Source organism: Acipenser ruthenus, chromosome 33 (genome assembly GCF_902713425.1).
Source record: "Acipenser ruthenus chromosome 33, fAciRut3.2 maternal haplotype, whole genome shotgun sequence".
Lineage (NCBI taxonomy): Eukaryota > Metazoa > Chordata > Actinopteri > Acipenseriformes > Acipenseridae > Acipenser > Acipenser ruthenus.
Genome location: NC_081221.1, coordinates 7,219,850 through 7,330,697, shown reverse-complemented (window position 1 = coordinate 7,330,697; position 110,848 = coordinate 7,219,850). Strand labels below are relative to the sequence as shown.

The 110,848-nt window shown below is 40.1% G+C and overlaps 1 protein-coding gene across 4 annotated transcripts; it reads right to left on the bottom strand.

Moving 5' to 3' along the window:
• Positions 1–23,321: 23,321 nt before the first annotated feature.
• On the bottom strand, positions 23,322–106,907 carry LOC117433407 (next to BRCA1 gene 1 protein). Of its 4 annotated transcripts, XM_034055639.3 has the most exons (21): positions 106,641–106,907; positions 89,668–89,730; positions 89,085–89,103; positions 88,195–88,217; positions 76,458–76,649; positions 75,724–75,801; positions 73,176–73,393; positions 70,972–71,127; positions 64,634–64,837; positions 61,120–61,279; positions 56,338–56,631; positions 55,249–55,410; positions 53,370–53,445; positions 52,854–52,964; positions 51,608–51,775; positions 51,200–51,325; positions 50,154–50,532; positions 48,567–48,670; positions 40,380–40,458; positions 34,604–34,703; positions 23,322–25,431 (listed from the first exon to the last, which is right to left on the bottom strand). In XM_034055639.3, the coding sequence occupies exons 1-21, from the start codon at positions 106,752–106,754 to the stop codon at positions 25,255–25,257; spliced, it is 3,003 nt and encodes a 1,000-aa protein (XP_033911530.3). In that variant the 5' UTR covers positions 106,755–106,907; the 3' UTR covers positions 23,322–25,254. The 4 variants fall into 4 exon arrangements, with proteins under 4 accessions (XP_033911530.3, XP_033911531.3, XP_058862751.1 ...); XM_034055640.3 differs by lacking the exon at positions 64,634–64,837; XM_034055641.3 differs by lacking the exon at positions 34,604–34,703 and having other exon boundaries at positions 25,289–25,431.
• Between the last annotated feature and the right edge of the window lie 3,941 nt (positions 106,908–110,848).

The following is a 110,848-nucleotide window of genomic DNA, read 5'->3' as shown; positions in this document are numbered from 1 at the left end:
ATCAATTCCTTGGAGAACTGCCATCTGGCTGTGTACATGAGCATATATAGTCTGCTGTCTTATAATATTACTATTACAATTTTTTTTTCGAGAAATCTTGAGATTTTTGCATTTTGATTTGAGAGCAACTACAGATATATTTGCCTTGGCATCAGAAATTTGGAATGACTTCATTGAAAACAGCATTGCCTGCTTCAAGCTAAACATAAAACATTACGTGGACAAGCAGCTGTTTCCGACAAATGTATTGTGTCCAGCAAACCCTAACCCTACCTGTGCAAAGATCAAACTCGCTCAGCTGGTCAGACTGATGTGGTACTTAGGCTGATGTAACCGTGCTTAGAAAAAGGGATGAATGTTACCAATAACATTTTTTTTTTATTTCACTGTAATTAGCAAAACAGTTGAAGAAAAAAAACAGCCTAGGTGGAAAAGTAAACAAAGCGAGAAGAGAGTTTCCACCATCCGCACAAAACGTAGTACTCAGTGAAAGCAATCACCGGTGTCCAGGTGCTGTATCTTACAATGTATTGGACATGGCAGCCATCAGTTCCTTTGTTTTGTACAATGAATGCACCGGGGAAAATATCAGTAGGAGAGATCTCTTTGATGCTAGCTATGGAGCTTTGGTAGAAACATTTCGATCAGAAAACTGCAAAGCGGCAGGGAAACGCAGCTCAACCTGGATACAGTGCGCATCAAGTGACACGCGCAACAGAAAACAATGCCAGGTAACTAAATGCAATAAAAATAAAACTTCTGATATCTGTGCCCAGTGTGAAAGAGCAGTATGTGGTAAATGCACACGACAAGTTGATAAGCGTTACATCTGTGTGGATTGTGCTAATTGGGGGCTATTTTCTTTTTTATGTTATTTTTTATAAATAATTCACTGGGCGTGAGCTGGGGGGGAAAGATAAGGCAGAAGAAGCAGCAAGGAGCAGTTAGTAGGACAGAATGTGGTCACCGACTGGGGCCGATGCTGTCGACATCCCAGGGGCGGAGGACCCGGCAACCGGAAAGGATAGAAAAGAGGTCACCGACTGGGGCCGACGCTGTCGACATCCCAGGGGCGGAGGACCCGGCAACCGAAGGAGGAGATGAGAGAGGTACCCAGCATCTGAGGCTTCTGTAAGGGGCGCTTGTAGAACCCCTGATTGGCCGAGACATCACGCTGCCTGGGACCTGAAAATAAGGACAAAGCATTGAGGTTAGTATAGGACTCGGCACGAGTGACCACGTCCTGAAGAGAGGCAGAATAGAAGAGAGCCTCGAGTGAGATGAGCGCAGGAGCTGCGACAGGACAGAGTTTGGCCGGGGGTCCGCTCTGACTCACGCGGTGAGAACCCCTGAAGGTAAGGGAGGCGGCTGCCTAGCCCTGAGGTCGGGGAAGTGAGCCTCACTTGCCCCCCAAAGGATGGACCCCCGGCACCTCACGAAAACTCCCACACCATGAGACAAACAAGACAGCACATGCCAACGCATAACATAAACAAAAGACCAGAAGGACGAACAGAGGGAGATTAGTAAATTTGTTAGTGGGATGTGACTATGTGTATACTTGCCGCTCAGTGGAGAGGAAAAAACCCCTTGTGGCAGATTAGGGGAAAACCTCTGGTGGCCCCGGCGAACAGGTAGCCCCCACTCCGGGCATGCTAGCGATTTTAAAATGGGCTGCAACTATATCGGAGGAGATGAATGAACGTAATAATCTACTGCGGAAGAGGACCAGCGGCCCATGGTCTTGATCAGACTGTGGCTGATGCTGGATCTTGCAGCGGAGGTAGCTGCACCTATGCGAAATGAATGGGGAGAATACAGCTGAGGAGGGAGGCCTGCTCTAGAAAGGAGGGTGGAGAGGTGGGCTGATTAGGAGATCTTCGTCGCTGCATGGAAGCTTAAAGCTGAAGGAACTGTGAATTCCGAGAAGCAGATGAGATACCTTGACGTTGAAAATAAGGGGCAGATAGGGGAATCTGCTTGACAGCTGAATTAACTGACCGCGCTGAAATGGATCCGTCTGGAGGTACACGACTGAATGAAGTAAATTAGAACTGTGGATTCTGAGCTCCTAAGGAGACCAAAGAGGGCTCAGATGCAGATGATCTCCGTAGGTAGATCCTTGTATGGGGAGAAGTGGCGTTTCAGAAGAGTAGAATTATTATTATTATTATTATTTATTTCTTAGCAGACGCCCTTATCCAGGGCGACTTACAATCGTAAGCAAAAACATTTCAAGCGTTACAATACAAGTAATACAATAAGAGCAAGAATGAGCAAACTGAGAATGGTCATTGATGCGGACAGCGGGAAGGTGAGGCAGAAGGGAAGGCTCTTAAGAATCAGCTGTTAGGCAGATGGTCTCCATGAGGAGATCTTCGTAAGGGGACAAGCAAACCTTCCAAAGAGTAGAGATGAGTGAATGGAGAATGTCTGTTGATATGGGCAGGCGGGAAGGTGCAGCAGGGGGGGGGGGGAACTTTGAAGATTCCGCAAAGAGTCAGACAAACTACTGGTATGGAGAGAATGGTGGGAAGAAAAAATCCCTAGCTGGACGATGAAAGCCATGATCTGGTTTGATTTGAAGGAATAGGATAAATCCGATTCTGGCACACAGAACGTTAAAACACTGACCAAGCTGTACAATATGAAGCTGTCGAAGGAGGGAGAGAGCTGCAGATATGAAATGCTGAGCAGATTGAAGGAGGTTACTGAGAGTATGATTCAGTCAAATGACAGCTGGTGAATCGGGGGGGGGGGGGGGGGGCACGCAGCAGACGGGACAGGTCGACGGAACTTGAATACTAAAAGTGGAGGCCGAAGGGGAGCTGGAACTGACAGTTGAGGTAGCAGCTGGAACTGAACGAACATGTGTAAATCGACTGCTGGGGAAGCTCAGCACGCTTTGTGCTCCATTTACTGGAATGGAGGGCAGAGATGAGATGTTGACTATCCTATGTGTCAGTTAATACGGGATCGATCTGCGGTCTGCTACTATCATGTCTGCTTGAAATGGAAAAGGTGAACTCACATTGAGAGACTGGGTTTCACAACTCCAGTTATTCTCCTAGTAGTGGAACTCCTTAACTCATAAACAAGACAGATTTCCAGTCTCACCGTGTCTCTCACCATGTATTAATGCTGTAATATTTGAGAGGATGTGTGGACATATGAATAGATTTCTGAGAAAGACAAGCACCTCGTATTTTTGATTAGATGGGGATTAGCATTAGCCTTGACTGCGGAATGCTTCCACGATCTGCGTATTGGAGGAAAGCGGAAGCGTTGGAAGATCTGGAGTAGTGCAGGTACAGATTTAGACTGAACTAAAGCAACTTGCAATAGTGAGTAGATCTGAAGAGGGAGCAGAGATCTGCTGCAGTGAGGAGCAATTAACAGTAGAGGACGGGATCTGCTGAACGGTGCAGAGATCTGAGGAAGTAAACAAAGAAGTGCTGTCAATAATGAGCGGTGGTCTGCTGTGAGAGAGAGAGAGATCTGCTGAAGCAGTGATCTGTTATTGTGAATGGTGGACTGCCATTGGTAGAGCGAGGTGGTCTGCTGCAGAACGCAGATATCTGCTGAAGCAGGGATCTGTAATATTATTATTATTATTATTATTTATTTCTTAGCAGACGCCCTTATCCAGGGCGACTTACAATTGTTACAAGATATCACATTATACATTATTTCACATTATACAGATATCACATTATTTTACATTTACCCATTTATACAGTTGGGTTTTTTTTTTTTTACTGGAGCAATCTAGGTAAAGTACCTTGCTCAAGGGTACAACAGCAGTGTCCCCCACTGGGGATTGAACCCACAACCCTCCGGTCAAGAGTCCAGAGCCCTAACCACTACTCCACACTGCTGCCCTATCCTAGTAATAGTGAATGGTGGATTGCCATCGGTAGTGTGATGATCTGCTGTAGAGCACAGACATCTGCTGAATGCGGTGGATATTGGACAGTTAAAGTGATTTAGATGAAGCCAGAGATGGAGAATACATAGAGCTGAGGCCGCTGTAGAACCTAAGAGGAGGAAGAATCAGCTGCTCTGAGGCTGTTGAAAAATCTATTGATTTGGTCGGGAGCAGTCCGCCTCAAAGGGGCGGGGGGAGGGGTAAGAGTTGAAATTGAAGAATGTCATTTGATATAGATAGACAGGGGATGAGGCAGGAGGGGGAACTCCCGAGAATCCATCCGAGTGAGAACTGCGGGAATAGATAGAAAAGCTGTAGTGTCCGAGCTTTGCAGCGAAACCAAAATGGTTTAATGTATAGAGAGAGAGCTTGTGGTATTATACTGCCATCCAGAGGTTATGATTGGAATTACATCATTGACTTGAGTGAATCAGGGTAGAATCTATGAAGTTATTAAGATTAAAATCCTTGTCTATGTAGAACAACATTTGCTTATTCCTTTAGATTTGAATAATAAATATTCTAGACATGTTTAGGACAGATAGTCATGAATATAAATAAGTTAACACAGTATTTAGATGTCATGGTTCGGCGCGTTGAATTCGTCTCCGACAGTTGTGAAAGCGCAGCAACAGGAAGCCGGAAGAATGCAGTGCTGAGGCGCAGAGCACGCAGAGCCTGATGAAGCTGCCTCAATAAGGGCGTTGCCGTGGTAACCATAGTCTGTGAGGCGCCGGTGGAAAAGTTACAGTACAATAGTGTCGTTGGAGAATGTTGTGACCAGTCAAGTCACGAGCCGCCATTGGTTAAAAATGGAGTTTAGAATGGGCTGGATACGTCTTTAAAAGGTTGAACGTAGCTGATGGAGGTCCAGGGCAGGATCTTCTGATGGAACAGTAATTGTGCTGGCTCTGTGGGAGCGGGGGGAGGGGCGTCTGATTGCAGGCGAGGAGTAAAGAAAGATTCCGCCGACAAAACTTCGTAGTAGAATTAAATAGAGCTAAGGTAAGGCAATCGCAGACAACGGGAATGTCGATGTCATGTCGAAGGAGCTTGAAAGTTTAACGGAGGACCAGACTTTCTGATAAGGTTGCAGACAAGTTGAGTATTGAAGCTGCGCTTTGGACGGCTATGATGCCGAGGTGGAGACTGGATGGAACAGGAAAGAGTAACGTTGGAGCTCTTGGAGCCGAAAAGAGAAGCTGAATGAAAAGAAAGATCACCTGAGCAGGTAAGAAAATGATTGATAATATCTTGGCAGCGATGTGCAGAGAAACGACCTGCGTGAGCGAGGCAACGAAGTTTAGATATTAGCGATGAAGCACGAAACGACGGCGTCTAAGCGTTTGCTACAAAAACGAAACACTAGACAGAAAAGGTGCAAGTGATCAGGTCTTAAATAGTAAATAGATACTAATTAACGGGAGATTAGAAAATTGAAAGATTAGAGATTAGCGGCCCCCCCAGCTCTACGCCCCCCGAACCTCGCAAGCTAACATTTATTTAGATTTTACAATTGTGTATGTAGGCCTACATATAACCAGTTTACAGCTGGTTACACAGTCTTTTCTTTTGAAATGTTTATTTTATTATAGTTTTTCATTTTTTGAAGTCATGCTATGCAGTAGGCTAATGTGAAAAAAGCCTTTTATGTTATTTTTGTAAATAATTACTTCGTTTTTTACAATTTTGAATGTACATATAGCAGTTTACACCTGTTTACAGAATATCTTCTTTTGAAATATTTATTTCATTTTTTTACATCATGCATTATATGTGCTAATTTAAAAAAAAAAGCCTTTTATGTTTATTTTTTCATTTAAATATGGTGTTTCTGCTATGCAAATGTTGAATCTGATAGTTTGTTTCATTTTCATATCAAAGCTGTTTAAAATGTACCCATCAAAATGACTACTGCTGGCGGTTCTAGGTAGTAGCATAAACCCAGCGGTTCTAGTGTTAAGCACTTAGAAATAAAGTCAATGGGGAATATTGTTTAAAATATTAAATTAGCTGTATACGTGAACATAAAAAAGGATATATACTAACAAATGTGGTTTACTTAATTTACCCTAGATGATCAATATTAAGTTGTAAATATCTACCACAACACTGTCGATCATGCTATACTCCTCTCCTCTCTCTCTCTGACCTCGGCTATCAACTTGGCGCTACAGGCTCAGCCTCGATCAGAAGGACTTGGGCCCTTGATCGATGCCGGGGAGGCAGTTTTATCTGGTGAAGCGAATGATTAGAGGTATTGGGGTGAAACAATCTCAACTTATTCTTAAAATTGAAATGGTTAAGAAGCCTGATTGCTGGCTTGGAATGCAAGCGCCTAGTGGACCACTTTTGGTGAGCAGAACTGGTGCTGCAGGATGTACCCATATCTGCAGAAGGTCTCCAAGGTGAACCACCTCTGGCATGTTAGAACAATGTAGGTATAGGAAGTCATTTCGGGATAAGGATTGGCTTAAGGGCTGGGTGGCCAGGCTGTGGTGCGATGCAGGGCTGGGCACGTGCTGCGTCTGGACAAGGCACCACCAACCACAAGGGGAAGGCGACTTTGGACGCACGCCAGCCCCTTCCCGTGGATTGGCTCAGTTGCGACGTGTGTCAGCTCCACCCATGTGATGAATTTATCCAGTACATAGTTAATCACAGGAATCATACAAACTCCATTAAGCAATGTTGCATAACACCAATTTCAAAGTCAATGGATCAAGAACAACTGAAAAATATTGCTAACTGGAGATCAATAACTACCATGTCCATGATTTTGTGGTTATTTTGTAGACAATGCAGATTCATATTGTAGGTAATAATGCAGTATTCTGCAATCACCATGAAGAGGTTCTGTTGAAGCAGACTGAGTGTGATCACCGACACACATTCATGGCCTTGTAGCAGTGATTCGCTGTTCAGTCTTTTTGATGTTGCGCAAGGAATAAGAGCTTCAAGTCACAGAACACAGGAATTCCTGTGTTGGCTCCAGGCCAGTAGGGTTTATGCAGGGTTTGTATCAGGTTTTACGCTTAAGCAATTTTCAATATTTTATCTGCATAGGTACTAGTGACATGAATGGTATTGACAGCCATGGGCTGGCAGCTGACCCTCATGACCATCGATATGATTAAGTATTTTTATAAGCTTAAGATATTTTGTCTGCATATTTACTGTTGATATAAAGGGTATGCTTATTCTAACATACATGCTTGAACACTTGCTATTGGGTTGGCAGGTGTTTATTGGCTGGGTATTCACTAATGCTAGCTTGTAAGAACAGAAAAAGGGGAAATACTTTTGTAATCCTTCTATGTATTTATTCTATACTGCAGGGAGCTACTCAATCTGTTGACCCGCAACAATATTGTAAGCTATGAAGATTTCTATTGAATAAAAAGTATTCTGCTGAGAAACAATAAATCCTAGACTTTGTTTATTTTTCCACACAATTACACCTACACATAGCAGCTAAGAAAACCTCGATTTTGATGACCTTAGATTTGTGATGACCTTAGAAAATTATACATTATACCAGTTAGTGCTGTATCTGTTTAGGAATGCAGAATATATCTGACCTTTTTTGGAAAAAAAATATTTCCAGTTTAAGATTGTATGTTTTACAGGGAAAATAAGTATATAGCAATTTGTTACAAGTTTTAACAGTTCTTTTAAAAAAAAATCCAAATAAATTCCTAATTAAAAGGATTTTGTCGGTTTCTTTTTTACTTCAACTTATTTAATTTTTTTTTTGTCAGGTTCATTAATGTCAGTAAGAGCTTCATGGAGTGCTTGGAGTCTTCACTTCAGTATACAGGTTACACAACTGATTAAAGATGCCCTGGTGATAATTGCTTCTTTGTGCAATATTTGTTAGATCAAAACTGTATTAATGACATATGCTGCTAATAAGTTCTTAAGTAATGTAAAACAAGCCTTTACTTCTGAATAGAGGCTGGGAAAGTCTTTATTAATAACCTATAGCTTCTAATAAGCTCTAAATTAATGATAATGAAACATTCACTTCAGAATAGGGGCAGCAAAACCATTTATTAATGACCTATATGCTTCTAATAAGCTCTTAATTAATGAAAATCAAACCTTCACTTCAGAATAGGGGCTGCAAAACTTTACCAGTGACCAACATCCTCCTAATAAGCCCTTTATTGGAAACAAAGTCCAGCTCTGGGATAGAGTGTTACCCATGCATGGTCCACTTTGTTTTGCAACTTTATTACTAAGGTATTAATCATATACAAGCAGCTAGTAGGATCTAATATGGCCAAGAACAATCTTCACTTCAGTATAAGGCATGCAAATCCTTTATTAATGTCCAGTAACCTGTTAGTAAGGCATGTTTGAGAATAAGCATAATAAGTATGACTTGTTTGTCAAATCTGAAGAAACACTTTACTTTGTTAATCCTGCTTTTTATGTTAATCGATACTGTCCCAGACATCCTATACCTTTACAAACTGTAGCGCAAATTCTAACAAGGTGGTTGTGACAGGATTGACCGAGGTTTGAGACTCAGAGACAGTTTTAAGGTTCAAAAATAAAGTTTTAATAAACAAAAATACAAAATAAACCGACACAAGGGCCAAACAAAAAGGTTTTAAACATAAAATAAACACAAAGCAAAACTTACAAAATAAAGTTTCCAGGCTGGGCGTTGCCTTCACTGGAACAGAAAACACAGCACAAACAAAACACTCCTTCTCTTTCCAGAACTCTCTCTACAACTCTCCCCAGCCAGGGCCTCTCCCCTGGCTTTTATTCCCTGTGGCTGGAGCCCAATTAATCAATAATTGCTGCTTATTCAATTAGGGCTCCAGCCACATTCTCACATGTTTTCCTGGCAGGGAGGAATTTTAACCCCCTCCCTGCCAGTCCCAACCATGATCATAAAGACGGGGCAGTCCCCCGTCACATATCCCCCCCCTTGTGCCAAGCACAACATGGCCTAAATGGCCACCTCCCCCCTCAGTCTCAGTCCCGGAAGAGGGGGAAGCACAGTGTCCATGGGGGTGGCCATGGTGGGACGTCCGGCACCACCCAATTCTTCGTGGCCGGCAGCTCCCTCTTCCGGGGCTCCGGCCACACACTATCTTGCCACGAAAGTGCCGCTGGGGGAGCTGGTCTCCTGACCTCCCTCCCCCTCTTCATGGCCAGCAACTCCCCTCCGTGGGGCTCCGGCCATAGTGTAGCGACCCCAGGCGAAGCAGGATCCCTGGCAACCCCAGGCGAAGCAGGATTCCCGAAGACCCCAAGCGACGGCAGCAGCAGCGGACCCTCGGGAGGCGACGGCAGCAGCAGCGGACCCTCGGGAGGCGGAGACGGGAACGGCGGCCCGGCTCCCTCTGGTGGCGGAGACGGGGGAGGCGACTCCTCCCCTTCTGGCTCTCGGGACGACAGCTCCTCCCCTTCTGGCTCTCGGGACGACAGCTCCTCCCCTTCTGGCTCTCGGGACGACGGCTCACCCCTCTCTGGCTCTCAGGACGGCGGCTCCTCCCCTTCTGGCTCTCGGGACGGCGGCTCCTCCCCTTCTGGCTCTCGGGACGGCGGCTCCTCCCCTTCTGGCTCTCGGGACGGCGGCTCCTCCCCTTCTGGCTTTCGGGACGGCGGCTCCTCCCTTTCTGGCTCTTGGGACGGCCGCAGCAGGAGAACCAGCAGGCATGCTCCTTCTGTTGGTGACGGTGATGGAGGCAAAACCAGCAGGGACTCTTCCTCTGCTGGTGGACACCTGGACCGTGGACGTTGGGCCTTCCCCCTCTTGGGCTCTGGACGCACCGACTCCCCCCTCTTGGGCTCTGGACGCACCGACTCCCCCCTCTTGGGCTCTGGACGCACCGACTCCCTCCTCTTGGGCTCTGGACGCACCGACTCCCCCCTCTTGGGCGCAGGACGTTCGGGCTCCTCCCACTCAGGCGCAGGACGTTCGGGCTCCTCCCACTCAGGCACAGGACGTTCGGGCTCCTCCCACTCAGGCGCAGGACGTTCGGGCTCCTCCCACTCAGGCGCAGGACGTTCGGGCTCCTCCCACTCAGGCGCAGGACCTTCGGGCTCCTCCCACTCCAGGTCTGTGTCCGGTAACACCTCCGGGCAGGGGTGCTCCTCATGCCCGTACTGCATGCACTGGGTGCACCACTCCTCTTCCTCCCATGTCTTCCTTCCTCTCTGCCTCCTTCTTCTCCCCTCTGTTTGCGTGGGGCAGATGGCCACTGTGTGCCCATATGCCCCACAGCCAGTGCACAACTCTGCCGCGAGACTTTTTAAAAACAACTCCCCGTCGTCATCTGCCTCCTCCTGGGCCAGGGCGTAGGGGCATCCTGCCCAGTTGTGGCCATAGACTTCACCGCGCCCACACCAGTCCGCTGGTAGCACTTCTGGGCAGGATCTCCATCGATGGTCCAGCATCCCGCACCATGAGCACCAGGGGAAAAGACTGGCTGGGTCCTCCAGCTGGGGTGGCTGTTGTTGCAGCAGCCTACATTTCTTCGGCTGCTGCATCTCCTGCCTTTGCCGCTGTCTGCTCTTCTTCCCCATTTTCCAAAAAAAAAAAACTCCCAAAAAAGAAAGAAAAAAAAAATACTGCTCTGAGCCTCCAGGTGGCGCTATCCCGTTTCTGACACCAACTGTGACAGGATTGACCGAGGTTTGAGACTCAGAGACAGTTTTAAGGTTCAAAAATAAAGTTTTAATAAACAAAAATACAAAATAAACCGGCACAAGGGCCAAACAAAAAGGTTTTAAACATAAAATAAACACAAAGCAAAACTTACAAAATAAAGTTTCCAGGCTGGGCGTTGCCTTCACTGGAACAGAAAACACAGCACAAACAAAACACTCCTTCTCTTTCCAGAACTCTCTCTACAACTGTCCCCAGCCAGGGCCTCTCCCCTGGCTTTTATTCCCTGTGGCTGGAGCCCAATTAATCAATAATTGCTGCTTATTCAATTAGGGCTCCAGCCACATTCTCACATGTTTTCCTGGCAGGGAGGAATTTTAACCCCCTCCCTGCCAGTCCCAACCATGATCATAAAGACGGGGCAGTCCCCCGTCACAGTGGTAAACAGAGCAAAGCAAAACATGTTATGATAATTATTTCTAATATTTATCAACTATGTAATTTATGGCGGACACTAGTATATGGAGCTGTACAGCTGATAGTTAAAAGATGGTACAGTTCATAACTCCCTGGTTAATGTTGGTATCGTCGGCACTAATATGTGACGTGGTACACAAGTTGTGTGGGGGCAGAGTTTGAATAGACCTGGAGGAAGCACATGTTAGAACAGCCATGTGGAGAACACATTAAAGAGTTCCAGTTCCCAGGCAAGCTGAATGTAAAACACACTAACACTGTCTTGCTTACCTACAGTGGTGCGCAGCTCAAGCCAGAGGGAGAAGTGACCCTGATAGTGCAGGCTCCACACAAGCAGACTAGCTTTCTGTTCTTTATCACCAGTACCTCCACAGCAGCGCAACTGAGAAGACAAGCATGCGTAGATCTTGACCTGATTAGAAAAGTGGACACACTGTCTAAAAGCACTCTAAGCACTAAAGAAAAGCTTCTCACTCAATACAGCACTGTGTTTGAGGGACTGGGTGAATTTCCTGGTTTTCCCCACATTTACACAGACCCCAACATCTCTCCAGTTATACACGGGTGTAGAAAAATACCATATGCTGTGACAGACAAAGAGATACGTTAACAGTCTAGTCATCACTGAGAAAAAGAATGGCACACTCAGGATTTGTTTGGACCCAAAAGATTTAAATAAAGTCATTAAGAGGCAGCACTTTTCCATCCCCACACCTGAAGACATACAGTGTAAGCTTGCCAGTAAGAAGCTATTTACTATCCTAGACGAGAAGGATGGGTACTGGCAGATCAAGCTAGATGATGAATCTCCTGAACTGTGTACATTCAATACTCCCTGGCGCAGATATAAATTCCACAGACTACCATTTGGTGTTAAATCAGCTAGTGAGGTGTTCCAGCAGATTAATTCTGAGCACTTTGAAGTCATTGATGGAGTTTTTGTGATTGCAGATGACATGATAATAGCAGCAGTGACAAAAGAGGAGCATGACTCATTCTAAAATGAGTGATGGACACAGCCATGCAGCTCAATGTGAAATTCAACTGGGACAAGATCCAGTACCTGGTGAGTGAATTGAAGTACATGGGACACATCATAACCGCAGGTAGGGTCAAACCTGATGATCACACACGTCAGCTCCCAGTGACAAAAAAGCCTTACAAAGATTGTTAAGAATGACGCCATACTTGGCTCAGTACATTCCGAATGAAGCAGCTCTTACAGCTCCTCCCAGAGTACTTCTTAGAAAAGATATCATCTGGCAAGATAAATTCCAAGAGGTGGCATTGGAGAAGCTAAAGCTGGTGATATCAAGGCACCTGTGTTAAGGTTCTATGACCCAAGGGAGCTGATTGAGATACCACCAGATGCATCAAAGGATGGACTGGGAGCCTGTCTACTGCAAGGATACAGACCCATAGCATATGCATCAAGATCACTATCTAATGCAGATAACAACTATTCACAAGTTGAGAAGGAACTCTTAGCATAGTGTGCTGAAGAAGTTCCACCAATATGTGTATGGGGTTCCTGTGAAAGTCCAGTCGGACCACAAACCCTTAGAATCCATAATATGCAAACCCATCGGGAAGGCACCAGCGAGGCTACAGAGAATGCTACTGCAAATACAAAAGTATGATATACAGATAGTGTACACCCCAGGAAAGGACATGCTGTTAGCAGATACACTGTCCAGAGCAGTACATGACAGCACAGCCAACGAAGACCTAGACCTCAGCAGTGAGAAAGTCATATATGCCATAGGGGTACATGAAGCAATTGGTGAGGACATACTGCACCAGCTGAAGCAAGCCAAGAGCAGGGACAGTGACATGCAAATGTTGATAACAATGCACAGCAGTGGATGGCGTGAAAGGAAGAAACAGATACATCACAGGATCCAGTCCTACTGATTACTCAGAGACACACTATACATTGAAGATGATCTACTGATGGTAAACAAACACATTATCATACTGTCACAGACGGTTCTAGCACGTCCCTTTTGAGCTATAAGTCATTAGCTCCTTTTGCATGGAAGGCCTTGGTTGCAAGGGTGTGCGGTTCTTTGATAGACCTAGATGCAGTTAAAATGTGTTTGCCCACTGACGATGGGAAAGAGAATGTAGAGATGGGAGCCCAGCTAACAAGATTTAAGTTTTTGCAGGTATCAGACTTTTAAAGACTGTCATCCACACTTGTGAGCAGAAACTGACTCACTGTCACAGCTACTGGAAGCAAGCCGATCTTTGGGAAACAAATTGAACATTTGTGAAACTGCAACAAATATTGTAATGACTGTAATGTGTTTCAAAGAATATACAAACATTAGAAAATATTATTAGCAGATCTGTGTAAGGCCTGTGAGAAGAAGATCATTGCACTGAAGGTCAGACTGACCTGCTGAAAGTTCCAAACCTCTCTTATCAGGCAAAAGCATATTTTTTAATTAGACTCAGAGTCTCAAAACATTCTGGTCCAGTGAGGGCAGAATGGTAGAATCTATGAAACACAGTTGATATGCTAGAAGCAGTTGAACTAGGTTTGATTATAGTAAAAAAGCAAACGTATTTAAATAAATAAGAAACCTAATATAATAACATTAAGTAAATGTATGAGCAGTCCTAAGTTTAAATATTCAGAGAGCATAGTCCGAGAATGGAACAGTTAAATAAGGCTATTATACTTATCATGTTCATTACAGCTTAAATTTAAATGAAACTAATTGAACTGACCACTGTATGCTTATTCAAAGGCTTATGATATACTCTACACCCTACACTCTTTATCAAATACTGTGTTAACACACATTTGTATATGAGGTTAAACTGACCCATTGACAACACACTGAAAAGGTAAAATAATATGCAGCTAGGAGGGATATATATATATTTGACCCACCTTAATATAATCAAATAGAGCTGGTGTTACATATTAAAAACATCTCTCATATATACACATATATTTGTATTATATTATAGCAAGGATTCTGTGAACTTTGGTCCACCTCACTTTTTAGAAAAAGGAAGAGTTGGAAAAAAAGAGCGATGAAATCATGTTTCAATGTTTTTTGGCAAGAAGTTATATTCAATCAGTTTTGAAAAAGGAGTTGAACAGGTCCTTCTAGAATGTATCTATGACAGGGTGGCTGGGCGGTAACGTCAGATCAGAAGCAGGAACTAAAAAAAAACGACACCAAATGCAGATCAAAATAAATGACGCGGAGCGCCGTTTTATTTTTAAATAACACAAATAAATAAAAGGTTTAAACACAAAAACACTTGCTCACAGAGAGAAAATAAAAGGTTTAAATAAAAGAAATCACAAACACAAAATAATAAATACAGGTCCGGCTGGGCAGTCGCTGTCACTGTTCCTGTATATTACTGGTTACGTTACGTTACGTTTTGTCTCTCGCTTCTCGCACTCCTCTCGCTCTCTCCGCTCCTAACACATCCACCACGAACGTGGACCGCTGCAGGCTTTTTATATCGTGGCCGAGGGGTTTAACAAGTTAATAATTATTCTATTACCCCTCGGCCACAATCTGCACAAGTTTATTAATTATGTGTGACTGCCGGCTAGTTTAACAACGCGCTAGCCAACAGCCACACATTACCACAAGGTTTCATATTTAAACAAAACAAAAACACATGGCACTTCGGCATCATAAATAATAAAACAATAACAAAAACGCACGACTTTCGCCGTCATTTAAAGATACAATAAATAAATCATAATAAACAAACCCTGTACAGGGCTGCTCGTCCTGTTACAGTATCATTAACTTAAAGATAGGAAGTGTCAAGGCCGAGTGATGATTAGATTTACTTGGGACCTGAAGTAATCAATGGAGGGAAAAACCTATAAAAAACAAGGTAAAACCCCAGACAAGTATCGCTCAACTTGCTAACTACAAGCTGATGTGATCCATGCTATGAGGATCTCTGAAAAACGGATTGCTTTGTGGTCATATTCACAAGTCCCTGCCTTTTGAAGACAGTTCTTATTTTTCAATATATCCTACACTACACTTCCATATAAGAACATAAGAAAGTCTACAAACAAGAGGAGGCCATTCAGCCCATATTGCCTGTTTGGTTGTTAGTAGCTTATTGATCCCAGAATCTCATCAAGCAGCTTCTTGAAGGATCCCGGGGTGTCGGCTTCAACACCATTACTGGAAGGTAAGCATATATTTGAATTCAATATCTATTTTATATTGATGAATTGCTATAAGGTATAGAAATTATGTTTTAGTCTTAAGAGAGTGATATATATTGAATGTTCTAGAATTTAGCGGTGGGCATTTTTAGCTTTTTGCATTTTATAGCCTAAGAGCTAAATATATGATAACCATATCTGTATTACTATATTGAAGTATTAATGCTGTTAAACCTGTAAAGGCACCATATCACCTCGACTGCTTTTTACTTGGGCTTTACGGTGGTCTGTGCAACCAACCAATCCAATTTTTCTTTTTCTTATAAATTCAGTCGTTGCCAATTATTTTTATTATTTTCTCCCAATTTAGAATGGCCAATTATTTTTGTAAGCTCAGCTCACCGCTACCACCCCTGCGCTGACTCGGGAGGGTGAAGACGAATACGCACTGTCCTCCGAAGCGTGTGCCGTCAGCCGACCGCTTTTTTTTCACACTGCGGACTCACCATGCAGCCACTCAGAGGACAATGCAGCTCTCGGGCAGCTTACAGGCAAGCCCGCAGGCGCCTGGCACCCTGGCCGACCTAACCCTCCCTCCCCCCGGGCGCTCAGCCAATTGTGCACCGCCCCCTGGGAGCTCCCGTCCACGGTCGGCTGTGGAATAACCTGGACTCGAACTCGCGACGTCCAGACTATAGAGCGCACCCTGCACTCCACGTGGAGCGCCTTTACTGGATGCGCCACTCGGGAGCCCTCAATCCAATTTTTAACATAAGCATTTAATAAACCGAAAAGAGCACTACTACTGCTCTGACTCGTTAAAACTTCAAATTAAATGATTTTCTTTATTATTAAAAAGTCATCTGGTTACGTTGCAAGCCCAGTGCACGAACAAAGCCACTACAGGAGTTTGAAACATCTTTATGTCCTCCTGAACGTCTCCCCTGAGTTTAAGAGTGTGCTCAGAGCATATACATAAATAAAAAGAGTACGTTGCGATAATTCTTGACAATAGCAAGAGAGCTCAGAGCAGAAATATCTTTGAAGACTCCACACAGCACACAAGGGCATACAGAGGTCTCTGGGACAGGCTAGAGAAGTGATGTATTGGCCAGGCATGAATAAGGAGGTGTGAATGATGGTCGAGTCCTGCATTGCCTGTCAGGAATGGTTATCAAGCAACCAGAGAGAGACACTTCACCCATATTCAGTGCCAGACATACTGTGGACATTTTTGACTTTAGAGGACACTCATATCTTTTGATTGTGGGTTACTTGTCCAAGTATCCAGAAGTGTTACGAATGTCAGACAAAAAGGCCAGTAGTGTTATCAACAAGCTGAAAGCAGTGTTTGCAAGGCATGGCATGGCATACCGAAAGAACTAATATCAGACCATGTTCCGTTTGCGAGTCAGAAAATGGCACAATTTGCCAGAAGTTGGGAATTTAAAATAACACATTCAAGCCCAGGTTCCCTGTAATCAAACGGAATGTCTGAGAAGACCATTCAAAACAGTGAAAAAAACTATTCCAGAACTCGGTGCAAATGAACAGAGATGTACACTTGGCTCAACTCAGTCTGAGAAACATGCCTGTCACAGGTTTAAAATACTCACCCGCACAAATACTGATGGGCCGTGTACTAAGATAAACTCTATCAGCCAACAACGCAGCATTGAAACCTACAGTGCCCCAGAATGCGCACAGCAGTCTAATGAGACTTCAGAGGCAACAGAAAAGGTTTTATGACAAGTCTGCATCATCATCACCACTTTCTTCTCTCAGGGAGGGAGAGAGGGTGTGCATGGAAACAGCTAAAGGATGGCAACCCGCCACAGTAGAGAGGATCTGAGATGAGCCATGGTCTTATAATGTTGTCATAACGGCAGGAGCAAAGCACAGAAGAAACAGAAAGCACCTGAGACTGGACAGGGCAGCTAAGAAGACAAACAAAGACACAGAGACGAAGGGAGGAAGCTGAGAACAGTAACGTGCTTCAAGAACCAACAGGAGATGAAGGTGGGACAACAACACAAGACAGTGAGCATGAAAATGAGAGAAACCGGGAACCCTCAGAGACTGACTCAGCTCAAGACTAGAGCAGGATGTTGTACAAGAGTTCCATTAAAACTGCAAGAATAAGTCTGCACTCCTACTGGGTTATGTGTTTGCAACCTCTAACCCCAATATATGTTGAAGTTAATAATGCTCTTGTCAATAATGTTGTGTTAATGTAAATGTAAGAAGTAAAGCAAATAGCTTTAGTCTTTGAAGAAGGGGGGTGTAATATATGGAGCTGTACAGCCTATAGTTAAAAGATGGTAGTCCATAACTCCCTGGTTAATGTTGGTATCGTCGGCACTAATATGTGACGTGGTACACAAGTTGTGTGGGGGCAGAGTTTGAATAGACCTGGAGGAAGCACATGTTAGTGGAGAACACAATAGAGTTCCATTTTGTTCATTAACCGTTCGCCTGTGTGGACAGCAAGTGAACCAGTGTTAAGTAAACAAAAAAATATATATATATGACAGACACTGACATGGATTTTTGCCTGCAAATGAATGTGCAGCAATGGTGGTTCAAATATTCAGATATAGGAGTTGAAAAGCAGATCAAATAAATCCTGCTGAATACCGGCAGAATTTCACTCCTGTCTATAGCTATATTAAAAGCTTATTTTATTAGATTGCAAAATCTGAAAATAGCATTATAAAAACTGGAACTTTCATTTTATAAATAATTTAAGTACCGGTATTTGCCATGTTGACTAGCAAATCTGTTTTAAACAATTCTCCTGAAAAGGTGATTGCCAGAAAGTGTGTGGTGGAAGAAAATCAGCTATGAAGAAATCAATTGACATCACTCCATCACACGCTGTGAGGAAATCAATTGACATCACTCCATCACATTTCCCCTAGTTCAGCTTTGAGAAGCCTTTTCATAAACTTTTTTTTTTGGAATAGTTAATAGTAATTAATCTACACAGAAACACAGCAGAGAAGCAGACAGACTATATTACTGTAGATAAGTAAGAAGTAAAAAAAAAAAAAAAATGAAATAAGATATATGTTCTAATCAAATGCTATCAGTGCAGCGTGGCCAGGTCCTGTTGTAGGTGAGTACCAGGGTCTGGAAGGTATGGTACTGATTGTACTGTACTTTATAACTGCCCTTATCTGTAATGCGATATTGTGTAATGTGACATTTTGTAAAGTGCTACTTTGTATTGTGATATTTTGTAACAACTGTAAGTTGCCCTGGTTAAGGGCGCCGGCTAAGAAATAAATACATAAATAAATAAATACCAATAATAATAGAGATGATTTCAGAGAATATTATGGAAATTAAAATGGCCAAGTGAAGTACATTTATTTATTTATTTATTTATTTATTTATTTTTAATAGTGCCTGTTACATTCAAAGATAGAGGGGTATTCAGCCCCTGTTGCACACTGTTTAGCTTTTTGTATGATTTGTTCATAGCACAGTTGTTTTTCTCTATACAATTGTTTTATAACATCACACCTTTTTTAGGATATCTTGAAACAAAACTCCCTCTACAGCAGTTACTGCATATTATAATATTTCTTAATGCTTGTCATTTAAGGTTTAACTTATATTACATGACAGTGATACATGCAGAGGGTACAAACTTTCAGTATTTCAGCTTCCTTGTTTATGGTGAATTGGTTATAATTTATCAGTTATTTCTTAGGCTTATTATGTATAGACAAATGTATTGTGATTTATGACTGGCACTCAAAGTGGCCACATTTTTTAAAATGTTTACACGTAGATAAATAAACCACGGGTTTTAATCCACCTGGCTGTGCATATGAATACCTGCACTTTTTTGTTGAGAATTTCACCCCTGGTTAGGTCACAGGTCATAAGAAGTTTACATAACACTGAAATCTGTAATGGTTTATGACATATTTGCTCATACAACTTCCCCAGGGATGCTTTAAAAATGATAGCTGTTACTTTTCAACCCGGTTTCTCCACAACCTGGTTTCTCACAGACATCGAATTCAGTGGTCAAGAGTTGCAACGCATAGTGAAGAACTTATCTGAAGAAGCATGTTCTGGTTGAGACGAAAAGATTCTGGTTGGGGACCTCAAGCACAGCAGAAAAAAAAAGTCGATGTAAAGGAAGGTAAGTAAGCTGGGCATAGCTGAGTGGGGGACGGAGGGGGGTGATGCTGGGATGCCAGAATAACTGTCGAGCCCTCTGTGGGCTAGTCGACGAAACACCAAGGATGGAAGGTGCCCACTTGAAGACCCCAGAGAAGTACCCTACTTAGCTCAGTCCAGACGGTTCTCATGCTGATGCGCTAAGGAGGCCGCACTGTGGTTGATTCCTGGAGCCAGCATTGCAGCCATTGTGTGTGCTGATGCACCAGGGAGGCAAAATAGTCTGATCCCTGGAGCCAGCATTACACTTCAGCCATCAACACCAGGCAGAAGGATACTGAGATCATCAGATGGAAGGAAATGCAGATGGATCACATTAGTTTACAGTAAAAGAAGCTATGTATTACTTGGTGCTTATCTTGGCAAGAGCCAAGATAAGCACCAATATCAATATCAGCATGAAGTTTTAACAACTACTCTCATGTAATGGAAATCAAAAATAAGAATAGGAGAGTGTATTTAAAACAATGACCATGCTTCTTAACACATTAAAGAAAATCAACAATGAAATTATGATAATAGCAATCCAAGAACATACTCAAGCACACTTGGTTTCCTTAAACAAAAGTTATTTGGGAGGTGAGTTGACCCAACTTACACAGAGAATTGTGAGGGTCTGGAACCAACTCCCCAGTAATGTTGTTGAAGCTGACACCCTGGGATCCTTCAAGAAGCTGCTTGATGAGATTCTGGGATCAATAAGCTACTAACAACCAAATGAGCAAGATGGGCTGAATGGCCTCCTCTCGTTTTGTAAACTTTCTTATGTTCTTAACTGGAAAAACATGTTTACCTGCTGTCATGCAAAACATTCCTTTAACATTATTCACGTGTAGATGAACACCTGCTTCTGCTGCTACACTACCAAATACATTCTAATTAGTTATATGCACAAGTAGATCAAATACATTCTAATTAGTTATATGAACAAGAAGATTACATACATTCTAATTAGTTATATGAACAAGTAGATTACATACATGTCATATCAAAGAGCCAGTGCCATTTTGTGGTCTACCACTTTGTAAACAAGTTTCCTTTAGGTTTACAGGCAATACTGCTGTGAACTAGATGGTGTTGCCACTTACTAAATAAAGACACTTGATCATTATACAGTGCTACCCCGCTATAACACGACCTGTTATAGTGTAGAATAGGTTATAACACAGTAAGGACGTGGCTCCCATTTCTCCCATAATGCAATTTGACTCTGTGGAAGGGTAGTGGGCAATTTACTGACACAAATGGGAGACAGAAGGTTTAATTGAAAACACTGCACTGGTGCCCAGTTTTATTATTTTATATATTTTCTTTTGGCCCGCAGAGGGCGTTGTTATCCGTGGCCTGAATACCGGCAATGGTAAACAGGACCACAGAAATACAAATACTGGTAAACAGTTCAATGCTGGCGCACTCACAGGTGCTCTGAAATAAGAAATAACAAAAGGCAAAAGAAAAGGGAAAATAAAACCAAGTAATAAAACTACAAAATAAAGGTGCTGCTTACGCAGTGCACCAACTGCCGCCAAGCCGATCAGCTCGGGTCTCCATCCTACGCTGTTATGCCCTATACACTGGGGTGGCCAAGGTTCCCCTTCTATTTATACACGTTCCCTCGAATACGTAACAATGTATTTTGTATATTATTTTCTTTCACTGGGCTGGCTGTCTTCTTCAGCCGTGCTTGCCTATTTTGGTCGCTCGCTCCAACTACTGGCCTTCTCAGCCAGCGTCTCTGTGTGTTTTCCAAATTACGGCCACCCGAATGCACAACCAAGCGCAGATCTTATGGGCCGAGCAATCTCCCAAGGCCCGCCTCTCAGCCACTCTGTGTCATCGCCATGACTGACAGGCGGATCCTACGAGACTGCTGCCCTCTTCCTGCAGTACCACAGATGTGCCAGATAGCACAGATCTCCCCCAGTTACAGACTCCCAAACGCTGGGTTTTATTGTTGTTTTACATTACCGTATTTAAACGCATTTAAGTTGAAACTGGGACATACAGTACTTATAAAGCTCCTGTGCTTGCACTGTATTTGTTCTCTAAAAGTAAATAAAGGGAACATTTTCTGTCAAACTAACTGTCTGTTAATGTTACAAAACAAGTACGAAACAATACAAGTGTGTATAAACGTCCTTGGATTCCATGCTATTTATTTACAGTTTACATTTATTATAAAAATATACAATTTAAATAAGAGTGGAGTAAACTTTAAACAGCAGTTTCTATTATACTGTATATATTGTAACGAGCCAGGATTTATACTGTTGCAAGACTGGTATATGGACCCTGTGTGTGTGTGTAAGCAGGGAAGTGGTAAGCTTGCCTCAGCCGGGATTGATTGACGTCCAGGTAGGCGGGGACACAAAAGCCCACATCAACGTGGACGGCGCTGACAGCTGAGTCAGACAAACTGCTGTGTGAATGTGCAAGACTGTTTGTTGTTTTTGGTGTGGCCCAGGCTGACAGGGTCCAAACAATTGTCCCAATAAACCATGGATTCGAATACCTGCAAATTGTCTCCTTCCTTAATTTTCCAGGGTACGCCACAATATTAATTTGGCCATGGTAAATCATTTTGGGAACAAAAAAGCCAATATTCATAAGAACATAAGAAAGTTTACAAACGAGAGGAGGCCATTCAGCCAATCTTGCTCGTTTGATTGTTAGTAGCTTATTGATCCTAGAATCTCATCAAGCAGCTTCTTGAAGGATCCCAGGATGTCAGCTTCAACAACATTACTGGGGTGTTGGTTCCAGACCCTCACAATTCTCTGTGTAAAAAAGTGCCTCCTACTTTCTGTTCTGAATGACCCTTTATCTAATCTCCATTTGTGACCCCAGGTCCTTGTTTCTTTTTCAGGTCAAAAAAGTCCCCTGGGTCGACATTGTCTATACCTTTTAGGATTTTGAATGTTTTCTTCAATTTTGAATAGATTCAATTATTTTAGCCTGTCTGCATACGACATGCCTTTTAAATCCGGGATAATTCTGGTTGCTCTTCTTTGCACTCTTTCTAGAGCAGCAATATCCTTTTAGTAACGAGGTGACCAGAACTGAACACAATATTATAGGTGAGGTCTTACTAATGCATTGTAAAGTTTAAACATTACTTCCCTTGATTTAAATTCAACACTTTTCACTTTATATCTGAGCGTCTTGTCTAGATGAAGACATTTCTGAGTCAACATAAAGTACTAGGTCTTTTTCATAGATCCCTTCTTCAATTTCAGTATTATTATTTGTTTATTTAGCAGACGCCTTTATCCAAGGCGACTTACAGAGACTAGGGTCTGTGAATTATGCATCAGCTGCAGTCACTCACCCGTAAGAACCTTCTCACCCGTAAGAAGGTTAAGTGACTTGCTCAGGGTCACACAATGAGTCAGTGGCTGAGGTGGGATTTGAACCGGGGACCTCCTGGTTACAAGCCCTTTTCTTTAACCACTGGACCACACAGCCTCTTGTAAATGTAATTTGCTATGTGTCTGCCCAGTTCTGAATGCTGTGGTGCACACAATGATACCAAACAGCACAGTGACTACTTTTCTCCATTTAAATAGTGTTTGCCACTCCTCCTAACTTGTGATTGTCTACAGTTTAATAAGCAAATAAATGTCACTATCATAAATGAGTAGATTTAGGCCTGATCTATCTCCATAAACACTTAATGTTATATACTCTTATTTTTGAGAAATTATTCTCTTCAGACATTGACCAAACATAAATAGAATTTAAAAACATATTTATCAGACCAGCTTATTCTATAATAAGGTCTGTATGATCCTAGTTTGGTTGTAGTCTTGCAATTTGCGATCAAAAAAGAAAATGATTATACATTCAGCTTATTTTAAAAACAAAGTAAAAGACTACATTTACCTCACCTCCAAAAGAAAAACAAACAAACAGAGAAGATACACTAGTTTCTGGTCAGTGATGCCTATTCTTCATCACATCAAGTTTATTGTAATACATTTCATATAATTTCCAATCATACTTTTCATGCTAAATTTGGAGCCAATCCAACTGAGCCCCTAAAAAGAAATCTTTACACACTTTTTCATTACTATTCCTGTGTTGAATTTCAATAGCAAGAGAAAGAGACATCTCTGTAAAACTGGGTTTTTAAGTGAGCTAGAAATCGTTTTTTTTTGTTTGTTTTTTTAACTTTTTAGTTCAATTGGTATAACCGTGCTATACTTGTAGCAGTAGGAGGTTATACATTACACAACTAGCTCTGTTAATGCTTGGAAAATAAAAGTATACAGACTTAAAGGAAAGCTAATGGGGGACTGCAAAGTACTGTATTTAATCACTGGGATTGAACAGTGTTGCTGTATGAAATGTTGGTTGTAGCCTAATGCTTTTCAATAAGATCAATTGTATGTTGTCTATACAAATATTTATTCTCACTTGCTGCACCAGCATAAATGTAAGATAATTTGTTTCTTTTTATTTTATTTTTTTAAGTAAAACTGGTGTACCACAAGGAGCAAAATCAAATCGAAAGAAAGGGTAAATGGTAGGTTCACAAAAATGTGAATAATTACATTTTAAAATATCAATTATATCAGGACTTTTAACTACAAGTCCTTTTTCAGCTGGATGGAAAAAAGACGCTTTGTAGCTATACATTTTAATACTGATCTATTGATGATGTCACTGGAATTTACAAATGCTATGGAACACATGCAACCAGAAATCAGAAAAAACCACAAGCTGATTTTCAAACTCAGCACTTTGGAACCTTTTGGGATGAACATTCTACCATTAGAAAATTGGCTTTTTATTTCCTGGCATCATACTGGCTCACACTTGGCAGAGGGGTACATTCACTTTCAACAGACGACCAGGAAATAAAAAGTACCAGCATAAATGCCTTTTCACCTGGACAGATATCCTTGTCCCCTATTCATCAGGATTAAAAATAAATAAAATTTCTCTAGTCAAGTTTTAAACTACAAAACGTGTTTCTGCCTTTTTTTTCCTAACAGTTGCCTATTTACTAAATGCAATAAGACCCTTTCGGGATGGGAAGTATTGGGAAATACTGGACCTTCCAGGGGCTGCGCCGTCGGGCCTCATTACGCCCTTGGGCGGTCCAGTATATATTTAAATCTGATATTTAGCTGTAAGCAAATGTCAAAAGTCGCAGGTTTCAATTACTATATTAAGCATACTTTTGAAACAAAGTATCAGCACATCCAATATATAAGATTTGCATGTAATATTAGCTACCCTTAGAATCAGGACTGGCTTTTAGTAATAGGCTGGATGGTAAAAACTACTGAATTCTAAGATTCAGGAGAATTGTGTTAAAAAAAAGAAAACCACTCAGCTCTGTATTTTGCTAGAACTGAAAATGCAGAATGCATCAAAGTGAAGTTCAATGGCTATTGAACTTACTAGGGCAAAACAAGGGTAACATGAGGGTGGAATATTTTCCCTTTGTAGTGGATTAATACAGAAATAAAACAGCCTACAAATAAAGTACAGCGATTACAAAAATACAAATCTTTACTGCACTCTATATTAGATATATCATTGTAAAGCCTGTCCATGTTCCTTTATATACTACTATTTCCTCTTACTGCAGACATTTACTAGGGACACCCTTTTTTTGCAAGTGTTTATACAGAGGCTTCACAGTACGAGTGCTGTGTGCTACAAATGTACTTTAGGTATTTTTATGCAAGTTATAACTATTTATGATGTTCCCCTTCAAGTGTTCAAAACACTAGCAGATTCAGGGTGCCCAACAAGTCTGCACAACCAAGAAAATCGTCCCAAATGAAACTGGAAGTGAACAGAGTTCACTCTGTTGCGTTCTCTCCATCCTCCAGCTGCGTGGAATCAGTAACGAGTCGAATACCAGTCATTGTCGCTCATCTGCACCAGTTCATTCACCACATCTATCATGTTGCAGTTGTGTTTCTTCAGCAGTCGCTGGTTTAGCTGTCTGTCACTAAACCCCATCTCCACCAAGACATCCATCATGGTTGCGTTCTGATTCACAGAGTCTACAGGTTGCTGAAAAAAAACAAAACCAAAAAAACATTTAGGGGTTTTCTAACCCTATGTACCTGCAATATCTGACCTTTTCACCTCTCTCTAGACATGCCCCCCCCCCCCCCCATCCATTCCCCTGGACTTTTTTTTTTTTTTTAACCCTTCTGTGACTTTGCCTGTTTACAATAGCTCTAGGACAGGGGTTCTCAAACTTTCAGTCTGGGACCCCCTTTTTCTCAGGATGAACAACTCGCGACCCCCAATTTCCATGGAGTCACCCTGGACCCCTGCCTCTCTTATTCCCAGCACATCTCCACTCTGGCACGCACTTGCCGATTCTTCCTGAGCAACATCCGAAGAATCAGAAGAATCCGACCCTTCCTCACCAACTATGCTACCCAGCTCCTGGTCCAGGCCCTGGTACTCTCCCGCCTAGACTACTGCAACTCCCTCCTGGCTGGCCTCCCTGCGTCCGCCACCCGTCCGCTCCAGCTCATCCAGAACTCTGCTGCCCGCCTGGTGTTCTCTCTGCCTCGCTTCGCCCACGCTACTCCACTACTCCGCTCGCTCCACTGGCTCCCGATCACCGCTCGCATCCAGTTCAAGACTCTTGTACTAGCCTACAGATGCCTTGACCAGACTGCACCCAGCTACCTCCAGACCCTCATCTCTCCCTACACTCCCACTCGACCTCTCCGCTCCGCCTGCACTAGAAGACTAGCTCTACCTCCGCTACGCTCCCCTGCCTCCAGAGCCCGCTCCTTCTCCACCCTTGCTCCGCAGTGGTGGAATGACCTTCCTACAGATGTCAGGACTGCCCAGTCCCTGACCACATTCCGGCGCCTCCTTAAGACTCACCTCTTCAAACAGCACCTGTAGAACTCCTCTGTTTGTATCCTGGGACACAATCACCCTTCATGTAAATGTGCTTTATTTTGCTCTTATCTGCCCCCTATTTTACTGCATTTAATCCTGTACTTCAGAATACTGTAATCTGCCAAGTGTTTAACCTGTAGTACTTTGTATTTAATCACATCCTGATGTAACTATCACTATTTAATCATATCCTGATGTATTATTGAATTGTGGTTTGTCACACTTGTACTTTGCTTGAACAAAAGTTATTGTATTTCTTGCTCTTATTGTATTACTTGTATTGTAACACTTGAAATGTATTTGCTTACGATTGTAAGTCGCCCTGGATAAGGGCGTCTGCTAAGAAATAAATAATAATAATAATAATAATAATAATAATAATAATAATGTAAGTAAAATTTAAACATACACAGCTATATTTTTAAACAAATGTATGATTTCAAAACATTTAAAATCACACACTTTAAAAGGTGTGTTGGCAGTCAAAGACTAATTTAGTAATCTACACATTTTCAACTTCAAAAAACATTAAAATGCAAAAACACAATATATCCTAGCTTTTCCGTGTGATTGGTGTGCCTGCTTTTCAGACAAGGCTCTATGCTGGTAACAATAAACATTCGCAGATCATCTTCAACATTGAGATGGTTACGGTATTTGCTTTTGATTGCAACCAGATTCGAAAATGCTCAAACAGACATGTCGAAGTAAAAGGCACAAGCACTTTCATGGTTTTGCATACTAGTTCTGAGTATTCAATGCACAGATAACCAACAATCACAAATAAATGTTTTGGAAAAGTGAGCTTCAGGGTATTATTGCATGATAAATCCACACGCTTTTCATGTACTGCTGGGGGCAAGACTGCATTTTTAACAGAATCTTCTTCAAATGGGTTTCTTATCCAAAGGCTACCTGTTGCTGTAACTTGAGGGAAATAATGGTTAATGTTGCAGCTGATTTTGTAGGCCTTGCAAGTACGACAGGATGATGTCCTTTATCTTCAACACAGAATTAAATTTTCTCTCACGAATTCTGCCATCAGAGATTCAAACTGCCATCCTGCACACGTGAACACCAGATATTAAGCTTTTGAATGAATGCTTCGATCTTGTCGTTCATAAAAAGAAGGCTTGTATCACATCCTTGTAGACTTTTGTTGCGCTCACTGAGCCGATCAAACATATCTACGAGATAAGCAAGCATTACAAGCCACTGTGAATCTTGGAAAAGTCCAGCATAAAGAAATCATTGTTTCTCCAAAAAAATTGCTTTTCATCTCAGCTCAACCAAACGTGTCAAAACCTTCCCACGGGAAAGCCATCATATTTCAGTAAGAAACAGCAATTGATGGCCGTCCTTTGATGAATTCCACCACTTTTACAGCTTCATCAAGCACCTTGAAGATCAGCAGGCATATTCTTAGCAGCTAAAGCTTCACGACGTATTGAACAATAAGTCCAAGTAGCATTGCGTGCAACATGCTGAATTCAAGTCTCCAGACCACTTTCCAGTCATAGCTCTGGCACCATCAGTACATACACCAATACACCGCTCCCAGTCCAGCTCAGCATCTTTAACTGCCTCAGAGAAAGTGTCATGAATGCTTTCCACAGTAGCTCGACCTGAAAGTGGAGACAGATCCATTGCAAATTTATCTTACAAAAGTTAAGAGCTGTGCAGCTTCTGACACATTAGTTGATTCATCAACTTGGACAGCAAAAAAGTCCTGTTTTTCACTTTCATGTAAAGCTGTTCATAAATGTCAGCAGCCATTTCATGAATGCACCATGCAACAGAATCATTTGAAAGGGGGTGTAACAGGGCGAGGTGCCATGTACATTGATTTGTTTATTTTATTTTAGACCGGGATCCCTCTCCACCCCTGTGTTATTTTGTATTATTATTATTATTATTATTATTATTATTATTATTATTATTATCGTGTTGTATTTAAATTTAGTGAATATGTTTTTGTTTTTCCTTGTGGTAATGTGTGGCTGTCGGCTAGTGCGTTGTTAATCTAGCCGGCAGTCGCACATAATTAATAAACCCGTGCAGATTGTGGCCGAGGGGTAATAGGATGATTACTAATTAGTTAAACCCCTCGTCCATGATATAAAAAGGCTCCAGCCCTCCAGCTCGGGGTGGGGGTGTTAGAGAGGAGAGATCGAGCAGAGAGACGGAGAGCGAAAAACATTTATTTAAAAACTAAACTAATCAAGGATAGCGTCAGTGAAGGCGATTGCCCAGCCTGACCGGTTGTAGTGTTCGTGATTTGTTTTTGTTTACCTGTTTTATTTTTGGCTCTGTGAGCACAGTTTCTTTTTGTTTAAACTTTTGATTTATTTTTGCTGAATAAAAACGGCACAGCCTTTAACTGCAGTACTTGCCTGGTGTCAGTTTTCCTTCCTGCTTCTGGCCTGACGTCAGACCACTCGTCCAGCCTGTCACACGTGGTGTCCAGCGTGGGATCACCAGCGCCTCCTGGACTCAGGCAGAAGTGGGGTACTGCAGTTTTTTTCGTTTTTTATTATTGTGTGTGGAGAAAGGAAGGTGAGGAAGGAAGATCAGAGGAAGAAGAGGAAGGATGGGAGGAATGAGGAAGAGCTGCCAGAAGCAGCAGCAGGAGAGAGGTGTGAGGAGATAGTGGTCACGGGACCCCACCCAGCTGGGACCCCCATACTGGGACACAGAACAGGAGCAGTGGAGAGCTGAAGGGGCTTCCCTGTGTGTCATCTGCAGGGAGTTTGGGCATGGCCAGGAGGACTGCCTTTATGAAGACCCCTGCTTCTGGAAGGCCTACTCAATGGGGAGGGTGTCCTGTGCGTCTGGGTGGTTTTGGCTGCTGGAGCAGCAGACCCCATCACCTCCACAGGCCAAAGGAGACAAGGGGAAGGAGTCGGTGCGTCCACAGCCCAAGAGGGAGGAGACTGAGCATCCACAGCCCAAGAGGGAGGAGTCGGTGCGTCCACAGCGCAAAAGGGAGGAGGCCGAGCGTCCACAGCCTAAGAGGGAGGAGCTGGTGCGTCCACAGCCCAAGAGGGGGGAGGCCGAACGTCCACAGCCCAAGAGGGAAGAGCCAGTGCGTCCACAGCCCAAAAGGGGGGAGACCGAATGTCTACAGCCCACGTCTCCACCAGCAGAGGGAGAGTTCCTGCTGGTTCCGCCTCCATCTCCGTGGGAGGACTGTGTGTCGCTCCCATCTCCGCCAGCAGAGGGAGAGTTCCTGCTGGTTCCACCTCCACCACCGTGGGAGGCCTGCGTGTCGCTTCCACCTCCGCCAGCAGAGGAAGAGTTCCTGCTGGTTCCACCTCCACCGCCTTGGGAGGACTGTGTGTCGCTCCAACCTCCGCCAGCAGAGGGAGAGTTCCTGCTGGTTCCACCTCCACCGCCCTGGGAGGACTGTGTGTCGCTCCCACCTCCACCAGCAGAGGGTGAGTTCCTGCTGGTTCCGCCTCCACCTCCGTGGGAGGACTGCGTGTCGCTCCCACCACCACCAGCAGAGGGAGCATGCCTGCTGGTTTCACCGCTGCAGCCAGAAGGGGAGTAGCCCCTGCCGCCTTCGCAGCCAAAAGGGGAGGAGCCCCTGCCGCCTTCGCAGCCAAAAGGGGAGGAGCCCCTGCCGCCTTTGCAGCCAGAAGGGGGGAGCCCCTGCCGTCTTCGCAGCCAGAAGGGGAGGAGCCCCTGCCGCCTTCGCCAGGAGCAGAGCATCAGGAGCTGCTTCTGCCTCCACCATCACCACCTGAGGGAGAGGAGCAGGAGCTGCCTCTGCCTTCACCACCACCACCTGAGGGAGAGCAGGAGCTGCCTCTGCCTCCACCACCACCACCTGAGGGAGAGCAGCAGAAGCTGCCTCTGTCTCCACCACCACCCACTGAGGGAGAGGAGCAGGCGCTGCCTCTGCCTTCACCACCACCACCTGAGGGAGAGCAGGAGCTGCCTCTGCCTCCACCACCACCACCTGAGGGAGAGCAGCAGAAGCTGCCTCTGTCTCCACCACCACTCACTGAGGGAGAGCAGCAGGAGCTGCCTCTCTCTTCACGACAGGATGGACAGGAGGCTGGCGGTCCGCAGCCGCCCTTGCATAGGCTGCTGAGCAGAGCAAGGGGGGAAAACCGCTGGGTCGCAGCGGCTGAGAAGAGGGCCAACCCTAGCACCGTCGCTGGTACTGGCTCCCCTTCTGCAGTCGCCTCCTGAGGGTCCGCTGCCGCCGTCACTCCTGAGGGACCGCTGCCGCCCTGTCGTGCATCGCCCGGGGACGCCAGTTCACCATCGCCCGGGGATGTCAGCCTCGCACCGCCCAGGGATGCCACGTCTGCTCCACTCAGGGATGCCACGCCTGGATCGCCTGGGGCTGCCTGTTGCTCCGCATAGCCTGGGGCTGCCTGTTGCTCTGCACAGGGTACAGGGTACGAGGGAGAAGTGGAGCTCCGGCTGCCGCCTCCATGGCCAGGGGCTCCCCTCCCGAGTTCGCCTCCCGAGGGTCCGCTGCTGCTGCCGTCGCCTCCCGAGGGTCCACTGCTGCTGCCATCGCCTGGGGTCGTCGAGGATCCTGCTTCGCCTGGGGTCGTCGAGGGTCCTGCTTCGCCTGGGGTCGTCGGGCGCTCTGCTTCGCCTGGGGTCGCCGGGGATCCTGCTTCGCCTGGGGTCGATACACTGTGGCCGGAGCCCCATGAAGGGGAGCTGCCGGCCAAGAAAAAAAGGGGGGGAGGTCAGGAGACCAGCTCCTTCAGCCGCATTTTCGCGGCAGGAAACACTGTGGCCAGAGCCCCACGGAGGGGAGCTGCCGGCCACGAAGAAGGGGGGGGAGGTTAGGAGACCAGCTCCCCCCGCAGCAGTTTCGCTGCCGGAAATTGGGTGGCCGGAGCTCCACGGAGGGGAACTGCCGGCCATGAAGAAGGGGGAGGAGATCAGGAGACCAGCTCCCCCAGCCGCACTTTCGCGGCAGGATAGTGTGTGGCAGGAGCCCCAGAAGAGGGAGCTGCCAGCCATGAAGAATTGGGGGGTGCCGGACCTCCCACCGTGGCCACCCCCATGGACACTGTGCTTCCCCCTCTTCCGGGACTTTGAGACTGAGGGGGGAGGTGGTTGTTGGGGCCAAGTGTGCGTTGCACAAGGGGGGGGATATGTAACAGGGCGAGGTGCCCTGTACATTGATTTGTTTATTTTATTTTAGAACGGGGTCCCCCTCCGCCCCTGTGTTATTTTGTATTATTATTATTATTATTATTATTATCGTGTTGTATTTAACTTATGTTTTTGTTTTTCCTTCTGGTAATGTGTGGCTGTCGGCTAGTGCGTTGTTAACTAGCCGGCAGTCACACATAATTAATAAACCCGTGCAGATTGTGGCCGAGGGGTAATAGGATGATTACTAATTAGTTAAACCCCTCAGCCATGATATAAAAAGGCTGCAGCTCTCCAGCTCGGGGTGGGGGTGTTAGAGAGGAGAGAGCGAGCAGAGAGACGGAGAGCGAGAGAAATTTATTTAAAAACTAAACTAATCAAGGATAGCGTCAGTGAAGGCGATTGCCCAGCCTGACCGGTTGTAGTGTTCGTGATTTGTTTTTGTTTACCTGTTTTATTTTTGGCTCTGTGAGCACAGTTTCTTTTTGTTTGAACTTTTGATTTATTTTTGCTGAATAAAAACGGCACAGCCTTTGACTGCAGTACTTGCCTGGTGTCAGTTTTCCTTGCTGCTTCTGGCCTGACGTCAGACCACTCGTCCAGCCTGTCACAGGGGGTATATAACTTTTAATTTACTTGCGGAATCAGGTCCCCGCATAATGGTTGCCATTTCAGCTGCACATGGCGCTATAGTGATTCAGCAATGGTGTGGGGCTTACCACTTTTTGCTTTCCTTAAAACCACCACGTCGGACTCACAGAGAGATTTAGTAGTCACACTGTTTGCTTGAAAACTGACATCCTGTTGTTTTTTCAGATTCGCTAACTTCCTCTGGAAAAAATCAATTGGTTTGTCCTTCAGGAAAGGGATGCTTGGTTTCTAAATTACGGCACATATTGGATGCTTCATACTTTCATGATCAAGTATTTCACCACAAAGAACACACTACTGTTGCGGGTTAGTCACTGATCCAAACATGTGTAAGCCTCATCTCAATATATTTTTTGTCCTATGTCCTACTTTTTGCTTTTACTTCCATGCTCACTGGCTGTCTTAGAAGCAGGCTTTTTCAAAAAACGATTCATATTATTACACAATGTAGTTCACCCTTCACAGTGTTGCGCGTAACCTCCAAAAACAGCGGTATATCTGTAACTAAGTAACTTCTGATTACATAAAGACACCCGTTTGTGAAAGGGTAGCGTTGCTGGCAAAGCTGGTTACCAGCAGGAAGGCGACTCAGAAACAGAGAGCTGCAGTTAAGCCTGGAGGCGCATGGTTTATTAACACACAAAAACACAGGAACAAAGAAACAGGATACAAGGACCAAAATAAAGCAGTTAAACAAAACAAAACCATACTGTCAAATAATTGACAATCCTCAAACTCCTCCTGTTCAGGCTGGGCATTCACCTTCACTGAACCATCCTTCCAGAACAAAGGATTCAGCTCCCTTTTATGTCATGTGGCTGCGACTTGATTGATCAATTATTCAATCAAGACCCAGCCACATTCCACACGTGTATTTTGCAGGTATGGAATTAACCCCATCCCTGCCAAACTTAAATACAAAATACACTATTTACCAGTGTATGGCTTCCACCATGTCACACTGTCCAATTGTGAAGGATGCAAGAGGTGGCTTTTAAATATCTGACTGCAGGAATGTAGGAAAAACAAGTAGGAAAAACAAGTGCTGTGAATATATTATACAAAATCAATTAATTTATAAATAGCAAATCATACTTTTGTGTATGTCCGGCTACAGAATACGTTGCAGACTGCAGATCGAAACTGGTACTGCCCCAGTTTGATATTGGAACCAGATGAGAGTTGAGTTGTACATACTGGTTTCATGGTGCAGAAAATGATGGAATAATTTATTTTAAACTGCAGAAAAGTGTATAAGGGGGTACATTCAATTTCAATAGATGACCAGGACATAAAAAGTACCAGCATAAGTGCCTTTTCACCTGGACAGATATCCTTGACCCACCTAATGTTCAAGTTTAATCACAAAACTTGAAACCTTGTTTCTTTTTTCAGGTCAAAAAGTCCCCTGGGTCGACATTGTCTATACCTTTTAGGATTTTGAATTCTTGTATCAGATCACAGCGTAGTCTTCTTTGTTCAAGACTGAATAGATTCAATTCTTTTAGCCTGTCTGCATATGACATGCCTTTTAAACCCGGGATAATTCTGGTCGCTCTTCTTTGCACTCTTTCTAGAGCAGCAATATCCTTTTTGTAACGAGGTGACCAGAACTGAACACAATATTCTAGATGAGGTCTTACTAATGCATTGTAAAGTTTTAACATTACTTCCCTTGATTTAAATTCAACAGTTCTCACAATATACATATATATATATTTTTTATAGCTTCCCCACACTGTCTAGATGAAGACATTTCTGAGTCAACATAAACTCCTAGGTCTTTTTCATAGATTCCTTCTTCAATTTCAGTATCTCCCATATGATATTTATAATGCACATTTTTATTGCCTGCGTGCAGTACTTTACACTTTTCTCTATTAATGTCATTTGCCATGTGTCTGCCCAGTTCTGAATGCTGTCTAGATCATGTTGAATGACCTTTGCTGCTGCAACAGTGTTTGCCACTCCTCCTATTTCTGTGTTGTCTGCAAATTATACCAGAATCTAAATCATACCAGACCTTCCAGGGGTTGCCCTCGGGCAGTCCACTATTGTCAGGTCTTATTGCTTTCATAAAATACAGTTAAAATAAATTATACACATAAAAAAAGGAAAAAAAAAGTAGGATAGAATAGGCTACATTTAACAATCGGCAGTCATAATTTTACGTTGCCTTTTTTTTCACCTGGTAACAATTTCTCTTAAGTCTAAGGCACCATTGACGTTAGATATACATCACAAATTCTTTATGGTGCTTTCCACTTATTCTCCTATTTCATAACATCATCAAGACACTGCTTTTCTCATAATGCAAAATATATTTGCTATATGAAGAGTATTCATTAGAATCACTATTGATTCTATGTTAACAAGTTTCCCATTGGATTAAATCATAAGTACCAGCATGTTGATGGAACCCTGGTCTATCCCCGAAGGTTCAGACACATCATTGCTTAATATCACTTACTGGCCAAGTTATTATTTTTGTTTTTGGCTAGTTATGTAGGTTGCGAAGTGCAGCAGAAAATCTCACCTGTGGTTGTACTGGCTGGCCAGTGAAGAGAGCCTTGTAGGCAGAGGCAGCTACAGACAGTGCTCCTTTCACCAGCCCCCCTGCTATACCTCCATGGTGCCTGGAAACCCAGAAAAGATGCTTCAATTGAACACAAGATTACATATGATCGTATGATATTTATGTACAGGCGCGCCTGGGACTACCAAAAATTGGGTCCGGACTACCAAACTGTAACATTGTAAAGCCTGCGGGACTACAGGCAGCTTTTTTTTCTTAAGCAGTTAATTCAAATATCTTTTTTTTTTATTTATTTTTTTTATAAATTTAGTCGTTGCCAATTATTTTTATTGTTTTCCTCCCAATTTGGAATCGCCAATTATTTTATTATGCTCAGCTCACCGCTACCACCCCTGCGCTGACTCGGGAGGGCGAAGACGAACACACACTGTCCTCCGAAGTGTGTGCCGTCAGCCGACCGCTTTTTTTCACACTGCGGACTCACCATGCAGCCACCCAAGAGCTACAGCGTCGGAGGACAACGCAGCTCTCGGGCAACTTACAGGCAAGCCCGCAGGCGCCCCGGCCAGACTACAGGGGTCGCTGGTGCGCGGTGAGCAGAGGACCCCCTGGCCGACCTAACCCTCCCTCCCCCCGGGCGACGCTTGGCCAATTGAGCGCCGCCCCCCTCGGAGCACCCGTCCTCGGTCGGCAAAGGAATAACCTGGACTCGAAATCGCGACGTCCAGACTATAGGACGCATTCGGCACTCTACGCAAGTGCTTTTACAGGATGCGCCACTCGGGAGCCCTCAAATATCTTTTATAGAAGATCTTCGGTTACTTTGTACAGACAGACTGATAAACCAGCTCAGTTTACTTCCCGTTTAGTACACGTCTACTCAGTTGAACCAGTAGCTATAGTAACCAGCGAATCCAATCGTGATTGGTTCATGCCTTAAGATTCATGACATTCCTTTTTTTAATTGCGCAAGATCAGTGACATGACAGATAAACCAATCAGAGCAGGGAATTTGCTTTATACTTTACCAGAATGGCACCAGCGGTATATAGTGATTACAAGTATACAGTAGGTTACTATATTTTACTGGAGTTATGCCTGTGATAATATACATGTATATAAAACAAATGAATAAACAGGAGAGAACACCGTACCCTCAGTGGCTGTCACAGTGTTACCGAGGTGCAGGGACACTGCAGCTCGAGCACAGTAGAAAGTTAATAAAGATATGTTATTTTATTTTTTTATTTCCAACTGAACAATTAGCTAACGTTGTTGTGAGGGAGCCCCCTCACATGGTAATGTCTTTATAAAGTGTGCAATGCATTTGTACTATTTTAAATGTATACCCTGACGTTATTGTTGTTTTTATTAAGTCAGCAGAAAGCCGTGCTCATGTTTATATTCTGTGTAGACGTTTAGGCCACCAAGTTTATTTGTACAGTACTACTGTATATTGATTATAATAATAATAAGTTTTGAAGACATATTGAACACTTGCAGAGTTTAGTTACTGATAATGTGCAGTGGATACTGTGAGTGTGAGTGCACAGGGTATTTGCTTTATAGATATTTGTATGAATATTTCAAAATATAAAAGTAAACGGTATGAAATTGTTTAGCTAATGAAGACTGGTAAAAGGTGGGGCTGGGTTCTATAAATGGCACAGGTGAGGAAAAATAAAAACAACACTACTACTACAAGTGCATAATAATTCCCACAGTGCATTTAGGACCCAGAACATGATTGTTTTCATTTGTTACACAGTGAATATTTTAAAACTAATGATGAGATATTGGTTGGATCAGAAACCCAGACTGTGAGTGAGGCGGTGGGGGGGGGGGGGGGGGGGGGGGGGGGGGGGGGGGGGGGGGGGGGGGCATCCACTTATTTAGGGTGGGCTCATTTTGGAAAAGACAAATCAATTAGCTTGTATTCTCTATTTTACTTCACTGTGATGACAGTAAACAAATAAATAAATAAATTAATTAATCATATGACAGCGCAATATTATGAACTATCCACACAGCATGAATTAGCACAGCTCTTTCCGGATTTTTTTTTCTTTTAAAATAGGGGTGGGCAACGATATGAAAATTGTACATCAATATCATGCACGTATTTCGATACTGATCATATCAAAGTCTTCCAAAAACACAGAAAAATATAACACAATTGCAATATGAAACGTATATAAACGTTAACAGATATTTACATATGAAAAGCAGTAACAACTTACTTTAACTTCATGGTGCTTTGCTTCACAATATCCATCCACCTCAAAAACGAAATATTTCTATACTTCACTGCGCAGACTTTGGAGTTGTTTATTTTTTTGTTAATCCAGAAGTAATTGAATCTTCATCGTGACTCATGACACCTCTAAAGTGTATGTAATGCAGAATTTTGCATTATTTTGAGATGTGTTTCTCATTTATAATACCGAAAGTTCCCATTTTAAAAATACATGAATAATAGCTTAAGAAATCACACGGACAAATGCAATGAACCACTGACGCAAGCGCATATCTCGTTATCTCGCATATAACGTTTATATATATCAAATTATTTAAGCCGATTTTCCTGTTTTATTATGTTTTTTTTGTGTTGTTTGTTTTTAGGTGCGTATCCCTTTAAAAAAAGACGATATGTTTCTAATTAGTTGATGCGCGCACTTTTTGAAGACAGGATATATCTTCCGGTAATGGATTGGAAGGAGAGAGGAAACAGGTGAAGAAATGGGGGTAGAGCACACGGGAGAGGGTACACAGGTTGTGGATTTGTTGTTTTTCTTGATTTATAGCTGTTGATGTTTGAAATACATTTGCTAATCGGGTTCTTAGAAAAAGAAAAACACCAATCAATGGAATAAAATGGTTAAATAATACTTGAATGTGTAGTGTTTGCCTACGAGACTAACAAGGTATGCATAGGGTTTGTTGTATCTTAATAGAAAATAAACTTGATTGTAATGAGTTTGTCTCTGCCAGCGTAAGTGCTTTTTTTTTCCTCACGATTTTGATTTTTTTTTTTTTTTTTAATAATTTAGTCGTTGCCAATTAGTTTTTATTATTTTCTCCCCAATTTGAAATGCCCAATTATTTCTAGGCTCAGCTCACCGCTACCACTCCTGCGCTGACTCGGGAGGGGCGAAGATGAACACACGCTGTTCTCTGAAGCGTGTGCCGTCAGCCGCCCGCTTCTTTACACTCTGCCGTGCAGCCGCCTCAGAGCTACAGCGTCGGAGGACAACGCAGCTCTGGGCAGCTTACAGGCAAGCCCGGAGGCGCCCGGCCAGACTACAGGGGTCGCTGGTTCGCGGTGAGCCGAGGACACCCTGGCCGACCTAACCCTCCCCCCCCCCCCCGGGCGACGCTCGGCCAATTGAGTGCCGCCCCCTGGGAGCTCCCGTCCACGGTGGGCTGTGGAATAGCCTGGACTCGAACTTAAGACGTCCAGGCTATAGAGCGCATCCTGCACTCTAGCGAGTGCTTTTACTGGATGCACCACTCGGGAGCCACGATATTGCTATTTTGAAAAATATTAATGATATAGAACAATCTCGATATTTTGACGATATCGATATTGTTCGATATCGTTAATAATGTCCACCCCTATTTTAAATTATTATTATTACTGCATTAGCAACGACGTGGTGTCTGAGCAACATTACTTGAAACGAATACAATCATACAGTGAGCAGGCCCTCTACAGAGATTGCAATAAACAGATTCCCACACACACCAAATTACTGTAAAGTAATGAATGTACATAATGCTATCTTTCATTCAACTGACTATTCATATACTGAATATAAAAAGCATACGCTCTTGTAAACAATCCGACAAGGAGATCCTACGAAGGAGTTGAAGACATTTTTTAATTATTATTATGATTGTGCTTTACTTTAATTTGATTAATGATTTCTCATAGATTTTTTATAGAAATTTAGAATCTGAAACAGGGGGGGCACTGAATCTAAAATGGTGAAAAAAAAAAACATGTTTTATTGGTGGCCCTCAGAAGAGATGTCGGATTTCTTTTCTAAACCTCACAATTGTATCTGTCTACATTTTTTGAATGGTGCATAGCATTAAATGGAAATGTTAATCTACTGAAAAATGTGGGCTACCAAGATTTGTGGTGGGCTACCCATCGGTCTACCACACATAATAGTGGTTTGTCCACCCCTGATGTAGCTATAATAATAAATGTTAATCATAATAATAACAAAAATAATTAGGCAGTCGTTTTATATACAATAATGTTTTCGGTTCATCGCTGAATAAAACCGTGTTTGGGTTCGTGGTCGTTAAGCCTGTTGCTAAGCAAATGAAGCATTGACGCAAATGACACATATTAAGTAGTGCACAAAACTGATGATTGGTCAGTTGCAATGTCTTTGCATACTGCCCGCTTTCTGAAAGCTGTTTTCTTTATACAGAAAGAGAGTAGTGAATGAATGACATTATTTAAAACATGTTGCCAAAACCCACGTTTATCGGTTTAAAAAAACAAAACACAAATCTTCTAAATAGGTCTTCAGGGGTGTTTTGTTTCGGTTATTATCAGTTAAATCCGAAAACTTCAAGCCCTATGTATGCTTTACCATAATCCTCTGGGCTTTACAATGCCTATCTATACCATGATTTCACTGTGCTTTATTACACTTTGGTATGCTTTTACTATAGGACACTTCTTTAAGGGAAGGGACACAATTTATACATTTTTGCAAGATCTTAGTGTTTCCCCTTCGTTATAAAAACACAGCACTGGAGTTAGTGCTTAGTGAACCTGGCCCACTGTATCTTAGTGCTTGGTGAACCTGGCCCACTGTATCTTAGTCCTGGAGTTAGTGCTTGGTGAACCTGGCCCACTGTATCTTAGTACTGGAGTTAGTGCTTAATGAACCTGGCCCACTGTATCTTAGTCCTGGAGTTAGTGCTTAGTGAACCTGGCCCACTGTATCTTAGTCCTGGAGTTAGTGCTTAATGAACCTGGCCCACTGTATCTTAGTCCTGGAGTTAGTGCTTAGTGAACCTGGCCCACTGTATCTTAGTCCTGGAGTTAGTGCTTAGTGAACCTGGCCCGCTGTATCTTAGTCCTGGAGTTAGTGCTTAGTGAACCTGGCCCGCTGTATCTTAGTCCTGGAGTTAGTGCTTAGTGAACCTGGCCCACTGTATCTTAGTGCTTGGTGAACCTGGCCCACTGTATCTTAGTCCTGGAGTTAGTGCTTGGTGAACCTGGCCCACTGTATCTTAGTACTGGAGTTAGTGCTTAATGAACCTGGCCCACTGTATCTTAGTCCTGGAGTTAGTGCTTAGTGAACCTGGCCCACTGTATCTTAGTCCTGGAGTTAGTGCTTAGTGAACCTGGCCCACTGTATCTTAGGTCTCAGACACAATGTTAGATTACCTGCGGTGGAATCAATAGAGACTGAAGTGTAATTGTTAAAAGTTCAAGTCAATATAAAAAAGAATTGCTCCCCAGATATAAAAGTGTTTCATGTTGCATTGTATTTTTTAGCTCATCAAAACAAAACATGACTGTTAGAACATGAATAATCAGCCATCTGTGCTGAAAGCAGAAGTCTCAAATTCTCAACCACAGCTACTGCTTTTCTGAAAACCACTTTGCTTTATATCATGTGTTTTTCCTGCCGTGATACTGAACACAACACGTTTTTTAAATGGTGACGATTATGGTGGTATGCTGATGCTTCTTGCTTTGGGCAATCTGGAATGGGGAGTAGAATAATAAGAAAAAGGGTAGTACCTGTTATCTTGATTACACTCTTGTCTTAAATTCATAACTCCAGAGGGTTCCACTGACTGATGTTGCACAGACCTGGACACTAGAACAGAAAGTATTAACAAATTAGCATCTCACTTTAGACCTTTAAAGTAAGATGATGACCCACTTTAAAAGCTACAGTGTCCCAAAACCACAATCAACTTCGTACATAAAATAACACTTCCATAGTACATTTCCATAGTTTACTGTTATTATGTCCACTAAAAAAACAGACCTGGTTAGCTTACCAGATTGTCTGCATTCTCTTATAGTAGTTTCAGCAGTTACAATAGGGTGCTGATGCTGAAATTTGCATATTTCCTGATTACTCATTGTTCTCTATTCATTGCTTTCATATATATATATATATATATATATATATATATATATATATATATATATATATATATATATATACACACACACACACACACATACTGTATAGCCAGAATCTGTTCTTAGTTTCTACCCACAGACTGCTAACTTCTAGCTTAGAAAATCTTACTTTCTTGTAGAATATTTGAATAAGTGAACATATTTTTGATAATCATTGTGATAGAATAGCAGCTACTTTGTAACAGTTAGTAAGGCTCTTCGTTTTCATTTTTTATTTTTTGTCACGTGATGTCCCTTTAAGAACATAAGAAAGTTTACAAATGAGAGGAGGCCATTCGGCCCATCTTGCTCGTTTGGTTGTTAGTAGATTATTGATCCCAGAATCTCATCAAGCAGCTTCTTGAAGGATCCCAGGATATCAGCTTCAACAAAATTACTGGGGAGTTGGTTCCAAACCCTCACAATTCTCTGTGTAAAAAAAGTGCCTATCTAATCTCCATTTGTGACCCCTGGTCCTTGTTTCTTTTTTCAGGTCGAAAAAGTCCCCTAGGTCAACATTGTCAATACCTTTTAGAATTTTGAATGCTTGAATCAGATCACTGCATGGTCTTCTTTGTTCAAGACTGAATAGATTCAATTCTTTTAGTCTGTCTGCATACGACATGCCTTTTAAATCCGGGATAATTCTGGTCGCTCTTCTTTGCACTCTTTCTAGAGCAGCAATATCCTTTTTGTAACAAGGTGACCAGAACTGAACACAATATTCTAAGTCAGGTCTTACTAATGCATTGTAAAGTTTTAACATTACTTCCCTTGATTTAAATTCAACAATTCTCACAATATATCCAAGCATCTTGTTGGCCTTTTTCATAGCTTCCCCGCACTGTCTAGATGAAGACATTTCTGAGTCAACATAAACTCCTAGGTCTTTTTCATAGATTCCTTCTTCAATTTCAGTATCTCCCATATGATATTTATAATGCACATTTTTATTGCCTGTGTGCAGTACTTTACACTTTTCTCTATTAAATGTCATTTGCCATGTGTCTGCCCAGTTCTGAATGCTGTCTAGATCATTTTGAATGACCTTTGCTGCTGCAAGTGTTTGCCACTCCTCCTATCTTTGTGTCGTCTGCAAATGTAACAAGTTTGCTTATTATACCAGAATCTAAATCATTAATGTAGATTAGGAATAGCAGAGGACCTAATACTGATCCCTGTGGTACACCACAGGTTACCTCGCTCTATTTTGAGGTTTCTCCTCTATCAGTACTTTCTGTTTTCTACATGTTAACCACTCCCTAATCCATGTGCATGCACTTCATTGAATCCCTACTGCGTTCAATTTGAGAATTAATCTTTTATGCGGGACTCTGTCAAAAGCTCTCTGGAAACCTAAAAAAACCATCTCATATGCTTTGCAATTATCCATTGTCGATGTTGCAACCTCAAAAAAAAAAAAAAAAAGGCAGCTACTTATTTTTAATTCAAACCAAACACAAAAAGTGAATTCAGTTAAATTGCTTTTCCTGGATTTACAATCTTAATGACTTGTTGCAAAAATGTTATAAACTGTTTTGCAAATAGTTTCCTCTTAATTATGATTGAATTAAATTAATTATGATTGAATTAAATACAATTTAAATCGCTGTTTGCGTTCAGTTTGAATTAAAAAATAAGGAGCTGCCTTTTTTTAACATTATTAATGAAACAGAATTATCGTGCAGACCCCAATACAATTAGTCCAGCTGATTTCTGCTGAAGTCATAAAATCATCTAACAGTTTGAAAATATCGTCTGACTTTGTTGTTGTCTTGAACTCCTTGCAAAACAGTCTTCCTTTATTCCCTTATTCTACACATACCGAACAGTAGGCGAGTAAATGGGACATTTTAGAAATGTCTGTGGATTCATGGAGTTGTATAGCAAAATCGTTGTCACGCATTTTTGCCAGTTCCTTGGCCTTCTGCTCTCCAAACATTTCCTTTACAATTTCAATGGCACATGTCTTTATCAACTCCTCAGCAATCGTATGCAATTTCTTTGCTTTAGGAATTTTCTGCGCCACTATGTACGATGACACTACAAGTTTTTATCCTCGGTAGTTGTGGATTTCATTACGGCTTTAGTACCAAGTAGTTCCTTAGCTTTTCGCTCAAAACATGAATGTTGCTTGTTTTTATATATTTCATGCTTGGTAATTAAATGTCTCTAATTTGGAGGGTGTCAAACAAATATTCATTGGACAATGAAATTACATACTGCGGTTGAGGTATATCTCCACTTCCAGTACAAATCAAACCGAAATTCAAGTAGCTGTCTTCGGACTTCCTTAATTGTGCAGGGTTAATAACAGCTTTATGTTTTTTACTCACAGCACCACCTCCTTGCTGTTTTTCAGCCCTTATGGTTGAACTTGTTGAAGGAAGTTCTGTATCATCATTCTGTGGGTTTTGTTGTTTTGATGCTGATGGTCGAATAACAAATATATCCATATCTGGTATTTATTGTGTGTGTTTCCAACAATTTTTCCTCTGCTTTGTAAACTGCCATGCTCCTGCTGAAATAGCTCTATTACACCATACATAACCCGAGAACTTGTTACATAAACTGAGATTTTGTTAATTTCTGCACATGCATATGACATGCTGAAGCTAACAGGTTTCAGCATATCATAAGCATGTAGGGAAAATAACGCATTCTCTGGTTTATTTTTGGAGGACCCCTTTAAACCTCCTCAAGGTCCCCTAAGGAGCCGCAGACCCCCTGTTGAGAAGCCCTGTTCTATAACACATGGTAATTACACCACAAGACACCGCAAGGGTTTCGAGCACATCTATTATAAGAGGTTACGCTTCCTATTTATATGCAGATGCTCTCCATCTAAAGAAGCATGTCTCAGAAGTTCACCTTTCTATTCCACTTTTACTGTAAAAATAACTAATATATGTAAACACATAAGGATATGGACAGATATAAAAGAAACTAGGCTAATGTCATCTCCATAAACTGAGATTCTTCAAATTCCCTTGAGAGCATACATGATATTTGTCCTGGAGGAACCAACCCGCCAAACTCATTTTACCAGTTAACTATTCTGATTCAACTAGTGCATTAAAGAAGTGAAAACATAATATTTATTTTTATATCTGTTTATTCATATTTCTTGTGTTATTAAATCACAATTTGATGTGATTATGCACCAGGAAGCAGCAGTAGCTTTTCATCTATAGCATGGTATGATAGGGGCTACTGTCATGGTGTGGGTATCCGCAGAGATATTAGAGAGACAGAGTTTGCGACTGAAACGCCGGACAGGCATCCAGATTTTATTAATAATCACAAATATTGCAGCCAATTGCAGTGGTTGGTGGCCGCCACTAGAGTACCAGCAATGGTATCCCTAGCGTGGGAGAACATACAGACATGTGCACATAATTACAAAAATACAAGACAAAACACTGTACAAAAAACAAAGCTAGGAAACAAAAGGTGGCCAAGCTCGGGCCAAGTGCTACTCCCACTTAAAGACAGGTCCCGCTTCAGGAACCTTCTCCCTATATAAACTAAATAAACTTGGGAGGGATTAAAATTAGGGATGCACCGAAACTGAATCCTATATCCGCCCAGACGCACATCGATTTTAATATATCCCTCCAATGTGTGCGGTTCTTCTTTAAATAAAAAAACACGAATCCAGTATTGAACATAACTTTTGTATTTGATAACAAGAACACTTCTGATGAACTTTGTCAAGGCTCTCAGCTCCCTATTACTGGTGGTACACGCACTAAACATGTCATGCAGCTGCTGAATGCAGACATACCCCTGTATGCAACAGCACAGTCACATCATACTTTTCATGGAGTAAAGTTATGCAGTAAACCTGTATACATAGTAATGGCAAACTGTTGTAGACTTTTGTGCTTTGTTGCTTTGTCTGAGATGTGTTCTAGAGATCATACTGAGAGAGAAAAAAAAAAATAATCGGTGCACATAAATATGTTTTGTAACTTTACAACTGTCAGTGTGCAAGGCGTTGTTATTATTATTTATTATTATTATTTATTTTATGCAGACGCCCTTATCCAGGGCGACTTACAATTGTTACAAGATATCATATTATTTTTACATACAATTACCCATTTATACAGTTGGGTTTTTACTGGAGCAATCTAGGTAAAGTACCTTGCTCAAGGGTACAGCAGCAGTGTCCCTTACCAGGGATTGAACCCACAACCCTCCAGTCAAGAGTCCAGAGCCCTAACCACTACTCCACACTGCTGTTGTTGAACAATATGCTTTAGTAAATAAAATGTTATGTTACTGTAATGTGCCAATACAATTTGAACAATTTGGGAGCTGCTGTTTTATTAAAACACTTTTTAAACTATTTTGTAGCCTATTTGTTTTGTGTTACACATGGTGCATTTAAATCAATGTGGGTTTTAAAACGCAGGGATTCAGGTCACTCATCACGGTAATGTTTTCCTCAAAGCTCTCAGATAGGGTTGTCAACAGGCTCCAGAATCTCGGGACACTAAGGCAGGTCAGGTTTTATTAACTCACCTCTCTAAACTGCAATGTATTCGACATGTAAAGTGAGTGTGAATTGCTTGAACAGTTTAGTAAATGTATGTAATTGTTTAATTGTGGTGGCGATCTGGAGAGCCTCATAACAACGATTAATCGTATTGCTTGAATTTTTATATAAAAATAGTGCAACACCATTATTATAGATAACTTTGCACTCACCTGCACTCTTTCATTTAACCTTGAGACAGCAGGTAAAGTTTCTATTTGTTTAATATTTCTTGCTTCACACAGTCCAGCCCAGTCAGGGACTCAGAAAGCCAATCAGCTGTATAGATGTCTGATTGATGGAAACAATCCTTGCAGGCATGTGTGTGCTTTTGGTAACAACTAAGTAAAACAATTAAATTAATTTAGTCACAGTTCGCACAGTTCACACTGACTTTACTGAATACATTGCAGTTAAGAGAGGTGAGTTACAAAACCTGACTTTCCTTAAAGTAAGGTGACCATATAGCTCCATGTTCAACGGGACAGTTTGGGATAGTTCAGGCTTTTCAACTCACAACCCAGTGCATTCTAGTAAGTGTAGTCCTGCTTCTCTTGTTGAAAAGCCTGAACTATCCCAAACTGTCCCAGTGAACACGGAGCCATATGGTCACCTTACCTTAAAGTGTCCTGAGATTCTGGAACCTGTTGGCAACCCTACTCTCAGATCAGGTGACACAGGTTGAAACGTCATTAAAGAAAACAGTGGGTTATGGCAAAGATGCAGTCTCCTTTCTTGTAAAGGTAAAGTAAACAGTTCTGGATTTTGACGTTTCTATTGTGGGGGGAGGGGGCTAGCGTTAAATTGTGTAAGTTTCAAACTGAAATCTTATTCCCTATAACCAAAAGGCTCAAAGCTATAGACTGTGCGCATCCCTTGTTAGTAGCTGCCAGTCTGTTTTTCATTCAACAGTTTCCATCAGTTTTTCTTGACGGTTTTTGTAGAGTCGGTATTCGGTTCAGTATTTGGCCGAATCTCAAAAACCTGGATTCGGAGCATCCCTAATTAAAATCCCCTAAATGAATCCCTACCCTAAAGTTGCAGGTATCCCAGTCTACACACCCGTAGCTCACCCTGGTTAAGCACGCAGTCATGAGGGTTCACCTCCTTCACCTCCAGGCTTGAAAAACACAGAACACACCAAACACCAGAACAAACAAAGAAGAAAAAAAGGGCTTGGCGATCCAGGCCCTTTTTAAAGGCAGGTTGGGCAGCAGCGTGGAGTAGTGGTTAAGGCTCTGGACTCTTGACCGGAGGGTTGTGGGTTCAATCCCAGGGTGGGGACACTGCTGCTGTACCCTTGAGCAAGGTACTTTACCTAGATTGCTCAAGTAAAAACCCAACTGTATAAATGGGTAATTGTATGTAAAAATAATGTGTAAAAAATAATGTAATTGTATGTAAAAATAATGTGATATCTTGTAACAATTGTAAGTTGAAAGGAAGGAGGGAGAAAACAAAAAAACAGAAGGGAGACCACATCAAAACAAGGGCAACAACTCAGGTAAGACAACTGAAAACAATGCAGAATCAATATGGGTCAGAATAATGGACACAAATTCAAAGGGCATAATAATAGCAGCATGCAATAGACCGCCAAATTCAGACGCTGAGCAAAATAATCTGTTATACAATGACATTCGAAATGCGTGTAGAAAAGGAGAAGCCATACTAATGGGGGATTTCAACTTCCCCCATATAAAATGGGAAAACCCGATGGGGGGGCACGACGGACGAAATTGAAATGGTGGAAATGACAAATGACTGCTTCCTAACGCAATTTGTCAAGGCACCGATTAGAGGGTGACTTAGTCTTTTCAAATAATGAAGACAGAATAACTAAAACAGAGGTCAGAGAGCCATTGGCAAACTCAGACCACAACATGGTCTCATTTGAAATATTTTTTAAAACCCCAAAAGTAATGACTAAAGCTAAGGTTTACAATTTTAGAAAAGCAAACTATGAAGGTATGAAACGGAGACTGACAGAAGTAGATTGGAGTAAAATAGAGAAAACATCCACAGAAAAAGGACGGCTGTTTTTTAAAAATGTAGTACTAGAGGCACAAAACAATTACATCCCAAAAGTAGACAAATCTAAATCTAAAACAAAATGGCCAAAATGGTTTAATAGATCAATTAAAAAAAATATTCAGCGAAAAAGGCACTTTACAGAGCATTTAAAAGGGACCAAAAACAAAGTACACAGAAAGAGTACTTGGAACTGCAAACACAAGTCAAAAAGGAAGTTAGAAAGGCCAAGAGAGAGATAGAAATCAATATTGCTAAGGGGGCTAAAACCAATTCCAAAATGTTTTTCCAATATTATAACAGCAAGAGAACATTCAAAGAGGAGGTTAAATGTCTAAGAGACACAAATGGCAAAATCATAGATGAAGAAAAAAAAATTGCAAATATATTAAATGATTACTTCTCACAGGTTTTTACAAAGGAGGACATGGACAACATGCCCGACATGTCGACCTGTTCCTATCCAATTTTAAATAACATAACAGAGGCAGAAGTGTTAAAGGGACTAGGAGCTCTTAAAATAAACATATCACCTGGGCCAGATGAGATCTTCCCAATAGTACTCAAAGAAATGAAAGAAGTTATTTACAAACCGCTAACTAAGATCATGCAACAGTCTCTTGACACAGGGGTTGTACCGACAGACTGGAAAATAGCAAACGTAATACCGATCCACAAAAAGGGAGACAAAACCGAACCAGGTAACTACAGACCAATAAGCCTGACTTCTATTATATGTAAACTTATGGAAACTATAATAAGATCCAAAATGGAAAATTAACTATTATGTAACAATATCCTGGGAGACAGCCAGCATAGTTTTAGGAAAGGGAGATCGTGTCTAACTAACCTGCTTGACTTTTTTGAGGATTGAAAATGGATAATTGCAAAGCATACAACATGGTTTATTTAGATTTCCAGAAAGCTTTTGACAAAGTCCCGCATAAAAGATTAATTCTCAAACTGAACGCAGTAGGGATTCAAGGAAATGCATGCACATGGATTAGGGAGTGATTAACATGTAGAAAACAGAAAGTACTGATTAGAGGAGAATCCTCAAAATGGAGTGAGGTAACCAGTGGTGTACCACAGGGATCAGTTTTAGGTCCTCTGCTATTCCTAATCTACATTAATGATTTAGATTCTAGTATAGTAAGCAAAAAATTGATTTACTGTAGTAGACTTTTTACACACTCAAATGATTTGTCAGTACGACATACCTTCAATACTATTCTGAAGTGGTTGATAAACTTCATTTATAGGCATTTCTCCTACTGCATGCTCTGTCTCATCTGGAACTTGATTCTGAGAACGGTTGTCTTCTCTGAAAAACAAAACTTCTGTTAGTGTGAGATCTCAGGGCTCAGTGCAGTGCTTCCCAACCATATCTAAAGACAGCACAAAGTTGGTGTTTAGAGGTTATCCCCATATAGAAAAAAAGCGTGTCAAATGCTTTAAGTATCACTTATCACAAGCAACAAATTGTGACAAAAAGCAGAAATCATCATGGGTTCTCCAATAACCAGTGCATCTTAACATAGAAGGATTGTTAATACAACAAATACATCCATATATTTAGGAACAAATAAGGTACCTCATAAGTAGTGAAACAATTCTGGTATTACAGTTCTGTAACTGGAAATATAAAAACCAGTAAGGTAATTAACAAAGCACTTTGTTCAAATTTCCCTCAAGTTTGTGAAACAGATTACAGTGTTTAATCCTCTTTTACCAGAATAGTATCTCCATGCTTCTTACTCTTCTGTAACAGTTGAAAGAAATTAGCTGTGGGTTGAAACACTGGTAAAGAAACTGGGATGAAACCCCTACTAAAGGGAATATTTTTACGGATAATAACCATGGCGTTTCTAACCTGTAATTTTTTTTTTCTGTACATCACTGAGCCCTTTACATGAAAAGGGGGCAGGGTAAAAGCCCTGCCATTAAACGTATTATTTTGTTGTTATTTTGTATTGTGTATTTTAGAACGGGGTACCCCTCCGCCCCTGTGTAACTTATTATTTTGTGTTTTGTTTTGTTTTACTTAGTTATGTATAAATATGTGTTTTTGTTTTGGTTTGGCAGTGTGGATGGGGAAGCCTGTGGATGAGGAAGCCCCATCCACACAGAAACTCGTGTAGAACGTGGCCATCTCCTGATTTAATTAATTGGTTAATTGTTGCTAATCGGGTGTTGGTCACCAATATAAAAACCCTGTCGTTTTCCCTGTTCCGCGTGGAAGTATGGAGTGTGTGGGAACGGGAGCGAGAAAAACAAAAGAAATATAAAAATGAAACTAAAATATTAAGTGTCAGTGAAGGCTATTGCCCAACCTGACCTTTCTGGTGACCTTTTTTGTGTGCGAGATTTGTTTTCATTTACCTGTTTTATTTTCGCTCTGTGAGCAGTGTTTTTGTTTAAACCTTTTATTTTATTTTTGTTGTTTAAAAATAAATGGCGCCGCAGCGCCTTTTGCACCGCCGTACCTTGCCTTGTGTTTTGTTCCTGCATCTGACCTGACGTCACCACTTAGCCGCCCTGTCACAATCACGCTTTGTTTTTAATTTGAAGTCCATTTATCCTGCCACCATGTTATACAGTAGTTCGAAGTATTGTTCAACAGTTATTAGGATCCTTCCTAAAATACTTTGTTCAGAAAAGTGAATATAAAGCACATATCACTGGCCAAGAGCAAGGAAACTGTAACTCACAAAAAACATAGATTTTGAAATGAAAACATGTACTGCTGGTTTCACAGCCCGATAGCTGCTGGATTCCCCCTAAATGATTGAACTGCCAGTACATACCTTTGTGTTTGAGGGGGTGGGGAGGACACCACCTCTGGGGTCAATGGCACAGCATCCAGTGTTTGGGAGGCGCAGAGCATGTCATTGATGCTGTGCCTGGGTGCCAGCTCTTCTCCCTTGGGCTCCAGCTCCTCTGGCTCTGAGTCAGTCTCTATGCCAGCATCCTTCTCAGGCTGAGACAGAGCTGAGCTGTACATTGACTCCCCCAGGGGCCGGCTTGTGTCAAAGCAGTCTGGCAGGATGATGATGTAATCCTCTGTGGACGAGCCCTGACTCTGGACCTCATCTTTTTCATCGTCCTGCTGCTTCTGCCCCTCATCATCCTTATCAAGGACCTGCTCCACAGAGAAACTTTCAAAATCTGATTCTACACTGTCCTCTGAATGGAAAAAGGGAGAGGCAGATCAGTTAGGCGGTGTAGTAGGTTAAAGGCAGATAGGACAATTTATGAACAAGAGGTCATAGGCTTGTCCGGTTTCTAGTAATTGATTGATCCCAAAACTGGTAAGTGGAGTCACAAAGGATCCTGATGATTCAGCATCAACAATGTGGCTAGGTAACCTATTCTAGACCCTCATCAAAGTGTCTTCTACCCTGTCTGTACATTTTAGTGTCTTCTGGTTGTTGTTCTTAAAGTGTTTGCTATTTGTCATCTACCTTTTTTCTATATTTAATATATTTCCCTAATATTTTAGTAACCTGTTGTGTGTTCGGTATGCTTCTTTATTGTTGTGTCAGTTTAGATTATAATTTACCATGCTGCAAAAATATTTTATGAAACTGCACTGTGCATTGAAGCCTGATTGTGGGGAAGCATTTCAGTGTTGCACAATGCTTTGCCTTTTGAACAGCCCAGCTTTAATATACTTCCCCCAGAATCATCCTTGGGGAGTCTAGAAGCAATTTTTCTGCGATAGTTAGTAAGCATGGCAAATTATGGTCTAAGCAAAAACAATAGAAAATGACAGAGAACATTTAAAACAGGATATTAAGCAAGTAATGGTTTGTGGCTCAAGAACCAGAATCTTGAATTTCATTCCACATACCTGGCTGTGACTGCTCGTCAGGTTTCTTTCTTTCCAAATCTGTAGATGGCAAGCTTGTTTTTCCACTGGTTTCATCTCCGTTTCTGTCACTTGAAAAAAATACTTCTTGCTGTCCCTGCAAAGAGACTAGGAAATGCAGAAAATTTGATTAAAAATACCAGCAACCATATCTGTTCCTTTTTAGATATGTCAAACTAAATTACACTTTACACTTGTACAATATAATAGCCAAATTGCAATAATAACATGTAATAATTTCACAGCACAGTGACTATTAGGTTGTGATATCAATTATCAAAAACTGCCCAAGTGCTATGCAGTAAGTAGTAGGATTCATCTATTGGACACAGGGAACACATTGCCAAACTAAATTGGGAAGGCGGGGTGTAATTAAGGTTCGCCACTCACTCTTTGGAGATCCAGGTCTGCTCCATCTCTGTGGTTTGTGATCAGGAGCCTCTTCTAATGTAAGGGAGCGGATTACTGTCTCACAAACAAACTGGGTCCCGCTGATGTCCTCTTCCCCCTCCTCCAGGCCATGGGGGCTCTCCATATTTTTTTCCCCCAGTGTAACATCTATTAACATCAGGTCCATTACAAGAAAATGAAGTCAGGTGGCTCCCAACTAGTTAAACCACTTAAAAGGTAGAACTATAAGAAACCAAGTCAAGAAGACAAACTTTTAGGCTTGTGCGGTATATACTGAATAGTGCACTGGCTGAAACATTTGTCAACTTGACTTAGTTTTACCTTAGAATTCTGATTTGCAATGTTTTGAACTTATAAATTATTGAACCCTTTGGCTACCACTTATTAATTAATTTACAACAAATATTACATTTAAAACAAATTGTGAGTTTTTCTTTCTTCCAGTAATACTTCACCACCCAGAACAATTACCAATTAACCCTGAGCTGGAGTTTTAAAGAAAAATTGTACAAAGAAATAAATAAGCTAAATACAGAAACATGCTTTATAGCATATATGGCACATTTGGAATCTTACAGTAACCAAGCATAATATTAGTTTGAATTAGGAGTAGTTGCTACTGTAAACATCAATATTGTTTCAATTTTTTAAATACATTTCCTGCTTCATCCAGTAGGAATCATCTACAAAATTGTGAAATTATTTACATGATTTGTGGCTCAATATAACCTGCATCTTTAGCATAAAAAAACTGTCTGAAACGGTTCACATGAAAATCTGATAAGATGGTGATAGTCAAGCATTAAAACGTCTTAGTCACATTCTGCCAAAAAAAAATAACGTTAACATAATGCTCAATTGTACCATCTTGTGGAAGAAACGTCCTGTTCTGTACATTTTTTTTAAAACGACGAAATACACTGAGGATATTCACATGCACTGATGGTTAGATTTTGGTACTAACAAGGTACACTATTTTATATCTGTGACTGTATTTAAATTTGCTGAGTTAGATCAAAAATAGATCTGGAAAACATTAATTGCAAAGCAATCTCCACAAATAAAAAGCAATCAAGGAACAATATCCCTCAAGAAGCCCTAGCTATTATAATCCACAGGATTCCAAGAATTAATGTTATGGTGAAGCCACACGCAGCCTGCTTTGTTACAAGTGCAATAAATATCTATTTAATTATTGTCTGTCTATTTTTATTAACTATCTTACCAAGAAGTGTCTTGAATCCAATTCCCTCAGTCTCCTCCTCAATCTGGCCCAGTCCTGGTTTCTCCAAAAGGGGTCCTTCATGGTGCAGAGGGGACATGCAGGGGGTCATGTCTACAACAACAAAATAGGTACATGAATTTCGGAAAATCTGTATAATTCTTTAATAAGTGCATTTGCGGGTATTCTTTTTTACATAATGGGAAAAATGTAGGTGCTATCCTCCAAGGCTCCTCCTCAGTCAATTAATTATTCATAGACTTTTTAAGTGTTAACTTAAGACCTATTTATTTGAGTTTGCATAGAACAATGCCTGACCTTCGTTTTAACAGTTCCTATTGTAAAGCACTTTGGCTGTGAAAGGCACTATATAACTGTGATGTTTTGTTTTTTTTCATTGCCTTTCTTTTACCATATATAGATACTAATACTGCCATCATTAGAAATCAAAATAATCTAGCTTTGTAAAATTCCACTAAACTAATTCATCAAGACCAAGTTCTGGGTGTGTTGGCTTACCGACAGGTGTGTTATGTGGTACTCGCTCCAACTCTTGCACAATGTTGATATCCAGTAGTTCAAACGACAGCAGGTCCTGAAACAAAAAGCAGAAAAAACTTGAACCTCTTCAACACCAATATCAAGATTTCCCATAATGAAGCTGCATTACTCTCAGCCTAAAACATAAAGGATGTAGCAGAGTTTGCTGAAGCTAATACCGAGTATTAAAGCTTCACAATGTAGAGTTCTGTAGCGCTTTCATGTTAATACACTGTGATAAAAAATAAAAATAGAAACACTGGCACACACGATTGTGTAAATCGTATGTCCCTTTCTGTCAATTACAGTCACGCTGGGCAAGGTAGCCGATTTGACAGACTTTGATAGGGCATATACGTTGGTGCTTGGTTAACAGGTGCTTCTGTATCCAAGACTCTAAAGTGCTGACTCCATAGGATTTTTTTTTTATTATCTAAAAAGTAGCAGCTCTTAACACGAGAAGCCCAGCAGCAGTCATTTTGGCGGTTTTTGGTTTTAAAATGTAATTTTCTCCACTCGTGTCACACATATGGGGCTGCGCGTTCATGTTCCTTTCTGTCCGTATATATTAAATATTCTCACAAAGCATGAAACGAGGGAGTGTAGAAATAAAGGAGATATATTACATTATACCTAAAAGTCCCGGGAGCTGTCACATTGACGGCCACACAGAAAATAATTGCATTTTGATTATACAGAACGGTAGTCTACTTTATTATTTTTATTTACCAGTCCGCAATGTGTTTAGCTGTAATTAGATAAGTCTCTACTCTCTTACTGACTGACAGTCTATTGTTTTTCAATCAGCCTTTTCAAAGGCTGGCCCCTGCTTGCCAGGTGCGTTTTTTTGGTCAGTCAAATTAGCATCGGGACTAGTGAAAAAAAAAATATCAGAGACTGGAGTTTTAAACGCAACAAAATATGGAGTTAATGTTTTGGATCAGATGGCACGAAAGTATTCTGTGAAAGCTGGCTCCCGCCAGTAGCCTGTTCAGGTGTTTTACAATGGAAACTACTGGGTATGAAGAATGCACAGTGAAGAATTTACCAAGGAGAGAATATATTTTACAGTTAGCACAGCAACTTCACAAGAAGCATTTGGAACAGAGGGAGACTGCCAAGCGTGTACCCACAGCTGAAGCTGGCAACCCCGCTGACAGCCGCAAGAAACGGCAATGCCAGGTTGGCAAGTGTAATAAAAATAAAAATAAGGTGGAAAGTGCACTGCACATGTGGAGTAGCGCATATCTGTGTTGATTGTAAACAGTCTTAGATTCAAGGTAAAGGAATATCCTTTTGTTGAAAAAAAACTGAAAAAAAGAAAAATACATTTTTTATAACTTCTTGTGCTGCTGCGCTTCTGTAAAAAGTTTTCTTCTAAGTTTATTTATCTACATTGTTCATTCTGTTGAAAAGTTAAAAATGTATTGCTATGTATGTTGTAAACTATTCTACTATTTACAGTGTTTTGAATACAGCCGTCAGAAAGACTGCTGCGGGGCTTCTAGATATGAGTATATCTCTGGGTCTTCAAGTGTTAAATGAAAAATAAAGTGTGCAAGAGACGTTGCCAGTTTTATTGCTTTCAAATGCTCTGAAAAAACATAAAAACATACCATTAAAAAGCCAATTCACGTTCAACATGTGCACATCTTTCATACAGGAAAATGTGGTCTCTACAAAGTGCTGGTAATATAGATAAGATTTACTGGAACTATGTATATCCTTCTAGAACAATTTAAACGCCTGTCACATGCACCCTATTGACCTTACACCGTATTGAGTGTTATGAATGGGGATGTTTTTAGTCTCACACCTATAGGTTATTTTTGTCAAATGAGATGCACTACAGCATTACCTGAGCTGTTAGCAGATCCACCGAAGGGATATAATACTCCCTCTCACGGTCCAAGGATTCAAACTTTGTTACTGAATGTATAGGAGCCACTGCTGAAGAAGACTGCCTCTCCTCCTTTTCTGAAGCAATTTCTTTCTCTGCATTGACACAAAATTCGGTCTCCTAGAAAAGTTCAAAAATAAATTCCCTATGTCATATTATTCCACTGACAATGTGTAAATAACCAACACAAACCAGCACTGTCACAGTTAAATGTTGAGCGATGTTGATTCTAATTGGATTAGACACCAGTTTCTCCAGACACTTAATTGAATTAGACAGTTTTGTTGCACGGTTAATTAACTGTAATTAAAATGTGTTCATTTTCTGCAGGAATTATCAAGGTCACAGCACACATCCACACAACTGATTCTTTCTTTTTTTTAATATTGCAAAAAAATTAGTTAGAAGAAAACCAAGCTTAATTATAATTCAAATCCTGTTCTCGTCTCGTCAGATCTAACAAAAAGCTGGGCACCACAAAGAAAACATGTTTTTTTGTGGCGGTCATCCATCTCAATTCTGCAGCGTATAAAGTGCTGTTAGTAAACTAGTGGCGGGGCACTTTTTCAATTTGGGCCAAAACTGTAGTCTCACTACAACAGTGCAGATTTGCAGTTCTTTACTAGGAATAGCTGTGACCTTTGTGAATCTCTTAACTGTCTACCATCAGCTGCTCACAGACAGCTGCATTTGAAAATGTTTGCCTAAAAGTTATTATCCAACAAGGCACAATTTCATTTTTTCTTTCTGTCATTCTAACTCTGGCCTTTCAAGTGCTAAGTTTAGATGTTCTCTCTACTATTTCTTTTTCCTTTTTTAACTTTTTTTTTGGAGTCTCTAAAGCTCTGGAATACCCACTTATTATCCTTATTTTAGCTTCTTTATCTTAGTTTTGTTTAGTCCTGTCAAGTGTTTTTTATATTAGTTTCTATTTGATTGATTGTGTTTCTTCTGATTGTAATATTATTTCATGTCATAGACACCACTGAAAGAGAGACTTTGGCCTCAGAGGACTTTATTAGTAAATCTTTTAATGATAGTACTTGCCTCCTGTTTGTTGCTGGGAGATCTGGCCACATTGGCAGAGCTGAAGAGAGTGTTTGCACCCCCCTCAGGACACTCTGGGACTGGCAGGGGATCCACCACAATGCTGCACCACACTCTGGGCCCAAACTGTTCCCCCTTGTGGGCTAGACGCCAATGCGAAGTGTAGGTGCCTTCCATGGGAGAGGCTACAAACTCCACAGACACCACCCCTACCTGCCCGGGGTGAAGATATGGCACTGAGACTTCCTTCTTTTCACTGGAGGCCAGGGCCAGATTACCCCACATAAATTTCAGCTGCAATGTAATAATATTGGGAAGACAATTACCAAGACAATTCTGAAACTTCCCCGTTCTATGGGGAGGATTAACAAAATGACAACAGATGCCTCACTGAATAGTTTGCCGCTAGGTCAAAATGTTGCAGAATACCTGTACATACCAAGTCTACATGCCATATTTCCCCTGTTTTGGGGTAACTACATTGGTTTCCAGTAAAGCATCATTTTGAATTAAAATGTTGATCCTCACTTATAAGGTTGGCTTTGGTCCTGCTTACTGTGGGTTATTTATCCCTTACAAACCTGCCCATAATTTTTGTCATTTCAATAACTTGCTTAAAAACCTTTGGTGCAAGGGCATTTAGTTCACTTTGGAACTCACGTTCAGGTTTTATACAGAATGCTGAGTCAATCAACATTTTTAAAGCTAAGTTTAAAATATATTGCTTTGAGTTGCTTTTTAATAGAGAGCATTTGAGAGCTCTTTTTAGTTTGTTATATTTTTGTAAAGCAGTCTTGGATGCTATAAAAGACGCTCACTTTCTCTCTATATACAGTGCCTATAGAAAGGTTACACCCCCTTTCAAAATTTTCACCTTTTGTTGCCTTATAGCCTGGTATTAAAATGCATTAAATATATATATATATTTTATTTTTTCATTTATCTACTCATCCTACCCCACAACTTCCAAGTGAAAAAATATTCTAGAAATTTGTAGAAAATTAATTAAAAATAAAAACTGAAATAGCTTGGTTGGATAAGTGTCCACCCCTCTTGTAACAGCAATCCTAAATTAGCTCAGGTGTAACCAATCGCCTTCAAAATCACACACCAAGTTAAGTGGCCTCCACCTGTGTTAAATTGTAGTGATTCACATGATTTCAGGATAAATTCAGCAGTTCCTGTAGGTTCCCTCTGCTGGGTAGTGCATTTCAAAGCAGACTCAACCTTGAGCACCAAGGCGCTTTCAAAAGAACTCCGGGACAAAGTTGTTGAAAGGCACAGATCAGGGGATGGGTATAAAAAAATATAAAAGGCCTTGAATATCCCTTGGAGAACGGTCAAGACGATTATTAAGAAGTGGAAGGTGTGTGGCACCACCAAGAACCTGCCTAGATCAGGCCGTCCCTCCAAACTGGATGACCGAGCAAGAAGGAGACTGATAAGAGAGGCTACCAAGAGGCCAATGGCAACTTTGCAAGAGCTACAGGCTTTTATGGCCAAAACTAGTCAAAGTGTGCATGAGACAACAATATCCCAAGCACTCCACAAATTTGGCCTGTATGGTAGGGTGGCAAGAAGGAAGCCATTACTCAAGAAAGCCCACCTCGAATCCTGTTTGAAGTATGCAAAAAAACACTCAGGAGATTCTGTAGCCATGTGGCAAAAAGTTTTGTGGTCTGATGAAACTAAAATGGAACTTTTTGGCCTAAATGCAAAGCGTTATATTTGGCGCAAACCCAACACAGCGCATCACCCAAAGAACACCATCCCTACTGTGAAGCATGGTGGTGGCAGCATCATGTTATGGGGATGTTTCTCATCGGCAGGGACTGGTGCACTTGTCAGGATAGAAATGAAAATGAATGGAGCAAAGTACAGAGAAGTCCTTGAGGAAAACCTGCTGCCCTCTGCAAGAAAGCTGAAACTGGGACGGAAGTTCACCTTTCAGCATGACAACGACCCAAAGCACACAGCCAAAGCTACACTGGAGTGGCTAAGGAACAAAAAGGTAAATGTCCTTGAGTGGCCCAGTCAGAGCCCCGACCTAAATCCAATCGAAAATTTGTGGCATGACGGCATGATTGTTACAGTTTTATAAAGAAGAATGGTCAAATATTGCCAAATCTAGGTGTGCAAAGCTGGTAGAGACCTATCCCAACAGACACACAGCTGTAATTGCTGCCAAAGGTACTTCCACCAAGTATTAACTCAAGGGGGTGGAGACTTATCTAATTATGACCTTTCAGTTTTGTATTTTTAATATATAACTTTTTTCCCCTTAACAGTGTGGAGTATGCTGTGTAGATAAGTGGAAAAGAATCCTCATTTAAATGCATGAAACTGAGGCACTGACACAACAAAAATGTGAAAAAAGTTCAAGGGGGTATAGACTTTCTATAGGCACTGTACACAGTACATCTATATCTAAATACATATAAACAGAATAGCATGTTCATTCCAAGATGCTCCAAAATTTTGAGTTTGAAGATAAACACATGTTCCCTTTGTTTCCAAGCAGCATTTGTTCCATAGAACTACTGATCCCACTATAGTGATGTCTTCAGAAGTGTGATTATCATTGTTGAAATGTTGAGCTACAGGAAATGTAGTGGTGTTGATGCAAATGTTTTGTAAATGTTCCATATAACACCTTTTAGTTTCCCCAATGTACAGTTTGTTGCATTTCTTGCAGATAATGCAGTATACTATTCCTTAAGGAGGTGCATGTAAAAGGTTAATGGATGTTGAATGATGATTTGGTGCCTCTGATCTCAGTTTGGGTGTTAATGTATTTACAAGTAGTATATCGTGGTCTATTACATGGAAGTGTGCCTTTTAAAAGTTCCCCAGAAGGATGAATCTCATGGTGGACTACATATTCTCTTAGATTTTTGTCTCTTCTATATGACATCAGTTGGGGAGGCTTGAAAATACACATTGCAGATGGGTTTTACTGTAAAATGTTAAAGTTTCTTTGCACTATTTTCTGTATTTCTCTGTTGGCATTGTGATAAGTGAGGACCAGAGGTATTTGTCACCCGCATGTTGATTACTATTATTATATAAAAGTATCCTTTCTGATTATAATAGAAATGTGGAATTTAGCTTCAGTAATGATCTCGTCTGGAAAACCACAATTTCTAAAAAAGTAAAACACCCATTTTCTCACTGTTGTTGAAAAAGTCTTGATCATCGCTGCAAATACATCTGTCTTAAATATTGGGAATATGGAATCGAATTATGACAAGCTTTTGGGTGTGGAGTCATACTGCAGATACAAATGAGAAATTGGTTTGTTTGTAGTAGATTGTAGTGGTCTTAATGGTGGAATTCAAAGCTGTGATGGATATGTCTAAAAATGATTTGCTGAAATGACAATGAACTGTTTTAAATCTTGACAAGTTAGTTGAAATTCCGAAGATGTCATCAATGTATCTGAGATACAGCTAAGGTGTGTTTCCATTGTATTGTTGTAAAAATACATTTTCAACTGATCCAACAAACATTTCCATAAAAGGAAAAACACTTAAAAGTGAGCACAAGTTCAGCCAGTCTCAGAAGGTTATCTGCTGGGAGCTCTTTCACTATCCTACGCTCTTGGGGATAACGGTGTAGAGGCTTTTAATGTCAATCGTAAACAGTAGGATTATCACAATGGTTTTGTTCTTTGAAATTATCAAATTTTTGTAGAAAATGTGTATTCTTTGACATATGAGGGCAGTGATTCAACAAGGACTTTAACCCTTAGCGGTCCATTTATTCAGCGCGTCAGGGCCAATTTATTTTCACACGCGCAGTTTATTTTAGACACACGGTTTAAACATATTTTTTTTTACAGTAAAACAGGTTTAAAAGGCACTGCATCTCAACAGGTCACCCAGTACTGCATCTCCAGCTCCACCCCACCCCTTGTTCGCTGTATTTTTTACATACCTCTACATAGTAGTGCATACCGATAAATCATCTCCTGATCACTCGTTTTATCACCAATCACCAACTCCTCAATAATGTGATCCAAGTCATTACTTTACTCTAAAAAAAGCTCTGCAAATGTCTGTGATATTCTTTGAGCGCTGGATGCAGAAGCAGCTATCTTGTTTGTTTATGTCCGTGTTATATATGTGGTGTCCGGGCTATCTGTATTGATGAGATACGCCCCTTTTTTTTTCTGGCTTCTCTCGGCGCTTATCGGTCTTACTCGGGCATTGAATGGTTTTCTCAGCTTTTTCCGGACAAAAAACGACTAGAGACCTGTTTTTTGCGTCTTTTTGATGATGTCGGACAGGGTCCGACATTGGACCGGAAAGGGAAAATTGTAATGTCGGACCAGGTCCGACGTAGGGCCACAAAGGATTAATGCAAAAGAGATGGTCCACGATGGTTGCAGTTGGATTTGTGTGGGGGTGTGTTTACATTACAACCTAACTCGCTTCCAATTTCTTATTCTTACTACAATTGGCTGCAAAGACAAAAAAGCTAACCAGTGATTGGATAATGTTTTGTTGGGTGGGTTTTTATTCTGCAGAGTTTCCTAGTAACTGTAATATTACTTGTGTAATAGAAATTAAAAAAGGACCCGTCGTTAATATCTCTGAGTCACGGAGCCCGAATGTCCGAGTCCGAGTCACACAAGGTCGAGTCTGAGTCGAGTCTGAGTCGAGTCTGAGTCTTTTGCGACTCTAGTCCCAGACTCGTCCTACAAGCATGTAAGTTGCCATGGTAAGTATTTATGAAAAGTTACATCACTACGGCAAAAAAAGTTTAATTCCAAAATAGTACCTTTGTTTCAGTTGTCCAGTTCACATTGCCAGTATTCTTCATTGTCCAGTGCTTGATAAATTTAGTACCAGGCTGAAGGCGAGTCCCATCGGGTAGATTCTCATCCAGAAACACAGCACTCATGGTGGGAACAATGGAGTTACAGGCCAGCTTCGGACACCTAAAAATAATAATGCAATCCTTTCATTGAAGGTACTTTTTATGTGTGTGTGCTCTTGAGCTAGTACCATTTTAAATTGAATTGGGGTTTCATACACTAATACACACATGATTATAACACTGTCATTATTATTATTATTATTATAACACTCCCCCTCCCCCTTCTCGTATATAGAATGGTTTGGTCCAGAATTAGCTTGTCTCAATGTTCTATTGCAGCCGCTTAATAGAGAATGAGACTGATGTTTTGAAACAGAAGTGCATCCGTTTGCAAAAAAAAAATTGTGTAAGGCCACAGGTACCCTTTATTTGTTTGTTGCGATTGAGTTTTATCTTTTAAATAAATGTTTAGCTTACTTTATCTACTTAATTTCTGATATATGGATGGGTCTAAAAACAATAAAACGCTAACTGCAAAACGCTGACACCTTAGCACAGCGTTGATACAGGTTCCCGTCACCTCTCTTACATATTATTCAAACCTGGTGTTCCAGACCACAGACACGCTATATTCAAACTTTTTCATTATTTAACTCTCAAGGGTTTCTTATCTCCATATATTAATAGGAGCAAAACAGTTAAATATTCTGCCCCGACCCTGCAGCACTACACCCGATACGCAGACATAAAAATATCCTGAGTATCTCACTTTCATGTGCCACCTGGAATGATCTGAATTGGATTGTTCCATCATCAGAATAATAAAATTAAAAGAGCTGCAAATTAGGAAAGCTGTCAGAATTCAGCCTACACACATTGCTTTGATTAAATGACCAAGCTAAAGTTGTGAGTAAAGGGATTCTACTCCGAGTCTAGGTTTTTAGAACTACCCTGGAATATGTTAGTAAATTAACAGGTGCCAGCATTCAGGCTCATACTAACCCTTCCATAGTACCTCTCTTTTTTCCTGCATCATTTAAACAATAATATAAAGACCTACAAACTCAGATGGGAGTTACTGCAGGCTAGATTAACTCAGATAATAACTTTGGTCATTTCAGTAACACTAGTCAACAAGGCAGTCAACAATAAACAAATACCCTGGGCCAGATGAGATCCTCCCAATAGTACTCAAAGAAATGAAAGTATTTACAAACCGCTAACCAAGATCATGCAACAGTCTCTTGACACAGGGTTTTGTACTGACAGACTGGAAAATTGTAAACGTAATACTGATTCACAAAAAGGGAGACATAACCGAACCAGGTAACTACAGACCAATAAGCCTGACTTCTATTATATGTAAACTTATGGAAACTATAATAAGATCCAAAATGGAAAATTACCCATATGGTAACAGCATCCTAGGAGACAGTCAGCATGGTTTTAGGAAAGGGAGATCGTGTCTAACTAAACTGCTTGATTTTTTTGAGGATGCAACTTCGATAATGGATAATTGCAAAGCATACAACATGGTTTATTTAGATTTCCAGAAAGCTTTTGACAAAGTTCCGCATAAAAGATAAATTCTCAAACTGAACGCAGTAGGGATTCAAGGAAATGCATGCACATGGATTAGGGAGTGGTTAACAGGTAGAAAACAGAAAGTATTGATTAGAGGAAAAACCTCAAAATGGAGCGAGGTAACCAGTGGTGTACCACAGGGATCAGTATTAGGTCCTCTGCTATTCCTAATCTACATTAATGATTTAGATTCTGGTATAGTAAGCAAACTTGTTAAATTTGCAGACGACACAAAAACAGAAGGAGTGGCAAATACTGTTGCAGCAGCAAAGGTCATTCAAAATTATCTAGATAGCATTCAGAACTGGGCAGACACATGGCAAATGACATTTAATAGATAAAAGTTTAAGGTACTGCACGCAGGCAATAAAAATGTGCATTATAAATATCATATGGGAGATACTGAAATTGAAGAAGGAATCTATGAAAAAGACCTAGGAGTTTATGTTGAAATGTCTTCATCTAGACAATGTCAGATGAAGCTACAAAAAAGTAATGTTAAAACTTTACAATGTATCTGTGACAGGGTGGCTGGGCGGTGACGTCAGGTCAGAAGCAGGAACCATCACAAACTGACACCAGTACTGCAGATCCAAATAAATGACGTGGCGCGCCGTTTTATTTTTAAATAACAAAAATAAATAAAATGTTTAAACAAAAAACACTTGCTCACAGAGTGAAAATAAAACAGGTAAACAAAAACAAGTCACAAACACAAAATAATAAATAATACAGGTCAGGCTGGGCTGTAGCCTTCACTGTTCCTGTATATTTTTTTCTTATAGTTTCGTTTTCACTCGCTCCTCGCTCGCTCTCTCCGCTCTAACACGCACCCTGAGTGTAGCGAGCTACAGGCTTTTATGCAGGTGACCATCTCCCGATTTAGCAACAAATTAATCACTTAATTAATTTGAGAGATGGCCACCTTCTGCACAAGGTTTTCTAATTATTCCTGGCAGAGGACGAGTACCCACTCTCGCCTCTGCCAGAACACATTTTAAAATAAAAACAATAACAAACACACAGCGCTCGCCGTCACGTACACACAATAACTATCTAAATAAATAAATATACAAAAACAATACTGACGGCGCTTCGCTGTCATATTTTTAAATAACAAAACCATAATACAAAACAATAAATTGCATAGGGGCAGAGGGGGAGACCCCGTTCTAAAAATAAATAAATACATTTAAACAGCAGGGATTACTACCGCCCTGCTACAGCATTAGTATGACCTCATTCTAGAATATTGTGTTCAGTTCTTCGTCACATTACAAAGAGGATATTGCTGCTCTAGAAAGAGTGCAAAGAAGAGCGACCAGAATTATCCCGCATTTAAAAGGCATGTCGTATGCAGAAAGGCTAAAAGAAATGAATCTATTCAGTCTTGAACAAAGAAGACTATGCAGTGATCTGATTCAAGCATTCCAAATTCTAAAAGGTATAGACAATGTCGACCCAGGGGACATTTTTGACCTGAAAAAAGAAACAAGGACCAGGGGTCACAAATGGAGATTAGATAAAGGGGCATTCAGAACAGAAAATAGGAGGCACTTTTTTACACAGAGAATTGTGAGAGTCTGGAACCAACTCCCCAGTAATGTTGTTGAAGCTGACACCCTGGGATCCTTCAAGAAGCTGCTTGATGAGATTCTGGTATCAATAAGCTACTAACAACCAAACGAGCAAGATGGGCTGAATGGCCTCCTCTCGTTTGTAAACTTTCTTATGTTCTAACCCACTGGTGGCTTTACTTTGGTTGGGTTTTAATAGAACATGTCACAGGGATATGGTGTACAATACTGGTAACCATTCAAAAGGCTTAATTTCTACAAAACACTGTTTCGTAATATACCACACCCCAAGGGTTGTGCATTTCTATTCTTACACTATAGTGCTTGACTTGGTTCCCCTTGGCTTGAGTACTGTGGCATCTGAAACGGCATCATTCGAATCGTTCCAGTGAAGACCCCTTCGATCCATTTTCAGTTGCTTCTTTATCTCTTCAACCTCAGTCTTGAGCTGTCTCTTTTCTGCTTTAAGTCTTTGCTTTTCAGCTTTCCTAAAACTCTTGTCTATCCGTTTCTGCAACCTAAAAAAAATGAAAGAAATCAGAATGTATGAACTACAAATTACAAGAATACTCTGCTGCAAGATAAGAAACTGCATTAAATGAGTGAATCATATTTAACAATGATCTATATCACTGGATGAGCATTGATGAGCAGAATAGCCTCCTCTCATTCATAAATTTCTTATGTTTTATATATAAGTAAAAGTATTGGCAAATCTTAAAATTTACTGGTAAATGTCGACATTTACCAAGTAAAGCGGTAAATGTTCTAAATAAACATGATAACTCTTTACTTCAGACATTTACCGGTAAACCTCAAGAATAACCAAGTGCCTTTGGCTGATGACCGAATGTCTTTCTAATCGCTTTGGCGCATTTCTGTAGTTGCCAACATGACAGGGAAATTGTTTCTACACAGTCACTTTCTGGTGGGCAAGGGTTCAAACGACGTATGTGCAAGAAAAAGGGTTCCAGCAAAAAGTGCTTTGTAAAGGTTTCACTGACTGTCCTTGTGGCATTTTGTTGTCATAAGCAAAGTGTGATTTTTCTATTGAAAACACTAAAGGTCCTAAATGATTTAATTTTTCGTTTGTAACAATGTTATTTTTCATCAAAACTACTACATATTTGGATTACACTATCCTTCAACACCACTGTGAATTGTTTTATTTGCAAATTTACCAGAATGTTTGTTGTTCTACATAAGTCGATCACAACATTGTTCAGTACCATGTTGAACTAGTTTAAATTGCTCAATTGAGTCCACAAGTGTCGTCCAACCAACCTGAACAACCTGGAGTAAATCTGCCAAGAAGAATGGGCCAAAATCACTCCGACACTGTGTGCAAAGATGGTACATACTTACCCCAAAAGACTTAAAGCTGTTATTGCAGCGAAAGGTGGCTCTACCAAATATTAAAGTGTGGGGGTTGAATACTTATGCAAGCACGATATTTCAGTTTTTTATTTTTCTTAAAAATATTTCCCAACATAAAACCAATGTCACCTTACAATAATTGAGTTTCAGTGTTTTAAAATAAAATATCAAACAGAACGAAATTTCAATGTACCATTTGTAATTCAGTAATATGAGAGAATTGGTCAGGGGTCTGAATACTTTTGCAAGGCACTGTATATATTTTGTATTATTTGAATTTTTGTTTGCGGCGCAGGTCAAAGCGCTGCATATTTGTTATTGTTTTATATTTATATTTTAAAAACTTCGTGAGGATGCGTGGCTGATCAGCTACTGATTATTTAACTGGCTGACAGTCACGCGTCCTTACTAAACTCGTGCAGACTGTGGCCGAGGGGTAATAAGATTATTAACAGCTAGTTAACCCCTCGGCCAGAATATAAGAACCTGCAGCTGTCAGTGCTCGGGGGAGAGTGTACAGAGGAGAGTACGGGGAGCGGAGAGACCGAGGAGAGAGAAAACAGATTAAAAACAATTGCTGCATTTAAATATACTTGTTTCTGTTTATTTGTTTGGCCAAAGCGCCTTTTTGTTTTGTTTGTTTAAATCTTTTGTTTTTGTTTTATTATTTGATAAAACACTGAACGCCGTTGCGTTCAGCTTCACCACCATCCATTCATTGTTTCGATTTTGGTACTTCCTGGTCCATGACGTCACCATACACACGCCACTCAACTGCTGCTTGGTCACAACCACAAGGGTCAATTAACAACTTATATGCAGGAATAAATACATTATTCGATTATATACCTGCATTTACCATAAGCGTCAGTAAATCATAACATGTCTGAAAAGCACTTTCTTCATAATTTCAACATTTAACGGGCCATGGGTTGAAGCTGAAGAGCGAGCTTTTTCACAGAAATGGTGGTGAACCACTGAAACAGGCTGTGGGACACTGTTGAAGCAGAAACTCTTGGATCCTTCAAGAATAGACCGGATGTTGTAATGAACAATACTGTACAATACTTGTACAGTAAATCTCGGACCACCTCAAAATGGGGGTACGCGGCAGTGCCTGGGATCAACCACCCCGCCATCGATTACAGCGGCTTGGTGTACGAGTCATCCCAGAGCATCGTTGCGCACTTGCTCGAGTCAGTCAGACCAGCTATCACTAGTGGCTCATCTGTTCCCCCCCAGGAACCCTCACGACAGCCCCCAATTGCACTGGTCCGGACTGCCTTCATGGTTGACCCTCGTTCTTAGTGGCCTGGCGTTATCGTTTAGTTTTTCGGGGTTTCAATTTAACAAAACCATGCCGGGTCGTGGAAGGGGAAGACATCTACAATGTCTTCCTCCTTCTGAGCCACTTGATTAGTAGGAGGGGCTGTGGCAGGAGCTAACAATGGAGCTTGCAGGGGCGTGGTCCCCACTTCACCACAGCTCCTGGGCCAGGACTCCAAGGTCATGCCACACGCCTTTACTAAAACAAAAAGCTAATGCTGTCGCATGACATAAGACGAAGATTTACTGTAATATGGTTTCTTCATAGGATGATGAACTCCACACAGAGTGAACTCATGGTATCCAGATTGCTTGGTCAGGAGGAAACTGATTTCTTACCCAGAGATCATTGATGTAATCCTTTTCGACCCCAAAGTCCATGTCACTTCGTCCATAAAAGCCCACGTCATAACCATTAATTGTCCAAATTTCAAAAATAAGAACAGTAAAGAGGGGAAAGGAGAGTGGGATATAGGCGTGTGGAGTTCACCATCCTACGAAGAAACCATATATAGTCGCCACCACTTATACCATACAGGGTTATTTCGGGCAGCCGTTTATATCAGACAAATAGCATTTGCCATTCCCATTCCCATTGATTTCAATAACAAAGGCATCATTTATACTGTGGTAAGCATGCCGTACATCTCGGGCAAACTCTGGTGTTTGGATCTCGTTGTGCCATTCACATATATTTCAATAACAAAACACACTGCTTATACTGTAATAATCGCTTTTACTAATCCACAAATCAGCTGTTTTCACCTCATTACCTTGCCACTTCCACAGATTTCAATAAAAAAGGCAGCACTTTACTGTAGTAAAAGCTTGACCGATCGATCAATCAGCTGTTTGCACCTCGTTACTGAGCGGTTAGCCCTGTACTGTACCTTGGCTATTTAATCCCTGTACGCAGTGTCGGGTTTATTTAGTATGATAAAACAGCACTGACTGCAACAGCAAGCAAGCATGGCTGGAAAGAAAAAAAGCAACGCACATCAGCACGAAAATTCAGTGTAAATAAAACGTCTGTTAGATGCTGTGCGCTTACTAAAGCATGCTTGGAACTCTGTCAGTCAGCAAAAATGCAACGTTGCTTGAAAAAGCTGGGGACAATGTGGGAATGGACCTGAGAAGGGGATGGGAGTGCAATGTAAATAATGTGTGTTTGTAAACTGTGTTACTAAGCCACTGATTAGTAAATGGATACATGTGTAAGAAATAAAGAAACTGCAATACTGTTAGCGTTCTCTGTGTGTTTTGGTGCTTGTGTGACAGAGCTGAAAGACTTCCTGTGTGTGAGTGCGTCACTGATCAGTTAGAGATAGCGAGTGTTGGACCAATGAGTGAGGAAGGGGGAGGGACTTGGGTGTCTGTGTGTGGAGATGACAGTTCGAAAGATAGAAGCAGGATCTGGCGGAACTCACAGTTTGTACATTTTAATCCAATAATGGGCACACTTCATAGGAATGTATTGCTTAAAGAGAATCATCCACTTGAACAGCAGGAGGGACTCACCTACAGCTAGATTTTAGCCGGGTGCATACATCTCTTCAAATTTATGCTTTAGAAGGTCTAGAAGTGGACATAATTTGAAGAGCCTGTCAAACTGAGGATGGTCGCTCGGGAGTACCTTAGTATTGTCGTTGTAATGTAAAAACCTTATTAACTGGAATCTGTCCCGGCTCTTTCTGGGGGGGAAAAGTGGGACGGCATGGATTGGATTGGTGTACCAAAAAAAATCTATTCTAGGTTTTCCCCTATTCCTATTAGAAAAGATAAGCCCCAGAACTTTTTCATTTCAATAACATGTGTGGGAACCCGCTTGCATACCCACGAATGTGGCCCCAGGCTGTTCCCAATGCTGTGCCAGATATTGTTGAGCATACAAATTGGTTTGGCTCCTCTTCCTGACCAATGTTGATCAAAAAAAGACGAATGCGCAAAATCACATTCAGCAGTTGGCTTGCAACCCCCCACCCCCCCCACCCCCCCCACCCCCCCCCCACCCCCCCCCACCCCCCCACCCCCCCCCACCCCCCCACCCCCCCCCCCCCCCAAAGAAAAAGAAGAATCGGAGCACAGCTGCGCCACTTAACCAAAAGAAAACTTGAAAATAAATCCATCTGCAGTGAAATTTGAATCGGTCCAAAAACTTTTTTATTATTATTTTCCAACAAAACATATTCTAGGGTTATTATATCAAAATATTTTAATAAACCAATTACTGGTATGTAACAAGATTTATCAGTTTGATTAATAATTTGATTTAGTTAATATTTTAAATGTTAATAGCTAGTTAGTCACAAAAATGTATTCATCATAGGCATCAATTGAATTTTTAAATCAATGTTATCAAGTGCAAAAATTAGTATGAAAACATTTCTACAAAAGAAAAAACCCATTCCAGCACCTCAAAACTGAGCCCGCGGTAAAAACTCCTGTAGCTGCCTTTTTTGTTCTTTATACTTTGCAAAACTTATTCAATTTTATAAAATACTGAACACACTGTTTACATCTGCGAGCACAGCGATCACATCACCTTAACACTCCCCTATTGTCAGAGCTCTCGCTTTACATCCCACCTACAGGTAGGCAATCTGTTAGCTCTGATTTGTGAATTTCTGCTTTGATTGACAGTCCGCCAATACTCCCTTGCTACACTATTTTTCTACAGTTACAGCTGGCATAGAATGTCATTGCTCCCACGGCCCACCGTGGTCTGCGACCACAGTTTGGCAATCCCTGTACTACAGTATAAATCAAGGTCGTATTTTGTGTGCATATTTTTTTTGTTTTGTTTGTTTTAAACCAAATATAGAACAGGAAAAAAAATCAGATCAAATAACATACCAGGAGACATGACAGCCTCAGATGTAGGAAGTATCTTCCTGTATCGTCACATCAACAAAACAAGATGTAGAATAATCAGATGCGTCACTTCAAAGCTAATTTAATGAAACGTGAGATGGTAACACAGCTCTTAAAGGAATTTTTTATATATTTTTTTTATTATCGATCCCCATTGAACAGAAACGAAAGCTGCACACAAATTGTTTTAAATTCACTCTGGATGTATCACAGCAATAACCAGCACTAGCATTGAAGCAGGCTATAAAATAGCATGAACAACTGTGGCACATCAAAGGTATTTTATCCGTGTAACAAAGTAAAATTGGAACCACCGACCCCTTATTATCTGTAAGAGCGTCTCGATGAGTGATCAAGTGAAATACAGCAATCCAGCGTTCATTAATAAAAAAAAAAAAGTTCTTCAGGGCGTACCTGGTACGTTAGGCAGCAATGAGTGAGCGTCTTTATAGCAGTTAAGGGGTTATACAAGTATTCCATCAGCTGGATGTTTATATCCTGTTTATATATCATGGGATACTGTCAACCACAGTTTTACAACACATAATTACAAAGGTAGAGCTAGTATCAACGTAAATAATGTACAAAGAACCCATGATGCAGATACACAGTATTCAGACAATTATATCAGTCTTGTATGTCAGAATTGGGTTTATTTGTATTTATAATGAAAACCTATCAATTTTAGGCGAAATGCAGCTACAGTAACTCTGAACAGCTCTGTTCCCATTCCACCAGATGCATTACTCAACAACTGTAGACAGTCATTCTTATTTAAATTGGAGTTTCTGCAAATTATTACCAATACCATTTAACTCTGTTGACAGAAATGGTCTTTTGTGTTAACCATGATTCACCACAAATATTTAAATAGTGGAAAACTGCTGTTGTTGTCAATAAGCAAGTTGTGGAGACCAACCCATTTTGGATTACAAATCTATATCTGATATTTTGTAAACATAACCTTTTCTAAATTGTACTTTAGATTAGAGTTGGCAAACTATCATTTAACTAACATGGGCAATTTATTAAATATTTCTTATTTTATCACCTGAAAAAAAAATATATATACTTTTACCTTGCATGGTCTCCAGCAGCTGGTAGTTTGTTTCCAGACAGATGGTTTGATGTTGGTGTCCCGAACAGAGTCCTCAACTTTATTAAGGAATGGGCAGGATCATGTTCATAGTTACAAGGCTCACACAATTCACATAAAGTGTAGAACGGGCACACACTGTTAGGAAACAAATGAACAGTCAAGCAAACAAAATCAAAGAGGATTGCAATTGTATGCATGGCGTAAGCAATTGCTGCTGAGCTTTAAAAAAAGACAAGAAAAAGGAAACAAAGTATATTGAGCTGGGACAAAATGTTTGTGTATTGGAAAAACACTGCATGAAATGTATTCAGAGGCTAAAATTACTAGAAGTATCAAATACTGTAACAGCCAGTAAAACCCACTACAAGTGAATGAAAGAGGGGTTTGAATAAGCAAGAAGCAAAGTCCAGCGTCCTTAGTGACTGGTTTATTCAGGTTCCAGTGTTATTGTTAGAAAGAAATCACTCCATGGTTTGTGGCCAGAACTTTTGAAGGGGATATTGCCATGGTATATTTTATAAGATAGACAGAAAACTGATAGGGATGGACAATAATGACATTAAATCACATTTGTAGTAACCGATTACCAGGTATAAGTTATCACATTGAACACGATTATTTTTTATCATGTTTAAACTGCCAATAATTGCAAATTTAGTTCTCAAGCACCTTCTTTTTTCTTTATCTGATTTTCACCATAGTTGTTTAAAATAAAGCCATTCCACTAGACACGAGGCTAGTTAAGATCCTTAGGCCTGACCTGATGTGGAAAATATAAAAAAAATAAACACAGGTGTTCAGGAAGGATCTTTGTCGAATTTAGTGGTGCATAATGTATGAGGAGAACACAGGAGGTTTTGGTGCATTACAGGGGCCAGTTCTGCTGCCTGCCTGCCGAGGAGAGGAGATCTGAAGCAAGGGTTTTGTCTTGACTGAATGAACCTCGGTCAAAGAAGACAGAAAATGAGGGGTCCAGCTTGTCCCAGTAGAAACGTGGTTGCTTTTATAAACTAAAAAAGGAACTTGTACTTTCCAAATAACAGCTTTTCTGAGAATAACACATTTAAAGTTTGTGCTTAGCGATTACTATCTAAAAAAACTTTCTGTTAACTGTTAAAACACGATGTTGCTCACAACTGCAATATCACCAGTTGACCGCTGTGGTCTGGGAATGTATTTCTGAAGAATTACCACAGAATTTATTTTAAAGGTGTTAGTACAGGATCTGGTCAGGATGTTTAACTAAGATGCTAGCTTGCTGAAATTAATTATTCTAGTTAAAATGTTGTAAAAGCATATTATTCATATAAAACCAGGCTAATGCACTATATTTATTTTTACTTCATGTAGTACATGCATTTATACTTAAAACGCATTATAGGTATTTTTTAGCCTGTTTATTATTGCCTAGTAAGCTTATTAGTTTTCAGGCACATTGTAACCACATAAACTTTGAGAGGATGTGGTGATGTCAGTTGTAATGTAATGATTGTGTGCGTCTTCAGGCAAGATATAAATATTGAAGTCAAGCTATAGAAAATTGTTCTCTTTTTTTATCTCCAATCTTGACCTAAGTTTGCAAGTCAAAAGGGGCCCAGCCTTTTCTTTGAAATCCTGAAACTCTGCCTGAGACAATTTGATTGAAAAGCTTACTCTATATGTAGCTAATTAACACACAGGAGGGTAAGAATGTCTTACTTGTGTCTATTATATTGTATTTGATAGTATTTTTTTAAATGGGTGGATACGATTGTTAAATATGCCTGTATAACATGAAGTATTAATTCACAGTGCACAGGATGAGAGAGGTACAACATATCTCAGTACCAGTGATGCTTATGCTTTTAGCTTTAGCACCAACCGAAACTCTCGTCTCCATGGCTTTCTTATAAATTCTAACAGTTTCTTACAACCTTATGATTCTGTCAGAAACACAGTTTGACAATAATATGATCAATAATAATTAGTCAGTACTATAAAACAATAAAGACAAAAAAAAATTGATAATATGGATGTGTGTATATATACACGCACATTGCTAATAGTAAATTAGTATTAAAAAATAAAAAAAATAGTATAGGGAATACTATGTATAAGCTAATCATTTTTAAGAACAATCTAAATCGTTGCTGTATTTTGGTGGGTGAGTGTTGATTTTGCTAAAGTGAGCAACAACAACTGACCTGCATTGGTAGCAAATTCCTGTAATCCTGTTCTGGCAGCTGCTACAGACTATGAGCCAGTTGCTGGTGTTGGCTGATGTGGAGCTGCTTTCTGGGACTTGGATTCCCACCCCTGCGGATTCATTTGAGGAACCCTGTGGCAGTGGCTGAATGCTGAACCTCTCTGACAGTTCATGACAGATCTTCTCTACAGCTTCCTTTACTACCTGATCTTTGAACTGAATAAATTTTAAAAAAGGAATTGCAAAGATTATTTCATGGTCACCAAGTAAATTCTCATTTCAAACATACTTGACTAGTTTCTCTATTTGCACATTTTTATTCAGATAGTAAAAAAAACAAGTAATAAACAACAAACAAAAATTGATGCATCAAGAAATCAATCATGCTTGTGAAGTGGAAAAAAAGTATTACCGTATTGTGTATATAAAAATGAGGTAAAAAAAAGGTTGATTGAGATTGTGTGTCGAATGTAAAGACGCTGGGCTCTATGTACTAATATTGGTTACGTGTTCGTAAATGCTGCAAATTTGTAGCCTCTGTCCTTCGTAAAATTTTTGCGTGCGATATACTAAGCAGCTCTGGTTCGTGAACAACTTTGGTAATATCACCGCAAGGTTACGAACGGCATAAATTACAGCACATTATACAGGAGAGATCGTAATTTGCATATCATTATAAATGGATTTGCAACACTGAAATTCATGATTTAGAACTTCCTTCTGGCAAGTGAACAGATAGAAGTGCCAGTAGTTGGCAAATATTCGATCGAGCGATGGCACCTGCAGATTCAACTATGCCACCAGGCAAAAAAAAAGGAAAACAAATTTTGACAGACGAAATTGACCTGTTAGTGAAATAGAAAAAAAATTGGAAATATTTAACACTTCGCATGGACAAAAAGCATTAATAAAAGAAACATGGAAAGAAATAACTAACAAAATTAATTCACTGGGACTCTAAGCGACAGACACTTGACATTCAAAGTGAATGGAAACAAAAAGTCAACACAAAACACGAAAGCCAACCTAATATTAAAATTTGATGTTCAATGTCAATGAGTCAGTTGCTAACTTTGCAGCTAATCAAGACAAATGTCTTGAATGTTTCTGTGAAATCAGTGCAAAATGTGATTATCTGAAAGACATTTTGAGATTCAATAAATTATTTAACCTCTGCTGATAGACATTTAAAGCATCATTCCTGTTCAGATTACTTCAAGTGAGTCGGTGTTAAAATGCGATGAAGAATGTAATACAGAAACATTACAATGTAACAATGTATTATGACAAAATGAATGTGCAGTGCAAGACCATGGGCACAGCGATAGCAAACAAAAACGTAGATCTGAAAGAAAGATTTCCCCAAAAATGGCAAGCATAAATAAAACTAAGATTGTTTCTATATACGGTGTACCGCTGATTTTTGTACCCCAAAAATCAACAGTAGGTTTACCATAGTAAATTTGCACAGTAATTCTTGTTTACCATGTTTGTACTCTGTGCTTCCCTATACTTTCATTGATTTAGTTTTTTATGGTTGGTCACATCAGGTTGTATTAAAGCACACAGTTTGTGTACTGATTGCTTATCTAAACAGAATTTTAATTTAAACTCTGGATCTTACAGTATTGCCAATCCTGGGTTGAAATAATAGCATAGCATTAGCGAGCTCAATTTGAGCTGCAATAACACTGCAATAACACCATTCATTGTTTTCACTTGTTCCGTAGGCAACATGGGACGTGTGGCTGGGTGCTGTGTAAGTTTACAGAGGTTTACAGAACAAGCACATTAAAATATAAAAGAACACAAAACAACATGTATTGTCATTGTTATTTAATATAAACTATTAATAAATATATATTTTTTTATTTTATTATTATTTTAATGCGCTAAAGTAATTATATACCCGGCAAACGTTAAGCAGGAGGTTTCACATACGAACAGCCAGTTGAATCTACGCCAGTGAGAGGCATGTGTAAAATAACAGGCTCAAACTGCAGTCGTAAGTAGGAGAAAATTATAGTACATCAAGGTTAAGGGCGAACCTTCGACGTTATAATGAGATTCGGAGATTTGCATACGAAAGTAGTTTGAAACTAACAGTCGTAGCTAAACTACCGTGGCAGTGACGAAACTATGTTATGGGAGTCAAAATGGTTTTAATACATCGTGGGTATGTCTACAAATTCACAAAAACCTACGAAAGGTCAAGATATGAATGAAAAATCAATGATACATAGAGCCCACTATCTCAAAATTTGTGGTCTGGATAACTGACATATGATCTTTGTAAAACAGCTTAAAAATGACTGCCACAAAGAGGTTCATTTTTCTTGCACGATACCAAAGATTGAACTTGACCTAGAGAATTCCAGAATATACTTGTGACTGAAGCCAATGATTCAAATGTGGCCATTATAATACAGAAATAAATCACTATATTTACACAGAAACAATTACCAATATGTTCTGTAATCACATGCTGTTTTCATTTGTATTAACTCATTTGAAAATAGTAATACATTGTAACCTGGTGTACATACTGTTTCCATATAAGCAGTAAACCACAGTGGAGGCTTCGGTTGATCATCTTGGTTCAAATGGACGTCATTTTTCATTGTCTATCATAAAATGAAATGAGCAAGATCAATACCTAGGCCAATCAAACTGTGGCATTGTTACATATTAACCTGAATGTACACATTTAAATAATATTTTATATGTAGAAGTAGATCCCAAACTACATCCAATATAATCAGTTTAAACTAGATATTACCTGTGTTGGAAATGTGGCAGGTATATTTCTCATATGACTGCAGTGATAAGGTTTTTTGTTTTTTTTGCACAACACCTAATCGAATATGACTAAAAGAATATCACATAATTAAATGTTTATACCAAATGTGAAATATGTCAAAGCAATAATGTGTGTATCCTGCCAACTTACCATTTATTTATTTCCCGGTCTTGAGAAAAATGGTATTGTTGGCTCTTATATCACATGATTTCTCAAGACCAAGAAGCCCATACTTGCCTACAAGTAACATAGCCGCCACTAAGATTGAGTGAGACAGAATGATAATATAAACCTTAAGGAAAAATAACTATATACTTGAAAACATCCTAAACAGTTAAGTGGTGGATTTAAAAAAAAAAGCTTTGTGAATCGGGCCCTAAATCTCCACGGTTTTGATATAGAAAAGTATGAAAAGAAAATTCCCTACCAGGAAGCTTAATCAAATACTTTAGTGTAAAGATATCAGAGGGGGTTTGTTACCTTGTCTTGGGTAGGCGTCATTCTTTGGCCGACAGCCTTTGCCAGCAATGAGTAGTGCTGGATTGGCTTCTTCCCAGTCTTGATCACTTCAAAGTCTCTTTTCACTGTCCCACTCTCACACACTTGTCTTGCCACAGGCCCCTTTACCTCATATGCATTCATACGGAGTTGATTCCCTTGTTTAACTGCACTCTGAAAATGTAAAATAATGTAATATAACATAATAAAAACCACCTTTAATAGTTTAATTGACGATATATCGTCTTCCAAAACATTGCTGTTGATACTGTATATATTTCTAGCTAGCCCATGCTCCTCTCCATTGTGGGTATTCTATAACCATCTAATTAACAAGATTGCCACTTTAGTTTGGCATACAGAATATAGATTTTCTTTTAATGTGCATGCACATCAGGGTCCATGTTTAGCTAGATTGAGTCAACTTAAAGCTAACTGGTAAGAAATGTATGCTCAACTACTTAGTATTTAGTCTGGCCCCCAACTTGACCATGTGGAATATGGAATGGTAAATAAACACCTGATGTCTATCCTTCACATTCATTAACTCACAAACTGGAGGTCGTGGAGGCTACAGTCACTCAGGAACACCAGCGATGATTGTTGAAAACCTTGGACTTGTATTCTCAGCTCTGCCCTTTAGGTGAGACCCACCTGTAGTCGCTCGATGTGTATTTAGAATAACCAAACATTTAAACTGAATTGGATCACGCCTGTGTATGACATCTGAAAATGTTGCTACATTTGTTGAAGGACAAATAGGTGTTCACACAGTTGTTTGTGTTGTTTTGAGTGAAAAACCTGCCGAGATCACCAGTCTTCAAAACATTACCCTGACTGCCCTTTTTTGATATTGGACAGAACTCTAATACAGTGAATTCTCATCAAAACAAACTCAGATTAGACAAATTTCCTGATAGTACAATTTTTTTACAAGGTTCCAGCAAAATTTAGCATCGCTGGTGTTCCTGAGTGACTGTAGCCTCCACGACCTCCAGTTTGTGAGTTAATGAATGTGAAGGATAGACATCAGGTGTTTATTTACCATTCCATATTCCACATTGTCAAGTTGGGGGCCAGACTAAATACGAAGTAGTTGAGCATACATTTCTTACCAGTTAGCTTTAAGTTGACTCAATCTAGCTTAAACATGGACCCTGATGTAAATTACTTCTTGTAATTCAAATTCACTTAACACGAATTTCCTGTTAATGCAAATTATTTTGGAGCCCTCCCCGGGAAAAAAAATATGAATAAAACCAAATGCCCTAGTTGGAACACCTGAGTGTAAAGGACATTGGGAAATGTATTAACTTTAGTGCCTGTACTGTATTTTAGTGCTGTTTGGGTACTACACATCGTATGATGCATTTAGAGTTGCCATAGTGCTCTCGCAAAAACGTGCACTACCCCTGCAGACAAAAATGGAGGTGTTGAAAGCAGTGGATAATGTACCACCGTATAACAAAAAGAAAGATGTTACTACAGATTCCCACCATTTCAAAAAAACGCAATACAATAATACAGGCTTATGGACAGCAAACTTGATACAAGTCGACAGTGTTTCTGATTTGCTCAACACCCTGATGTTGAAGATGCCTGCTTTTGTGATTTAAAAATGCTCAAGTGCAGTTCATTTGCAATGTATATTTTTAAAAAGTTCACTTACAGCCATATTTTCAATAAAACGCACAGTACTTTTACATTTATAATACTTTTCATTGTACTGTAATTGAAACTTGATTTCAGTGTTACTTTAACTTCAATAAAAAAAAAAAAACTGACAGTATGCATTTGGCTTAGATTCCAGATAATAAGAATTACTGACAAGACCATTTTTTTTTGCTGGTCCCTTGAAATTTGTATAAACGAGAATTGACTGTATGTATTTTGCCATACAGATATTTAAGTACTCAAAATATGAGACAGCTGGAGAAACACCAAGTCGTGTGAGTTGACAACCTGTCTATAAAGCAAAACAGGACTGCCACTCCCAGTTAAATGATGTCAAATTGAAAATTATTAACATTTCTCTGATGTCTATGGCTGGGCAAACAGACTGATTACAACACCCAATGTGGTTTTGCATTTCAGGGAGATTTGTCTGTTTTCAAGCATTATATATCTTCTTTCTAGCAAAGCATAATCTAGTTCTTCTAATAAATTAATAATAATAATAATAATAATAATAATAATAATAATAATAATAATAATAATAATAATAAAGTAAGCACATAACATTGTTTTTCTTGCACTAAACAGAAATATAAATTACAGACATGTCTAATATCTACATACATTTCAACAACTGCAGCATTTAACACAATTATTCAAAGTACTGTATTTAAATACTGTTAATTGCATCATCTTGTTACCAATAGTGCAGTGGTTCCCAACCTTTTTCAATGTAGGGACCACTTTGGTGCTTGGATTTTTCTCACAAACCACTTGCCACACATTTTTTCACAACAGCTTTTTTAAACAAATTTAAATGTGTATATTGTCACAAAGACGGCCAGAGTGGGTGGCGTCAGACCAGACAGGAATACACAGACAGAGACGGTGGTGATGAGCAATGGCTGCACTCAGCGTTTATTAACAAATAAAAGGTTTTAAACGGTACACGAAACACAGGACACAGCACTGGTAGCCAAAATAAACAGACAAACAAAACGAACTAACACTTAACAAACGGTGCACGGAGAGACAAACAAACAAACACGGTGAGTGAAAACAACTACTAATTCTTGCTCTTTTCATTAACATTTACCTCCGCTCCAATCCCGTTCTCCACTCACCGAACACCAACCCCCGAGTGACTAAACGTGCATCTATTTATACTGTTTGTGCTGGGATTCAATTACTAATTAATTATTCACTTGAATCCCAGCACGTGAATTCATTACGTGAAACCCCGTGTTCACATATTATATTTTAAATGCACGTGCGTGATGTGCAATCCCGTGCCTAAATACAAATATACACTTTTTAAATATACGTGAAACACAGACCCGTTTATATCCCGTGTACCAATCTATACACCAACATTAACATACGCACGCATACATACATACATACATACACAGAACACACAAATGCACACAGGGGCGGGGCACTTTGCCACAATATGTATATGTAGAAAATTAAGTACTTATATAACGTACCTAACTTAGTGAGATTCCTGGGCTTGAATCTTCACTACTAGTTCATCAAGGAATGTTGTAATTTTGTACATTGAAAGTTGCTGATAGAAAAGTTTGGATAGTGACATTTGTGGGAAGCTGCAGGAAGCAGCACCTTTGTTTGTAGTTTTATTGACAGTGTATATTTCTCGTTTACTTTCGCCTTTTGTTTTGAATATTATTTTCAGCACCTGTGAATGCAACGGACTATGTCGATCCCTACCACTGTCAGTAACCTTCTGGGATTATGAAAAATAAAGTCTTACCGTTGCGGTATTGAAGCCACGGCACAAGAGTACCACCTTGTGGAATAAATAAATCAGTGCACCCAAGTGGTGTTTCAAACTTCAACATTCTGTGTCCCCTGTCAGTGAACTTCCCACACCCTCCCACAGACTCATTAGCATAATGTATTATTGCTGCCATTCTTTTTACTGTGCACCTCCCAGCACATTCGTTTTGCTCAAATTCTTACACCAAAAAAAAAGAGCAAGTAGCTATGATATGGTTCAAGTAGCAGCTCCCTGTGTTATGAAACGAGGAGAGAACATAATAGTGAACGAAACACAATCTTGAGTAGTGTATCAAAAAAATATATGCTGTTTTTAAGCATACACATTCTAAACCCTTTCGTGAAAGCACACATTTTACTAGTTAAAAAGCAGAACTATGTAAGGTAGTGAGAAACTAGTAAAATGTGTGCTTTCACGAAAGGGTTTAGAATGTGTATGCTTAAAAACAGCATATATTTTTTTTTTTGTCCAGCAATGCACCATAACAAAACTAAATCCTTTGCAACTGTACATTTCCAGAACTGTGAAACTATATAAAGTCTCTCAAATGTAAACATCTAACATTATGTACATCCAGCTGTTCATCATTGTGATGCACAGCACTCTCCATTGCCTGACAGTTTCTATTTCGATTCCCCCCCCCAAAGCCACGTTGTTTGTACAGGTTTTGTAACTGCGGTTAGCAAACTTCAGTTGCGCAGACACTGCAGCTTGAACAACTCATTTGACCACTATCGTTATCAAACCCAGCCATGAGTAAATCTTCAACCAGTCTGCCTGAAAGTCTAAAAATATATATATATATATATATATATATATATATATATATATATATATATATATATATATATATTTTAAACTTTACCTTTACTGACATTGCTTGCTGCTGTATCACTAAGGCTGTATCTAAGCCTCTGATCTAATCAATGTATTAGTCAGTGGTGTGTGACCGAGTTTAGTACAAAAAAATAAAAAATAAAAATACCCTGAATATAATTACCCTTTTCATTACCCTTTTTTCATTATAAAAGTTTGTTGTTTTTAAGATTGGATTTTTTTATACCATTTTATTTTTACAATGAAAAAGTGAACTATATTTTATTTTTAGTGTGTGAAATCACTCAGAAAACATTGATTTGTGTCTGAATTAATTTCATCAACATAATAGGCTCTCTATTTATTTTTTTGTTGTTTTATGAGTATGAAAATCGCCTTGGTGCCCTTGGGCTTATGTTTTGCCTTTTTGCCCCCTAGAACTGCCTTGGTGCCCCTGAATCTTCACTCGCAACGAAGGCAACATTGCCTTGCCCTTCATGACCTTAACTTCATGCCCTGATATAGTCAGGGCTTCAAGTAACTGGTCCGCCAGTCAATATGCGGACCAAAATGTAAAAATGCGGACTTAATCCTTTCACATGAAAGCGCTTTTGCGGAACTCAATTTATTTGTGAAAAATAGTAATGAAAGCAGCCTCCTATTACAAAGGATGTTTCATTAATACTGTGAATATGAGCAAGTGTACAACTCAAACTGATCTGTCAAAATGTCTTGGTTTGTCAAGTAGTATGACAGACAATGCAGATGTTCAGGGAAAGCTCCCCCCACTCCAAAGAAAGCACACACATTTAGTGAAAAGTGGCTGAAAGATTTTGTTGAGTGGCTGTCTGTCAATGAAGATCGAACTGAAACTGTGGGCTAGATACAAAGAGATAACATAAGTGTTTGTGGTCATAAGTTTAATATGCAGATGTGTAGCCCTGCTTTGAATTTGTATTTACATCAACACTGATCAGTGTGAATTTACCTATCAATATATTTTGAACATAGTGGTGCAGGCATTAAGCTCTTTTGACAAAAAAAAAAATGAATTTTTCGATTTATTAGATTAATCTAATTCTCATCAAGACCAAGATTCGCTCAAGTCTCTCAATAAGATGTGTCACAAAGACGGCCAGAGTGGGTGGCGTCAGACCAGAAAAGGAATACACAGACAGAGACGGTGGTGATGATGAGCTGAGTGCAATGGCTGCACTCAGCGTTTATTTAACAAATAAAAGGGTTGTAAACAGCACAAAACAGGACACGGCACTGGTAGCCAAAAGAAACATATAAACAAAACGGACTAAACACTTAACAAACGGTGCACGGAGACAAACAAACACGGTGAGTACAAACAACTATTATATTTACTATCTTACTTCACTTTACTTTTACTCCTCTCTCTCTCACCCGTTCTCCTCTTCCGAACACCCAACCACGAGTGACTAAAAATGTGCCTATTTATACTGTTGTGCTGGGATTCAATTACTAATTAATTATTCACTTGAATCCCAGCACGTGAATTAATTCTGTGCAACCCCGTGCTCACATATTACATTTAACCAGCACGTGAAGTGATTTGTGCCCTCCTCGTGCCTAAATACAAATCTACACTTTTTAAATACACGTGAAACACAGACCCGTTTATATCCCGTGTACCAATGACTATACACCAACATTAACACACGCAACACACAACACACAAATGCACACAGGGGCGGGGCGCATTGCCACAGATGTCTTTTTGTATTTCTGAGGATACACTTTCAATGGCTTTAAAGTACAAAACGGCACTTAATAGAAAGCCTGAATGATGAACCATGCTGCGATGTCACATCGTTTGTATACTGACTTAACAAAAATAATAATAATTAGAGTCTGAAATGGTGCTTGCAGAATGTAAACAATAAATTCTACAATAAATTTCTACAAATATTTTTGAGTTGGCCTATTTTATGTTAACTTATTTATGTCAGTTTTTTTTTTTTTTTTTAAATTAATATTTATGTCTCCTGTAATTCTTGAGATGTAACGTTGTTCCGTTGGGTCAAAAGTAAGAATGTGTCAAGCATATGAAGAAAAAAACATCATACTTCAAAACTGATGTATGGCTTTTCAAAATACTGTAAATAAATTCATGCATGGATGGATTTAATGTCTACGTGTTTTATTGATTTTTTCGCTAGGGGTTCAATGCGGACCATAATAATTATGACGGTCCACATGAGAACTGTTTTTGTTTTTATTTTTTTATATTTTTTTTCAACCCCTGCATGTAGTCTTGTGAGACATTAAACCTGGCTGAATCAACCCATATAGTAACATGAAGCTGAAATCGATAATTCACACTACAGTACAGTTCACAAGTCAAGCAACAAATATAGCCTCTTTTTGTTTCACATTAACTTCTGTTACTATATGCAGCTAACCTCTCCAAAAACGTATAATAAGGAAATAGGGATATTCATGTATCGTTGTATGTTGTATGTAGTGTGTCATTGTTGGTGTATGTACTGGTGCACGAGTGATTTAAAATGTGTATTAGTATGGGGGCACGGGGATTGCACAAATTAGTTAACGTGCTGGGATTCAAGTGAATGATTAATTAGTAATTGAATCCCGGTACAGCTGTATATATAGATGCACAAATCAGTCACTCTGGGTTGGGTGTACAGTCAGGAGGTAAGGGAGAGAGAGGGAGGAAAGAATAAAAAAAAAGAAAACAATTGCTACTTATGCTGGTTCAACACCAGCACGATACTTGTTTGGTTGAGTGTTCATTTTGTTTGTTCAGTGTTTGTTGTTTTGTTAAACTTATGCCTATGTCATACATGACATCAGCAATGACATGAATGTTGGCACATCTAATTACAGGACAAATGCTCTATCAAGACTGCCCAGAAGAACATTACACTAGGAAACAATTTGTCTGTGCTGGACTGTAGCTATCATGCTTCTTATGAAAATAACTCTGCCAACGTAGACGCAATCATAGACAGAACAAGACACTTTCATAGTACTCCCTGTCACATGGGTCACTCTTTGCACTATTGTCTATAGACATGATATAGGTGTTGCATAATTACTGCTGTTACTTCCAATGCAAAACTAGGCGCCCTTGCCACTGTGCAAATACTGAACTGCAATATGGCATTGCCACATTTCTACAAGACCATTGGTTTCCAAAATGCATTTCAAACATATCTCACTCAGTAAAAGGATATATATATATTTTTTTCCCTAGAACTGCCATGGAGAATGAGGACCAAACTCTGCTGTTGTGTCTCTTTATTGTCATATGGAGTTCCTAAGAACAGCTGACGGCACAACATTCTGTAGACCAACAAACATACCCAGGTAATGTCCTTCTGGGCAGTCGTGGTGGAGCATTTGTTATGTGATTGGTCATTGCTGATGTAATTACTGATGTCATGTATGACATCATATCTGACATGACGCATAGGCATAATAGGGGCAAGTTAAGGTTGTGTGCCTTAACATCCCATTTCCCGACTTTTGTGATTTTGAACTGCAACCTTAATAGTATTTTAACAAAGTTGCTGTTATTGAATTTCCAGAGAGAGAGAGAGAGAGAGAGAGAGAGAGAGAGAGAGAGAGGACACAAAAAGGCAACCAGTCTGGTATAATGCAGGTCAAACAGGACTGTTCTAGGGTCAGGAACATAAAAATGTGAGATCAGCTACTGAAATGAGTCAACTGGCTTATTACAGTCTTTATGAAAAAATCTGTCCCTATGCACATGACTTTATCATACACTACAGCAATGCAGTAATGAGACCAGCTTTGTTTTTGAATGCAAAATTTGTAACTGCAAAAAAACATGCTAATTATCATCTATTAGTGAAACATACATAATACTCCATACAGCATATTGCGTATACAGTATCATGAACATGAGAAATAAGAACATAAGAAAGTTTACAAACGAGAGGAGGCCATTCAGCCCATCTTGCTCGTTTGGTTGTTAGTAGCTTATTGATCCCAGAATCTCATCAAGCAGCTTCTTGAAGGATCCCAGGGTGTCAGCTTCAACAACATTACTGGGGAGTTGGTTCCAGACCCTCACAATTCTCTGTGTAAAAAAGTGCCTCCTATTTTATGCTCTGAATGCCCCTTTATCTAATCTCCATTTGTGACCCCTGGTCCCTGTTACAGCTACATAAATGTAGCTGTAACAGGGCGAGGAGCCCTGTACGTATTATTTGTTTATTTATTTTTAGAACGGGGTCTCCCCCTCCGCCCCTGTGCAGGTTATTGTTTTGTATTTATTTGTTTTTGTATATTTGTATTTATATGACGGCGAAGCGCCGCAGGTTTTGTTATTTTGGTATTTATATATATGACGGCGTAGCCGCATTGTTTGTATTGCTTAGTAGCGTGGATGGATAGCTCCATCCACAGTAATTAAAAAAAACTCTTGCAGCTCGGGGTGGGGTGTTAGGAGCGACAGCGGAGAGAGCGAGAGGAGCGAGAGAGAAACGAAACTAAAAAACAAAATCTAGGAACACTGAAGGTGATTTGCCTAGTCTGACCTGGATTATTTATTATTTTGTGTTCGTGATTATTTTTGTTTAAACTTTTATTTTTGCTCTGTGAGCACTGTGTTTTCTATTTAAATATTTTATTTATTTTTGTATTATTCGAATAAACGGCACTCGCAGCGTCTTTTTGAGTCTGCAGTACTGGTGTTTTCGGTTCCTGCTTCTGGCCTGACGTCTCCACTCGTCCACCCTGTCACACGTGGTGTCCTGCGTGGGATGGCAGCGCCTCCGGGACTCAGGTCAGTGTAGAGTACTGCAGATTTTTTTCGTTTTTTTCTAGTACTTGTGGAGTGAGAAAAGGAGAGGGATGGAGGAAGCTTTGTGAAAGTGCTCCACAGAGGCCACCTCTCCAGAGAAGAATGCAGAGGTATGAGAGCAGGCTGAGGGACCCCAGTGCCCCACTGTGGCTAAAAACAGAGGGGAGACATCTGCTGGGGAACAGCAACCTGGATATCCTCTTGAACTTCATCAGGCTGGAGCCAGAAGTCCAACAAAAGGCCATCACCAGAGGATATTCAGGGCTCATAGAGGATGACCCAGATGGTTGACTGGGTCTACCAGGAGCGGGAGAGAGGAGACATAGACCTGGAATGGGAGGAGGCCAAACGTCCTGCAGCTGAGTGGGAGGAGGCCAAACGTCCTGCGGCTGAGTGGGAGGAGGCCAAACGTCCTGCGGCTGAGTGGAAGGAGGCCAAACGTCCACAGCCCAAGAGGGGGAAGTCGGTGCATCCACAGCCCAAGAGGGGGGAGTCAGTGCGTCCATAGCCCAAGAGGGGGGAGTCGGTGCGTCCACAGCCCAAGAGGGGGAAGGCAGAGCGTCCACAGCCCAGGTATCCGCCAGCAGAGGGAGAAAACCTACTGGTTCCACCTCCACCTCTGTGGGAGGACTGTGTGTCGCTCCCACCTCCGCCAGCAGAGGGAGAATACCTGCTGGTTCCACCTCCACCTCTGTGGGAGGACTGTGTGTCGGAGCGTGGAGAGAGCGAGAGGAGCGAGAGAGAACCAAAACTAAAAAACAAAATCTAAGAACAGTGAAGGCGATTTGCCTAGCCTGACCTGGATTATTTATTATTTTGTGTTTGTGATTATTTTTGTTTAAACATTTATTTTCGCTCTGTGAGCACTGTGTTTTCTGTTTAAATATTTTATTTATTTTTTTATTTTTCGAATAAACGGCACACGCAGCGTCTTTTTGAGTCGGCAGTACTGGTGTTAGTGTTTTCGGTTCCTGCTTCTGGCCTGACGTCACCACTCGTCCACCCTGTCACAGTAGCCTATAGTATAAATATTACAATTGAGGGCAAATGTTAAACTTACTTAAGCATTTGACCCCAAAGGAGCGCTATTAGAATATGGATCCATTGAAAAAAAAAAAAAGTTTTTATCCTGATTTTATGAAGAACTAGTTTGTGTTGCTAAGCGTTTAATAATGCGATTTTCTCAGAAAACATCTACTCAGTAGGGTTTGAGTGCATATTTCTGCAGCCAGCTAAATTTCAGTATGTTAGGCTACTTTTTAAAATGTTTTTGGTAATCATGCTGTTTGTTGTGTTCATAAAGTTTACTCAAAATGCTGTCAGGTGATCTGTTGCTGGTGATCACTTAAATAAAGTCTGCATCAATTTGTTTTATTTTTACAACTTGTGAATGAAACCATAGACTAGCCTAGTCTGCTATATTATTTACTAAATGTAAGTGATTCTATAAATCTACTGTTCAACTGCAAGAACAATTAGATTGAGATTCTGCATCTCTGAAAATGTCTAGCCTGAGTCCTAAGTATTTATTTATTTATTTTTTTAATGAGGAAATTGATAAGTACAAATAAAAATACACTGGGTCCTGACTACAGTATTTGCGCTAAATGAGTATGACTGTACAGTACAGTGTTTCAAATGAATCTGTATATTTGGGATTTCCGTGTTTTTGGTTTATGACGGCTAAATCGAGATATTTTTTTAATTCTATACATTCCATGTTATTTACACTACAGCATCAAAGTGCATAGCTATTTGTTTTACGTTAGAAATAAACAAAAAATATTTCTTTGAAAGTTCTTCTGGCTTTTGTGGTTATATGGGTGAGTGTTTTCGATATTTGTAAGCCTAATGTAATGTAAATAATCGGGGGTTTTTTATTATTATTATTTGTTTATTTAGCAGACGCCTTTATCCAAGGCGACTTACAGAGACTCGGGTGTGCAACTATGCATCAGCTGCAGAGTCACTTACAATTACGTCTCACCCGAAAGACGGAGCACAAGGAGTTTAAGTGACTTGCTCAGGGTCACACAATGAGTCAGTGGCTGAGCAGGGATTTGAACCGGGGACCTTCTGATTACAAGCCCTTTTCTTTAACCACTGGACCACACAGCCTCCTAGCCTCCTTTTAGACCTATTTGAAATATTTCACCATTATTCATAGCTGCTCTGGCACTCAGCTTAAGTGTACATGTGGGTTTTAAATACTCGTTCACCTTCTATCACTGACTGACACGGTTTTTATTATTTATTTACTTACTCTGTACACTACAATATGATGCTTTGCTACACTTGTGAAAACCCTGAAATGTTAGCTACGATCAGCCGTAACAGATAAAGGGGAAAAAGACAGACTTACTCACGGACCACAGGTTGGGAACCACTGATATAACACAGAATTATCTCCATTCCTGTTATCAGGAAATGTTAGTATCCATTTTAAGATATATCCTGTACAAAAAAGCTGGGGATATTCACAATCCAGAATTTAGGTTGACTGGAAATGTTGGACTTGTGTCACTTTACTAATTGATGTTGCAGTTGTGTTACTTTATTTAAGCCCATATTATTTTTTGTAATGTTTTGAAAAAATTTCAAAATACCTTTAGTGCTTCTTCATATTCCTCTATAAAAGAAAATATATAGACAAAAGTTAGCAGTATTTAGTAAAAGCTGAAGTAATAGCAATAGTATTACTCAGGTTGTAAACCCTACAGAATGTTCAGTAACACTTAAATATGTTTAAATATGAAAGAAAGCATTTTATAGCAAATTATGACCCAGGTAATTACATATAAACGCTACTCAATAAACTCAAGATACAGAAGGACACCTCTTAAGAGGGTCATGATTACAAGGTTCCAGCTGCAAGCTTAAAAAAGTTCCTAAACAAGTATTACTTTTAAAAATCAATCACAGGCTTTTACAAGAAGCAAAGGTCCTTCAGAGAGATGCATATTGAACTGAATGGCACAGCAGGGCTTCTACTACACCTATGGACAAACGTTTTGCATCACCTACAATTTTAGGATTGAGACAATTAAAACAAACAAAAATAATATGAACATAGTTTAGATCTTTTATTTAACATCATGTAATCAAAGACACTACATACTGGATAATAGTAATATAGTATTTCAAGTTTTGAAATGTCACATTTTTCTATTTCAGTTTTTCGTTAAATATGTGGAAAACTACAAAGTGGCGATGCAAAATCTTTGACCATAGCTATGCATTAATGTTTTAAAGTGGGACTATTCAGAAGCCTTCATTAGCAAGTTATTGGAAGCATGGTACATAAATTACAGCACTGTACTCTACACTGAGTTTCTTTGCTAAACCTGTGTAATTTGCCAGAAGATTCAAAGACACCTAAATTAGTATGTTATTGCAATCTGTAATGCAATGTTATACATCTGAATAATTAGCAACACACAAAAATGTTGTTTTAAATAAATATATTCAAAGATGGTTACGTTTTCAGATTACATACCTTGACTGTTAATTGAAACCTGTAAAATAACAAAAAAGGGAGAATTTAAATAAGTTTGAATCACCCTGGCATCAGGTTACTTAGCATTACATATATTTTTGGGCAAATCTGCATATGGCAAAACATAGCCTTCTATTAGCATTACACGGTACATGTCATTTTATTAGACCCAAATGTATACTTTGATTTATTTACTTTAGATGGTGGTCAGCAACAAACATATATATATATAATGTAATTATTATTATTTCCATTATCAAACACACTATCCTATTTTTTTTTTTAATTGCATATCACATGATCTAAGCCTAATAATTAAATACATTTTGAAAAATTCTACAATAACAGGGGTACACAACTCCAATCCTCATCAAATAATTAACTGATTAAAAATGGTTTCAAATAAGTAATTAAGGGGATGGCTGTAACACAGGCTACAATGGCCCTCACAGTGCACCACTGGGTTATAGCTTTAAGATTTGACTATGAAATCTGCAAAATATGAAATATTCTAAAAAGTAAAATAATGCTAACAGTACATCATTAATACAGTCATAATATAACTCAAATGCATTTAACTCACCTCCTCATTTTCCTCATCAATATATTTCACCTGCACACTGTTCAAACCAAAACAAATTTTCACCTGAAAACCAAACGACATACAGTATTTCAGTTCAACAAAAGTGGTTTGCCCCAAATACAGATAATATTCTCCAAGCAAATGTAATATATCAATGGGATTTGATCTGGGAATCTGACTATTAGAGCAATCAGTATAATGAAAAAGTTTATGACCATGTATCAGTGTTATGTACAGAATAGTATAGAATGGGAAGCACCAACTTTTATGAAAATTTGACAATTGATGATCCAGATATATGCAAAAATGCAAGTGTGACTGTGATTGGGTAGCATCGGCAAAGGAGACCAGAATGCTGCAGTCAACGCGCTCATGCACATTTATTTACAAAGGAACTGATTACGATTCTCCGTCCCCTTTTATGCTGTCACACACGACCCCTTGGTAAACGAGTGCAACCGCCTCTCCAATCTGCGGCTGCCACATCGTTTACCTTCCGGGTCAATGCGTTCTTGCAACGGTGTCTCACCTTCATCCAGACTGGCCAACTTCCCGACCCTGGGAAAGAACAGTCAGACCAGCCCGTCCAAAGAACTCTGTTCTCACTGCTTAGCATCCTCACAGGTAAGGAGGGACATTTACAACCAAGAATCATTGTCTTTCTGTCACATATCCACAAACTCTTTAACACCTCTCCCTCCCCCCCACCCCCTCCCGCTCCAACCCCAACACCCTCAGTCTCCCCTACTAACTCACCCTCCTTCGCCTCCTTCTCTCCCGTCTCAGACTCTGACCTCTCCCTCCTCCAGGGCCACAAACCCACCACGTGCACCCTGGACCCCCTCCCCACTCACCTCTTTCAAGCTGCTGTTCCTGCTCTACTCCCCTCCATCATCTCCCTTCTCAAAACCTCTCTCCTCTCTGGCCTCTTTCCCTCTGCCTTCAAACAAACCTCTATCACCCCCCTCCTCAAAAAACCTACCCTAAAACCCACCTCCCTCCAGAACTGCCGTCCTGTCTCCCTCTTACCCTTCCTCTCTAAAACCCTAGAGCGGGCAGTACACTGCTCTCTGCTTGACCCTCTCCAATCTGGTTTCCGCTCTGCTCACTCCACTGAATCTACTCTCCTGTTTGTCACTAACTCGCTAAACTCTGCCCATGCTGCCTCTCTCTCCTCTGTCCTAATTCTCCTCGATCTCTTTGCTGCCTTTGACACCGTCGATCACTCTATTCTCCTATCCTCTCTCACTGACCTGGGAATCTCTGGCACTGCTCTGGCCTGGTTCTCCTCCTACCTCTCTGACCGCACCTACCAGGTAACCTGGCATGGCTCAACCTCCACACCTCACCCTCTCTCAACAGCAGTCCTCTCTTGTTCTTTCTCTACACCCGCTCCCTGGCCCCCTCAGCGCATCCTATGGTTTCTCATACCATTTCTATGCTGATGATGCTCAGATTTTCCTCTCCCCCTGACCCCACCATACCCTCCCATATCTCTACCTGTCTGTCTGCTATCTCCTCCTGCATGCACTTGCATCACCTCAAACTAAACCTCTCTAGATCTGACTTCCTTTTCTTCCTCTCCTCAACTTTCCCCTCCTCTGATCTCTCATCTCCATTCCTTTGGAATTTACCACACTCTCTCCCTGCTCCTCAGCCAAGAACCTAGGAGTAACCCTGGACCACTGCCTCTCGTACTCCCAGCCCATCTCCACTCTAGCATGCACCTGCCGATTCTTCCTGAGCAACATACGAAGAATCCGACACTTCCTCGCCAACTACTCCACGCAACTCCTCGTCCAGGCCCTGGTACTCTCCTGCCTAGACTACTGCAACTCCCTCCTGGCCGGCCTCCATAGAGCTACTGATTTTCCACAATCGCGGAATCATGGAAGGAAATCATGAAATTAGGCATTGGGAACGGAATTGGCATTTTGGGAATGGAATTCTGCTTTGCAACTGCACCTTTCAAAAAAATAAACAAATACTACGCAAAGTTTTTTACCGCTGATATTCTCCTACAAAAAATTATGGATTGCTTTGAAAAATACACTACGCAGAAGCCCAGCGATGACGCTTCTATAAAACGCTTGTGTATGTTTATTTGGATCATTGGATAACGAGAAAACAAGTGGTTTTGTGGGCCTTAGGTCATGGACTGTCTGTCTCTGCTGCGGCGCTGCTTGTGTGCTGTGTGAATCGAGTTGTTAAAAAAGCAACTAGCTGTTTTGGAGGGTTCTGTTCTGTGGAATATGTTGTATATACAGAAAAGTGAAAAGTACCTGAACAAAACGATCGTCAACCTCCCGATTAAAAAAACTTAATTGAATTTATGTATTCATTTATTTAGTTATTATCGCAAGTCTGTTACCCCATCACCTGTTCAACACAAGGAAACGACATGGTGACTGCGGTGAAACCTTTAGTTTTATAACTTATTATTCCTAATTTATCATTAACGCCTTAATAATAATAATACGTACTCAGAGTGATTTTTCATGTTTTTACTCTTGTTGCTATAACATGTCTCTCTCTACTCTAGCTACTGTAGTAAGAACAAAAATGGTGAAAACTGTAGATTCAACAATGAGTGGACCAATAAATACTTATTTATTTTACCAACTGTACCGAACGCAAAACCAATGTGTTTATTGTGCAATGAATGTGTCAGTAGTTAAGGAATACAATACGAAAAGGCATTTTGAAACCAAACAAGGAGCTTTTGGAAATACGTATCCAGAGGGCGCAGTAGTTAGAAGTTCAAAAGTAGAAGCGCTGATCTCTTCTTAACAGTTACACTATTAATATGTCACATACATTTTAACAATGTTTGTAATGATACTCCGTTAAATGTTCACACTGTCTTTTATTAAAGTACTATTCATATGGTAAAATGTGGAAGTCTTGTTCAATATATGAACATGAAGTATGTGATATTTATTATTGCTTAAAAATGTGCAGAGTAAAATACTCTGGCCCGCCTACTCCTAACTTTTTTCCAATCTGGCCCATTTAAATTTAAAAAACTAGTTGAAGAGCCCTGCTCTAACTAAGGCAACTCTGTGTCCAGGGTATACGAGAAACACATGCAAGCAGTTTTACAGCAAGTACAGCATAAAGCAGTCAGTGTTGTTGCAGATGAAACTACAGATGGGAGAGAAGTGTCCTGAACATTGTATTTAATTTGTAATTTTATGAAAATTGTACATTATTGTAATAATGCCCCTCGTTTGACTATTCTGTATATTGTAATGCCAGCAATAAGCTGTTTTTTCAAAACACCTTTATTTGTTGACTGACCTACAGTACATTGTTACTAGTGGACTGCTTTAAGAAAGATTTTTCCTGAAAACTACAGTATCTCAGGGACTTAAATAAAAAAAAAAAAATGAATTCAACAGATTTTTATTGTAAAAATGTTATTTATGTTCAAATTACGTTGTTAATTCTTAATAAATTGGTAAAAACGGAATTGGTCATTTTGAAAAACGGAATTGGCCATTCCCAAGAATGGAAAATCAGGAGCCCTACCTCCCTGCGTCCGCCACCCATCCGCTCCAGCTCATCCAGAACTCTACTGCTCGCCTGGCGTTCTCTCTGTCTTACTTCTCCCATACTACTCCACTGCTCCCGATCACCACTAGCATCCAGTTCAAGACTCTTGTACTCGCCTACCAATGCCTTGACCAGACTGCACCCAGCAACCTCCAGACCCTCATCTCTCCAAACACCCCCTCCTGACCTCTCCGCTCCGCTTGCACTAGAAGACTGTCTGTACCTCCTCGCCGCTCCCCTGCCTCCGGAGCCCGCTCCTTCTCCACCCTCGCCCCTCAGTGGTGGAACGACCTCCCCACGGATGTCAGGACTCCCCAGTCTCTGACCACCTTCCGGCACCTCTTCAGACAACACCTATAAAACTCAACTATTCCCTTCTGGACAATATAGCACTCTGCTCCCTATTTTACAGTATATAATCCTGGACTTAACCTAATCTGTAGTATTTCACCTGCACTCGTATCTAACCCTGATGTAACTATCAACACTATCAACTTATCTGCTCTTGAAGTGCCCCGATATCAAATTGTACCGTGCTTTGTATTTGCTCTTATTAGGACTGAAGTCATTGTATTTTGTATCTTGCTTTTAATTGTACTGTAATACTGGATATGCATTTTTTGTAAGTCGCCCTGGGTAAGAGCATCTACTAAGAAATAAATAATAATAATAATAATAATAATAATAATAATAATAATAATAATAAAGATCAGCAGAAAAAAGAGAACGCTTGGGAATCCATTGCTGAACAAATGTAATCAGCTTGTAAGTATTTTACCCTCATGGCAAATGAAAGGATTCAAGATTATGTCTCTTGACCAGCATATAATGTCATATCCCAGTATATGTTCAAATAATATAAAACAACTGCAGTGTGGAACTATAGGACAATGAAATGTAATTAGAAATGGAATATAACGAATAATCGACAGTTGAAATCAAGCAATTCATCTCTCTATCTAATCTAGCTACTGACCGACCTATTGCATACAATAAATGTATTTTCTACATAAAACTGTGGCAGACCATCAGATCGGCTTTAATTACACCTTCATTCTAAAGACTCTTTGCTTGACATGTTGGTGCACAGCATACACAAACCACAGTTTTGAAAAAGAAAAAAAAGACAAGAAAATGAAAACTATATACCCATTGGTAATTATAAAACAGCAATAAAACAATAAACCTTGTACAGCCTATGACAGCACAGTGGGGTTTTCTTCCCCCCAGAATGTGGTCAATAAATAACAGAATGAGAGCTATATTGCAACACAGCGTAAAGCAATATAGAATCAACATGCGTTCATTATGGAACACCAGAGCTCAACAAATAACAATCCCAGTCTGCCTTTGTGTAATCTGCCTGGAACACTACTTTTTCTCTTTCTATATTTCTGTATTACAGTGTATATAGCGCAAGGATGGAAATAAGATACTAATTGCTCAGCAGTTTGTTTCTGCTTCATTTGTATATTTGTACAAGAGCCTGCAGTTTGTAAAACCTGAAACCTGCTAGCAAGGAGAGACTTTTTTCCATCCCTGTAGCGTGTAGCTCGGAAAAATAAGTTTGTCAATACAGGGTTAATACACAAGGTTTTTTTTTTTTGGAGGGGGGTGGGGGGTTGTATAGGAAGTGAATGTACTAGTTTTTCAGGTGTGGTTAAAAGGTATAGACCTAATGTTTCATTACACATAGCCAGACCACAGAATACATGTTTACTATGGATAGACAGACTGGAAAAATAATAACAAACTGATAATATATATAGGACTAGTTACTGTGGTATGGATATTTGACAAGATATTTGACAGTATTTTAACACTTCGCAAGAAATATTTTTAAAACGTATTATTTTTCAGCAAAGGACGTTCATACAAGATTTAAAAGTCTGTGTGATGTATGTGCCAGGCATGAAAAATTATCTGTGAAAAACAGTGACTCTGGAGTTGATGGGCAAAAAATAAAGTGGGCATATTATATCCAAATATCATTCCTAGACCCATGCATGAAATCTAGTGAGTATCGATTCTTAAGTAAATCCTCTGCTTAATAGACGTTTATGACATTGTCTTCTCCTTCTTAAAAGTAAAGCAGAAGTAAAAAACGAACTGAAGTGCTTCATCTTCCATTTCTGCTCAAATTCTTCTTGAATCAAGTGAAACTGCAGCGTCGCTGTGCATTTATCGTGTACCCATGGACACCATGGACACGGACCTGGTGACAGCCTGCTGTTGCCAGGTTTTCAGTTGAACGATGGAGTGTAAACCGGCCTTAAGTTTCCTTAGTGTAAAAACAAAAACTTAGGCTATAACCTGAGAGTTTGACCCATGTATACTAAACTAGACTGTATATACAGTCACCTCCAAAATTATTGGCAACCTTAATAAAGATGAACTAAAAAGACTGTATAAAATAAATAATACCAGTACTGAGCTATATTGTAATTTTCCAACATGTGGAATATATTTGACTTTATTAATGATTCAATGGAATCAATTACTTGCTCATTGTAATGTATTTTATCCCTACGCTTCTGCTCATCCAGTTAAACGTCAGTCCGGGTTTGTACAAAAATTTTGAGTGTAACAGTGGCTCGCAATTGACTTTGGAAACGTTCATGTTTTTGTGCTGACTCGATAGACATCGTAGATTGCTGTGGCCAGTGCTGTTCCATATCGCCTTTTCTGTACTGAAAAAAATACAGTTCCAGCTGTATACTTTTTTAATTGACAGCTACTGGTAAGCCACAGATACCTTTCATAATTTGAATGTTAGAAGTGGTGAATATATCCCTTCCCTTCCTTTATTATTATTATTTATTTCTTAGCAGACGCCCTTATCCAGGGCGACTTACAATTGTTACAAGATATCACATTATTTTTACATACAATTACCCATTTATACAGTTGGGTTTTTACTGGAGCAATCTTGGTAAAGTACCTTGCTCAAGGGTACAGCAGCAGTGTCCCTTACCGGGAATTGAACCCACAACCCTCCGGTCAAGAGTCCAGAGCCCTAACCACTACTCCACACTGCTGCTTCCTGTGTCAGTTCAGGTATTTGTGGTGTATACCTCTGTTTTTTCTGAGAAAGTTCTTCTTGAACTCTCTGACATTATTATTTTTTTTTTAATTTGTAAAATGCACTTAACTATTATTTCAAAGTTCTCAATATAATTCTCAATAACAGTCTCTATAATAAGCAATATTGCACAAAATTCAGCTATTGTTACACCCTTACCCCAGCATATTTATGTCGTGCCTCTACTCACTAATGATTGGACAGCTATAAAACCAGGGCAGATCTTTGACTTTGACATTGGTTAAACTCCCAATTATGTCCCACCTCTGCACACTTATGATTGGACACCTGCATAACAAGGGGCAGATCTTTGACTCTCCCATTGGTTAAACCTACTAAAGACCTTCAACTGTTTATGTCCCTCCTCCACTCACTTATGATTGGACTGCCACAGATCTTCTATTTGGTTGATTTTATTTTATATACAAAAATAAAATTCTGCACGATTTAAATTGTAAAAAAAAAACAAAAAAAAAAACCTGCAATCAACTCTTTAGTTGATTATTCGGTCTGATTAATTTTTTAATTGGAGCAGCCCTTATTATTATTATTATTATTATTATTATTATTTATTATTATTATTATTATTATTATTATTATTATTATTATTATTATTATTATTATTATTATTATTATTATTATTTATTTCTTAGCAGACGCCCTTATCCAGGGCGACTTACAGTCGTAAACAAAAATAATTACAGTACAAGTATTAATACAATTAAGAGCAAGATAAAATACACTGACTTCGGTTCTAGCAAGCACAAGTATATGACAAAATACGATTCAATAACGGAGCAGATAGCAGTGTCAGTAATAGTTACATCAGGATATAATTAAATACAAAATACTACAGATTAAATAACACTTGTGACAGATTACAATACTCTAAAGTACAGGATTAAATGCAGTAAAATAGGGAGCAGATAAGAGCAAGTAAAGTGCATTAAGGAAGAGTCCAGAGGGAAAAGAGGAGTTCTACAGGTGCTGTCTGTAGAGGTGAGTCTTGAGGAGGCGCCGGAAGGTGGTTAGGGACTGGGCAGTCCTGACATCTGTAGGAAGGTCATTCCACCACTGCGGGGCGAGGGAGGAGAAGGAGCGGGCTCTGGAGGCAGGGGAGCGTAGAGGAGGTACAGCCAGTCTTCTAGTGCAGGAGGAGCGGAGAGGTCGAGTGGGGGTGTAGGGAGAGATGAGGGTCCGGAAGTAGCTGGGTGCAGTCTGGTCAAGACATCTGTAGGTGAGTACAAGTGTCTTAAACTGGATGCGAGCGGTGATCGGGAGCCAGTGGAATGAGCGGAGAAGTGGAGTTGCGTGGGTGAAGCGAGGCAGAGAGAACACCCGGCGAGCAGCGGAGTTCTGGATGAGCTGGAGCGGACGGGTGGCGGACGGATATATATACAGTTGTAGTCAAAAGTTTACATATCCCAATGGAAATTTATAATTTATAGCAAAAGTTTTGCATTTGTGGATGAGGAAAAAAAGTTACAAGAAATAGATGTCTACAATTTATTTATTTCAGCATTTTTATTATTTTTTTGCAAAACTCATACCCTTTGATGCTACGATAGTATTGTCTACAGAGTGCTAGAAATTTCAATATGATAATGCAGAACCTAATTCTAGAATGCTGGATTGCAGGTGAACATTCTTAGAGAGTATAAAAGGGTTAGGCATAGGATGATTGCTGTCATTACCAATAAGTCAATATGGGAAAAAGTAAGAGCTATCTGAAGACCTTAGGCAGAAAATTATTTATTGTCATAAAGCTGGAGAAGGATACAAGAGATTTCCAAGCATTTGAGTATACCAATTTCAACTATCGTTTCTATTATCAAGAAGTACAAGACTCATGGTACTGTCACAACACTCCCTTGGTCTGGAAGAAAGAAGGTTCTTTTACCAAGAACAAGTAGAAGAATTGTGAGGAAGGTTAATAACAATCCAAGATTGACTGCCAAAGATATTCAAAGTGAATTGGCTGCATTTCATACCATAGATTGAGTATTGCATGGGGAAGGTCACAATGGTCACAGGCCAAGGAAAAAACTCTTAGGAAAACGTCAATAGTTTAAAGTTTGCAAAACGGTATTCTGGAACGGCCTAGTGAAAGTCACAATCTAAATCCGATTGAGAATCTTTGGTATGAGTTGAAGAAGGCTGTGCACAAGAAAAGTCCTTCGATTTGAATGAACTGGAACAATTTTGTGTTGAAGAATGGTCAAACATCACTAAAGACTCATGCCAAAAGCTCATTGACAAATATCCTAATAGTTTAAAAGAGGTTATTATTGCTAAAGTTGCCTCAACTAGCTACCGTTTGCTGAAATAAATAACTGTAGACATCTATCTCATGTAACTTTTTTTTCCCCTCATCCACAACACGCTACAAAAGATTTTTCCTATAATTATTTGTTTTCGAGAAATTTCCATTGGGGTATGTAAACTTTTGACTACAACTGTGTGTGTATATATATATATATATATATATATATATTATATATATATATATATATATATATTATATACACACATATACACAGTCACCTCCAAAATTATTGGCACCCTTGATAAAGAGGAGCAAAAAAGGCTGTATAAAATAAACAACACAGGTAATGAGCTATATTTTGTGATCAAATATATGGGAAAAGTGTATCTTGCCCCCACGCACAGTGAGGCAGATGGTTCGGGAGGCAAAGGGAAAATTTGGTCACCAAGTCTCCAAATCTACAATTAGATGCCACCTCCGTGCCAATAGGCTATTTGGAAGGGTTGCCAGAAAAAAGCCTTTATTGAGAGCAACCAACAAACGTAAACGCCTGGAGTTTGCTAAAAGGCATTGGCACTTCGATTGGAACCGGGCGCTATGGTCAGATGAGACCAAAATAGAGCTCTTTGGCCACGCACAGCAGCGGTGGGTTTGGGGTCGTAAGAAGGATGCATGAGCAGAAAAGAACCTCATACCTACCTTAAAATATGGTGGTGGATCTTTGATGTTATGGGGCTGTTTTGCTTCCACTGGTCCTGGGGCCCTTGTTAAGGTCAACGGCATCATGAACTCTACCTAGTACCAGGACATTTTAGCCAAAAACATGGTTGCCTCTGCCAGGAGGCTGAAACTTGGCCGCAAGTGGATCTTTCAGCAAGACAATGACCCCAAGCACACATCAAAATCCACAAAGAAATGGTTAATTGACCACAAAATCAACATTTTGCAATGGCCATCTCAGTCTCCAGACTTGAACCCCATTGAAATCCTGTGTTTTCAATTGAAGAGGGCAGTCCATAAGCGCAGACCGAAGGATATCAAGGATCTGGAAAGATTCTGTATGGAAGAATGGTCTAAGATCCCTCCCAATGTGTCCTCCAATCTCATTAAACATTATAGAAAAAGACTCAGTGCCGTTATCCTTGCAAGGTGCACAAAGTACTGAAAACAAGGGTGCCAACACTTCATTTTTTTTTTTTTTGGAAATAAATTTATAATTTGAGAAATGTGTAATTTTGGTTATTATTATTATTATTATTATTATTATTATTATTATTATTATTATTATTATTATTATTATTATGTTTATTTAGCAGACGCCTTTATCAAAGGCGACTTACAGAGACTAGGGTGTGTGAACTATGCATCAGCTGCAGAGTCACTTACAATTACGTCTCACCCAAAAGACGGAGCACAAGGAGGTTAAGTGACTTGCTCAGGGTCACACAATGAGTCAGTGGCTGAGGTGGGATTTGAACCGGGGACCTCCTGGTTACAAGCCCGTTTCTTTAACCACTGGACCACACAGCCTCCTGACTAGACAGCATTCAGAACTTGGCAGACACATGGCAAATTACATTTAATAGAGAAAAGTGTAAGGTACTGCACGCAGGCAATACAAATGTGCATTATAAATATCATATGGGAGATACTGAAATTGAAGAAGGAATCTATGAAAAAGACCTAGGAGTTTATGTTGACTCAGAAATGTCTTCATCTAGACAATGTGGGGAAGCTATAAAAAAGGCTAACAAGATGCTCGGAAATATTGTGAAAAGTGTTGAATTTAAATCAAGGGAAGTAATGTTAAAACTTTACAATGCATTAGTAAGACCTCATCTAGAATATTGTGTTCAGTTCTGGTCACCAAAAGGATATTGCTGCTCTAGAAAGAGTGCAAAGAAGAGCAACCAGAATTATCCCGGGTTTAAAAGGCATGTCGTATGCAGACAGGCTAAAAGAATTGAATCTATTCAGTCTTGAACAAAGAAGACTACGCGGAGATCTGATTCAAGCATTTAAAATTCTAAAAGGTACTGACAATGTCGACCCGGGGGCATTTTCGACCTGAAAAAAGAAACAAGAACCAGGGGTCACAAATGGAGATTAGATAAAGGGGCATTCAGAACAGAAAATAGGAGGCACTTTTTTACACAGAAAATTGTGAGGGTCTGGAACCAACTCCCCAGTAATGTTGTTGAAGCTGACACCCTGGGATCCTTCAAGAAGCTGCTTGATGAGATTCTGGGATCAATAAGCTACTAACAACCAAACAAGCAAGATGGGCCGAATGGCCTCCTCTCGTTTGTAAACTTTCTTATGAGGTATGCTTGTAAAAAATAGATGTTTGCCTTTATTTAATATTCTCCCCAGGCCTTTTCAGCCGGGCGGGCCACCCGGCGAAGTGGCTGTCGCTGGCCGGCTGATAAAAAACCTGATCCACCCGTCCTGCAGATGCTACTGTGCCTTTAACAATAAGGATTGATTGCGCTTCTAGCAGACTAGATCAGTTGTGCGTTGCTGGATGAAAAAAATATCTTGGAACCACATGACAGCTGTGTTACGTCTTGACACAACATTTAACCAATCAGAGAATTGAAGGGGCGGGTTTTCTGTGTTAAGCACTTCGAGAGGCTAAAACGTTAGACTGCTAACAAAAATAATCGATTATTTTCAAAGCAAAAATAGTGACAATTAATGCAGGGTTTTCAAAATAAGCCGCCTAATACTATATTTGCGCCAGCTACTTTATTAAAAATATTAAGATTTTCAGGTACTATCATTCAGTCGATTTTTTGTCATATTATTGTACTGTAAGGTGATATACATAACAGCTATACATATGCACCAAAAAAAAAAAAAAATACAAAAAGGGTATTCCTTTTGTTGTGATATCGTAAAAATATGTACCCATGTGCTTGTGAGAGATATTGGGGTTTCATGTATAGAGGCTGTACACCTTTAAGAAGAAAGGCATGACGGGATATCAGTGGAACACTTGTCAGCTGATATACAATTACAAATGCTTAGCCTAAGTGCAGAGGTGCTGGATTATTACAGTCTGGTTTCATGCAACAGTTATGATGGTGACCAAACGTTGTTAAAATGAACAGTTGCATTAAAAAAAAAATGTACAACAGCGAAAAACAAAAAGACATGCATTAAGTGAAAAGGTTACCGTTTTTTTTTGTGTGAACTCCAATAATCCTACGTTAGCTTTCCCCAGTCAAATCGTAGCGTGCCTAAATAAGCACGGTAATTTACCATAATAAAAAAAAACAGTAATGAAAAAGAAAATGTAAAACATAAAAAAAGAGTAACCAGATATAGTCAACGAAAGACAACACATTATTCAAATTCTTTGTCGTACTACATACAGTGCCCTCCATAAGTATTGGGACAGGGAAGTCAAAATTGCTATTTTTGCCGTAAACTCAAGCAATATGAAAATACAAGTAAAAGATGAATATGAGGCAAAAGTACAGAATGTCGCCTTTTATTTCTGGTGGTTTCAAGACATACATGCTTTACCATCTAAGAATAACAACACTTTTCGAGTTCCATCCCCCATTTTATGTGAGCATTGGGACAATTCAACTTAAAGCAAATATAAGATGTATAAAAGCTAGTATTTAGTCACAAATCCCTTGCATGCAATAACAGCAGTGAGTCTGCGACCCATTGACATCACCAAACTCTTGTATCGTCCTTTGAGTTGCTTTGCCAAGCCTTTACTGCAGCCATTTTTAGCTGTTGCTTGTTTTGGGGAGTTTCTGACTTCAGTCTCCTCTTCAGCAAGTGAAATGCATGTTCAATCTGATTTAAATCAGGAGATTGACTTGGCCAGTCTAAAACTTTACACTTTTTTTCCCCTGATGAACCCCTTGGTTGCGTTGGCAGTGTGTTTTGGGTCATTGTCCTGTTGCATTGTGAAGCACCACCCAATTAGTCTGGTGGCATTTTCTTGTACATTGGTAGCCAAGATGCTTCTGTACACTTCTGAAGTCATTCTGCTGCTGCCATCATTCATTACATCATCAATAAAGATGAGTGAGCCCGTTCCAGAGGCAGCCATGCATGCCCATGCCATGACACTACATCCACCATGCTTCACAGATGAGGTGGTATGCTTTGGATCATCTGCAGTTCCTTTTTTTCTCCAAACTTTTGCCTTCCCATCACTTTGATAAAGGTTAATCTTCATATCATCTGTCCATAAAACTCTACTGGCTCATCTCTGTACTTTTTAGCAAATTCTAATCTGGCAGACTCCAAAGGCAAAAGCAAAAACTGAGACTACACATTCACAGCTCTTATGTGTGAACAATTAATGCAACAGGAAACACCTGATCAATTAGAAACACCTGTGAGCCAAATGTCCCAATACTTATGCTCACATAAAATGGGGGGATGGAACTCTGAAAGTGCTGTTATTCTTAGTTGGGAAAACATATATGTGTTGCAACAGCCAGAAATAAAAGGTGACATTCTGTACGTTTGCCTCATATTCATCTTTTAATCATATTTTCATATTGCTTGAGTGTACAGCAAAAATTGCAAGTTTGACTTCACTGTCCCAATACTTATGGAGGGCACTGTATGTAAGGTAAGGGAAGTTTATTTTTTCGTTAAAAGTGCTCCCGAGCAGGATGTGCCCTATAGTCTGGACGTCGCAAGTTTGAGTCCAGGCTATTCCTTTGCCAACCGAGGACAGGAGCTTCCAGGGGGCGGCGCTCAATTGGCCGAGCGCCACCCAGGGGGAGGGAGTGTTAGGTCGGCCAGGGTGTCGGCTCACCGCGTACCAGCGACCCCTGTAGTCTGGCCGGGCGCCTGCGGGCTTGCCTGTAAGCTGCCCGAGAGCTGCATTGTCCTCCGACACTGTAGCTCTTGGGTGGCTGCATGGTGAGTCTGCAGTGTGAAAAAAAGCAGTCGGCTGACGGCACACGCTTCGGAGGACAGCGTGTGTTCGTCTTCGCCCTCCCGAGTCAGCGCAGGGGTGGGCTGAGGCGAAAAATAATTGGCCATTCCAAATTGGGAGAAAATAATTAAAAAAATAAAATACAAAAAAAAAACATTACATTTTAAACATTACATTTTAATTGGGGTAATCATTCATCCAATTTAGACTCGGAAGCTGCTCTACAATTAGAAGAGGTCCTTTCCCATCCTGAGCTTTTTTTGGGGGTGGTGGGAGGGTGGTGGGGTCATTGATATCATCACGATATTTTATTATTTAACTTTATCAATTGACTTTTAATCTATATATAACATATACAAAGTGTTATTGTGAAAAGCTGTTAGATTATGCTCATCCCTCTACAGATGTAGATGAAAATGAAGGCCTTGTTCCCACTAAAGGAATGGGTGTGGTATTTCAAAATTCTACTGTCAGATGAACTTAATCATCTATTCTTTAAACTGACATTCTTTAACGTATCATAGACATCTGGCTTATTCACATGCTGCATATTTCGTAACATAATAAAAACAATTATCTAGAACGGTCATCCTTGGCTTCAGAACAATACTATGCAAAATGATGAATAAAACTGCTTAGATAACATCACATAGGGAAATAGTAAGTTTGTCTTTGCTTTATTTAATAAATAGAAATCATTTTCCAAGGTGTAGGCCTACTGTAATTCCCCTACAGTTTTATATATCCTAATATAATTACAAAACTGTATGAACTGCAATGGGTACTAAAAACACATTACAGTTATTAAAAGCTTAATTCCTTGCTATTTTGGTGTTTTTCCACATTTTAGAAAATGACTGCAGTACATCTTGTATTTACTGTTTAATACTGCAGCAAATGGCTGAATCTGTTCTAGGATATGACATTAAAACATATTCTACTGCAGTAGTACAGTAGTATGACTGTCACTGTGTGGTTTGGAATGACAAAGGGCAAGCAGGTTTCCAGAGTTGAGGAAGTTTATATCCCTGCAGCTAGCTGCCTTTGGGCCTGTGAACAAGGTGTATTTCTGAGAAAGTTAAAGACTGGAAACCTTTGTTCAAATTTCTAAGACAAGGATTGGAAGATACTGTGTTAATAACATTATAATTCAACTATATCTTCAACATGAATTATGAATTAATAAATACTATACAACTATCTACAGAGGTATTGAAGACATTGCTTTTCTGAATGGCTCTGTTAACATGTGTAGTGTTATTACCAAACTAGAATAAGGTACCCAAATAATCAATGTAGTGTACAAGCAAGTTTCTAATAGAAAAGCAGTTCGGCTTCAGTAAAAGTATTAATAAACAAATATCCTAGCAGGTGTATCCCAAATAATGTGACTTCAATTTTTGTCCAATTATTGAAAAATGTGGCGTTATATAAACAGACAGACACAAAGATATAGCTAGTTTTTAAAATGTACCAGCATTTTTTGTTGTACTGCCCCAACACGACAGGTGTTATTGTGACATACCAAGATGCCTTTTTATTTGACTGATGGAATGATGTTGGCTCGCCTACTGCATTAGTGGTGTACCACAGGGATCAGTATTAGGTCCTCTGCTATTCCTAATCTACATTAATGATTTAGATTCTGGTATTGAAAGCAAACTTGTTAAATTTGCAGACGACACAAAAATAGAAGGAGTGGCAAACACTGTTGCAGCAGCAAAGGTCATTCAAAATGATCTAGACAGCATTCAGAACTGGGCAGACACATGGCAAATGACATTTAATAGAGAAAAGTGTAAAGTACTGCACGCAGGCAATAAAAATGTGCATTATAAATATCATATGGGACATACTGAAATTGAAGAAGGGAACTATGAAAAAACCTAGGAGTTTATGTCGACTCAGAAATGTCTTCATCTAGACAACGTGGGAAGCTATAAAGATGCTCGGATATATTGTTAGAGGTGTTAAATTTAAATCAAGGGAAGTAATGTTAAAACTTTATAATGCATTAGTAAGACCTCACCTAGAATATTGTGTTCAGTTCTGGTCACCTCGTTACAAAAAGGATATTGCTGCTCTAGAAAGAGTGCAAGAAGAGCAACCCGAATTATCCCGGGTTTAAAAGGCATGTTGTATGCAGACAGGCTAAAAGAATTGAATCTATTCAGTCTTGAACAAAGAAGACTACACAGTGATCTGATTCAAACATTCAAAATCCTAAAAGGTATAGACAATGTCGACCCAGGGGACTTTTTTCACCTGAAAAAAGAAACAAGGACCAGGGGTCACAAATGGAGATTAGATAAAGGGGCATTCAGAACAGAAAATAGGAGGCACTTTTTTTACACAGAAAATTGTGAGGGTCTGGAACCAACTCCCCAGTAATGTTGTTGAAACTGACACCCTGGGATCCTTCAATAAGCTGCTTGATGAGATTCTGGGATCAATAAGCTACTAACAACCAAACGAGCAAGATGGGCTGAATGGCCTCCTCTCGTTTGTAAACTTTCTTATGTTCTTATTATTCTTTATCGTTTGTGTAACCAACAGCTATTCAATGTTAGGCCCAATTTATAAAGGAACTGCGAGGTGGAGGGGGAGGGATTATAAGATAAAGAGACAAGTTCCTATTGTCATCAGAATGTTATACCTGAGAAATCCGTTCAATAAAGTGTACAGTTCCACAGCGAGCTAGTATGAGCGCCATGGTTAAAACAGGATCTGCGATGACAATCGCTACTTAAGTTGCGGCTGCTGTGTCTGGCAGTCGCAGATTTCTGGTGAAAATCGGGGATGTCTCCGGTGTTCTAAAGTTTTATGAAGCCCTTTATTATTATTATTATTATTATTATTATTATTATTATTATTATTATTGCTGTTGTTGTTTTTTGCGAGGTGCTTGCGATTGCGAATCAAATCGCTTATGAAACGGGCCCCAGTTCGACCGCCACTGATGTGTAGTGCATATAAATTATTCCAAATGCACGATGATGTCGAACAATAATAATAATAAAAAAACTGAACTGCAGTATAATATCGATACTTAAATAGAGCTATTGGATATACTTAGTTAAAACGGATTGTACGTTGTTTTTTCTAATTATTTGAGACTATCCTGATTAAACTGCCACAGCAGCATAACTCACCATGGCTTCCACGTAGTTCCAGGTTGTTCTCTCGGAATCTGAAACAAGGAAACTGTCCTTCTTTCCTTTGAAATTCATCTTTAGATTAATCGGAACATCCATTGCTGTCGTCATTTGTTAAAATAAAAACTCACTTAAATCGCGTTCCAGGTTTTATTATTTTGAAAAGCGTGTATATTTGTAGCTTGATGCACTTAAAAGCCTCTCTGTTAAACCGAGTCCAAAGCTTCTTTTCCTTTTTGTTTACATCTACACGCCCCACGTGACAGGAAATTGCCTCACGTGACCCTGTCATTAAACATGCTACTGAGAATATCCCATGTACTGTACAGGGATGCCAGGCAACAATTTGAGTTGGCAGATTGTCGTCAAGGATACACTTATGTCTTGTTTTTTTATGTTTTTTTTTTTAAATTATGAAACATTAAAAATTAATTTTACATTTTAGAGTCACAGTAATGATGCAGTAGGGCAGTGGTTCCCAACTTGTGGTCCGTGAGTAAACTCCCAAAATTCGGTTTCGCAATTCTTGCAAAAAACCATTTCTACACAATCACACGTTGTGCTACTACTATTACTAAGCAACACAACAAACAGCTTTAACCACGTGATATATCATTATAAGATATCTATGTAGTCTGAATGTTAACCCTTTATCTGTTTTCTTTTATTACGGATGTGTTTATAAATTCATATATATATATATATATATATATATATATATATATATATATATATATATATATATATATATATATATAGTACTGTGCAAAAGTTTTAGGCAGGTGTGAAAAAATGCTGTAAAGTAAGAATGCTTTCAAAAATAGACATGTTAATAGATTATATTTATCAATTAACTAAATGCAAAGTGAGTGAACAGAAGAAAAATCTAAATCAAATCCATATTTGGTGTGACCACTCTTTGCCTTCAAAACAGCATCAAGTCTTCTAAGTACATTTGCGCAAAGTCAGGGATTTTGTAGGCATATAGTCAGGTGTATGATTAAACAATTATACCAAACAGGTGCTAATGATCATCAATTCAATATGTAGGTTGAAACACAATCATTAACTGAAACAGGAACAGCTGTGTAGGAGGAATAAAACTGGGTGAGGAACAGCCAAACTCAGCTAACAAGGTGAGGCTGCTGAAGACAGTTTACTGTCAAAAGTCATACACCATGGCAAGACTGAGCACAGCAACAAGACACAAGGTAGTTATACTGCATCAGCAAGGTCTCTCCCAGGCAGAAATTTCAAGGCAGACAGGGGTTTCCAGATGTGCTGTCCAAGCTCTTTTGAAGAAGCACAAAGAAACGGGCAATGTTGAGGACCATAGACGCAGTGGTCGGCCAAAGAAACTTACTGCAGCAGATGAAAGACACATCATGCTTAGTTCCCTTCGCAATCGGAAGATGTCCAGCAGTGCCATCAGCTCAGAATTGGCAGAAAACAGTGGGACCCTGGTACACCCATCTACTGTCCGGAGAAGTCTGGTCAGATGTGGCCTTCATGGAAGACTTGCGGCCAAAAAGCCATACCTCTGACGTGGAAACAAGGCCAAGCGACTCAACTATGCACGAAAACACAGGAACTGGGGTGCAGAAATATGGCAGCAGGTGCTCTGGACTGATGAGTCAAAATTTTAAATATTTGGCTGTAGCAGAAGGCAGTTTGTTCGCCGAAGGGCTGGAGAGCGGTACACGAATGAGTGTCTGCAGGCAACAGTGAAGCATGGTGGAGGTTCCTTGCAAGTTTGGGGCTGCATTTCTGCAAATGGAGTTGGGGATTTGGTCAGAATTAATGTTCTCCTCAATGCTGAGAAGTACAGGCAGATACTTATCCATCATGCAATACCATCAGGGAGGCATCTGATTGGCCCCAACTTTATTCTGCAGCATGACAACGACCCCAAACATACAGTGAAAGTCATTAAGAACTATCTTCAGCGTAAAGAAGAACAAGGAGTCCTGGAAGTGATGGTATGGCCCCCACAGAGCCCTGATCTCAACATCATCGAGTCTGTCTAGGATTACATGAAGAGAGAGAAGCAACTGAGGCTGCCTAAATTCACAGAAGAACTGTGGTCAGTTCTCCAAGATGTTTGGGCCAACCTACCTGCCGAGTTCCTTCAAAAACTGTGTGCAAGTGTACCTAGGAGAATTGATGCTGTTTTGAAGGCAAAGGGTGGTCACACCAAATATTGATTTGATGTAGATTTTTCTTCTGTTCACTCACTTTGCATTTTGTTAAATGATAAATATAAACTATTAACATGTCTATTTTTGAAAGCATTCTTACTTTACAGCATTTTTTCACACCTGCCTAAAACTTTTGCACAGTACTGTATATATATGTATGTATATATATTACAGCTCCCTTTGATGCAATACTCAAAGCCGCCATTAACTGAAACAGTTTAATGTGAAACAAACACTGTAGTAATGAAATAATTTACACACTATGAAGGCACGTTTGTCTTGTCAAAATTACAGACTTCTTTTTTCAGCAGCATTATTTAAAAAAAAAAATCCACATCTAGAATTCACGTAAATGCACTGCTTTCTAATCTGTGCTCATTGTACTGCTTGTGTTCACTGAATTAAGGAAAACAAAATGTAATCTGGCTGCCCCAGTAAAAGTAGTGCACTGCATTGAATATTCCTAACTCGGATGGAATAACTAAATTAAAATAATAATAATAATAATAATAATAATAATAATAATAATAAAACATTAAAACGTTAGGTTACTTACTGTAACCCTGGTTCCCTGAAAGAGAAGACGACCACCAAAACATTATTTATGTGATATGCCTGCCTATTGGTAGGTATTTTCGGAGCTCTCTATACCAGAGCTGCCAATAGGCCCCTCCTGGGATGACACTCTCGGTCCCACCTACCAAGGGGTTAAAACCGTCATTCCATGGAAGCCTTTTTGCATCGAACCCGTGAGGGCGACTGATGCGACTTCGCAGTTGGTGGTGGTCTTCTCTTTCAGGGAACCAGGGTTACGGTAAGTAACCTAATGTTCCCTTTCAATTCGAAGAAGACCACCAAAACATTATATATGGGAAATGTATACCAGAGCCGTCGCGAGGGAGAAGGAACGGCAGCTTACGAGGGACGCATCAGAACCGCTTAACCCTAGGTTAGCAGTGCGAGCTTGCAACCTCAAGGACCCTCGTGCCTATTGAAGGCAAAGAAGGATCTACCACATTCAAGCGGTAGAACCAGGAGAATATATCGGATAGTGAGGCCCCTGAGGGCCCAAGATGTAGCCAACCCTCTAGTAGAATGCGCAGCTACTCTCCCAGGTGGGGGTAAGCCAGCACCATCCTATACAGCAATCCAATGCAACAGTTGCTGCTTCGAGTGGAGCTGTCCTAGGGTCCGTATCCCGTGACAGACAAAGAGCTGCTCAGAATGACGCAGAGCTCTTGTCCTAGCCACGTAACACCTCGTAGCACCGTGCAGAGGAAATTCAATCTCCTATCCTCCTCCGAAGCAAACAGAGGTGGATGGAAAAACTCAAATTCCACAGATTGATTCATGTGGAAGGCTGTGATCACCTTAGGGAGGAAAGCAGGTTTTGTACGCAGTGACACCCTGCTGCCATCGTCCCAAATATGCATGCAGGAGCTGTGCACCGACAGTACCTTCAAATCACTGACAATGTCCGCTCCAGCAACAACCCCACTCTGCTCCCCCACTCCATATACAATTGGCTGAATGTATTGTTGTTAGTGAATTAAAAAGATAAATCTTTATTCTCTATGGTGAAAGTTAATCACATTATTATAGCACACTGGACGGTCATGACCACCTCCTGCCAGTAGATGGCGTCGGGGGCCCCGGTACCGAGTGGTGATAAAGGGAAACGATAGGTTGCGAATGCAACCCTGGTTCCCTGAAAGAGAAAATAACCATCAAGGTATACCAGGCAGTAGGGATTGGCTGAGCTTTATGTCAAAGCTGCCGATAGGCAGCCACTTCCTCTTTTGCCCTTCAGGCCGTGAAGGCTTCCAGAGCGACCTCGCGGCTTGATGGTTATTTTCTCTTTCAGGGAACCGGGGTTGCATTTGCAACCTATCGTTCCCTTTCAAGTCGAAAATAACCATCAAGGTATGGGAACAGTGTACCCAAGCCGTCGCGAGGGAGGATTCTCGGCAGTAGGACAGACTTACGTCATAACGCAACTGCGTAGGC

What these genes read in the sequence shown, in the direction of transcription:
- LOC117433407 (XM_034055639.3), bottom strand. Translation starts at nt 106,754, where the DNA reads ATGACGACAGCAATGGATGTTCCGATTAATCTAAAGATGAATTTCAAA. An exon ending in TGGATTCAAGACACTTCTTG is followed by an intron (nt 51,776 to 52,853) that starts GTAAGATAGTTA and finishes TGATGTTAATAG; the next exon opens with ATGTTACACTGGGGGAAAAA. An exon ending in CCACCCCCTCAAACACAAAG is followed by an intron (nt 48,671 to 50,153) that starts GTATGTACTGGC and finishes TTTGTTTTTCAG; the next exon opens with AGAAGACAACCGTTCTCAGA.